Below are 142389 nucleotides of genomic sequence, written 5' to 3'. Positions count from 1 at the left end.
TATCCTCCAACTGCCTCATTTGGTCAGTGAAATGGCCAACAGTAGGAGGCACTCCACCATAATTTCTTGCCACAATCCTGCTTGCCAGAATAGTGGCATAATTAGGAGGAGCAAGCTTAATGAGCTTTTTGGCAAGGCCTGTTCCAACAGGAATTTCATCAGGATTCAGAGTCTTATGATCTCCATACATTACTTCTCTCACAGCAAACTCTCTCAGACGCTTGATTCCCTCAGCTATTGTGGTCCAAGGCTTAGGGTTCCATGGTAAATCATCTCTGCTGGGGTACCTCAGCGAGACTGCCAGTAGGAGGCGTGCCCACAGAGAAACTTTACCAATGCACTTGCCTAGGTGCCTGTCTATGCCTGTATCCTTTGAGAGCATCCCCAACTGAGAGGCCGACTTGTCACCTACCACCAATGCTGGGGCTCCCATATCAAAACACCTGGCTAGCCAAGACAGAACTGGCTCATTATCTCCTCTGATGTAATCCTTCCTCACATGTCTAATTTCCTGTCTGGGTGCATTAGCTGACTGTATGTCATCCTCATCATCATCATCATCATCATCCTGAGGTCGCTGTCCCCATAATCCTATTTTAATCCTCCGTTGAATTTCCTTGAGTTCAGAGGCTCTGCCAGCAGTTGCTAATCTACCAGGGTCTACATCTCCATCATCCATGTGGGGTCTCAAGAGGTCTGCCAGAGTTTTAAGGCTAACCCTCTCTTCCTCACCAGAAGGATCTTTCTTAACAGAGGGACCCTGAGTAGAAGGACCCTCATCTCCATCTGCACCATCTCCTGCAGCATCTGCATCTCCTCCTGCAGCTCCTTTGCGCTTTCTGGTGATAGTGGCAACCAAATTTACTGGCTTGGTTTTCACATTCACAGCAGAGTTGGAAGAGCAAGTAGCCTTATGTCTTTCTTGACACAGTGCTATCAGTAGCCATATGATTATTCCAAGAAGCAACAAAATTAAGGCAAGCACAAGATATCTAGGGTACCACTGGTTCCAAGGACCCTCTGTAGTTGTAAGAGGAGTAACAAACTCATATGTGTCTGCTAGCACATCCATAGTTGAGTTACCATAGCTTCTTAGCCCCATAAGACCACAACAGAATTCACCAACATTCAGTAACTTGTTCTTAACCCAAAGAAACGACTTATATGCCACATATCTCACAATCTTGTCTATCATGCAAGAAATGGCCCATCTGTAGACAATTGCACCGATAATAGATGAAATAGAATGACTAAGAATCCAAAACAGCTTCATTTTGCTTCCTAATCTGAGCAGAAATAAATCACAAGCAATCGAGCCCCACGTTGGGCGCCAAAAAAAAAAAAAGTGTGTCGGTGTGAGCTGAAATTCCCCCCCCCACCGACAATAACCAGGCTAGCTCAGTCTGGAAGCAAATGAAAAGCTGTATTTACAAGCAGAGTCTAAAATCTACAATGAAATGCATTGAATATATACAAATATACAAAATTCACAACATTCACAAATATATACAATCAACAGAAAAAGCACAATCGATCTCCCTTTGCTTCCCCCCAAGGGGACCCTCCCAAAGGGGCCTCTCTCTCCCAGGAGCTTCCCCCCCAGACCCCCCTGGACAGAGAAGCAGAGTTAGTTAAGCAGAAAGTTGTTAACTTAGCTGCCAAGGTCAGTGTGTTATCTTCAGCCAGAAGAGAAGAAGAAACAGCAGCCAGACAGCCCAGCAACTGCCCCCACTGCCGAACGCAGAATGTGCAGAATGCCTGCTTTGTTTTGGGTAATAGTTCTTAAACATTTCTATCTATCCAATGGAAGTGTTTAGAACAATCGTTATTTTGCTTTCTTACACCCAATAGTGACTTATTTACATTCTTTCACTTTCTCTGTTCTGAACTTTGCAAGGAAAAATTAAAAAGACAGTTTCAAACCATCACATCCATGTTTTAGAATATCTCAATTAGGATTTGATCCTTTTGCAATCCTTGCTACCACGGGTTTCGTGTTTGGGGATGAAAAGATTGGAGAATCAAGATAGCAACAGCAGCTTTATACTGGAGTTCTTTAGAGCTGCTAAAGTGTAGTTGTTGATCATATTTTTCTGTAATTTGCTGCATCATGTTTAATATGAGATGGATTCTATCTGAAGATTGAGTCATAGTGTGCGGGTGTTTCTTTTTTAATTCTATGACCTGGAATCTTTGTGTATGTGCTTCATGTACATGGAATTTCTGATTCGCTTTAGATATGTCAATGTGCAGAGACAGTCTTCATAACTACATAGTGCAAATGTTTTGAGAGGTTGTATGGGAACTGTTTTGTTTTACAAACTGTAAATAAATGTGTAAATTAAGTCTTCTTAGAAGATTGTTTGGCCTGACTTAGAAATGTTACTTAGCATACTAATATTTGGGTTGCTCTGTTTTTGACCATGTCTTGTAACTTGCATGTAAAAAGAAGTCTGGTTAGGACAATCTGCTAGTGATATCTTTCACCTTTGTTACTTTAGTTTGCCAAAATATTTAACGTAAAGGTCAGGATTCTGAAACAATTCCAGGTTCTGTGATGCACAAAACGTGATAGATGTTGAGTTGGCTCTAAGCATACCCTCACATAGCCTTCTGGGGGTCAGAACCCTTAACATTCCAGTGTGCATTTCACTCTGTGCAACATCTTCCTAATGCTCTTTCCCAAATAACTTAAAATGCCTGAGATGACGATGATTTACTGTAAAGGTAGAGTATTTTGGATCTGCCCCCTTGCCTGTTTCTGCCTCTTGTTTCTGGGAAAGGCAGTCTCTGTCGCCTCTGAAATACCAAAGAGTTGGTCTGATACTCAAATATAAATTTCATCTCATATCTCTAACTTCCTCTAACCAGGGCCGTTCCAAGAACTACGCAGCATTTCATTCCAAGTTGGGAGCAGGTGTTGATTGGTTAGAGGGTAGAAGGGCTCTGCACAGGGACCTTGACAGGCTTGACAGATGGGCAGAGTCCAACATGATGGCATTTAACAAGTCCAAGTGCTGGGTGCTGCACTTTGGCCACAACAACCCTATGCAGAGCTACAGGCTGGGGTCAGAGTGGCTGGAGAGCAGCCAGACAGAAAGGGACCTGGGGGTACTGATCAACAGCACTGTGCCCAAGTGGCCAAGAAGGCCAATGGCATCCTGGCCTGCATCAAGAATAGTGTGACCAGCAGGAAGAGGGAGTCATTGTGCCCCTGTATTCAGCACTGGTCAGGCTGCACCTCGAGTACTGTGTCCAGTTTTGGGCCCTCAATTTAAGAAAGACATTGAGATACTTGAACGTGTCCAGAGAAGGGCAATGAGGTTGGGGAGAGGCCTCGAACACAAACCCTACATGAAAAGGCTGAAGGAGCTGGGATTGTTTAGCCTGGAGGAGGCTCAGGGGTGACCTCATTGCTGCCTACAAGTACCTGAAGGGAGGTTGTATCCAGGAAGGGGTTGGTCTCTTCTCCCAGGCAACCAGCACCAGAACAAGAGGACACAGGCTCAAGCTGTGCCAGGGGAAGTTTAGGCTCAACAGGGGGAGAAAGTTCTTCTTGGAGAGAGTTGTTAGACATTGGAATGTGCTGCCCAGGGAGGTGGTGGAGTCACCATCCCTGGAGTTGGTCAAGAGGGGATTGGATGTGGCACTTGGTGACATGGTTTAGTAGTCATGAGGTCTTGGGTGACAGGTTGGACTTTGATGATCCTTGAGGTCTTTTCCAACCTTACTGATTCTGTGATTTCCAGGCATGCAGGCATGTATTTGTTAATCACTAGCAGCATAACATTACAGATGAGAGGACAGGGTCTGTACCATGAACATGAGATCTCAGCGCATCCTGGGAGCTACGTGCATCACCTAACTCGTCTCCACCTCGTGGCATCACACATTTTTTTCACTTGGCTGGCCAAGCCATAGCGGGAAACCTCTGTATGGTGTCCTTGGTTCTTTCCAGTGTAAGTCTACACAAATACAGAAGTGGCCACGGTCTCCTGGGCGGAGGAAATGCTGCAGTTTTATCTCCCCCTAGAGGGATAACGAGCCGGGGCTGGCACAAGTGCTTTTCTCACAGGCGCTAGCTTCACGCGTTCTTTCCCGTCTGCATCCTTATTCGTCTCTATGCGCGGAAAGCATTCCCCGTTTCCTCGCTGCCCGCGCCGCGGCTCTTGGCCAGGCGCTGACGCAGGGGGCGGGTCCGCCCCGCGCTTGTTGAATATTCAGCAGCGGCAATGCCTATTGGCGGCCGCCCCCGGAAGTGCGGGGCCGAGTAGCTGACAGCAACATGGCGGCGGCTGCAGCTGGGCGGCGTGGCGGGGGGTTGGGGCGGCCGCCGGCACCAGCGGCTGTGCCTGTGGGGGACCTGCCGCCCGCCGGCGAGCTGGTGCGGCCCTCGGTGACAGAGCTGTCCCAAGTGAGGACCAACATCCTGTGCACCGTGCCCGGTTGCGGCAAGGTCCTGCCCAACAGCCCGGCCCTCAACATGCACCTCAGCAAGGCCCACCCGGTCCAGGTACCGCCGCCGCCCTGACTCGGGCCCGCTGCGCGGTGAGGCGAAGCCGGACTCGCTGCCCGGTCGGGTGCCTCTCTCCTGATAAACGCCGCGGGGTTGCGGTGAGGGGGGTCGCCACACCCCTCACCTTGGTCTGTGGGGGCTCTGTAATGGCGCAGCTTTTTCTTCCGCTGCGGGCCGAAGCCCCCGATGCCAGCGCGGGTTCCTGCCGGAGGTCCGATCCCGCCCCGCCAGCCTCTGGCGCCTGGGCCTTCTCCCGCCTCTGCCCCGCTGCGAAGAGTCGCCCAGACCCGAGCTACAAGAAGGCCCCCGCCTTCTGCGGCGGGTGAGGGAATCTGCCCCTGCTGGGCGGGAAGGCGAGGCCCCTCGGGGTCCTGCGGCCGTGTGCCAGCCAGAGGGGCGACGGCAGTGGTTGGATTCTCTGGGGTTAACTGTGAAGTGTAGTAAGACTAGGGGGTGGGGTATTCCAAAGGAGAATAACTAAGCGTTTCTCGTTGAGTGACTCTTTCCCCAAGTAAGAAGAGCATGCTGGCACATGAGCGTGCGCCAGTCGTATTGAGAACTTCACTAAAATTGCCCCTAGAACATAACCGGGTTTGTAACAGCATTAAATATTGCTAAGGTAGTTCTTTGGGTTTCTGTTTCTGTTATTTCGTTTACTTAGGGTTTCTCTTTCTACTCTAAGACATTAGAGTGTCACTCATTGCAAACATGCTGCATTTCCTACCGTTAGCAGTTGGCGAGTCATCACAATCCAAATGCTGAGTGCTTTTGTGCTGGAGTTTTCGTTTGTTTTTTAAAAATGTCTGTGAGCCAAAAAAAACCCGAGATGGATACCATTTTGGAAACAAGCTCTCATTATCATAGTACTACTGGGAAAACGCAGCATGTGCTGGGAGGAGGAGAGCCCCAGTTCAGCAAGTGTGTGTTTGAGTGTGGGCCTTGCAGAAAGATGTCTGTACTTCTCTCAAAGTCATAACGCCAAGTGTGTGAGGATAAATCTTATTCCTGGAAAACTTCAAGCAGGGCATTCATAGCTGCATGCTGAAAATGCAGCTTCAGTGGGCAGACAATAAATATCCTTGTTTTGTGGATTACAGAATCAGGCATGTGTTACAGATGATCATTTGTGATGAACCAAAGGAAGTAGCGGTAAAAAGAATACTTGCAGTCTCCTATCTCTGATTGTTTCAATTCATTTCCTAAGGTGCACTAACAGCTCTCTGTGTGTTGTTCTGTCTCACACGTATGTGAGGGGAGCTGCAGCAGAAGTTGAAGGCGTTCACTCAGGTTCAGCAGACGGTCCTTGCAGATGTGAGCTTGTGTTCTGAGTGCGTGCAGCAGCCAGGAAGGGCTGCAGCTCGCTGGTTATGTAACTTCTGTTTGGGGTATGACGGGTGAGGAAATGCTGCTTTCTCACCACTTGCCCAGATAGCTATTAGCTATCAGTGCCTTGTAGAATTACAATGTACTTCATATACCTAATTACTGCATCTTGTGGCAGCTTGGATAAATATGGAAGTATGGATGGGCGCAGATTTTCAGGAACATCAAACTCATTCCAAAGGCTTTGTAATTGAGAGTGAAATGTTATTGAGGCTGAAGGGGAGCCAGTTCTTCTGTAACATATCTTAGGTAAAAAATCTTGGCTTGCTTGGCTTGGCTTGGCTTGGCTTGGGAGTGCATCTTGAATGAAAAGATCAGGCATGAAAGTAAAAAGATAGAAGTCTAGGTGTGTGTTAGAGCTCTGTTACTCCAGAAGGAGATGAACTTGGACTAATGTATTAGTGTTTCAGTTAAGAGATTATGGATTCCTCAGGCAAAAATAAATTTGTAGATAGCATTCATTAATGAAGCATGAGGAATTAGTGAAGAGGCAGCTTCACAGATGAGATGGTGAGAAGCTGTTGGGGAAGGAGTGAACGTAGTAGTGCTGAATAGAAGGAAGATTGACTTGCTTAATTTTTATTAATAAAAGTAGCACCAGTAGCATCTTTTGATACCAAAACCAATGCTGCAGAGGAAGGAGATTTAGGTAGGAAAGAAGACTTTGGAGATGGTCAAAACAAGATTACTGTCTGGATAAGGTTACTTATATGAGCAGAGCGTCTCTCAACTTGTTGCAACAAATAGACATTGGAGGACACATTGCAACCATGTTTCAACCATTAAAAAAGCATCTTAATCTTAAAAGCATCTTACAGCTTTCAAACACTTGGTATTGTTCTATACCTTAGCACTTAAGTAGTTTTAAATAACCTGACAGTGGTTTAACTGTTAAGTGGCTGGACATATTTGCAACGTTGCCTTGTTGTTTGTTGGGTTGTGGTATTAAGTGTAAGGCACCTTGAATAACTTCTTGCTTAGCAGCAAGGAACTCCAGTTGCCACTTACTAAGCATATTGATTTCATTTGCAGTGGGAGAGACTAAATGTAGTTTTGTCTTAAACGCAAGCCTCTTTTTCACCTGAGGACTTTGAGACTGGCATCTGGTCAAAGCATTTCTGGGTAAACTCAGGGTTAAAAAGTGTAATTGGGTGTAGTGGGGCTGGAACAACTGGATTTCTTTGAGTCATGTTCTTGTTTTGGGCAGTGGCTCTATGAGATGTGAAAATAATCGCAGTAGTTGATCAGCAGAGATAAAACAGGCCTGTTTATGAATGGTCTGTCCATGGGGAAAACTGCTGCACGTAAAAATGCTTAGAAGGTTAAAACAGTACATGAAAATTCCCTTCTTAGAGAATTATTCCTGATTTTCATGATGAACTGTCAGCTGAACAACAGTGTTGAGCATCTGGAAATAAAACTGAAAAATTCCTTGAAGGGATTATATTTTACACAAGGTATCCTAGATTGAGAGATGATTTCAGGAAAAACAAAGTCATTGAAGTGTCTCACTCATCTGCTTCTTGGTATTCCTGAAGTGCAAATGAAAGGAATGCTTCAAAAACGAGGCCCAAGTACTTCAGAACAGTTGGGCTGTTGGGCTATGACTAACTATAGATAGGTAAGAAGGAGGGTCGTGAGCAGTGAAATCCTTTATGTCCTGGCAGCTGTGGTGCATACTTTGTTTGCTTCACATGGGAAGAATGTTGTGCTTTGTGGACATTTTATGTTTGGTCTAGTCTGTGCCAACACAAAGCAGCTGGAGATCTGCCTGAAGAAGGTGGTTACAGAGTGATCAAAGGTAGTTAGGGGGTGACCAGTACACTAATCAACACTCCTCACCCCTTACTGTGCTTACTGTCAGCGTCATCATGCTGAGGAAAACCAGGTGCAGAGCTCAAACAGGGGATGGGCTAGTCATTCTTCTGAGTAGTCACCCCAGTGACTACTGGGCTACTGTGAACTGACTGCAGACTTGATTGGCCTCCCACTCAGTCTCAGGATATAAGGAGACTGACATCTACTCTGAGCATCAAAATTTCAATAGTTCATTTTTAATTTTTTGCTTAAACACAGATATCTGATGATTCCACTGAGACTCTCTTAGATAGGATATGGCTAGACGGATGCATCTTGTCTGGTTTCCATGGCTGTGTTCTCAACAGGAATAAATTCTGTGTGGTTTAACAACCCAGACAATCTGACAAGTGTGTCCTTTTTCTATGCCTTGTTGAGACTCTCACAGAGCAAGTTGTTGCTTCCTTCCATTTTGTGCATTGTGTGGTCAGTGAGGCAGATCACATGGCAAGCACAGGTATGCCAGTCATTAAGGTTTCGAGGCTCAGAATCAGCACATCAGTTGTTAGTTTCACAGACTTAAGTGAAATTTGATTTATTATCTGAAATAAGTGTCAGTGTACTTTACATCTTTAATTTCATTACAAGTAAATTCTAAATAGAGGCAACAGAATTCCAGTGTCAGGGAAGTGTTACGTTACACAGCATGTGACTAATTTTAGCGGAGCTTGAAACAGACTCTGCTACTAACAAGTAAAACCACACTGAATTGGCAGCATAGTGTAGTATCTGTAAGGAAAGCTTTTTGACAGTTGTAATTGGCTTGGGGCAGTGAGTATCTTGGTAAAAGTAAATAGTACAGTCCTACTACTCTGTGGAGCTTGAGGTAATTTCACTTGGTAATTTTGATGGTATATTAGAAAAGTAGCATCCACATAGATGAAAACTCCATTTAAACTTAAGAAAGTTCCTTCAGCCCACTGAGGTGAAATTCAGTGAGCCAAAGTTGATGAACATTTGGAATGTTGTCTTTAAATTGCAAACTTGTAGAATTGTCAACTTCTCAACTGGCTGTTTTTCAGGATGGAAAACGTAATGCACCAATAAGGAAGGGTTTGAAAACTTCACAGAAATTCTACTGCTGTCCTATTGAAGGCTGCCCTAGAGGACCAAATAGACCATTTTCCCAATTTTCTCTTGTAAAACAGGTATTCCTATTTCCTGAAGTATCCTTTTTGTACTGATTTAGTCATCATTGTCTTTACTCCAAAGGCCATACACATTTGCATTCAGATATGTTCAATTAGCATGAGCCATAGGAGGTGACTTGCTGGCACTTGGTGCCATAAACAAAAAGGAAAAGTTCTGGTGTTTGCTCTGAAGTTGACCTTTTTGACTTGTATGTCTTTACTCAAATGTAAACCCTTTGTGCACATGTTGCAACATCTACTTAAATCACTTTTTGGCAAGATTCATTTATAGATGTATTAATGCCCATAGGAAACCTTCAATAGCATTAGGACACATGAATGTTTGTGATATTTTGTTTTATTTTATTTGCTGTGTTTTCAGATGCACATAGCACAAGCAGATTTGCAAACTTTAATGTCTTTCTGTTGATTTCTTCAAGCTTGTAAATTACTCCTAATAAGACATTAACAAAAAAAAAGTTAATTCTACTCTTCAATGCCACTTAACAGCTAAAAAAATGCAAATATTTTCTCCCCTAAACATGGTTTTCTGTTTTATCTCAGCTGACAGCTAATGTTTCCTGTTCATTGTGTGTTCTAGCACTTTATGAAAATGCATGCTGAAAAGAAGCACAAATGTGATAAGTGTAGTAACTCCTATGGTACAGAATGGTATCTGAAGCGGCACATAGAAGTCTGTGGCAAGACTTTCCAATGCACTTGTGGGTGCCCTTATGCCAGCAGAACAGCATTGCTGTCTCACATTTACAGAACTGGCCATGAAATTCCTGCAGAACACAGGTAAAAGCAAAGCAGTTAAACAATGGTATTTATATTCATAATCATGTCCTCTATTTCCCAGGTACTGATTTCTTGTCTCCTTTCTGTCAATTCCATTGGAAACAGGCTCATATTGTGTCAGCTATAAAGTGGTTTGCAGTTTCTTTGTTCTGCTGCTTGTAGTAGTTTCTGTTTTGAAGGCAGTAACAGTTGTGTAATTAGTAAGATCAGGTTTCCCTAAATACAAACCAAAAAGTACTGATGGCACTGCACTGCGTGGTGTAAGTGCTTGTGGAGCTTGTTGCATCTGCTTTTGCAGTTATGCAAGAGCAGAGATGATTGGGAAATGTTTATAGGTGATAACTGGTGTGGAATGCAGTTCAGTTTATTTTCTTTTATAGTCTACTAATCTCTGCAAGTATTAGTGGATTCCTTTTTATTTTTTTAATGTTTTTTTAATCCCTATATGTGCATGTTTGTATTTATAGTTGTCTTCATGTGTCCATATATTTCATAAAGGGTAATCTGTTTCCTGAGGCACTAGGCTGTCTGTCTTGGAGATTCCACTGATGCAAAATTAAGTTTTGTGTGAAGGAGTGCTAACTGTATCTTCAATTTCCACAAAGTTTCCTTCACCTGCATATTAAGAGCCACTGTCCCTTCAATGCTCAGTCTTAGTTAGCATCAGAGTAAAAAATTAAATGTCTTCAAAATAGAGTGCTTAATGTACAAGGGGAAAGAAACCATCTAAACTCCTACCTCCATTTAGAAATAGGTCTCCATAAAAGAGGTGACCTTCCTGCCTTTTTGAAGTGGAGAGAGTGAAAAATGAAATGTTACAAAACTGAAGTTTGTGGAGCCTTTCTATGTTTTAATCAAGATTACTTGTCTTCTCATATCCAACCTCATCTGTGACTTCAGTTCCTATTTTTAGTGCAGTGACTCAAAAGAATGGAAGGCAGATGTTTTGTGCTTGAAAGGAGAATAAATTATTGATCTCGTGTTCACAGGGATCCTCCTAGTAAGAAAAGGAAAATGGAAACCTCCATACATAATCAGCAGTTGGCAGAGAAAGCAAATGAAGCACTCATCAGTACACACAGTAATAACCCTGGCACTCAGGAACTAGAGTCCTCTGAAGTGAAACTAGTGGCCTCCCTCGAAAGCTCTTGCCGCTCTAACTGCACGAGCCAAATGCAGCCAAAATGTACACCGAAGATGCTTTTACCAAAGCCCAAGGTGGCTTTGGTTAAACTTCCAGTGATGCAGCTCACCCCCTTGCCTGTCTATGTCTCTGCAACAGACTCTTCTGTCAAACCTGCTGTAGTGGCTGTTGATAATCAAGGTTCAGTTGTAAGTACTGTTCATTTATTGCCTCAATCCATAGGAATTCTGATTCCAGCACTGGAGGCAGAAACACTTGTATTTAAAGATAGCATGCCTGTTTCAAAAGTGACAAATTCTGGTGATCGTGAACCAGTAAGTACTGGTGTGCAAGTTGAGTTGGATAAGGTTACGCCAAGTAACACAGGGCAAGAGCTGGGGACTGGTTGTCACAAGAACAGAATTTCTTCAATAAATATACAGACTGATTTATCTTGTATTTCACAGAACTTTGTGCCAGCTGCAGCCTGGACTCCCAGTTCCTCTGTCTCATCTTGCTCTCAGACAGATCTGTCATTCAGTTCACAGGTGTCATTGCCCATCAGTGTACAAACACAGACGCTGCTGCCTGCTTCCAAACTGACTTCATCCATAGCTGCTCAGACTGATGCTTATAGCCAGGTTTGTTTTCCAACGTGTAGTGTTTCTAGAGAGACTCAAACCAGTAGGACACAGGACTCTATTGATGGAAGGGTGCAAATGGACCAGGCAGTAATGTGCAGTGACATCTTTGACAATGTTCATTCATCTTACAGTGTTTCTGCTCCTATTGAACTTCCAGGAAACAATTTAATGCCTGCAAACCTAGATCAAACCTTGCTGCAAAGGAGCAAGAGCCTGAATCAAGATGCAGTGAAGTCTGAATCCCTTATTGGCTTCAATACGCAGACTAATATACTTCCACCTCAAAATACAATGGATAATCAAACCCAGACAATGGACCTACTAAGTGATCTGGAAAACATCTTTTCAGGAAACATACCTGGCCAGACACTGGATAATCGTGGCCTTTTGTCTGAGACAAGTTCTAATGCTGACACTCAGCTGCCCTCTGGTCCACCACAGAGCACAGGAATAGATTTTGACATTGAAGAGTTCTTTTCAGCATCCAATATCCAAACTCAGACTGAAGAGAGTGAGCTTGGTACCTTAAACTCTGAGCCAGTTTTGGAGTCACTGGACATTGAAACTCAGACTGATTTCTTACTTTCAGATAGTGCCACACAATCGTATAGCTGCCGAGGAAATTCTAACTTCTTAGGTCTGGAGATGTTTGATACACAAACACAGACAGACTTGAATTTCTTTTTGGACACCAATACCCATCTGCCTTTAGGAAGTATTCTGAAGCAGTCTAGTTTCTCTATGAGTACTGATTCATCTGATACAGAAACCCAAACAGAAGTATACCCATCTACTAAAACCATACCTGCTCAGAATCTTGAAAGCAAAGTCCAGCTCAGCAGTGCTGAAACACAGACTATGGATAGCTGCTTTGAGAATCTAGGGAGTTTATTCCTTACCAGCAATGAGACACAGACAGCAATGGATGACTTTCTTCTGGCTGACTTAGCCTGGAATACAATGGAGTCCCAGTTCAGTTCAGTAGAAACACAGACCTGTGAAGAGCTGTGCTCCTTGTTTCAGAGCTCTGATAAGCCCAGCCATTGAGTACTACATAATGTAACTGGTTCCTGTGGTTTGAAATTAACTTATTGGGGTGGGAGAGATGACTTGTCCAAATTAACCACTTCACATTATTGAATGTAATTACTGTGAGCAGTTAGCCTAAGAGACTTTCCGTGCTGAAGGTACTCTTGAATAGGTAACTTTATATAAGCTATGTGTGTATAAATAGGGGAGGAGTGGGGGGCTGTAATATGTTCATGTACATTTGAACCTTAAAAAAGATCTATGTGGTGCCTATGTTTTTTTTCCTCAAACTTCTTTACAAAGGTGATACTTCTTTCATTCAAGCAGAAGAACTTTTGAAGTTGTTCTTTCTCTCTCTATATATATATATTTCTGGCTTACATGTAGGGTTTCAATGTGCTGGACCAAAACCCTGACTGGTCCAATTCAGATACTTCCCTGAACTTACGGGGGAGGATTCTATTAGTATAAGCTACTTCTGTTTACTTTTTTTAGTAGCTTGTATTTTAAATCCAGCATGAACATGATAATCTGTATCGTCTTCTTTTTATGCCTTCACAGCTCTTTCTGCCTCTGAATAAGTTGGTATTTGCCAAATACCTGTCCCACACATGAGACAAAGACTCTTGAATTGTTGAGTATATTTATTATTTTTACAGTGTAGAAAGCAGTACTTTTTTTTTTTTTTTTTTTTTTTCCCTGAGTGGCATCGATGCCCTTTGAAGGATAGGAAAAGGACTTGGAATACATAAGGATAGGGAAAGTTAGTATGTCATCTTTGTAGATGGTCTTTGTCAGGGATTTGCTTGAATTATTTCTGTCTGTAAGATGTAAATGCATGATGTGTGTGCCTCAAAGACTGGAATAATTTATTTTCACTGAAATTATCCTAGATTTATTAAGATACAAGTTGGGAAATGTTACCTCTTTTATCCTAACAGAAATCTTTAGAAACAGGAAATTCAATTCTCTAAAATGCTCATTCACCCAGACTCCTGTTCTTGGAATTCTTACTTCCAAAAACAATTGGAATCTGTACCACAGAGCTGGGAGACGAGTTCACAGAAACCCTTTCAGAACAGCTGTATCTTGGTTTTGCACATGGATCTGCAGCCTTTGGTTTCTGCAACTTTGAGAGGTTTTCTCGGTATAGTGAAATTGAGACAAACTTGAGTTTTCAAAGAAGAAACCTCTTGGATTACTATTTATTTTAATGTTCATTTTGCCCCTAATTGTTTGCAATATTTTTCATTTGCATGCAGAAAAAGAAATTTGCTCCAATTGTGAATGTATGTGGGAATTTGGCCTTAAGTAATTTTTATCTCTTGCTATAATAGCTGCAAAACGTAGGCCTCTGTTTTTTTCCTGGACAGGTTTTAGTTTCTTTTACCTTAACTGAAAAGAGAAAACCTTTGTGTCAAATTCCTGGGCCTGTAACAGACTTTACTCCTCCACTGTGAGAGGAGAGGTATTGGCTGCATATTTCCTAGGCAGCCCATCAGTAAATGTATGTCCAAGCCTTAGTTTTTGAAGACTCGCTGTGCTTCGTGCTTCATATCCTCAAGGATGTGGGAGTTATGTTACTCATCCATTGCAGCTAGATTGTTTTGTTGAAAATGAGCAATACTTTTTTTTTTTTTTTTGGTCTCTTCTACCACTCTTCAAATTGCCATATGACACTGACATGGCAAGCGTCTCTAGTTCTCCTGGTAATAATCTATTTAGATTAACCCCAAAACCCATCTTTTCCTCCTGAAAATCTCCTGAAACCACAGCTGTGCTGCCTGTTCAGTTTTTCAGCATTTCTAGGTGTGAGTTCAGACACTTCCAGTCTTTGGCTGAGGAAACTGCAGAAAGGAATATTGCAGTTCCCCCCAGGAGTACAGTGATTTTGCTTTGGGGTAACCCTCCCAGGTTTCACAGTGCCTAGAGTTCTGATCTTAAAAGGAGGGGTACATTAGAAAAAGGAAGGCACCACTTGTGATTCAGTTTCTTTTGAACATATGATTGATTCATATTTATCTGCCTACTTTGAAATTGGGAAGTAAGATAAATGACAAAATTAGATTAATTTATTCTATTGCAATAATTTTGTATCTCCTTTCTTTTCCGTGGCTGGAATCCCAGAGAACATTTCTTCATACATTTGTGTCTTTTCCCCATGTGTAAGTTGCCTACTGACACATGAAAGAGAAGCAGTTACTATAAATCTGGTTGGGGAAAACTGCATTTTTAGAATGCAGAAGTGAAACACTGTTCATTACCTCTGAATTTAGAAAAATCAGTCTTTTTTCTGCAAGAGAAAGGACTCATAGGTGATGAGGAGCAGAAGGCTTTGAACTGTAGCATTTAAAGAACTTTGAAACTACTTTGCAAATCAGAATGAGAATTAGCAGGTTCTTACAGTGTAAACCAAAGCTCTAAACATCAGTGACTATCAGAAAAAAACTAAGGTTTGTGTGGACACAATCTTACAATGTAACTGTTACTTATTGTACTTTGTAATTAAAAGTATTTATGAGCTTTGTGTGTTTTACTAGAACATGCAAATACCATTCCTTTTCCTTTCCATTAAAGTCTGAACAGTAGTGCATCATGACATTGTTTATTCAAAAGGGCAGTGTTGGGAAATTATTAAATGTCTCATTCTGACCAAAATTAACTTACTTCTTCAGAAATTTGATTCTTTGTGAATTATTCATAAATTTCGAAATGGATTTGAGTCCCGTGTTGCTGGCATCTGTCAGTCACTTTGGATTTAATAAATATGTGTGTGAAAATATGGAGAATGCAACCAGACTTCGTAGTTTGAGTCACACAGTAAACCTAATGAGGGCTGATCTGAAATAATGTTACTTCATGTTACAAATTCTTCAGCTTTGAAGCAATTCTTTTGAACAAGTTCTTTTAAAAGGCTAATTTTCTACTTTGGCTGTTGTTTTAAAAATAAACTTCAGTCAGAGCTATTTCTGGTAGTGCTGAAATGATACTTATCTCCCTTTTTCTGCAGTTTGTCTCTGATTTGATTTTCAAGGCACTGTCTCTATTGTAAGTATTGGTCAGCAGTGACTTCTTACTTTGTTAATTCTCTTTTGTGTCCATTGAACTCCTATATAAAAGTAACATCAGATTCTCCCTTCTCATTCTGCTTAGCAGAAATGTTTATCTGGAAGTGGTACTAATGTTACATGTACTTACTCTGTGCATTTCCTGCTTAATTCTGTTACACTGTGGTTGCTGAGCCTTGAGCTGAATGCCTGTATAGTGCTACTCTAAAATTGAATAGGTAGTTTTGTAGCTTGACTTGAGCTTTTCTTCAGTATATAAAAAAAACAAGCAAATAAAACATAGCAAATTTGGCACGTGTTCTGTGAGAACTTAAGCACAAAACAGCTGGAAAATGAGAGGTCTCTTGTTGCCTTCCCTATTTGTTTGTCACAATACTAGAAGTTTGTATGGCAGTAGATGTATATTTCTTCTAGTTTTGGCTTTATTTGCATCTCTTTCTGCTAATACACTTCTTTCTGCTTTGGGTAGGGAGCAGTCCTCCCCTGCCTCCTTATGTTAACCTAGAGAAACTGGTAGTTTAAAGCTGGTGTTTACTAACACTACATGTTCTTAGCTGTGAAAAGCTGTGTCTAAAAGAATTTCACTTCCAAAGGGTATGAAATCTTAAAATACATACTTGCAGCTGTAAATTACACGGTTATAAAGGAATCCTTGCGAGACCTCATCTAGGTTTGAACAATTTGATCTGTGTCTGTACCTTAATGTATATAACTAACACTCATTACAGTTTTATTCCAAGGCGCATGTGCAAAAGGCTGAATTTCCGTGTTAGTCAGAGGTACCTCGATTGTATAGAGGCAACAGAACAAAGAGAGATGACTGCCTTCCACTGTTGTAAATCCGTATCCTGCTAACACATGCTCTCACCTGCTTAATCAGATCTGAATTTGGTTTGAGAGATGTCTGTTAGCAGTACTGGGATTTTAGGGTGTTAGGGATTTTTTTGTATTTATTTTTTAAATAGCCTTTCAAATATAGGGTAGGTCAATAGGACTAATACAGTCTAGATTAACACAGGGTACTCACCTTGCAAAAAAAAAAAGTTACTGAAATGACAAGTTGGAGGTGAACCAAATGTTCTTCCCTTTATCATTAAGGTTGTACAGCATCCTTTGCTTTAATATGTTTCTGATACTGGGTTTTAAACATAATCCAAATACATTCATACCAAAATGTCGATTACGTTCTGGCCTTTGCAATCTTTCTTGTTCATGTTTGGTTTAAGGTGCTGCTATGGTTGCATTCCTGGAGGCCTGCTGTAAACAGACTTCCATTAACAGCTTTACGTGAACACTATGACAACAGAGTTGTTTGATACAGCAGGCTTCAGTGTAGGGTGCAAACAGGCATCTGCTGCTGCTTTTCTTCTTTCTTAGCAGTTGATGTGATTTAAATGTGTACTAGAAGGATTTGCTGCATCGAGCATGACTGAATTTTGTTTCAAATGTCATTGCTATGAGATGAACAGAATCAAGGAAGTACATGGTTCAGCTCTGCACTGCTTTGCAGTCAGGTGGAGGGTGTGTTTGTACTTGTGTGCCAGACTCTTCCTCTCACTGCAAATGTAATCAGGCAGCCTGAAACAATGCAAACTCCTGGAGGAACTGCTGAGTTCAATAACAGAAGTCTTTTACTTCTGATTCTTTTGCATGTACTGGCTTTACAGCAGTATCTTCAACATAACTAGCAATGGAATCGATGACTTGTGATGATGTAAACTGCACATTTCACAACAAATGCTTCACATGCATGCTTCAAGTACCTGCATGCAGAGCTAGATGGGCAGTAATCCTATCTACAGATACTTGCCAGTGCATCTCCGATAAAGCTAGATCTGAAAGAGTAATGTTTTTTTCAGCTTACAGTATTCAACACCTGTTTATGATCTAATTTAAACTTGTAATTATTTGGAATGGATGAATAATAAACCCTGTGGGTGAGTCTTTCCCAAAGCATGTGTGAATTAATGAGGCTGAGGAATGTCCTTAAAATGTTGTTCTCATCACCACTGGGATCCTGATCTAGGGGACAGATGTAGTTTTCAAATTATGTCCATGCTTAATTCTTGCTGTTTAAGCCAGCAAACTTGAAATGAGTAGCTAAAAGCAAGCATTCATTTCTTAGATCTCTTTTACAGCAACAGTCCCAAAGGAGGGATGTTATCCTAGTAATTGCAGAACTTCTAAGTATATGCTCTGTGTTTTGAGAGGGCAGTTTCATCACCAAACGCTTTTGCATGTTCAGGTGGAAGAGTTTGGCCAGACAAGATATAGCAGGTTTTTAATATTTGGTTTTGTTTCCAAATGCAGAGGTACCTGGGGCTCACCTGTGTGTATCTGCCAACGAGAGTAACACAGAACTTTCCTTAGGGCTTTAAAAGTCCTGATGCTTGAAAAGGATGAAAGGATCAGGGTGTGAGGTAATTAAAACCAAAGGGAGTTTTCAGTCACAAGGAGTAGCCTCTGCCCTAGTGAGACTGATCAGTGCTTCTGTAGCTAAGATCTCCATTACAGAATTTTTCCTTTAGAGGAGTTATTGTAGCTCTTGTCACTAAGTGGGTAGCAAAAAATAGAAGCTGTCTGAGTCTTATTGATGTGCTGGCCAAACCAGATCTTCAGCAGAATGTGCTGCTTTCTGGCCAGGGCTGTCATATTGAAGATAACTAGTTGTGTGAGCAGACTGTCACAGATGTAGCTGCTATTGGGGGAGTCAGGTATTTAATGCTTGGTTGTTAAAAGATGGAAATGGAGAAAAGAATGTGCAAGGGGATTATAACATGTGCTGGGTTAAAGGTTGAGGCTGCTTCCTGTGAAAGGCATTTTAGTATGTGTGTATTTCTGTGGGGTTTTTAAATTGTTTTACTTCTGGGATGTATTTAATATATGTTCCACTTTCCCATTGAAGAAGGGGAGAGCTGTTGCTTCTCATCTGCAGCAGACTCTTAAAGGCCAGGTAACTGAATGTCACTGCTGTTCAAATGGTCTGCTGCTGCAGGAAGCTGTGGCCCACAGAGCCTGAGACTGGGTGTCTGGCAGGCCTCTGAGAAGCCCCAGGTGCCTGCAGGCTGCTGTCTCCAGGGAGAAGGAAGACCTCTCACATTCCCTGGGAAAGCCTCCTTCTTTCTCACTTACACAAGGATTCAGCAAATCAGTTGATCAGATGAGAGGGAGCTGAGACGTATTTTAGAACAACTTATGTAAGTATCTTGAGTATTCTTGAAAAGTTACTGTAGAGAAGGAAGTACTGGGTGTTTTGTGTTGCATCTTCCATCCAGCTGTATTTAAAACATCTCTAAGAATGTGTTGGCTTTGTAGAGTGCACCTGTGGGAGGTGGTAAGGGAACTGGGAGTCTCATCTACATAGACACAGAAAATTCAGCTCTGTTTCTGCTCTTTAGAAAGTAGCTTTCAGGGCAAACTGTAGAGCGCTGGAGCACCACAGTATGCTGCAGTTGCTTCAGGAGGATCAAATGGTATATGTGTGAGATGCAAAGAGCAGTGTGGAGCCTCCTCCTGTCTGCTTCATACAGGTGGCAGCTGTCCTGGAACTTCTCATGCCAATACAGTAATTGTGCCGTGCTGAGAGAGATTGCAGTTGGTGCATTTATCACTGCCAGTCACAAATCTCTTCTGTCTGTTGCTCTAATAAATTAAACCCTTTGGTGGTTTCTGCACCTGTGTCAGTACAAGTCCTTATCGGGACACTGGAAAAAAGAAAGAGACAAACGTTAATTCTGTCAAAGAGTTCCAGCAAGAGTCCTGTCACTCTTAGGCAGGCACCATCGGCATGGCACCTGAAAGGTGACATTAGCCTTGCACTGGAGCTGGGCATTCTGAGTACCTGAGGAACCCTGGGTAATACCTGCAGAACAATGTTCATTCCTCTATCAGGTAGCCTTGGCTTTAGAAACAAAGCATTCTTTGATCTCAGCACTAGCTGTAGCTATCAGTATTACCAAACTACCTTTGTCCTGATCCAAATGGAGAGAGAACTGACAGGAACGCAGCTTCTCACCATCTGCCTATGCAAAATGAATACAGCACCTGTGAGAATCTCCCAGTGTCAGGGAATAAACAAAAGCATTCCACAAACGAAACAAGGGAAGTCTTTTTACCACCTCCATTATTTTTATTAGAGGCTTTCTGCTTTATCTAACTGCTCTATTAGAGTCTACTTTTGACAGAAACTTCAGCTACTAGGTAAAAGCTTTGACTGAACAATATACTTTTCAACCTTTCCCTTCTGACAGACATAGATAAAACCCTACCTGGGTCCCGCACAAGCCAAGCAAAGGGAGATCCCCCTGCGAGGCTGCAGGGCAAGGCTGCACCATCATCACCATCCATGCTGACGGATTCACTGCAGTAGCTATGGCCCTTGCACCGATCCTCCTGATGTTGCTGCTGCACATCTTGCTTGCTTGGTCAACAAAGTGGAAAGCAAAGTGTCAACCTGTAAAGAGTAAAGCAAAGAGCAGATCTCAGTTACAGTATAAAAGTGTGTTAGGTACAATGTTAGTCCCTAAGGCTGGCACTTCACAGCTACTTACCACATAGATTTTTGCCCCCATTTTCCAAAGGACTGAGGAATTAGGTTTCCAACAGCTCCACACTCTGGTACCCAAGTGTCCCCCACTGTCAGGGTTTGCGGCTGAGGCCAAATACAATTCTGCGCTTTGTTTTCAGGCAAAGCAATTAAGCTCCATAAAAAAGGAAAAAAGAATAAAAAAAAAAAAAAGGGAAAGCAAGAGACATTCATTCAAACAACAACCAAAAGCCATTTTACAGGAAGCCTCATCCTTTAACCCATCACATTGCCATCCCCTGTGGTTCCTGGTTGGCCAAGAGCCATGGAACATGTCTGTGGATACCTGCTGCCCTGTAGCTACCAAAACAGAGTGCTGAATCGCTACCAAGACACAATAGGGACTGCACAGAGACCCCAAAACCTCACTGAGAACCGCCTCCCCCCTCCCCCCCCCGATGCCTCAGAAGCTCCCAAGGGAACTTCCAGAGGATTCCAGACCAACTTAGATACCAACACCACCCCATTTCATATTCCCCAGGCTCATTTTAGATGGCTCCAGACCCTTTCAAGGGGCCCCAGACTCGCTTTAGATGATCCTGGAACCCCCTAACATGGCCCCAGACCCTTTTAGCAATCCTCAAAACCCCTTTAGATGCTCACAGATCTCCCCACCACTTTAGATACCCCCTAGACCGTCTTAGATGTCCCCAAAGCCCTTTTTGTACTCCCAGACCCATTTTAGATGCCCCCAGACCCCTTTTGTCATCCTCAAATCCCATTCAGGTGCACACAGATGGACTTTAGTTGCCTCCAAACCCCTTTTGGAGGCCCCTCAGATCCTTTAGCAGCATGTGGCAGCAAGCAGTACCTCGCCATGCCCGCGAGGCGGCAGCAGTGAGCTGAAAAAAAACTAAGCAGCACCATCACTCACCCTTGTCATCAGCATCAGTGTTGAAATACAAACCCAGCCTCTGCAGGAATCCCTAGGAAGCCCTGCCAGGAGGAGTCAGATGCCAGCCACAGCCACAAAGCCTATCCACCTCTACAACACAGCGCACTCAGTGGGGAAGTGAGACCTATGGACTCAAGATGAGAGAGAAGATCATTATTCCAAACAGTCAAGTAGATCAGCAGCTAAATGCCTGCTATTTCTAGGACACCTGCACGTTATGACTATCCAGTGCCCTGTCTGGCTGGTTCTACATCTTCAAACATTCAGCTCTGGTGTATTGGCACAAATACAGAAGCCTCCAACACACTGAAGACTACACATCATAGAATGGTTTGAGTTGGAAGGGACTTCAAAGCTCATCCAGTTCCAACCCCTCTGCCAAGGGCAGGGACACCTCCCACCAGCCCAGATTGCTCAGGGTCTCATCCAGCCTGGCCTTGAACACCTCCAGGGAGGGGGCATCCACAGCCTCTAGCATCTCACCACCTTCACTGGAAAGAATTTCTTCCTGAATCCGCGGCACGAGGGCCCCGAGGCCCCAGCAACGCTACAGAAGACCGCAGACATTGTGAGGACCCGACAGAGAACGAAGGGATCCCCCAGGGGCCTCTGTGTGATCCCAGAGCCCTTTAGATGCCCGCAAATCCCAAGTTTATACCCCTAGATTCAATGTCGATGTATCCAGACCCGCTTTACTGGCTTCCAGGTGCTTTTTGGGCCCCCCAGAACATGTTCCCTGTTCCCACCACAACATTCGCCCAAGTAACAGCAACCCAGCTCACCTCCACCCGGAGACAAGCGCCGCTGCGGCTCCTCCCCTCGGGCGGCCAAGCCACACAACACCGCTCATAGCGCTTCCGGCGTGCGCGGCCGGGGGGGGCGGGGGCGCGGAGCGGAGCTGTGGTGGTCGCTCCCGCGCGATACTCCGCGGGAAATGTAGTCCACGTCCGCGCGCCCAACCCCCGCACCCCCCCCCCCCCCCCCTTAAGAAGGCCCCAGACCTCCCTCCCCCCAGATGCTAGCTAAGAACGCGTCGGCCCCGTTGCAGCACGAGTTTCGATCGTCTAAAATCCGGTTTGTTGTAGATAGAGGCTTTTTTTTTTTTTTAATCCTTTTTTAACTATAGATGTATAGAAATTTTTAATATCTATATAAGAAGAAGACATAGATTTATGTCTATTTAACTGCTCACACTAACAGCTACAAGTTTAAATCCTTTTTAATCTCTACCCGCCCCCTCCCCAACCCCGTCCTCCAAAGACTTTTCAGGCATTTCAAGCATTCAGGACGAGGCAGCATTACCGAGGACTGACGGGGCGGCATAAGGCGCTGCACAGCTGCAGTGTCGGCAAGTAAACACACGGGGGCAGCACGGACCACTGACAGGGCGACACTCGCCGCCGCACAGCAGCAGTGTCAACAATTAAACGCACTGTGGTAGCACTGACCACTGACAGAGCGGCATGCGCCGCCGCACAGCTGCAGTGTCGGCAATTGAACACACGGTGGCAGCACTGACCACTGACATAAGCGTTTTCGTCCCAGCGTCCTATGAGGGCAGTACCTACACTCGCAGGACCCCAGGTGTGGAAACACTGCTGATGCTGCCGTCGGCCCACTGCCCACAGCTACTCGGGGTGTACAGACTGCTGTTTACCAGCACAGTTTTCTACTAGCACTCACACCCTCCCTTTTACTCTCAGAAACACTCCAGCAGTGGAGAAAGAGAGGACAGAACAAGGAGCCCTGGCTCCCCTGGCTTAAGTAACACTCTGCTCAACTTGTGTGCATCTGGGGTTGGGCTGAAGGGCAAGAGCTGAGCAAGTTCACTCCGTGGCTGTTCTGCAAAGAAATTTTCCCAGTTGTATGCCTGAAGTTGCAAGTTTTAAAAATACTTACACACATTTTTTCACTTTGGAAGGTATTTCTCCTTCAGAGCTTCCGAGGAAAGGAGCACTATTCTTTTCCTGCTAGGCTTGTGCTGGCAGACATTTTTTCTCCAGGCCAATACCATTAATTAGGCAGTCTTAAAGAGACAGTTTCTGGCTTTCATTTAGGACAAAAGCATTGTCTGGTATAAAGCTTAGCTTTCAAGGAGAACACAGCACTCCAAGACTTCACACAAACATCAGACAAAGCCTCTGATGGGTTTTAAATATGGATACTATTTAATTCATCAGCTCCCTCATCACACATGCATTTAGATGGCTAAAGAAAAGTTAGGAAGATGTGTTGACTGCTTCTTTAAGGACTGGTAGATAAGTCTCTATGGTAGAAGGAAGACTGCATGGGGAAACTCACCTGCTGACTAGTTTTTGTAGGTGTTTGGTCTCACATTGTGTTCTCTGTGTTGTTGACACAGTTCTTGCTTTCCAGAAGATTAGATTTGATAGATCCAGAGGAAGCAGTACTGCTGCAAAATAAGATTACCATTTTGCTAACAGAACAAAGTCCAGTGGTAACTGACTGTTCTCTTTTTAAGAATGTGTACTTCTGTGTGTTCACTTCTGCATTTCCTGTGCATTTAGGTACTTGTTTAGGCGGCTTAGAAAATTTTCTTACAGTTACAAGTGGTTTCAATGTTGCAATTTCACCAGTATAAGCTTCACAGAAAGTTGTCTCTTTGATTCCATTTTCACGTGTATGAATTAACTTCATATTTGCCTTCTTTTCTGTAACAATAATACCACCACCACCACAAATAGGCTTAACTGCATTGTTCATCATTATTTATTTAAGTGTACTTAATCGATTTGATGTACCAGTAAAAATCTTCAGGAGTACTTTTTTTCCCCACCCCTCTTTGTGTTCCTGATGCCACAGATCAGCTTCCTGGCTGCTGACTACCTCATGCCATGGGAGTGCCTGATTGCTGAGGCATTCTGCTCCCCGAATTTTCATTGTCAGGTTCGGAAAGTAACCCGATCACCACAGCACTGCGGTGCAGTGAAGCAGAGCTTTAGGAGCCACTTAAAACCCTTCAGCCTCTGAGTTCCAGAGCTCAGAAAGCCAGCGGTGAAAGCCTTCTGAACCACCCTCAATGTCCAAAGCGAGCAGCGAGCAGTCCGCGATGGGAGAGCTCCAGACACAGGGAGCGGCAGGGAAGGGATGGAGGGCGGGCACGGTGACCGGGGCGGCTCCCTTTGGGAGGCAGAGGAGCGCTCCCGGGCCGGCTGGGGCTGCTGCTGCTCGGGCAGAGGGAGCTGTGCGGGGCAGAGGCAGCTGTGCGGGGCAGAGGCGGGGAGCGGCTCGCCGGGGCCCTCTGCCCCTGTGGGACCCCCCCCCCCGAAGCTGCCGCTGTGGGCAGCCGCGGGGCCCCCCGCACTCCCCGGGGGCCGCGCCGAGCGCCCCGCCGCCACCCCCCCGATTTGGGGATGCTGAAACTTTTTTTTTCACGTTTCCGCAGTGTCACGATTTCCGCTTCCCTCCTTCACCAAAAAACCCACCCCCACCCCGCGCCGGCCCCGCTCCGCGCCCGCCGGAGCCGCTGCAGCCATGGAGGAGTCCGCGGGGGCCGCGCCGCCGCCCGGCCTGCGCTCGCTCCTGCCGCCCCGGGAGCTGCTCCGCTCCCGCAAGGGCCAGCTGCTGCTCGCCGAGGCGGTAAGGGCCAGGGGATCTGGGAGGGCTCGCAGGGAACTCGGGAGTCGTGGGGACAAGACACCGGCAGAGCTGCTGCTGGGGCCGAGGGCTCCGGTCCGGGCCCCCCGTGGCGTGCCGGTCACCTCCGGGGACAGGGGCAGTGCGAAGGGGAGCAGCTCGCCCCGCGCTAAGCTGAGGACATCTCCCGGTGGTGGCCGACTGCCCCACCGCGGCGTGGTGGGAGCTGAGGGGGAGCCGGGGACAGCCCCACCCACATGGGTGAACCTCAGGGCTGGACCTCCAATTGATTGTGGTCAGGCAAAGCAGGCTCAAACCAAAACACTCCTCAGGTTGGGCTTCCAGCACCGTAGTTGTGCTCCCCTTGAGGTGGAACCCCTCTTTGTTTCAAAAGGGCTTTGATTTCGTTTTAACCCCCTTGCAGCACGAATCCAGTTACTGCTGCTGCCCACTCTGCACCTTCTAAGGCCATAGGTCACACATGGGTTGCTAGGAACGGTCCTGCTCATGGATGATGTGCGGCACGATTGAGGGGATGTCACAGAGGGAGACCCTTGCTCACTGCCATGGAGCCAGCTAGCTCGCTAGGAAGGACCAAAGCTGAGGGCACCTTCTCAGTACAAGGAAAGCTAGGGAGGGACATTTTACAAGGGCTGGTAGTGATAGGATGAGATGCAAGGGAGGTGGGAGAGGAGGGATTTAGGCTGGAGTTTAGGAAGAAATTCTTGACAGTGAGGGTGGTGAAACACTGGAAGAGGTTGCCCAGGGAGGTTGTGGATGCCCCCTCCTGGGAGCTGTTCAAGCCCAGGTTGGATGAGGCCTTCATCAACCTGGGCTGGTGGGAAACCCTGCCCCTGACAGGGGGTTGGAACTGGATGATCTTTAGGGTCTCTTTCAACCCCAACCTCTCAAGGGTTCCATGATTGTCAGAAACAAGCTTAGTCTGCTGCTGGAAACACAGCTCCCCCAGAGATACACCCTGGGTCTCCTTTGGGTCCAAGTAATCCCAAATTACCTGGAGGTGTTCAAGGCCAGACTGGATGATGCCTTGGACAACCCAGTCTACTTGAGCGGTGTCCCTGCCCATGGCAGGGAAGTTGAAGTATATGATCTCCAACCTAAGCCCTTCTATCATTCTGAGGTCAGGGCTGGTGGTAGTGATTACAGACCTTTGATTTTCAGTGTCCCACCTGGTAAAGAAAAAGCTTCCACCCTCTGGGGAGTGAGCATTTGACATTCAAGTCACTTGTAAGAGGAGGTCAGTTGATTGAAATTAGACCTTCAACATCATTTATACTAGAAATAAGGAGAAATTTAAACTCTAACTTCTCTGTAATTCTAGTTGGAGTTTTTGACAGCCAGCAGCCAAGCATCAAGACAGCTCAAACTAGCAATCGAGCAGACAGAGCTCTGTCCAGATGTGTCTCTAGCTATCCACTGTGCCAGCTCTGAGAAGGAAACAAGGAAATTGAAGCATGAAAAAAGGGAAGGAACTGGAAGGAGGCAGCACTCTCAGGCTCTCTGAGCAGCCCTTCTCTGGGCTGTGGGCACTGCCCTGTGGCAGACAGCATGGGCGACACTCAGGAGATAGCAGGCTGGCCTTGAAGGGCAAAGCCATTCATTCAGGAGATGAGAAAATGACTTCTGTGGCAGGGAACATGGACCTCAGGCCATGAGCTCTACCAGATCCACCAAAACTGCTGTAAAACTTGCAGGCCCCCACACAGTGAGGAGAGAGCAAAGCCCAGCTGATGTTTTCCCTTTGGCACCTGGCCAATATTAGGGATAGATTTTTACAAGCTTACAGCCAGTAAGTTGTGACTTTCAGAGAGTCTGGCTTTTTAAGATCTCCAAATGATGACATCTTTGAGGAATACTGTTTTGGTCATGGGATCAGACTCACCCTTTTGTTGTCATAGAGAAGTACTGATTGTTCCTCCTTGGAGTAATAAAAAACTGCTCTGTCTTGAACAAAACAGGGATTTATCCTTTGTAAGGCCACTCTGGGTTTCCTGAGGGTTTGGCTGGCTGGAGGCAGCTCTAAAACCCCATCTGCTGAAGCTGCAGCAAAGCTCTCTGAGTGCTCCTTGCAGGCCAGCCCACGTGTTCAGGATGTCATTTCCTGGCAGAGGGGAGGAAGCAGTAGTTTCTCTCCAGTTTTCTCGCCTTTGCCAGAAGAAATCATTGAAGACAACACAAGCTTCAGGACAAGTCCAGTTAGAGAAATGCAGTGCCAAATCAGAGAACAAGCAAGGTTGGGAGAGACCTCTCAGATCATCCAGTCCATCAGCAGCCCAACACCACCATGGCCACTAAACTATGTCCCCAGGTGCCGTGGCCACATCTTTCTAGAACACCTCCAGGGATGGGGATTCCACCACCTCCCTGGGCAGCCTGGTCCAATGCCTGACCACTCTTGCAGCAAAGACATTGCTCTTAATCTCCAACCTGAAACTCCCCTGGCACAAGCCCTGCTGCTTGTCCTGGTTGCCCCAAACAGTGTCAAATTAGTTCTCAGGCTGGAAAAGGGCAATTCAAGAAACCTAGCAGTTTCCTACTTTAAAAACTTTAAAACCAGTTGAAAAATCATTGCAGATGAGTCCCAGGTTAAAGCTCTCCCAGTTTAAATCTGTGTCCCATCTTTAGCTCTGTATTTCTTGTCTTGAATGTTTGGTTGACACAGCAGTGATGTGGGGTGGGGTTGGGTTCTGCATCAGTGTGTGTAGAATATTCATGGGATAGTGTCTTGCGTTCAGAAAAAAAATGAGGTTCTCATTAGCCTTACCAAATGCCTCTCTCACATTATTACTCAGCAGCTTGGCAAGTCATGAGGAGTGCACTTTAGTGCTCTGGCTCTAAGGCCTTGCAAACACTTGGCACCTCTGCAGGTAGACCAGAGGCTCTCTGCTGGCTGTGGGAGGTGCCTGTCGTCCTGCAGTCAGTGTTCACAACAGTCAAAAACCAAACCACCACAGGCTGAATGCAAAGCAGCAGCTTGCAGACACATCTTGACCACGCAAAGGTTACACTTCTCTCTTTCTGGCTGCAGCAGAAAGGGAACACAAGTTGGCTCCAGCAGATCCCTCAGCCCAGTGACTGTGCTGGCTGTGTCCCAGGTGGAAGTAACCTCAATTAAGAGTTCTGCCCAGCAGAAGCACCTGGCAAACGATGGGTTCAGCAGCCACAAGTTACAGCAAACCCACCCAAACTCTGTACATTCATAGAGTCACAGAATGGGTTGGGTTGGAAGGGACCTTAAAGTTCATCCAGTTCCAACCCCTGCCATGGGCAGGGACACCTCCCACCAGCCCAGGTTGCTCAAGGCCTCATCCAGCCTGGCCTTGAACACCTCCAGGGAGGGGGCACCCACATCCTCCCTGGGCAACCTGTGCCAGTGTCTCCCCACCCTTACCATAAAGAATTTCTCTCTAGTGTTTCTAAATTAAGACAGCTGCCACCCTCACAGCCTGTCCCCTTCCCTTGCCCTGCTGGAGGTGGCTGGGAGCACTGGTGCCCACAGCACAGCTCCAGGCATGCCAGGGAAGGTGAGAGAGGCAGCTGCCCCAGGAGCTCAGCACTGCAGGCCAGCAGTGCTTTGGTCAGGCTAAAGGAAGCTGCTGCAGCCACTTCTCAAAATCACATCTGCACACCTTGTGTCATGGAGGGAGTGTGGATCTCCACAGTGCTGGGGTGCACTCTTCATGTCAGCATTTGAGTGTCTCTGTGGGCTGCCAGCCTGAGCATTCTAGTGCTTCCTCTAGAACAAGTCAGGCTGGTGATGAAACTAATTACTGCTAGAAGCTTAATTAATTACCATCTCAAATTTTATTCAGAGGGGGAAGTTCCTCCCCTGCTCATTTTCCTTTTGATCTTCCTGCCCTGTGAATTTTTTATTCCACCTGGGGATAGCTACACACCCACAAAGAAGCTGTAACATCAAGGACACAGACAAGCTTTGTTGTCTCTCTTGATCCTCTTTATCCTCACTGTCTGGTTCCTCCACTTGCTAATCACCATTCTCTATCTCTGGCTTTTTCTTTTTCCTTCCTATTCTCTTCCCATACCATTATTTTGTCCACATATTTTAACTCTTCTCTTAAGCTACTCACAAGTTTGTGTCTTGAAGGTCAGCACAGAATCATAGAATCATCTGTGTTGGAAGTGACCCCTAAAGGTCATCCAGTCCAACCCCATCTATCATCTTTCCCCTCTTAAAGATGCATTTTTCAGTTCCCTCTGTCCTGTGTTAGGACCATTTAACAGTCACTCTCATGCCTGCCACCAGAGCTTGTCCAGGCAAGGTCCATGTTTATGCGTTCTGCTGCTCACCCCAGCTGTTTCAGTCAAGCTTTTGTGTTTGTCCTGGTGTCTGCTTTAACTGGCATCTCCTTAGTCCCCTGCCACCAGCATGCAGTGACACTCCCTATGTTTTTAATTCAGCTGTGGTATATGCAAAGCTGTCCTGTAGAAGAGTGTGTCTGTGGCACAAAAAACGTAAACATCATCGTGCCTGTTTCTCTCCTTCTTTCCTGTCTCCTGTCTTTTCAGTCTTCTCTGAACTGACCTTCATAACTGAAACCTCCAGCTGCTCTGTGTAAGGCCTCCTTGGAAGAAGCTCCCTGTGCCTTCCTCTGGCTCTGTAATCAGAAGGCAATCTGAGGGGAACCAACAACGTCACCTCCATGACCAGTACTGCAGAGAAGTGACTAAACAGCAGAGCCCAGGCAGTGATCTGCTTTCTCTCTGACAACAAATACTAACTAAAAGCACTCTTGTCCAACAGAGATCACCACTAGCCAACTTCTACAACTCTTTCAGCAAACCTTTTCCACAGAGCAGGCACCTGGCTGCAGGGAGCAGAGCTGGGCATGTTGCAGCATGCAGTGGTGTCAGACAGCTGCAGTGGGGCTGTCCTCCCTGCACAGGAGACTACATTGCCTCCACCTCTGCCATCAGCTCAGCCCTTCAGCAGCCCTCCCTCCCCAAGCAGCACAGTGCAACTCTCCTTTAGACTTGCATTGCAAGCTGCATTGTGTGCTGAAGGATCACTGCATAATGCCTGGCCAGCCTAAGAAGTCCAGCAGCACAATATTACACGGGGGAAAAGTACTTTTAGAAACACAATACCAAAGAACTGCCTCTTAAAAAGTAATATGCAACTGTTCTTTCTCTTTATGTACTTTCTGACTCTCATAAAAAAGGTGCTCAGTTAAAAAAAAAAAAAAAAATCAGGCTGCTGCTTCTGCCAAGATTTTTTATCATCTTACCACTGCCAGGCTATGAAAGGATCCTGTTCTCTTCTTTGCTCCAGCAGAGCTTTCTGCACCCAAATCTTCCTCCACAGTGAAGTTGGCAACCATCACACTGACCTTTCAATAGCAATGCAGGAGCAGCTCAGACTCCTAGCTGCTGTCAGTGTCCAGGATGTAATCCCAAGGGAAAAAGAAGCCTCCTGTGTAAAGACAAACAGACAGAAGTGATAAAACACTGAGGGTTGGTTGTTTGCTGCCACAAGCTGCAGTGCTTTGTGTGTCTGAAAGTGCTAGAGGTGAACTTGCAACAGCATTGAGCCTCACAAGCTTCCTCTTTAGCTGTTTGGGTTTTTTTTAGCACAGAGCTGTTAGAAAAATGACAAGATCCCATTGCTTGACCTTTCTCTGGGTTCACTTCTAAACACACAGAGCTTTAGGGGAAAAAAAAGGTGCAGAACAAGTGTGATGTGCAGTGGATCATTTGATGGTCTTTAGAGGGGTCAGGATGAATTCTGAAGGTTGCTTTTGAGTCTGTTGGGCTTTTTTGAGCAGCTTTCAGTTTGTTTGCCAGATGTTTCGAAGTCATGAAGGCTGGAAAAATAAGCAAGGAGGTGTTCATAATTTCTAGTCCCAGACTGGCACATCAGTGTTTGTACTGGGGGAGGGGAGGTAAATCTGTAAAAGTGCCACAGTTAGTGGCACTGCAATGAAATGGTCAGACAAGAGGAGAGGTCTACTCACTTTCATCCAGTATTACAGGTGACATCCAGTACTGCTCAGGGAGTCTGTGCTGTCAGAAGCAGAAACAAGCTCTAGATCAAAGTGAAATGAGAAACCTTGTCAAAAGCTGACAGCTGCAGGCGGTCGCTGGCATGAAAATCCACCTCAGGGCCACCACACAGCCAGTAGTAGACTTAAGGAATGGTTGACTTGATGATCTTAAAGGTCTTTCCCAACCAAAATGATTGTGTGATTCCTTGGGCCTTTTCAGTCTCTGAATGCCTCCAAAATGAGGACTGATGCTTGACTGGAGATCCATCATCACACTTTATGTCAGATCCTTCCCCTTTCACTGTTATCAATAATCCATTGCAGTCAGGGGGACATCTTGCAGAGGGTTGTTTGCACAAATAGCTGCCCTCTTAACTAGACTCTATGCCAAAAAATATTTCCCTAGATCAGACCCAGCTGGCAAGCTGGAATGCTGGATGATGCTTTTGTCTCTTCTGCACCTTCCTTTACACCAGCGGGGATCCCATGGACACACCTCCCGTGGGAGCCGCTGGCCCCTGCTCTGCCACAGGTTTCTGCTTGCACCCTGAGCTGTTAGAGCAGGGGCTTGGGCACTGTGCTGTGTTTCAAACCACACAGGCCTGCCCAGGGCCATCCCAGTGAGGGCAACATGACAGGAACCTTGGATTATCATAAGGCTGATGGTGACAGAAGACAAAGACTCTTGGTTTCACCTAACAGTTCATGCCAGCAGTGCCCCACTCCATGGTCAGGTTTATGTTGTCAGAACAGTTTACAATCCAGAGCAAATGACTGACTCCCAGAGCTGCAAATCCACTGAGCTCTCCAGAAAGTCACTTTCACAGGCATGGAAATAAGCACTATCACTTGAGATTTATTCCACGCTAAACAAGGGAATTCCTGTGGCCCAAGCACCGATAGCCCAGCATTAAAGACAAGAGCACACAGCTCCAAAGCTGCTCAGCTGCCCGAGGCTCTGCTGCTCTACACCAATAACAAGTTTTCCCTTCGCTCTAGGTGCTGTCATTTATCATCTTTATCTGCTACATTGCATCTCTAGCTGCCTCTTTTATGATGGCACCACTCCTAGAGTTTCTGCTGGCACTGTTTCTCTTTTTTGCCTATGCCTCCAAACTCAATGAGAAGTTTAAAGGACTCCACTGGCCACTGGCGGTAAGTGAGATGTGCACCACAGATGGCATCGTGCAGTGGAGCACTGCTGCTGGGTTGTACAAGAGAACCTTCAGACTGGGTGTCAGGAACAAATCCTTTGCAGTGAGGGTGGGCAGGCACTGGAACAGGCTGCCCAGGGAGGTGGTGGATGTCCCCTCCCTGGAGGTGTTCAAGGCCAGGTTGGATGAGGCCTTGAGCAACCTGAGCTGGTGGGAGCCCAGGGGGTTGGAACTGGATGACCTTCAAAGTCCCTTCCAACCCAAACCATTCTAGGAATCTATGAACATGAGCAAAACACAGGAGTTCAGGCTGTTAACAGCTTCACCCCCCCACTAGAGACTGTGCTTGTAGCCTCTGATGCAGAAGGTGCCAAAGCTCTCTAAGCTATGCCGTAGCACATCCCACAGCTGGCTTGGTGCTGACAGACAGCATGGCTTTAGTGAAGCACAGAACTGATGCCCAGTTCCTGGCAAAGGGCTCAGTGCTGGAGCTCCAGAAGCAGGCAGCATCACAGAAGCACAGAATGTTAGGGGTTGGAAGGGACCTCCAGATATCATCCAGTCCAACCCCCCTGCCAGAGCAGGGTCGCCCAGGGCAGGTCACACAGGAACACATCCAGGAGGGGGTTTGAATGTTTCCAGAAGAGGAGACTCCACAACCTCTCTGGGCAGCCTGCTCCAGGCCTCCAGCACCCTCACAGTAGAGAAGTTTCTGCTTATGTTGACATGGAACCTCCTGTGTTCCAGTTTGTACCACTGCACCTTGTCCTATCACAGGACACCACTGCAACTAGCACCTTCCTGACATCCATTCTTCAGATGTTTATAAACATTAATGAGATCTCCTCTCAGCCTTCTCCAGACTAAACAGCCACAGGGCTCTCAGCCTTTTCTCACCAGACAGTTTACCATCAGCCTAACTAAACCTGACCCCAGCTGGGGGCTCCTCAGTACTGCCTTAAGTAATCACCTGATCTACCAAAGTATGTTGAGCTGCTCAGCTCAGTGCTGTTGAGATGCAGTCCTCCTGACTGGGAAGCCCTGCAGCTCTTGCCCATGCTCACAAAGGGCCACGGGATGGCTCTGTTGCTTCAAGGAGACATTGTGAAGGGAGCATTTTTCCAGCAACACAAACACTTCCCAAACAAGGCTCAACTGAGCCCTCTGGAGTCTCTTCCAGCACAGTCCAGCAGTAGTCTGTTATGGTACCATTTGAATTGGAGCTCTCCATGCATAAAAATAGCATTAGCAAGGCCACTGGTGGATATCACAGTAGCAGTGCCTATAGCACTGTGGATGGTTTCCAGCTGGAAATCTCAGTGCCATCATTTTCCTGTCTTCTCCATGTGCCTGATTACAGAACCAAGCCAAGAAAAGCACTTGCGCTATTCTGCCATTAACACATTCCAGCAGAACAATGACACCTGACCTTGTCCTGACTGCACAAGACTCAAGTTTCTTGGAGGACTTGGGTTTTGAGGCAAGATCTTATCCATCTGCTCTGAAAAGGCAGAAAATCTAATTGTGAGGGGAGGTGAAGATGCCAGGACTGGGCCATGCCCTGGGGATCACAGCTCTTTATTTAATAACACAGTGCAGAGGTGCTCCAGCACAACACTGCTTCTGTCACAGGGCATGGCCCTTGCCCAGCACAGCTACAGTCCCAGCACAGAAGCACACATTTTAGTGATAGCAACAGGGAGAATCACAGAATTGTTTGGGTTGAAAAAGCACTCTAAGATCAAGTCCAGCAGTCAACCCAACACAACCATGGCCATCAAACCATGTCCCCAAGTGCCATGTTGACACCTTTCCTGAACACCTCCGGGCTGGTGGCTCCACCACCTCCCTGGACAGCCCGTTCCAATGCCTGACCTTCACTTCAGGCTGGCTATTGGAGTTCCAAGTGGTCACACCAAGTACAAACCATGGTTTTAAACACCAATCAAAGTGTTTGGTTCCTAAACGAGGAGTTCCTACAGACAGGCCTGCTGCTCTGTAGAGACAAGCACATGGGAACTGGTTTGTTCCTCCAGAGCCTTGGGTGCTACAGGGGTTCTGCTTAAAGATGAGACTTAAAGCATTTCAAAGGTCTTCCATGAAACTTCCATGCACTGCAAGGTACATGTGCCAGAAGACAGCCCTTCTCACCCTACCTGACACAAGCCTGTCAGAAGTAGGATTTACCCCACCATCTGTAAGAGCAGAAGCCTGAGTCAAGATTCTGGCCATCCCTCTTATTCCCAGAGGAACAACACAGCCACCCCAGCACACCAGGCTGTAGCAACACCAAAGGCTTTCAGAGGTCATTTGTGAGCTGGCTTTTGGAGGAGGAGTGTGTGTGCTGGGGTCCCCTGCCTAAGCTGAGGACACAACTCTGTGTTGCAGGATTTCCTGCGCTGTGTCTCTGCTGCCATCATTTACTTTGCCATTTCCATTGCTGCTGTCTCCAAGTACAGCGACGGAGCATCCAAAGCAGCAGGGGTAAGTAGACCCAAGCCTTCCACTTCAGTGTTGTGGTGAACTGCATGCAGATGTACTTCAGAAACAATTCCATTTTGACCCCATTACAAGGAGCAGGAGTTTCTTCAATTAACTGAGAATTGGATTTGCCTAAAGCAAGAAAGAAATGGCCAATTATTTAGAAACATAGGGTCTGAATCAAGAAGTTGGGTTTTCATCCTAACAGTGCTGCTGAGTGTTTACTACTTAGGGAGGGCCCCTGTTGTGCTTTTTGATTTCACTAGCTGGCCAGAGAAGACCATAGAGTCACAGAATACCAGGTTGAAGACCCCAGAGGTCATCTGCTCCGACCTTTCTAGGTGATAGTGGATTTGCAGTGAGCTGGCCCCGCATCCTGGCAAGCTGAGTCTTCAAACTGCCCAACGTAGGGACACCACTGCTTCCCTTGGGAGCTGATTCCAGTGTCTGACTGTTCTCATGGGGAAACATTTTCTTCTGGATAAACTTCTTTGTTCCTGCAAAGAACATAAAGATCCTTCAATGGAGGGGAAAAAAATAATAATAAAAGAAATCAAAGCTGAAGCTACCAAGGACAGTCTCAATCAAGTAATTTCAGCCTCCTACCTCTAGTGCTTAATTTTACTTGGATGTGCTGAAAGGAACAGGGTCATTTTACCCTCCAGTGTAAGGCCTGCCCAGGAAAGAGCCTTGGCTGTCAGGACTTTGTGTTCAGGAATAAGGCACCAGCCTCTCCACCTGCAGCCTGACTCTAAACAGCAACGATGCATGCAAGATAAAATGTGCATAATCATTTTAAAAGCCAGGTAGGAACAATACCCAAGAGTGGTAGCCAGCACCCCTCAGCAAACCATCCCAAGCGTACACAGTGTCAGAGCAAAGACCTTGCCTCAGCCTTTGTCACTCCATTTAGCCATGGAGCAATCCCACACAGCATCTCCCTTAGCTTCCCAGCCTGAAGACCTACCTGTTTGTGCCAGGCTGCTGCTGCTTGGACTCCGAACAGGTAACTCCAGAAGCATTTTCTCTCAGCCTAGGGCACTCTACAGCAGATACATCTCCTTGCAAACCAGGAAAACAATATTTGCTGAGAAGTGGAGCTGATTTCTTGCTGGCAAAGAGATGCCCCGGGAGGGTGGAGGTGCAGGTTATGTTCTCCTGCAGCACAGGGCAACCCTGATGCTCAGAACGTGCCCAGAACCAGAGAGGGACGTAGCCTGGGCACGTTCTGAGTAGAACAACTGCAGGGATCCATTCTTTCAAGTCATCTGTAATTTAGTTGATGCCAGTGGGTCACAAAGACATTTTCCTTCCCTGTCTTTTTAGAAAGGCACAGACAAAACAATAATCGAGGCCAAGTTTTCAATCAGAAGTTTTCTTGTGTCAGACTTATATTTTGGTTTGTCCTTGAGAGCCAGGGCCTGTTGTTAAAGAGTTCCTCTGCCACTTCAGGTGTTTGGGTTTGTGGCCACCATCGTGTATGCCATTGATTTCTACCTAACCTTCAATGACCTGGTGACTTTTCTCAAGCAAGGCAGCTCTGATGCCCCTGAAGGGCACAAGTCAGAAGGTAGGTAAAATTCCGCACCCGGCAGGAGATTTTCTTCTCCATTTCATCCTTCACAGGGCAGCAGGAGCACTCACTCCCTAAGAGCAGTTTCTGTTGTTAGCTACCTTAATTTGCATGCCACAACTATGCTGAATTCTGAAGCTGCTCACTTAAAACACAACAGTGATTTATGAAGACAGCAAGCCAGGAATGGGAAACTGCTTGGAGTTTTGCACCAGCTAACTCTGAAAGGCCCCAAATCTGCTTTGCCCTGCAGCACTGTTCCTCCAGCACCAAACTCATCTTCACACTTAGGTCCCCATCTGGTGAGGCCAGAAATCCTCTGCTTGCTTGCAAGGAGTCTCAAGCTTGGGCAAGTTGAACCTCTATAGCCCCTGGAAGCTGCTGGCTTGCAGAGCAGTGCAGAACCATGACCCACAGCACACAGCAACATTCTGGTCCAGGAAGGATGTCCTCAGCAGGGTTCCTCTTGCTGCTCATGCTATCAATCATCTCTCTGCAACTTCTTCTATGTTGTAGTGGTCTAAGTGCGTCTCAGCAGCATTTCTCAAATCCTTTGAAAGCACTTCAAGCTCCCTCCTGTTAATAGGAGCTATCATTTCACAAGCCCTTTCTTTGACATGCCAGGTCCTTTGAAGCAGACACCTGCTGAAGGGCAGCACCCAGCAAGAGACAAAGCTGACATTGAGGTTTCCAGTTCTCACTGTGGTTCCTTGTTTCAAATTGCAGATGAGAACTCTGATTCTGACTCAGACTGAAGAACCAAAGACCAGCCAAGCATGAAGGGAAGATGATCAAGCACTTTCCTCTGCTGAGTGCACTGCCAGCTGAAACATCTCCCTCACTCCAGCCTCAATGTCCTCTTTCCACCTCACTGTCTGTGGAATCACCAATGCACAGGCAGGGCAGTGATGTGGAAGAGTAGACAATTCCCAGTGCCATCAGACACTCCTCAGAACTACAGATTCTGCAGTAGGTCAGCCTGCCCAGAGGTCTGTATCCAAACAGCACATCTCAGTTCTTGGTTGTCCATCGTTGCTCAGCACTGCAAGGTCCTGAGTCCACAGGGATGTGGTATTTAGACACATTAAGTAGAGCCTTTAATATGCTTTCTTCATTCCAAATCTTTTAACACTTAGAGCTTTTATACTGCTTGCTGTGCCAAAGAGAGGCTTGGAATGCCTCCACTTTATTTGTATTTTTCTTAACTAACTAATTAACTAACAGTATTTCTGTATCTGAAGTCTGACTATTCCACTCTCAAGCACTGAAGGTGTAGGTTGTAGCTAACTTGTTGGTTTCAATACATTTACATCTCCTGCCTACCTGCAACAAGAAAAAGTGACAACTGGAAGCCTGCAGCAAGAACAAAGCTCAAGAGTGTCACTGGTTCATCATTCACTGTCACTTCTTTAAACTGCTTGGATGGGGTCACATCCCATCTTCTGCAATTTTCATCACAGATAGTGGCAGAGTATCATCTCAGCAGCCCCCTTCCTACCATTTGCATGGAAGCCCTTGCACCTGTTTGCAGATACAGGCAAGGAAGGCTTGCCAAATAGCAGCTAACAGCATCTGCCCAGCAAAGCCTGCAGATACCTGTGCACAAGGCAGCACTGTCTCATGCTCTGTGTTGCAAATCCTGGTGCAGGAGGAGGAGTAGTGCTGGGTTCACAAAACAGAGCTATTTCTGTAAAACTCAGGATACCTGGGCCCCAAGAGGACAACACATCCTTCCTACTATGAAAAGGCAAAAAAACAACCTCTAAACTAAAGAATGGCTGCAGGGAAATTCATGTTCCCAGCCCCCCTGCTTTGGTGCCTCTCTGCATTTTGGTTTGGTTTGATTCATTTGGTTTTTTCCCCCTGGAGGGACGTCTCATAGAATTGTTTCAGTTGGAAAGACCTGGTCTAGCTGGAGGTGTCCCTGCTCACTGCAGGGGAGTTGGACAAGATGACCTTGGAGGGTCCTTTCCAACCTGATGCGATCTGTGCATCATCGACTCCAACCATCAACCCACCACCACCATGGCCACCAAACCGTGTCCCCAGGTGCCATGTCCATACATTGCTTGAACACCTCCAGGCTCATGCTTTAGTATTCTGGTGGCAAAGCCTTCTGAATTTACAAGAAGGTATTTTGATGGTTACCACAACTTACCCTGAACTATTTGTATCCACCTCTAAACACAAACCACCTGGCAAAGGCAGGGCACACTCCTCGTGCACAGCATCAGGCAGGCCTGTTCCAAGGAAACCTGGAGACACTTCCAAAAAACCACACAGCACCAGAATAGGCCTCAGCAAACAGCAACTGACTTGAGAGCAGGAGATAACAGCAGAGGGGCAGAACAACAAAGGCAGAATTACCCCTTGGGCTCCAGTTCCCTGCCAGCAGCTGGCTGCTAAGGGCAGAACCTGGTTCCTCATCACAGCAAGCAGGTGCTTGGGAAGGTGCTGGCCAGGTTCAGAGTTGTCTACAGGCAGCTCCTACATCTCCTGTTCCCAGACCACTGAAGGAATAAAAGCAAAACAAATGGTTGCTTTGAAATGTGACAAATCATCTTTGCTTTTTTGAGGCGGAGCTCTAGGGACCTTTTCCTCTCTGAAATTCCACCTATTTTGCTTCACTGTTGTGGTATTTTACTGACAGGCACTGTGGTGCCAGGGGACCTGGGCTCAGTTTTATATTCCATTGGTTTGTAGTTCTCTTTTTTAATTAAAGTATGTACTGCATGTCACAGCTGCAAACTAGTGCATAGTTAATATTTAGAAACCATGATGGAATAAACCTCTTTTAATAGAAATGTTGGGTGTCTTATTTTAAGACCTAAGATTACTGCCTTGCCTCTGGCCAGAGTAACAGGGTTTGAAGAAACTCCATCAGGCAGGATGCTGTGTAGTGGGGAGATGGACAACAGCACAGAGCCAGCACTGGAGACCCATGACTCAATCTTGCACATCTTGCAAGGAGGAACTTCATCCTAGGCACATAAGCATGGAAGAATTGAAGCACACAAAGCCAAAATGAAGCCACAAAGATGATCCAAGGGCTGCAGCACCTCTGCTGTGAGGACAGGCTGAGGGAGCTGGGCGTGTTCAACTCTGGGGGGACCTTCCTTAGAGCTGCCTTCCAATAGCTGGAAGGATCCTACTGGAAGGCTGCAGAGGGACTTTTCGTGAGGGTGTCTAGAGACAGGACAAGGGGCAATGGTTTGAAGCTGAGGGAGAGCAGGGTTAGACTGGAGCTGAGGAAGAAGTTCTTCAATACAAGGGTAGTGAGACTCTGGAACAGGTTTCCCAGGGAGGCTGTGGATGCCTCCTCCCTGGAGGTGTTCAAGGCCAGGCTGAATGAGGCCCTGAGCAGCTGAGTCTATTTGAGAGGTATCCCTGCCCATGGCAGGGTGGTTGGAGCAGATGAGCTCTGAGGTCCCTTCCAAGCTGAGCCATTCCATGAACTGGTTGTAGCACATTCAGTAGGCACTGGAGATGCAAGGCTCTTTCTTGGCTCAGTTGTACATCCAGTAACATTGTCAACAACAATCTCTTTAGGCATGCTGTAACCTCAGATCTGCCAGGGTTTTCTAGTATTTTTTTTTTCCCACACTGGAATACTAACTCAACAGAAGAGGCAAACAAAAGTGCTTACTAGTTGCTTCAAAAGTACTTCAGCAGGCAGGCAGTGAATTGCCTGTCCAGCGTGTTCTGTTATTAGCATTCAAGAATTTGATGATCTCACTTATTCTAAGCTGTGTGCTCCCTGGGTGAAGTACCTGTGTAAGATTCCAGCCTATTTAACAGGGCCTATTTAACCTATTTAACAGGGCTTGTTCCCATGATTAAAACAAAATACACTGCTATGTTTTGTGAATAGAAGAGAATTTGACTAAAAATACATCAAGCCAGTTTTGATTTGGAGGGGGCTGATGCAGTGTTTAGTTCATCTCCTGCCAACAATACGGCACTGAGCTCAGAGTGAGGCAGAGGAAAAGTCTGCTTGGGTTGTTCAGGTTTTTTCTTTTTTTGCTTTTTTCTGTTTTTCCTCATTTGATAAGAGCAAAACAGCAGCAGTGCTGGGGTACCTGCAACCCAAGATACACCACACAAGCACTTTAACCCTTGGACTTCAACAGCACCAGGTACATGAAGGCCTGACCTCTAAGCAGGGCTAATGGATCCATACCACAACAGCTCAGAGGCAAAAATGAGCTGGGCTACCTTGTAGCAGAGTTGTCCCAGGATGTGACTCAGAGGAGTTTTCCACAAGACATCAACAGTACCACAGCCTTTGTCTAGCTCCACACACACCTAATCCCTAAGCAATGCTTCAGGAGCACCATCCCTATCTTTCCACAACACCCATTCAATCCTCTGGACTCCACAGTTCCTATCCTCAACAACTCAGTGCTCTTATTACCTTGCACCTGAAACACCCAGAGACCAAAATTCCAACTGCATCAGCAGGCCTTGCAACCTCCAGCCCATGAGGCGGCAGAGCATTACCCACTGACTGCAAAACTCCTTTTCAGTCCAGAGCCTGATGCTGCAAACCACAGGACACTGCATTTCAGCTCCTTACAGCAGAGCAGATGGAGGCACTTCCACAAGAGCAATGCCACCATGGCCACTTTGGCAAGAAAGCAGCTCCATCTGCTCTCTGCTACATAGAGCCTCTCCAGCAAGGACTCTTCTATGTGGTTGTTCATTAACAGCCTACCTGGTTGTCCATTACCTTCTACATCTATGAAATTTGACTTGCTAGGGATTGTGGCAGCCCAGTCCTCTATGGTCTCAAAAATCCTGTGGCAGGGCCGGGCTGATAGCCCCTGATCAGTCTGTTAACACAAAATCACAGCATTTTAGGGGTTGGAAGGGACCTCCAAAGATCATCCAGTCCAACCCACTTGTCAGAGCAGGGCCACCTAAAGCAGGTCACACAAAATACATCCAGGCAGGTTTGAAGTGTCTCCAGAGGAGACTCCACCACCTCTCTGGGCAGCCTGCTCCCACTGCCCCTTGTCCTGTCCTTGGACATCCCTGTCCTCCTGACACTGCCCTGCACATCTTTATCACCAGCAATGAGGGCACTGCTCAGGCTCCTCTGCTCCAAACTCAAGAGCCCCAGCTCCCTCAGCCTGTCCTCACAGGGAGATGTTTCACTGCCTTCAGCATCTTTGTGTCTCTGTGCTGGACTCTTTCAAGCAGTTCCCAGAGGTCCTTCTTGAACTGAGTGGCCCAGAATTGGACACAACATTCCAAATGTGGCCTCAGCAGGGCAGAGTAGAGGGGGAGAAGAACCTCTCTCAACCCCCATAGCCAGGTCTTGCTTAGAGAGTGCATTTAGGAAGTGCACTTGCTGGATTGCAAACTGATGGACCACAACACTTGGTATAACGAGCTTCTGTGCTGCCTTTAGAGATGAAGAGAATGTTTCAGCATTTTCATGTCCATTTATTAAACAGGAAGTCCTTCACAAATGATTCCATATCATATTGATCAAGATAAGTGTTAGAAAACTACCATTTTCCCTACATACAAAAATACAGACTTTTACCACTATGAAGACATGATCAGAAGAGTACCATGAAAATCCAGAGAGCTCAAATCTTCAAATCTCAGAAAAAAAAAAAACAGACAACTAAATTAGAAAAACAATTTACAAAAATTATTGTGCCCATATACAAAAGACTGGAGAAGCAAAATGAGATTTAGATCTGATAAATACACCATTGAAATTATGCTAGAACAGGATGGATTTCAAAACCAAGGCTGCTTCCTGCACTGCAAGATAACTCTTCAGCTTGTGGGTTTTGTTTAGCATGAACACCAAAAGAAAAGAAGCACACAAGAGTTTGGAAAAATCATTTCTGGTGTGAAACCAACTTGGGGGTTCCATGTTCTTGTTGAGCTGCTGTGCCTCTGGAATTGGTTAATGTGAACAGCACAACTTTCACCTACAGAGCTGGGAGATGGAAGCTGGAGCTGTGGATGCTGAACAGACAGCGATCACAGCTGGTAGGTGCTGCTACAGAGAACATGCACTTCATTAGCTGGCCCTGGATGCTGTTTGAGAACTTCCCAAGCAAAGTCATGTCACATTGTTTCAAGGCTGTACCACCACCATTTGCTGGGGCTGGGATATTCCTGATGAGGATTTGGTGAGAAGTGGGCACCTGATCTGCAGTCCCCTACGTCCTTACTCAGGCAAAATTCTGCATGAGTAATGACAAGAGTCAGGTTCTGCACTCAGGGTATGCTTGGAAAATTCTCCTTGGCAAAACATTTTTCTTACTTCAACAGCAAAACACCAAGGGCATTTCACAGCAGATTTGTACTGCTGTGAGAAAAGGAAATTATGCTGCCTTTGCTCAGCCCAGGATGGAATTCTCTCTAACTGATACCCCTGAGCCTTGGTAGTTACAAATCTGATGGTGTAAGACCTATATCCCTGAGGGATAAAGTCTTTCAGACCTCCTCAGACATCATAAATTATGAGCTAGAATCAATATGTTTAGGTTAGGCCTGCTGTGCTTTAACAGAGGGCTCAGAAACAGCAACAATGCTACAGATTTCCTACACTGAGCATCTCCATCCACAAGCCTCAAGCAACGAAATCTGGAACACCTCCGAGCTTCCACCAGCTTCGTCTCCATCTCTCAAGCAGCAGCTGAAGGCAGAGCAAAAAATGCTAGAACCCTTTGATTTGTCAGGAGATGAGATTTAACTATTTAGTGCACAAAAAGGGCAGGTGGATGACTGCAGTACCCACAGAGCTGGGATCAGTGAAGACAAAGCACAATGAGAGCAGAGAAGCTTTAGTGACCCACAAAATACAAAAAATAGTGTTTCCTGGTTGAGTACATTTACACCTCTGCTTTTGTGAGTGACGAGTGTTGATACCAGACATGGAAGGCACCCTAGGTGAAGCAGTTTTTCAGTATTTGTTTACAATTCTGTGAAAGAAAATTAAAAAAAATAATAAAAAAGACATACAAAGTGTCAACTTGCAAAGTAAAATTGAGCATTGTGAGAAATAAATACATACTTTACTATTTTATTGGGTGTTCCTGAACCCTTAACAAACTTCAACATATACAAATAGTTTACAAAGGACACTAACACAGGAGAAAAGTCTAGACAAGAGATAAAAGATCAGCTAAGTGATTTGTTCTATTACACCATAAATGTGTCTTAAAAGTAGAGAAATCCTTTTAAAATGCAATAAATTTGCCACGAGATATAAATCAAAATATTTTTTTACTCCAGACCTGTGATGTACGAGTTAAAGCTGGACAAGCTATAGTGCTAGGATATGCTCTCCCTCACAATATCCAACAAGTAGAAACCAGTAAACATTCACAATTAAACAGTAGAAAAAATGAAGGTAGCAACTGTTGTAAGAAAAGGGTGCTAGCCAGAATCACCTGAACCTGGAGACATCAGAAAAAGGTCACATCACTAAAAACATTCAGACAAGACTACTTTGGGGCTTAAAAGATTACCAAGAATGACGCATCAGCCTAGTTCAGAGAGGGTATTTTCTGTCAAACACATGAAGGCTTTCATTCAATATACCTACTGAGACCACCTTTGTCCACAGCAAAACAGAGACAATCCCCTGCCATTTCCCATCCTCTCACCAACAGTCTGTGCCAGTCAGCAGAGGCAGATGGTCAGGCTTTGTTCTGCTACTCACACCCAGATGTTAGTAAAACAGCTGTAGGGACCAGCCCCAACCCACACAGAAGAGAAAGCCCAGCTACTCTTTTACTACAGTCTGGCCACTGCTTTTGCAAATGCTCCTGTGTCCTCACTCTGAATTCATGAAGACAGTTCCCACATCCTTCCCTAAATGTCAGTTGGTGTTTCCAAACATTCCCTGTGAAGTCTACAGATAAAACCTTCATAGTAACCAAACCAAAAAAGCTCTAAGTTATAAGTATGTCAATCAAGGTCACTATGTATATTGAATATAAAATTAAATATCATCTGTTTGCCAAGTATAATTTAAAAAAGGAGTATCTGTGGCTAGTTATAAAAAAATATTTCTTAACCCACAGAGATTAAAAAAGGCAAATTTCACTAACTCAGCCAGCAGCCAGCACACCTCAGAGAGGGACACTGGGATCCTGGAGAGGTAACTTCATCTAATCACCTTCTCATGAGAAATAGACAGCTTTCATTTCTGGGCATATCTAAGAACGCTTCTGAAAGCTGCACATCCCAAAAGAAACATTCAGATTGTGTAATAGACTCTAAATTTGAAAGGCTCTCAGAAATCACAGTGTCAGCAGAACTTCAAGATGATTTTTAGAATACAAATGGTTAAATTACAGACATTTTAAAGACAAGGTAGAAAGAAGAAAAGAACGAAAGGAACCCTTTCAGGTTGGACAGCACCATTCTGACACCATCACACTGATCTAACCAGAGTGGCCAAGTGGCTACTGGAGAAAGTAACACACTGGGAAAAGCTCTGAAGAGACATTCAGAGTCCTCCTGACTATCTGGAGAAACTCATTTTGTAACTTCCTCCCTCTGTTGAGGAAAGGACTACGGCAGAACTTCTACAGAGCATTCCCCACGTTCTGCTGGGTCTTCTGCCTATTTCACCTTAGTTTTTAAACTCTTCTGCTGCTATTCAAATTCATACACACAATGTCTCCACCGGCAGAGTCCCTCTGAGCTTTGGTGGCCCTCCAAACAATCCATTTTATGCTACAAACCAGAACTGAGGGCACAGTTGTCAGAAACACTACTGACAGCTTTACCCAATTCAGTGGGAGCAGGCATTAGTCTGATTCCATCCTTTCTGCCAGACACACAGAGCCCTTCTGATGCAAGCATCCACGTCCTGCAACTGTGACTCAATGCCTACACTGCAGCTGAGACTCACACTGATCTGTCAGCACACCTCAGCTTTTGAGATGAACCATCCACAGCACTTCAGCCATACCATTCCACAGCCCTGGATTTAAGCATGAACACTTCACTTCCACACCTACTTTTACTGCTGCTGATCAAGGTGTCTCTCTTTTCTTCCCTCAAAGTGCAGATGTCATAAAACCATAGAATGGCTCAGCTTGGAAGGGACCTCAGAGCTCATCTGCTCCAACCACCCTGCCATGGGCAGGGATACCTCTCAACTAGACTCAGCTGCTCAGGGCCTCATCCAGCCTGGCCTTGAACACCTCCAGGGAGGAGGCATCCACAGCCTCCCTGGGAAACCTGTTCCAGAGTCTCACTACCCTTGTATTGAAGAACTTCTTCCTCAGCTCCAGTCTAATCCTGCTCTCCCTCAGCTTCAAACCATTGCCCCTTGTCCTGTCTCTAGACACCCTCACGAAAAGTCCCTCTGCAGCCTTCCAGTAGGATCCCTCCAGGTATTGGAAGGCAGCTCTAAGGTCTGCCTAGAATCTTCTCTTTTTCAGGCTGAACACCCCTAGCTCCCTCAGCCTGTCCTCACAGCAGAGATGCTGCAGCCCTTGGATCATCTTTGTGGCTTCATTTTGGCTTTGCGTCCTTCAGTTCTTCCATGCTTGCACATCACTGCAGCAATGTATGGCACACTAAGGCTGAGCACCTATCCTCTTCTAACACCAGACAACAGTGCTGCTGTTGCTCTGCTCACACCTCATGCTTTCATTCATCTTCTGATGTCTGTGCATAGGTTGCAAAATTTACCTTCATTTCTACATGCAGAAACACCTGGAGATCTGGGGGCTTAGTCTGATGAAAGAAGGCTAAGCAGAACTATTGCAGATTCAAGCATCCCATTCCTATAGGGTCCAAATGTTTAGCTCGAATTTAATTGTACTTGCAGTGGGGTTTGAGTCCCTTTATGAAGCTGAACAGCACTCTTAGGAGACAGAAGTGACCTCTGTTGCTCAGCAATTACAACTGAGACTAACTGGCTGGGAGAAGCCATTTCATCTGACTTCTTTAAGCAAGTGTTAAAGAAAAATTAAATGTTCTACCCTAATTTCTTTCTCTCTAACTTTTTTTTATAATGACTGCAAGTTGGGTAACAGTCTTAAAACATTCCCAGCTCCTCAATACACCAGGGGAAATTCAGCTGGAGGGGGGATTAAACACTAATGTAACCATGCATGTATCATATGATGCTCCTGTTTCAAATGCAGTTGTCTCACAGATACTTCAATTCCCTTCTGTATCATTCAAATAATAAATTACATCTCTGTAGAGCAATAAATGCTTCACTTAGATTTTTAGAAAGTACAGACTGTACAAAACTAAAATTCTCTTTGGTCCCCAAAAGAAGGAAATTACAAATTTACATTTTTCTGGTTTACAAAGTATCTTATTTTGGAATTCTACACTGAAAGCTGTGCTCAGCTCAAGCCATGGTGTATAGAAATAATGGCAGCCCACTCTAGTCCTTGTTATGAACCAGCAAACAGGACACACTCCCCATAAGAAGCCTTCTCCATGCTTTGATCCCAGGTGAAGATTCCACTCTGACAGCATGGATCATCTGGAGGACAACATTCTCTATAGGAGCTGGGGGACCTGTTTAGGTCTTTTCAGTGTGGAGGTTTAGTTGTGGTGGTGGTGGATTAGGTTTTTGTCTTTGGTTCATTTGGTTTGGGTTTGTTTTGGTTTTGTTGTATTTCTGGAACAGGTTGCCCAGGGAGGTCATGGATGTCCCCTCCCTGGAAGTGTTCAAGGCCAGGCTGGATGGGACCTTGAGCAACCTGGGCTAGTGGGAGGTGTCTCTGCTCATGGCACAAGGAGTTGGAACTGGATGATCTGTCAGGTCCCTTCCCACCCAAACCATTCTATGAATCTATGAATGTGTTTAGGTGGGTTTTTAAACAATCTTTAACTTTTTAACTTTAAACTGCTTTAATGCCAGTTCACAGTTAAAAGGTTCTTTAAATACCTGACAGTATCTACAAATCCTCCCCACACTTTGCCAAGAGTAGGCAGGGTGCTGAAAAATAGCAGGGCCCTAACAATTGCTGTACTTGCAATAGTAAATTTATTTCATGCTGCACTGGACACAGAACTGTCATCTGCTTTTCCTGCACTGCACAATAAGCCTGCTGAGACACCACCTCTAGCAGACGTGCATCTTCTAAAACCAGCACTAGAGTCTAACTTAGGTGGTTTGAGCTTCTGAAGCTGCTGCTCCCTTTGGCATTAACTTTCAATGAAGGACAATAAAATGCTACTACAGCAAGTGGTAAACCATCCTTCACTAAGAAAACACAAGTGTTCTTTAGCCTCATTAAGAGCTCTCTCTGAATTGTAATCTCTTAGCCACTAAGGTGGAATGCACTGTAGACATCAGTTAACTGAAAATGAAGAGACATCACTTTTGTCGCTTTTTTCACACATCAAAAGAATTCTGGTGCTTGATTCCAGTGTTGCAGCATTAGGTTCACACCTATCACTATTATCCCAGGCACCTCTATTGATCTTTTGTTAGTTTAAAACTTGTTTAAAAGTGACCTGTCTGCAAGCTGTTGCCATCAGTTAACTGCTTTCATCCACCCAGAGTACAACACAGTGTGGCCAAAGGTGAGATAAATCCAGGCATTCATTGGGCAAAGTTCTGCTAGCTGCAAAGATTTCATCAGCTGACACCAGAAAGGAATTCAGCACTAGAGATCTACTCCCATACACATTCTTCATGTAAGATGCAAGCCAAAGAATGGATTCCACACATAAAAACCAATCAAACCCCCAAAACAAATATTAATGGACGTCTCAACTACATTATGGTATAATCTGATTACTGCAGAAGTAAAAAAAAATATTATTCTCTTCAGTGGAAGTACAATTAAAAGGAGAAAACTGCAGTTAGCTAAAATACTGGGGGGGGGATAATTGCCAAAACACCCAATTAAAAAAAAAAATTAAAGATCAGTTTTACCTACAACCAATAGTTCTAATTTTAGAAGAAACAACCAACTTTCCAAAAAGAAAAATATTTTTCTTACATGAATCAAGGTATTGCAGCTTTAGAAACATTTTATAAGCACATCATTTTTTGCTAGTTCTTGCTTACCCCTAGGCTTCTCATCAAGGTTGAACCTTCAAAAAAGAAAGGAAAAAAAGAATAAAAGAAGAAAGCCATGACTGGAATGCAAGTGTACTAAATGACAATCCCTTCTTTCCCTACTGTGTCCCTCAAGCCCCTTTTCTCCACCCGGCCTCCCAAATGCATTTATTTTCCCATAGCAGAATGAGAAATAGAAGGTGTCCCAACAGCAGCAGATGACCACCACCTTGCACTGGATACACTCTGGTGACCTTTCAGTGAATGCTAACTTTGCACACGAAGTTCAGGTCTGGCCACGCGAATGCATGAACTGAATATGGCAATTTCAGAACAACCCCTAGGGGAATTACCTCTGCTCTACGTCCATCAAACAAAGAATGGGAAATTGTTGTCCATTTCAACTCTGGAAATGCACCAACAGTGAAGCTGCAGGAGATCTTGCAGGTGTGACTCAAGCTGCACTGCATGAGGGTGGATACAGAGCTTGTTGGTCACAAGATATGGCTAGTTATTGCTATTTGCACCTCACTTCCTTTTCACTTGTATTAAATTGGGTTTGGGTGGATTTCTCTGCTAGATTAACCAAGCAATTTAGTGCTGGTCGTAGTGTTTGTGACAGATGAAGAAAGAGTGGCAGAACACGTTTTGTGGCAGAACAGGTACATTAAGAGCTTGCACTTGGGAGAGGGAAGGAAAGTACCATGCAGTTAGGCCAAACCAAGTCTCCAAACCACATATATATTATATATTATATAAGCTATATAATATATGTGTATATATATGTGAACTGCTTAAAGGGATTCTGCTTTCGATTGACCAACAACATGAGAACAGCTTCAGACTCAAGGCATCTCTGCATTCTTTACCACCATCTGATCTTCCTTTTCTTCTTTAAATAAAGAAAAAAAAGAAAAAACCAAAACCCAAACCCCTTTGTTCCACCAGGGAGCTGAGCAGTTCTTTGCAGCTGCATGTGGAGGTGGCTGTCACGCGTCGAGCCGCTGGATCTCGGGGCGGTGATCCACCTCTCGGGACTCTGTCCGAGCTCGGATGTAGTCACTGCTCTGGCAACTGCTTTGCTGCCTGCTGCTCATCCGCCACTTTTTAACAGCTAAGTAAGTGTTCACAGCATACACTGCCATTGCCAAGAAACCAAAGATCTGCAAGAAGCAGAAAGAACTGTCAGAGGCAGTGTTGGAGACAAGAACAATAGCAGTTTCACAATAAATTCCTCAGAAGTCAGGGGATTCGCCTTTATTTGCACTGACAAATGATCATGGCCTGCAAAACGGATGTTTTCTTCTTCAAGGAGCTAAAGAATCTGCAAGAACAACCAAGATCAATGATTGCAGAAAAAGTTCTCTGTCTACAAACATGACAAATGAACCCTGCAATGTAACTCCAATGGAAGAAACTCTTGTGGAGAAGAATGCAGCTCTTCACCCAGCAGCTCATTCCTCAGGGTGCACACAATAGTGAAGCACCGACAACAGACGCCCAGCTTGCAGAAGGAGCTCATCTGGGGTTCTTCCTCTATGCTTCTGCAGAAGAGTTCTGGGATTCTGGAGCAACAACCCTGTGGGGACAGGCTGAGAGAACTGGGGTCATTCAGCCTGGCGAAGAGAAGGCTCCAGAGAGATCTCATAGCAACCTTACAGTGCCTGAAGTGGGCTACAAGAAAGCTGAGGAGGGATTTTCTTTATAAGGATGAGGGGGGATGGATTTGAGCTGGCAAAGAGGAGATGTAGACTGGAGATTAGGAAGAAATTCTTGACAGTGAGAGTGGGGAGACACTGGAACAGGTTGCCCAGGGAGGCTGTGGATGTCCCCTCCCTGGAGGTGTTCAAGGCCAGGCTGAATGAGGTGTTGAGCAACCTCGGCTAGTGGGACACGTCCCTGCCCATAGCAGGGAGGGCTGAAACTGGATGATCTTTAATAGTCTCTTCCAACCCAAACCATTCTAGGATTCTTTGATTTTCAGTGTCCAGATGTGAAAGAAGAAAGGTTGCCAACCCAAGCACAAAATTATTTGCCTGACTTGACTGTTGTAGATATAAAATCTTGAAATACTTCTAGACTCTGTAACGAGCAAGAATTCAGCAAATTATGTGCACAAAGCTCCAATTCCTTGTGAATATTTGGCTCTATTTTTTCTATAGGATTGCAATACAGAGCAATATCATCTAAGGTAGCTATAGAGAAAGGGAGCAAGGCAAGTTCAGCTTCTGAAGTGTTCTCCAAGTCATTTTTCTGTTTGTTCTTGCTCAAGCCTTAAGACAACTCAAACAGGATGGCAATAGTTTGAAAAAATCAGAATTACCTTAGAGTCAGCTGTAAAATCAGAAGTAAATTGTGATGGCAAAGTAAAGAGAAGTATTCAATGAACACAAGGGAAGTCAGTCTTAATAGAAGAGTCACGTATGAAGTTTACAAAGTCACATATAAAGTTTAAATTCTTACCACAGCAGCAATTTCTGCTCCAGTTTTATGGTTTAAAGCAGCAAGTACTACAGAGGCAATGAAAAAGAAGAAAGTGCTGAGTCCAGTGTTGACCAGATCCTAATAAAAAGAATAAATTCATTAGCATGACTCAACAATGATTCTTTGCTTGCCTTTATTACAAATGACAAAGCAGAAGGTGATCAGAACAAGAACCACAGCACTACTGCCCCACTTCCTGTGCAGTTTGCCACTCACACAGAAGGAGGCAAAGCTGATTAGAGGAAGCACAGCTGAAGTAACCTAAATATCCAAGTTGAGCACTGCAGGCACCCCTTGCTCTTTCACATCACAGCAGTGCTCCTGGCACTGCCCAGGTAACAGTCACCAATTTTTCTACCAATTCTTAGAGGCTTCACAGCAGAACAGTGCATGTCCTGTGCTGCTTCTCTGGCTAACAGCCACCTAACTATGAGAATACATAGATACTGTAATATTTATTGCACGGATGGATGCTTCAAGCAGACACTTTAGAACACATGCTCAGCCACAGCCCAGTGGCACCTACTTTTTAATGCAATTAATAATTGATTTATATTCATAGAATAAAGCTGGTTTCTTAAAAAGCTGAGACTGACACAATCTTTCATATCCACAGATCAGATTATCTGGCTCCTAAGAGCAATGACATCAATAACACTGTCATACAGCTAACAGTAACATCATGGATGGAGGGTTTTAATCCAAATTTTGGTACATATTCTTGGAGCAGAAAGACAACAGCAGCAAAAACACAATGGGTTGGGAATAAATCAGAGCACAAGCAAACCAGAAGGAACTACAGCAAGAATCCCAGAAGTGAAGGACACTCCCTAAAATAACATAGCTCTTTTCCACGTAAGAGAAAATGAATAGTGGTGACAAGAAAAAAAGAATAAACTAAATTGAAAGAAGATGAACCATTTCAAATCTGGCCCTGATCTAGCTGAAGATTTTGCTACTATATTTATAGACAAAGCAAAAACCACATCACACAGAGGAATCTCTGCTGAAATGACAGCAGCCTCATGAGACAGGGTGCTGTGCCATAAAACACTGCACAGAGCTGCCAGCCATAACACACAACAACATCTATGCACTCAGTCACATCCTCTCCAGCCTGCTGCTGCTCCCTTGCTCCCTTCCAAAATAATTTCAAATCCAAGACTGACTTCTGGTGACTTGCAAGTCATTCTGTTCAGTCACCAGTTGTCCTGTAAGTCCAAAGCAGAGTACCCAAGGACATGAATTTGCTAATGCCATCACCAGCTCAGCAGTTCTGTGCTGCTCAGAAGGGACACCTGCAAGCATATCAGGCTGCCCAGGGTCACATCAAGTGATTTTATTTTTATTTCTGATTATTTCTGAGTTGGAATACAAGCTCTGTTAGACACAGCAACTCTGCTGTAAATGGCAAATCAAGTTCCTCAGTGAATGCTTCCACAATCTCCACTTCATTTTGGTTCCTTGAAGATCCCCTACCTGTTTCCCCCTTGGTTCTCTCTTATGCTCCTCACTGCTTTCCCCAGGATTTTGCCATGAGCAGTGCTGCACACAAACAGGACCAGCAGTCAGTGTCACAAAGCAACAGACCTTACCAGCAGGAAATACCAAACCATGCAAGATTTCTTGTATTTAACACATATATTTCTTACAGAATAAAGCATCATTTCCACCATGCTGCACTACACCAGAACTGTCCCTGAAGAGCGGCAACCCAGAGGAAATCTGACCCTTTATTTTGTTTTATAAAATATTCATTTTTCTCCTTACCAGTTATTGCTATTTTGACAGCAGTAAACACAGAAGTGAAGGATGGTTTAACTTCTCATTCAACAGTCAAGCAAGCCAAAGAAAACCAAGATGTTTTTACAGAGCAAAAGGGGAAAAAAAATAAATTTACAAACGATTGCCCTGTGCAGGACTTTGACAAACTACAGCTTTGTAATTACACTCTTCAGAGCCAAGGCTGGAACAAGACAGTTTCTCATTCTGGCACCACACCACATTTTCTGCCAACCAATTCCGGTATCAGTTGCTTGCATACAATGTCATCACTGCAACAAGTGAAGAAAATCCCAGCCCTGCACAGATGACGAAACCAGTGGCTGTGTCTTGTGCTGCCTGAAAACTTAGCATTGTTTTCTAAGAGAGACACCTGGCTCCTCACATTGCCTCCCTGTAGCACTGCTTCCCTGGGACTAACTCCAGGCTAATAAAGCTGGCAGAACACTGATTAATATTTGTGCTGTGCTCAGTTCATAGAATCACAGAACAGGTTGGGTTGGAAGGGACCTTGAAGATCATACAGTTCCAACCTCCCTGCCACGGGCAGGGACACCTCCCACCTGCCCAGGTTGCTCAAGGCTTCATCCAACCTGGCCTTGAACACCTCCAGAGAGGGGGCATCTGCAACCTCCCTAGGCAACCTGTTCCAATGACTCCCCACCCTCACTCTAAAGAATTTCTAATAAGTAGTTTCTTTTAAATTCCACTATTCTCAGCTATATGCCATCACTTCCCCTTCTGCCCAAGTCATCTCAGTTGTCAGCCCTGAACAAAAGGTCCTGCAGCACAAGGGTGGCTCCACCCTGCAGCGGGAAGCATTGTCAGAGAGCCTGTCAAACCAGGTGCAAATTTACCAGAACACCAAAGTTAATGCAAATATTTTTGTACTGTCTTACCTCTACCCTGCTTCCAGGGGGCATTGCACAAGTGTGTCATGCACACACTTTGGCTGCAATACCTTAAGCTCTCCCTGTAGATCACACAAGATGCAAAAGATGAATTTATTTTCTTTTTTTTAAAAAGGATAATTTTGCCAAACAAAATTATAGCGAACAGTTATTAGCTAACTCTGAAAACAAATATTTCACAGCAGCATCTCATCAGGCAGACAGGAATCTCTGCTGTAGTTTGCTCTTCATTCCCCTGTGCCACTTGCTAGGCTCCTCGCAGAACAGGCTCCCTTTTGAGCTAGGAGGTATAAAGGAAATGGAAATTTCCACTGACAGGTTCCCCAGCTTTTGCATTTTTGCATAACATTGCTAGTGCTGCACAACACAGACAAGTGACTCTTCTTTCATCTGCCTATTACAGCCCTGCCTCTTCCCAACGAGTTTTGTCTCACCATCTCCATGTTTCTTTCCTGTTTACCTCAAGAAAATGTTAAAATTGTTGGCAAGTCTCTAGTTAGGATTCAAACAAAGCCTCTTTTCCCCAGATGGGTAAAAATACATCTTTCACCAAATGCAGTCAGTTTACCTATCTGTTAGCTGCTCTTTGTCATTCCAACCAGGGAGGGTGGACATCAGACAATATTCACATGTGGTAGAAAGAAGAGTAATTCCAATAGAGTTCCTTACGGAAGCAATCCTGTGTTGGAAAACAGCAGCTGATGGCCTGGTACTTTCTAATCTGTAGGATCATCTGAAAGCAAATGATTTCAAATGCTTCCTAGGAAAGTGTGTGTGAGCGCTGTGTTTAAAGACTTCTTCCTAAATTTAAGACCTCTGAAGTCTTTCAAGTGCTGTAACAACCTCCTCTCCTAACACAGCCTCTCACAGCAAAGTTTGAGGCTTCTCACAAGGGAAACATCTATTACAAAGCCTTGTGTATTTTTTTTAATCATGTATTAACGAATTTGTACATCAGCAGGAGTCACCACCTCCTAAAGCCTTCAGAAAGTCTGTTGGTCAGCTTCTCACCCACCAGCACCCCGAGAGTCCTTCTCTGCAACCACAAACCACCTACGACAAACCAACAAGCACACAGATCAACCAAACCACAACAAACCACACTACAGCCGGTTGGAGTTGTAAACCCTCTTTTCTCTCGAGGCCTCTAGCAGAGTGCCATGCAGACAAGTACCACTGGCACTCAAAGCAGCAATTCTTCTCACATGCCATAAATCAGAGAGGCTGAAGGGACCTACCAGTTACACACTGGGATCTCCTGCATTATTTAGTGGGGAAAGGCCTCTAGGGAGTTGCTTTCAGGCTTCTGCACTAAACGTACGTTCAATACATTGTCAAAGTGCTCTGGCAGGCAGCAGAAGTGTGCCACGGGGGACTGGGGGGTGTCAACAGCGGAACAAAAGGTACAGACATCCAGAACCAAGGATACGCAAAGTCAGTGAATTGACTCTTCCAGAGGCAGAACTTCAGCTCTGTCATGAGCACCATGCATACCACTCTGTGGCCTCTTAAGAAAGTCTTGGTCAAATCACACCAACAGAACCATCACATGTTTTGTGTGGCACTGAGGCACTTCATACACACTTGTCATGCTCTTGTGCATCCTACCAGCATGCAAAGAACTGGTGGTATGAAAAGAAGGTCTTCAATTCCTAGTATCAGCTGTCAGGCTGCTGCAATGCTCATTGAATAGCCAAACTGGCAACAGACACAGAGACTACCTTCTCTCTGCAGCTTGCCGCAGAGGTAAGTGGTGACATCACCAGCATGGAGACAAAAGGAGCAAAGGCAAGACAATCTAGTAACACTCCAGTGGTTCTACCGGGTTTTGTTTTGCAAGCCACCTGTATCTCTCCCACCCCCAGTTACCTGCCTCAGTCCTCAGTCCATCTAATCTATCTGCCAAGCATTCCTAGGAAGAGTTCAATCACGCATCCCCAGAGAACAAGGGATCTTCTAACTCCATATTCGATCTCATTTTAGACAAGTCATTTAGGCTTAAAAGCAGTCACTACAAATGTTCAAATAGCAACATTCATATATTACATTTTTTTTTAATTACAAAGAGAAAATAAAAAATTATGCAGAAGTCTCAAAACCTCTGAGCCTGGTCTCCAACAACACTCACAAAAGTCCCGTTCTAAACCAAACCAGAACACAGGCACGTATGTATCTGTACTACTCCAAAAAGTTGATGCAAACATTGTCCTTGAAGCTGACAGATCTTTTGCTAGAGGGACTTATGTTGATTTTGTGACCTGTGTTTATGCAACTCAATCCGAAAGATTAACTCACAATAGAGCACGGAAACAGAGACTTGTAGAGAAGGAATGTGCACTGCCAGCAGTTCCCTTCCTGAAAGCCCTCCTCTTGGAGGCTACACTAAGCACTGCCAGTCAACACTCAAGAGTTGGGGCAAGCAATTCAAAACACCTGATCTTCCCAGAAAGCACATCACTTTTTACACTGCTGCCCCATGATTGTATTCATCTGGGTAAGAAAATTTATGTACCATGGCTGTTCTAACACAGGAAAAAAAAAAACCAAAGCTTGAAAGAGAACAAGGGGCTACTGTAAACACAGCATCTGTCAAAGTTAAATAACTACAGGCTGCAGTTTTATCCACTTCATCCACAAACAGTAATTGCTGGCATTAGCAGCAAGTTTTTCCTTCCAAAGAGAATCTACCAGAAGACAATTTTCATTCTATTTAATGCAGTTCAATCCTGCTACATTTCAAAGCTCATTCTGCTGTTAGCATTCGAAATAAATCTAAGTAAAACGTCTCCTTTACTTAGCATAAAGAACACTCACACTTCATCTTAAGCAATGGCAGAAAGCAAAGTTCAAAGAGCAGATTTAAAAGCAGATTTGCAGTTACTTGAAGAGAGTGAGGATTGCTCTGAACTTACAGTTAGATTCCAGTTGATCTGTGGTATTCTTGTGTGAAGATTTAGACTGAACATAAGCAACAGAACTCCAGTCACCACCAATGCACTGCAGCTCACAAACTCAAAGAAATAAAGGCCTTCGCAAGGGGAGCATTCCATGATGGTCTCTATGCAGATGAATGCAATCAGTGCCAAAACCTAGGAAGAAAAACAAGTGGAAAAAAATATAAATAGATTTCCACAGTTTGAAAGTAGCCACAAGTATTCCTGAAATTTCCATTGGGAACACGATCGGTTTACACTCAGGAATGTGTGATTTTGGTTTAGAACAGGGCACTGTCTAAGGAGCAAAAACAAAAGCAAATGAATGCAAGACTTTCTGGCTATCTCCTGTCCAACAACCTGTATTTTACCAGAATTATAGGAGCCTGACATCAGAATGCCTAAGACACCCAGAAAGGCATGGAAGCCCTACAGGCCACTGACTTCATATGCAAAACAGCACCTCAAACAGTTCAGTTCATTTTTCACTCCTGCTCTGCTATTCCAAAGCTTGCAGATGGAACGCATGTGTCTGTTGGGCCGACCTCAAGCTCACTACCACAGCATCAATGTAGTGTGACTGGGAAAGACATTCCAATGAAGCTGTTCTTTGAAAATCACCACTGTGAGCTCTACATCAATTCAAAACAGAATAGAATCTTTATCAGTCTGCACAAAAGCCTGCATTTTCATGGGGTTTTATCATCAGGGTACTATATTTCATATAAAGACATATTTTAGCATTCCCTTAGAACAAGCCAAGCAGCCTACAGGTGAAGGAAACCACTCCTGGTGCTGCAAACTAATGGTTGATCATGGTGATTCTGCCCCTTTACTCTGCTGAGACCCCAACTCCAATAATGCCTCCAAGTTCCAGTGTCCCCAGCACAAGGAGGACACAGAGCTGTTGGAGTGAGTCCAGAGGAGGCCACAAAGATGATCCAAGGGCTAGAGAACCTCTGCTGTGAGGACAGGCTGAAGAAGCTAGGGATGTTCAGACTGGAAAAGAGAAGACTCTGGGGGGACCTTAGGACTGCCTTCCAATAGCTGAAGGGATCCTAAAAGAAGGCTGCAGAGGGACTTTTCAGGAGGGTGTCTAGATACAGGACAAGGGGGAATGGTTTGAGCTGAGGGAGAGCAGGGTTAGAATGGAGCTGAGGAAGAAGTTCTTCAGTACTGAGGGTGGTAAGACTCTGGAATAGGCTGCCCAGAAAGGTTGTGGATGCCTCCTCCCTGGGAGTACTTAAGGCCAGGTTGGACGAGTCCTTTACTTAAAATTACTGCTGATGTTAGTGACAAAAGTGGTCACTTCTTTTAAAATCCTGGTTCTTCATTTTGCTGGGTTTGTAGTAGGAGGCAAAGACAAAGTAATAGGTGAAGCATAAAAAGTGTATCTGCAAATCATTACTGAAACTGACCAAGAAAGGTTTAGCAGAATTCATTTGTGTTGTGGCTTCTGTCAATCTTTTAAGTTCTGCTTGTGCAAGCCCTTCAAATGATGGAATATTTAACTCTGGGGAAGCTACCTCCCCAGTTTCTTCATCCTCAAATTGAAGTGTCTTGCTACAACGTCATTACAATTTTGCATCACAGCAAAAAAATAAAAGTGATTTATTTCTAAAAAATGTAAGGGGGTGGGAGAGAAGGAAGGTTGTTGTCTTGAAAACCAAAGCAAAAAAAGCCTTCCTTGTCTGCCATGGAGAACTTAAAACTTAACCAAGCAAAAACCCAAACAAAACTAAACTCATCCATGCAACCTTTATTTTTTACCACTCAAAAAAGAATCAGTTTGAAATTCAGACCTGCATATCTGAGCTGTGTATTTGAGGCAGCTAATCAGTGCTAGCTGATGGCATTAAGTGGGAGCTAACACTGATGTGTAGTGTTTGTGTATTTTAGTTTTGTCTATTTGACAGATTTTTAAGGATGAAGTTTCACAAAGCCTGCTTTTGTGTTAACTCTACCAAGATGTCTTTTGAATTCACAGAATCCTAGAATGGCTCTGGTTGGAAGAGACCTTAGAGATCATCTGCTCCCACCTCCCCACTATGGGCAGGGTGCCTCTCAACTAGACTTAAGTCTAGACCCCCTCTCAACTAGACCCCACTCTCACACTGTTGGCCACACTCCTCTTGCTGCAGCCCAGGACACACTGCTGGCTCACTGTGAACTTCTCATGTAATGAAGTTCACCTTTTCTCTGAACACAAGCCTCATAACTGCAGATAGCATCAAACACAATTTTCTTAAATAAAAGTAAAGCTCTTAAAAAAAAAAAACTTCAAATCTTAGCCATTTCAAGCTGGATCAAGCATTACTACTAAATGTCAGCTGGCAAAACTTTCATTTTCAGATGTTCCAATAAAGCCTCCATCGCTCCTGCCACAATATTTGAAATTTGACACTTGTAAAATAGTTGTTCTTTTAAAAGCAGCAATTCTGCACCACTCTAGTACAAGCCCAAACATTATTAGGTTCATTTGCTAACAATATGGACAGCTGCGACTTGTGTAACCAACATTAGGCTGAAGGAGCCAAAAACTCTGACACAACAATCACTGCACTGGACAACTGACTACTGGGAGGTGTCCCTGACCATGCCAGAGGGGTGGGAACTAGATGATCTTCAAGGTTCCTTCCAACCCAAACCATTCTGTGAATCTGTGAATTGGTTCTTGGCATCTCAAGTCTGTTTTGCTGATCAAAATCTTACCCTGATTCTTCTCCACACCAGGCAGCATTGCTTCTTCAAAGCTAAATGCACCCATCTTAGCAGTCAGTGCTCAAAAATGATGAAAGAGTTTCTTGCATGGAGCATTTAGAAATAAATTAGGTAGTGAAGAGGCACTTGGAACAATGAGCTCTCACCATCACATGTTTTTTATATACTCCAAAGTTCAGAATTCATAAACTTCAGAGCAACAGAGAACCAGGCTGCTCCACTGCTATTGAACAGCACTGAACCCCCATATAAAAGCTCCATTCAGAGAGAAGCAGCAGCCCCTGGCTGGAAGGGGATGAAGTGACCACAATTTGGGGCCATTTAAGTCCTAAAAGAGAGCCTCCAGACTAGGATCCAATGTCCTTTAATTCAGCCACGTTTGCCTCCTGCCACCGCTGTATCCATCTCAACTTTCCTGTAGATTCCCCTGGAGAAGGGCCCTTGATGAAGAAATCATCTGCCTGAGGGCTATGTAAATCATTTACACTTACATCAAACCCCTGAATGCCCCCAAAACGGAGACAATGTGCCACCACAGGCAACAGTGCTGAAAGAGCTTTTGAGGAGCTTCCTAATGGTGCCCTTTTCCTGTCAGAAGATGGTGTGGGTTTTTTTTTTTTTTGAGGAAAATAATCAAACGACTGCACTAAAAATAAAGAAGACAGTTCTGCAATGAAAACAAAGTGAAAAGAGAAAAAAAACAGGGTTTCCTGTTTATCTAAAATGTTACCACAGAAAGCCTTATTGTGTGGTTAAATGACATAATTACAGATGATTCCCAAAAAAACCACAACATGGTCAGCATTTTTCCTGCCTGAAAAATACCCACAGAATTTTAGGAAGAATGTCATACTACCAAGATATTCTTACATCCAGACTGTTTAAATTAATGGTACAGCAGAATACACACACACACACACAAATACAGAAGAAATAAATAGCTTTTACACTACTTGGAGTTTCTGAAGACATCATAAACTTTCTTGAATTAACATCTAGATTTATTGTTCTCATTTAGTTGGCCTAGCAGTCCCAACTTAATGTATGAAACCAAGTAGGTCTCATTCCTTGCAAAGCACATGCATTTCCCACATCTGAAACAGCTGGCACAGACAGGAATATTTGGGATCATATGGCTTAAACACAGTGCTGCTTCTCCAGCAGGAAACCATCTTTTACCCTAAGCAGAAGAATGACTGATTTCCCTCCTGTTCTTAGTCTGCATCCTTAAGGCTGGAAGAAATGTGTTATTAACTCTGGTAATGACTGCAAGGAGTCTTCAATCACAAATGAACTTTTCTCCCAGGCCAGAAAACTGAGGAAAGCAACACTCACCAGAGGGGGAAGTTTGAGAAGCACCAGCGATTCAGCACCCTGGATAAACAAAGTTGTGCTCTAATGGCACAAAAATACAACACTGAGTAAAACTAGAACTCAACCAGCCCTCTGAATTCAACCTGGATTTGGGTTTGGTGGTGAGGATAGAAATTACAGCAGAATACTTCAACTTCAGCTCTTCACTGCACCTCTGGAGTTTTCCATGTAGCTGCAATCCTTGTGTTTTCGTTATTTCTTAGTTCCCTTTGGGCTGTAATGTGGCAAGACTTCAGTGCATTAAATATTGTTACATCTTCACTACATCAGCTGATCTTTTGCCACCTCCAGCAGTTTTCAGTAATCCTTGAAAGATTCAGCTACTGCTGACTTCCCTTTCTCCACTTAGGCATAAAGATCAGTTCTAACTACAGAGCATATTTCTGAGGTCAGACACATTCTGACAGCATATTATGAGAAAGGGTCATATTTAAAACCAGAGTACTCAACACTTAGTTAACAGCAGAATGATAGCTGCTTTGGAACAAAGAAGAGCAAAACCAACACTTATTCCTAAATAAAAAAAAAAAAAAAAAAAGTACTTAACTGGACTGAACTAAACTGAACAGAAGAGTTTCTCAATTGGCTAAAATTGAAAGGCATCAATTTTAAAAGTGAATTTAATCAGAGGATCTACAATAGAAAAAAACTGCAGACATGAAGCAGTGCCCTATTTCCTGCTAGATGTGCATTAGCAGAGTGTTTTGCTTACTGCTTGGACACACCTATACAACAAACATTCTCATCTGCTAGATAAATGCAAAACCAATTCCAGATCAAATGTCATTAAACAAATAGTATTTTACACTACAGAAATAATTTACAGTTTGGGCTTTTTACAAAAAGAAAAAAAAAAAAAACACAACACAAAACCAAACCTACTTCTTCCTGTTACTCCTAAATAATTAAAGATTGTTTTTCATGTTACATTTATACTGTCCTCAAAGTAAACCCATTTTAGCATTTGAAGTAGCAACTGAACATGCAGACAGTTGTGAAGCCCTGGTTTGCACAATTCCCGTGTGGCTCATGCCAGACTCTGCAGAGTTTATTTACTCACACCTAACCAAAACAGAATCATCTTCCTAACAAAACAAAAATCAAAACAAACCATAAAAAACAAACCAACCAACTACTCTGATTTGCATGTGTTTCAGGTTTTACCCAAGCAGATGACCAAAAACTACTGAGCAGAATCTGAAGCCAAGGCACATTGCAAGGAGGTATCTTTCAGGCACATGCCATTTGCTCACAGGAACCTGAATGAGATTCAAACATCTTCCAGATGCAATGAAAAAGGAGTGTAACATGGCACCTCTCCCATAAACAAATACCCATCAATATAGTTCTGTAGCAACTTCATCATCTGAAGATCAGAGACAGCCACACTTTAACCAAAGGCAAACAAAACACGCAAAAAGTAACCAGTTCCTCCTCCCAGTTTCTTTCCACAGAAACCCATGCTCCCAGTCCCCGGGAATTACCATTCATGTGTATCATAATTCAAAGTATTTTCATAAGCAACAGGTTCTACAAGTCAATAACGAGCAAGATCCCAGCACGCCGAGTTATAAATGTCTAACTTCGCCATTTACAGGCTGGATTAATCACTTAATTGCTGTGCAACCCAGTGAATTGAACCACTCAGAAATGGAAAGGCTTGTTGTGTATCTATAGAAGACTGAATTGTGCCAATGGCTTCAGTGAGCGGACATAAACCAGTAAATTAGAGGAGGCAGGGTTTTCTCCTGCCTTTTCACCATATCCCAACATCTGAGGCTTAATTTTTCCATTCACTGTGTCACTACTTCTGACAGACATCTGTAAGCAGCTCTTTCCACAGCCATCTCTCTCTCCCTCCAATTCCCAATCACCACAAGCCCGTTTCTCCAGCCCTACTGCCTGCTACAAGACATGGCAGGTTCCTCAGAAGCAGCTGCAACTCACAAAGGTCAGGCAGGAACATTTTCTCAACACCTACTTGACCAAGGCTCTGCACACCCATGCGTACACGGAAGGAGCAGAGGGGCACCTCACAAAGCAAAGGCAACTCCTGCAGACTAACCACTGCCACACCTCCACAACAGGATTCAGAACAGCACTCTGGAGTGCTGGTAAAAACCACAATGGAATCATGCACATAAGTGAAGAGTGGAAATTCTTAAACAGTGAAACTACTCAGCTACGTTTCTTGGAGTTCCATTTTATCCCAATCCAAGTAGGATTTGCATAGCACGCTCTAAGCTGTTGTAAGGAAATCTAGGTCAGAAAAACAGCAGGCATTTCTTCAGTGCTGCACTACATTTTGTATACACATCCTCTGCATCTTCCTGAGCCACTGCCAGCTGCACATAGTGGGGGCAGAGGGGTGGGAGTAGGGAGGAAAGAAATATTTTTCCATTAGTTTCATTTACTGCTAGTCCTACGCACGCAGACTTTACTACAACTGTAACGTAGAGTAAGAGCTGATTGCAGGGGAAAAACCCAAACTAGTTTAACAGCTGGGTTCAAGAAAGTTTAGTTACTTTCAGTCATCAAGGACAGGGAAGATGCAACCTAGCTTCCTTAAAAACCACTGGGAACTCTTGTTTATCTTAAAGATAATTTACTAGTGTCAGAAGAAGTCACTAGTTTTGTACTGGCATTTATTAGTGTAATAACTCTGCAGGATGCTCAAGAGAACACATCCAGAAGTGGCACCATTCTGTACATTGTCCAACTTCCCACAGCCAAACTTCCAGAAGGATACAGCATCCTCTCCAGCCCATTTCCTATTACCTCCTAGTAAGTCAAGCTGTAAGATCTCCTCACTCCCCCTGTCTTTGCTATTTAAACAAAAATGGCTCAACACAGCTACCCTATATTGCACATGAGCTCTGTATGGCACATACACAGGGGCTCTCTGCCCAAACAGAGCAAGTTTCCGAGGCTGTGTTTGTACGAGTCTTAAAGTAAAAAGATAATTGGCCACTGCTTCAATTATAAGAATTCTCTATTCACCTCCTGAATATTCACTTTTGACCTGGCTTTGTGTTCACTTTCACATTCTATAGGCCAACCTGTGTCACACCTGGCTAGTCAAAACAACACTGAAGCACAGTACTGTAAATTTAACAAAATATAGGAAAAAGTTTGGTTTCAGAAGTAAAAGCATACTCATAAAACTTGTCAAGTATCTGCTCTGTGCAGCCTCCTGTTTAACTAGCCTGTCAGGCTATTTTTAAAAGTGAAAGTTCTTTTTTAAGACTATCAGAATCAGTCTACAACCTTCCAAACCCCAACTAATCCCAATTATGAGTAAACATCAAACATCCCACAAATACTAAAACAAGAAAGGAATTTTAATGAGAAAACAATCAAGGACTTAAAGTAGTCCTAGGGAATCCATTAAAAAGGTTTTTGGGGTTTGTTTTTATTTTAAGGAAATGGTGCAAAATGTCCTCGCAATCCCAACGTTCCCAAGATTGCAGTCTGAAGGGCCCCTTCAGATGCCATGCCTTAAAAGGCAAAAAGAGTCTAGATGTCCTGGTAAAACAGAGCATTAAAAGCAGAGATGGAGGCCAGCACATTAAAGAGCACTGCAGCTGTACTGGGGAATGTACGAAGCCTTCATGCCTTGCTGTTTGGGCTGTCTCAGAAGCATTGTACAGTAGTACTGCAACTCCAACTGAAAATAGCCCACAAGCTTCCATTGCATCACTGCAAAGCCACCTACTCAGGATTTTATAACTCAGGAACAGCTCTGCCTGAGGACTGCAAACAAACTTGGCAGGCTGTGAACAGAGGGCTATAAAATGCTGTTAACAACACAAAAGCCCCAAGACTCTGGCAGCAGGGCCTTTGCTTCTCAGTGGTGGTTCTCACTAAACTGCCACCATCAGCTGAACACCCTGAACAGAGAACCATGGAATGGCTCACGTTGGAAGGGACTTCAGAGATCAGCTACTCCGACTCTCCCACCATGGGCAGGTATGACTCTCCACTCATTGCTCAAGGCCTCATCCAACCTGGCCTTGAAGACCCCCAGGGAGGAGATATCCACAACCTCCCTGGGCAACCTACTCTGGTCTCACCACTCTCGTACTAAAGAACTTCTTGCTGAGATCCAGACTAAACCTACTCTCCCTCAGCTTCAAACCATTTTCTCATGTCCTTCTTATGCTGGGGACACCACAACTGGAAGCAGTATTGGAGGTGGGGTCTCAGCAGAGTAAAAGGGCAGAATCCCCTCTCTTGCCCTGCTGGTCACACGCCTGTGGATGCAGCCCAGCACACAGCTACCTTCTGGGCTGTATGAGGGCACGGCTGGCTCATGGGGAGCCTCTCATCAACCAACACCCCCAAGTCTCCTTCTTCAGAGCTACTCTCAACCCACTCTGCACCCAGCCTGGATTTGTGCCTGGGACTGGCCCTACGCAGATACTGTGCTTTAGCCATACTGTGATGAAGGCAGCTGTAACAAACAAGTTCAGCTCAACTGCAAGCTGAACATTTCCTGCACGTACATACAAGCTAAAGAAAATTGATAGCAGTATCATGAACAAGAGGTTTTTCAAGCATCAGCACCTGAATATCAAATGACACATTGAAACAAGGTGAGGTGCAGGCAACGCTGGAAACACTTGTTTTGGTGAAAACACGTCAGATCCAAGCTAAGGTATGAACTGCCAAAGCCCTCAGTACAGTTCAAGTCAAAAATGTGATACTCAGGGTTCTAGTTCTCAGTTTAATTTTCACACAGTGATACTAAAACATTAAAAATGACTCTGCTTCCCTGAAGCTACCTTTCAGGCATGATGATGTAGCTCCACTAATGCACCAGAGCACGAGTACAGGTTTCACCCTGGACATCTACTAAATAACCATGCCTGAGACCTGTCCCGGCAAGGAATGCATCGCTTGGTGCATGCTGTTGTACATAGCATGGGAGAGTGCTGCACCAGCTCTAAGACCTCTTTGCCCATAGTCAGTAACATTTTTGACTCATTTTTCTTCTACTCATGGTTTTATGTTCTTACATCTATTCCATATCAGGTTGGTGTTATGGAGCTTCCCATATTCTGAAAAGTCTCTGACACAAGTTCCAGAGAAATCTAAACATGACCTGGATGTTTTGGAAGCACCTGACTATACAAATCAGATGAGAATTAGGTAATTGATTTTTATTAAAAGTCAGAGTGCTTTTTTTTTTATTCAATTCAGCTCCAATTTAGAAGTAGCAACAACTACCATCACAAAGTAACAACAGCTGACCCACTGTTAAGGTGCCTGTTCATGGTGCAACTAGTGCTCCTTGCACACAGATTTGTTGAGGCCTACAATCAAGGCACATATTTCTGACAATTTTGAGCACAAGATGACAACTATCAAAAGGTGTGAAAGTTGATTTGCCAAAGCAATGCATTTCCTTGCATCAGAAAGAACAGATTCTTCCTGGACTGCTCATGGTGCAAGGAAAGCAGCACCTCTACCATTGCTAGGCACAGAATCACAGAACTGTTCTGGTTGGAAAAAACCTCTCTAAGATCAAGTTCAACCATCAGCCTAACACCACCATGGCCATTAAACTATGCCCTGAAAGGCCACAGCCACCTATTTCATGAACAGTCCTCCTCCTTGTTTTCTGATCTCCTGATTACAATTAATCACTAGGGAGGCTCATTAACAAAAAGAGATGTCAATACAAGAAGGTAGCTTTTCAAACCATACCACTAGAACTGCATTTCTTACTGCAGCACCTACAACTAGTGCAGTGTAGCCATCACTACGGCACTGGTTCATAACTGGAGGAAAACTAATAGAGCATACTGATTACAGAGCATAGAAATTCCTGCTGAAAGCAGAATTTTAAACAACCCACCATCCTAGAGAGAAATATTTAACAGGTATTTGGAACTCGCTAACATGAGGACACCAGCCCGTGGCCAGACAGCAGTGAAGAGACACCATGAGAGAGACCAAGACCCACGCACCTTCCTGTGGGAAGACAGCCACAGCCTCTCCTTTAGCTGCACACAGAGATAACAAAAAGGAAAGCTGAACCAGTTCTCACCACTCTTCCCTCTATGGTAAATGTCAGTATAAAAATATCCCCCAAGTGGCAACACAGATCTGCAGCTTTCAAGAGAAATCTTTCCAAAAAGAGATCAAGTTTCAGAGACACTGAAGGGCCACAGCTCACCTAAAAAAAGGGTTTCTAAGCATATTTGTGCATTACAAACTTGATCCTTTCAACAGCATGTTCTGACAGGCTTTTGGCAAGACCAAACACCACAGACCACCAGTATTCACTGTGACAATTCATGCATCTTCTGAACAAGCAGCTGAAAACACCACTGAGAATCAAAGTTCAATCACAAAAGGTGACAAGGATTTCTCACACCAACTCACACCTGTTTGGGAATTACAAAATAGAAGATGGAAGAGAAGGTAATCACAGAATGTCTACAAATTACTGATGCAGTCCTAGGGTGCAATAGGAGAGAGACTTCCAAAGTGACATGTCTCCATACAGCCCAGCATGACACACTTGAAAGGTTACCCAGTGCTCAGATTGTACCTCCTGAGAAACAATTCCTTCAGGCAGCGATGGTGCAAGGAGGAGCCCAGGCGCAGAGAGCCCCTCTTACAAGCAGAATGCAAATCAATTCTGCCTTGCCTTTGGCAGCAAGGTGAAGGCAGACTGAGCAGGGACAGAGGAGAAATGCTAACACAAGGACATACGGCTGCCAATCTGCCAGAATTAAGTCCATACCAGAGAGGAGGAAGGTTTCCATACCTCAAAGTGCAACCCAAGGGAACAAAAGCTGACTCTAAGGTGGAACTATCACTCACGGAAAAAAAAACATCAGGTACAGGGTGCCTGTGACACTGAAGCTGCCTTAGAAGGCTCACATGTCTCCTGCTGTGCTCTGCTTCTCAGAAACCACTGAATGACCTTACCATGAAGAGAACAATCTGCTGGTCTCTGTTAGACACAGTCTGATTTTCTGTAGCTTAGTTAACACCCCACTTACATAACCCCAAACTTCACAGCAGCTGATGTGAAAGAATCTTAATTTATTCACATGGCATTTGGTGGCCAACTGGTAACTCCTATCACTCACAGAAGGCAAACTGCCTGTAAAGCTGCCAGCTCCCTGTTCTGACCACCCATGAGCACAGCACATCGGGGGCAGATGCACAGGGGTGCTGCAGAGACAGCCAGGGAGAGAGGGCAGGGAAACACTGGAAGAGGCTGCCTAGGGGTGTGGTTGAGGCCCCATCCCCAGAGATATTCAGACTCAGTGTAGCCTGATCTAGTTGGAGGTGTCCCTGCTGACTGCAGGGGGTTTGGACAAGATGATCTTTGAGAGTCCCTTCCACCCCAATGCAATCTGTGAATCTGTAGAAGGGTTAGATATGCCAGACTGGGGTGGGAGCTTGAGAAGGGCCTCTAATCCTGCTCCCAGAAGTGACCAGAATGAGATGCTGAGCTGAAGGCAGTGAAATTAAGTATGAGATTACTGAACATCTCATAATAGTTTCCCCAACCAGATCCTAATAGCAAGCAATTAACTTACTCCACGGAACATGAATGATATTACTCTAATTTTCTAACATAATTAACAATGAGAATTCTCAGCAGTCTTACTCCCCACACAGGCTTGTATTACAAGGCTGTTTGAGTTTTGTTTTCTTCATTGCAATAGATCCTGATAGCAAAGAATTTGCCTGTAGTCCTGGCCTTAACCAATCCACGGATCTGGAAACGCAGAGTGACAGTAAAGCCACAGAACAATTTTTCCCAACATTAAGCTACTCTCCCCCAATGAAGATGGAACTTTGCATTCTGAAAATTATGAACATATGAACTGCTATTCCCACTGGATTTCATCTAGCTCAAGATCTTGCCTGCACTGACAGGCAATAGCATATGCTATAGAGAACCAGACGAGCCAGCATTCACTGATACTTCCCAGTACACTCATCAGTGACTTCCAGCTCAGAGACCTCCCAAGCAAAAGCATTATCTGCTTTAACAGCAGTCTCTGATGGACTTTTGTAGCATTTGGAACAGACATATGAAGAAAAGAAAGCCTAGGGCTGTCTGAGCCACAGAGGCCATCACCAACCACCACAAATGCTGTTCTTGCTTAAGCTGGTGTGTGAGAAGGGTTTTCTGACACAGCAGAAGGTTGTTCTAGGAGCTTCCTCCTCCATTCCTACCTACTGCACACATCACTACAACTGCTCAGGCACAATTTTTCACCATCAATTGCCCCAACTGTTAAAGGTGATATATGTTACTTTAAATCAATTATCTGCCAGGATCCCAGTGCGAACTACAGAGGCCCCAATAGGATCCTGCCTAGTTTCCTCATAACTCACCTGGTGGCCTGGTAACAGCCTACCTGAAGCTTCAGTTCCCAAAGAAACCATGAAGCAGATAACAAGCAGCCATGATTCACCATGGGAGTTTCAAGGGGAAATATGTCTCTACACTCAACATTAACAGTAGTAAGATCCTTGAAGGTGCAAAATTACAACAATCAAGGAAAAATAATAATGCATTTAATAAAACTGAAGAGAAAAATGAGAGGCAAAACCCCCCAGACAAACCTCATAGAGTGAAAGAATTTCCAGCAAAGATGTGGTGCCTGCTAAGCTGTCTGTCTCTTGGCTATGGGGTTCCTCACACAGCCAACACCTTTATTTAGCAAGCACACTCAGAAAAGGAGAAACTCTCCTCGTGAAATTCAAGGGAATGGGGGAAAGTACTAAAATGCAACAAATCATTCGAGGATGTCCACAGGGAAATGCTCCAGGGCTATTTGAGTATTGTACAATAACCTCCATGGGAGATACTACAGCCCCCAAAAGCATGAGCAACATTAAACCATGCCAGAGAGCAATGAAAATAAACTCTAAAGAGCCTTTCTGCTCTGGTCTCTAGGGACAGCTATCTCATCTCTCACATCTGCTGCCTGGCAAGGTACTGCTCCATCCAAGTGCTGGCAAGTCAGCTAAAATAATTTCCACCTAGATTTCAACCTCCCCAAAGGCAAAGCATTTTCACTGGTAAGTACACAAGAGTGCTGGCTTCTCCTGACTCCCATTTCAATTTTGAACACTCAGTTTAAAACAAGGCACAGAACTCAACGTGAGAGCACCATAGCAGACCCTTCCTTCTACCTCATGCACTTCCCTTCACTGCTCGTTTCCCACCTGCCTGACAACCCTCCAGCAGGTATATCTCAGCCAGACCAGTAGCCCTGAACACTCCTTTGCTGATATGGTCCAACACCCACCACCTTCCTTCAAACTTCTTTAACTGAGGCTTACAGCTCCAGCAGCACTTAGAGCAGATGTTTCCTCACAGATGCAAATAAACAGGCAGGCAACTCCTGCAACAGAGCAATGAAACACAGGCAAAAGCTACTTTCTGAAAAGCTCACCTACCTAGCAATAAAACCTTCAAAAAGAGGAAAATGGCTTCAACACTAAGCTGTTCCACATGGGTCCTTTTTATTGCTTTCTCACTATTCTTCATATTCAATACTGCTGACCATTAGCAGGCAGATGTATGCACTACAAAACTGTGCAGCTTCACCTTCAATACAGAGCCATAGAAAGGTTTGGGTTGGAAGACACCTCCAAAGGTCATCCAGTCCAACCCTCCTGCAATCAGCATGGACATACTCCACCAGATCAGGTTTTTCAGAGCCTGGCTGAGACTGACCTTGAATATCTCCAGGGATGGGGACACAACCACCATCCTGGGCAACCTGTTCCAGTGTTCCACCACCCTCATGGTGCAGGACTTCTTCCATCCAACTTGCTCACATCCAATCTAAATCTGCTCTGCTCTCATTCCAAACCACTGCCCCTCATCCTGTCACTGCAGGCCTTTGCACAAAGTCCCTCTGCAGCCTTCTTGTAGCCCCCTTCAGGTACTGGCAGGCTGCTATTAATTCTCCCTGGAGCCTTCTCCAGGCTGAACAATCCCAGCTCCCTCAGCCCATCCTTTTAGGAGAGGTGTTACAGCCCCCCAGTTACCCTCATGGCCTCCTCTGGACCCACTCCATCAGGTCCAACACTTTTCTTGGTTTGCACACCCACTTTAAAATTAACAACACAACCGTAATGTTGTCCAACCTTTCCTGGGAGTCAAGGGAAAGGAAGCCAAAATGAGACTCAAAGCCAGGCTGCACAACTATACATGAATCATTATCATAGCCTAGCATGTCAGTGCCTCCTTAAAGGACAGCGTAGGGTGCATTCTCCTGAAATACTAATAAACAGGAGTTAAAACTCTTCTCCCCTCCAGCAGCACTGAAATTACTCCATATGCCTAAAATGCCAGACTGTTGTCTAGCTTGTAACAACTCCTCTAACAATGTTTTGAATTGATAAAGACAAATGTACAACAGAACAGCCCTACAATCACCTGTTTGCAGTCACTTGGGGTTGTTTTTATTTCTCCATGCCCTGTTCTTTCTGCTTTCTTCCAAAAATGGAAATTTGGCAGAAGAGCCACTCCAGCCACAAGGCTCAACAGTTAGCCCTCATCCTCAGCACCATCAGCCTTGAGCTGCAGATTAGAGAAACCAGCACTGTTTGTCTGCAGCTGATAATTTTGCCTGCCAATCAGGTGTGTATTTTAAGACAAATTCAGAAGTACACATATTGTGATCTTTCCTGTAGCCTTTTTTTTTCCCCACTGAAATATATTTAGAGACCTTTTATCTTAACCAAAACTTGTCTTTTTCTTGTTTTTTCTTTAGGTTTTCCTGTGTGGAGCTCCACCTCGTTTTCAAGAGCTAGAGTTCTGTCATGTGCACTTGGATACATTTTGGTTGCTCCAGGAATTTAGGAAGGCATTACTAAGCATTATAATTAAAATAATTATACTTGGCAAATAAGTAAATGAAGTGCACTGTGGATTGTGCTCTCTCTCTTTCCTTTCTTTTCCAAAACTACTCAGTTTTCCATCAGTTTGCAAAATTCCACAGTCTGCTCTACAAGTCATAGAGTCACAGAATTGTTTCAGTTGCATGAGACCTTTAAGCTCATCCAGGCCAACCACTCTATCTCTCCCAAGTCTGGGGGCTAAACCATGTCCCTCAGCATATCTCTACCTTTTACACATCTCCAAGGATGGGGGGTGACTCAACCACCTCCCTGAGAAGCCTGTTCCTGTGGTTGAGAACCCTTTAAGGTTTCTCCTAACTTCCAACCTAAACCTCCCCTGGTGGAACCTGAGGCCTTTTCCTCTCATCCCAGCACTTTGTACCTGGGAGAAGAGACCAACCCCTACCTGGCTCTAACCTCCTTTCAGGGAGTTGTAGAGAGTGAGAAGGTCTCCCCTCAGCCTCCTTGTCTCCAGGCCGAACAACCCCAGTTCCCTCAGCCACTCCTGAGAAGACAACCTGTTTCTCCAGACCCTACAAATACTAAAGGAACAAGTTAGTTTGTTTTTTTCTCATTCTCCTCCTTTCTCCACTAAAAACTTCTCATTACTATGAGTTAGAGCTTTAGAGCACAATTGTGCAGAAACCAAACATGTCCAGATGGTCCATAGGCTTCCATCCCATACTAGCCAACCATTTTTCTTGTGAACTTCTGACCCACTGGATTCATACTCTCTGCAGGAACCACGTGCTCAGCTCACTCTCATTCAAAAGCCAGCTCCCCTGAGGATACTTATTTGCCTTCCTAATGATGACCTGGAAGCTGGAACAGGTTGCCCAGAGATGTGGTTGAGACCACATCCCTGCAGACATTCAAGGTCAAACTTGATGGGGCCCTGAGCAACCTGATCTAGTTGAAGGGGAGCTCACTGCAGGGGTGCTGGACAAGATGACCTTTGAGGGTCCCTTCCAACCTGCTGCATTCTGTGATTCTGTGTGACCTCTTTGCTCAACAAACACAACGGTTCCCTCATCTGTGACTCCAGCAGTGTGGGCTTCCCCTCCACCTTTCTCTACAAGACTAAAAAAAATCAGGTGTTTTCCACATAACCTTGGAATTTGTTCCAAGCAAACCAGAGTTTAATAACAAAGGATTTGCTTACTGGTGATCAGTAATCACTCACCTGAACGACAAGCTTTTTGCGTGCCCTGACACAGTTATTAGAATACTACAGAAAGAATCAGCAGCAGGAACAGAAACAAAAATCCTGAGGGCAGATTATTTCAGCATACGAGGCAACGCCACCCCAAGATTTCTGCCACACAGGCAGCTTTCAACAGCTCAGAGAAGGTAGATGCTGCTCAGTGATGACAGATTCTTTGGCTCTAATCCTGAGAGCACACAATGCAAATGCATCTACTCCTTGTTAGACTACTCAGGTAACACACTCGTTGTTACCACTTGCAGACCAGGTTCTGTTCTACACTGAAGAGAAGAAAACAAATCACCCTTGCAAATCCTGGATTTTTTTATTAGGTATTGGTAAAAAATAATCATAGATTCATGACTGCAGTCCTCTCTAAACTTGTATGGCTGTTGAATCTAGGATCCTTTGAATGTATTTGACATGAAACCAGCATGTGCAAGCTTAGTCTTATAGTAATCAGCAGTGGTTTTGAAACACTGCAGTTCTATGAATGAATTATTAAAACTTTTCTGTCATCACAGTCCTCAAAGAACTCACCCATTTTAATGGGAAATAATTTGTAGCAGCCTGTAAGAAACAACATAAATCTTCCAGGTTTGCTGCCATTTTCCTAAAACACCGACTTTTAGGTGAAAAATACACTTGTTGATTTAAAAAGCCATTAATATCCAAGTGACTCGGAAAGCAGATCACACAAACAGTATCATCAACACAACACAAACCCCTCGTGTGTTCCTGCACTTTTAGCTGCTGTGGTGCTCTGGAACTCGCAAAGAGCCATCAAACTAAACAGTTTAGCTGCACGTGAACAAACACAGCTTATACTTTATTTCAGATCATAAAAACATGGGCTGGTTGTGTTTTGTTTGGGGGTTACTTTCCCAAGGTTATCGTTCTCTTACTCTGTGCCCTTAGGAGTACCTCAGCCTACTAAGGGGAAACAGGCAAAGTCCTTTGCAGGCTCTTGCGCGGTGGCCCTAGGGACAACCCGCGCCTGCAGCTCCTCACCTGGACACTTCAGGTAGCTTCCCCCCTACACTGCGGCCCTCACCAGGGGCCATCGGACCCACCACAGACCCACCAGGCCCCGCGGGTGGCACCCAGGCCCGCTGTCACCTGCTCAAGGACGGTGCCTGCCTCCAGCCCCAGTCGCCTGTCCACGGCCACTCCGCCACAGCTACGCGCATCGAGGATTTAAACTGAACACTGATGTGCCGAGAAGCTGCATTTGGGGTTTTTAACCTAGACGAAGCCTGGAGCGATGGAGTTTTGCTACCACTGCGATCTAAGGACATAGGCAGGCCGTGGCACGCACACTGAGGTAAAACCCTTCCCTGGAGTCAACCGGCAGAGCTGGACACCCCCGCACGCCTCCCTCACGGAGGGCTCCGCCGGGCCGTTTCCCGCTGCACGGCGAAGTCACACTACGTGACGGGCGCGAGCCGGCACGCGCCTCCCGCCACCCGAGACGGCAGCGGGGCAGAACGGCGGGAGCCGGGGCAGCAGCTGCCGGGCCGAACCGAGCCTCCGGCTCCCGCGCCGGGCTGACACAGCCCTGGGCCCCCCGGCTGCCTGAAATGGAGGACGGCTGGGCCGTCGCCAGGCGCCGCGCCCGCAGGTACGCACCTCGCCGCCCGGCCGGCGGGGCGGGAGCGCCTTCGACCGCTCCCCGCCCACACCCGTACGGGGAAGGAGCCCACCGGGGAGACTCTCCCAAGCGCAGGCGGCCGCGGGCCCGCTCCCCGCCGGCGGTACCTACCACCTCAGCCAGCTTGATCCTGCCGAAGGTGCCCCGCAGGTAGTCCAGGTCGCAGCGGAGGCCGCCCAACCCGCGGCGCTGGCTGACGGGCTCCGTGGTGGGCTGATAGGGACTGCTGGCCCCCGAGATCATGGAGGTGCTGGACGCCTCGCCGTCGAAGCCCTCCAGGTCATCGCCGTTCCTCATGGTGCCGATGCCGCCGCGTTGCTGAGGGGCTAGCCGCGGAGCTTCGGCCCAAGCAGAGCCGCACTCACCTACCGGAGCGCCGGCTGCATGGCTCGACCCGTTCCTCGTCAGGCGGAGCGGCGTAGAAAGGACGGCGGCAGCAGCATGGTGCTGGGCCCCGGCCCGGCCGTCGCCTCAGTCCCGGCCCCGCGCGGGAGCGGCGAAAGGACAGCGGCTCCGCGCCCCGCCGCTCGGGGGCGCCCTAGCCCCACAGAGGGGCGAGGGGAGGCGCCGTGTCCCGCGGCGCGCCCGGGCCGGGCTCCGGCTGGGACAGGGCCGCCGGGGCTCCCTCAGCTCGCCACGGCGTGGCCACCCGCGCTTACGCTCCCCGGCCGGACAACTCAGCTCCCACTGAGAACGCTGCTGCAGCCGCCACCACCGCCGCTCCTCCCCTTGCGCTCAGCGGAAAGGGCGGAGAGAACCCGCCCCGGAGGGCGCCGCTACGGCCGGGCGGTGCCTCCACCGGCCCGGAGCCGCTCCGCCCCCGCGGCCGGCACCTGCCCCCGGCCGAGTCCCCGCCCCCGGGCCGGTTGCCCACCGCCTACCCGACCAGGCAGGGGCAGGCACCTGCCCCTAGGCCGCCGGCGGGTTCCCCGGCCCGGGGCTGGCGGGTCACGGCGCTCGGCAGGAACCGTCTGGAGACGGCATTGTTGGCTCCTGACGCTTTGGCAATCGAGAAGGCATTAGCGGTCTGTCGCCGTAAGGCTTTCTGGCTGAGGCTTTTAAAACACATCGTCGTTAGCGCTAACACCGAGAGAGCAAACGGCACCGGCACGACGCCGTGTCCCTAACCCGGGATTAAACCGTCGAGACTGAGCCGCGGCTTCCCCTGCTCGGTTCCACGCCCGAGCTGTTAGGACTCCGCACCGCGGGAGCTGGAGCATCGGAACACTCCAGGGCATCCTTCCGGGAGCGTCAGAAGCGTTGTAAAGCGCAGGCTGGAGTGAAGTTTCCCAAGCAAACGGTTGGTTTCAGCAGGCTCCGAGTGGCTCTTCGCAGACACTTTGTCTCTTGCAAGTGTCACCGCAAGCGAGAAATTGCAACATGAGGTGGCAAATAGAGGGGGGCCAAGGGAACCCGTAGGGTTTTTGACACGGAGCCAGAGAAAGTTTGCTGTGCATCACAGACCCAGGCCTGGCCTCCTGGGACCTGCCACCTCTAGCAACCAGATCCCTGCTTTTGCTCTTGGCATTGATGACCTACAGCATTTTCTCAGGTTGCCCAAAGAGATGGTGGAGTCTCCAGCTCTGAAGTCATTCCAAACCCACCTGGATGTGTTCCTGGGCAACCTGCTCTAGGTGAACCTGCCATGGCAGGGGGCTTGATCTCCACAGGTCCCTTCCATCTATTAATTCTGTGACCTTCAGTCTATTAATTCCTTTAGCCTCCAAGAGTCTTTCTTACCACTGCATTTTTGTTTTACATGACCACTGTAGATTATCCACCTTGTGATTTCCTTGCCCGTTATCTTTGTCTTTTGTTTAACCTTTTCCTTTCATTTCTCCTCAAGCTCTTTTAATCCTTCTTCTTTCAGAGGATTCTGCCCAGGATCAAGTGATTTTTTAACTGCAAGAGACTTTTATTCTTTTCTTTGGCCTCTGTATAAATAGACCCTAAGAAGAGACAGACTTCGAGAGCACACCAGGAACCCTGAAAGAAAGGCTCAGATTGTCTACCCTGAACAGTCATTGCTTGGTTAACCTCAGACACCATTGACAGCAGGCAGCCAACTGAAGCATTTCCATAGCATCTCTGGTGCACCCTGGTCAAGACCAGGCTCGATGACACCTTGAGCAACCTGGGCTAGTGGTTATCCCTGCTCATGGCAGGGGTTAGAACTGGATGACCTTTAAAGTCCCTTCCAACCCAACCCATTCCATGAATCCATGTTCTCAGCCAGCATGCTGACAGCACCACTGGCTGTGGTGTTGCAGACACTCCAGGCAGCTCCTCAGGCACCCAGAGCCATGCTGTCCCCTTTGGCACTATGCTCTATGCAGCCAGCACTGCCCTTGCTGGAGATGGCCCAGTGCCAACACCAAGCCATACTCTGGTATTTTCTGGCATCCTCCTGGATGGGTGGGTGGGCTGGACAGGCTTGGCAAGGGCTTCTGAGGTTGCTGCCAGCAGTGAACAAAGGAATCCTTTACACACATTCTGGCCTGATATGGCACCTTTTTAGCCTGCTCCCTAGCACTTGAAGGATAAAAAAAATGTCTACGCTGAATATGTAAATAAAAGCTCTGCTCCAGTGACAAGGGCACTGCACCCTCCAAGGCAGAGCTTGCTGCTTTCAGAGAACTTGGTTTTCACAAATTCCTGAGCTCTTCAAGCACAGCCTGACATTGTGTGGCTGCAGACCAAGACTAGGAAATGGGGAACCAGGTCAGTGATCACCACTGGACACCACCACAATGTCAAGCTAAACTGATCACAGAATCCATCAGAGAGAGATTCAGATCCAGCTAAAATATGACTGAGCAGTGAAAAGAAGCTGAAGCAGCAACACAGAGGGGAGGAAGTCCAGGGATGCTGTTGCTAGACATGGTAATTAAATGATCAAAGATCTGCATTTATATAGAACAGCCCATCTTTGACAGATTTTAAATTCCCCACCAGAAAGAACCTCTGGGACAGTGATAAAACCAACTGGTAATTTCAGTGTAAAAAAACAGCAGAAAGAGAATCCTGAATGTTATCAGTGATCAAACTGAGCACCACAACCCTCATCTCTATTTTCATCTCAGCTTTCAGGCAGCCTTTAGCAAACCTGGAAACTTCTTGGGGATTTACTTCATTAGGCACAGTTAAGTTTTATTTTCAAGATTAAAGCATGTGCTGAATAGGAACCTCAGGTTAAAACCAGCCTCTTAAAGCTGCATCTGTGGAGTTTTAATACAAAGTATTTTAATGTTTATATATTAAAAAGGAAAAAAAGTGTAGATCTGAGTGGTGCTTATTACAAATGGTACTTCAATGTAGTTCAGGGTGTGAAAGGCATTAGAGTCCTACCACAAAAGTTACCTATGTGCAAGCACCTGAAAAGAGCTGAGAGGTTCTTTAAGAGAGTGCTTTGGTATTTCCACATGACCTAGCGAAGGGAAGGAGCACTGAGGTGCTGCCAAATTCCAAGGGAGCTGAGCAGTGATTAGAGTTTAACTCTGGCATCAGAGAGGAAGGCTTTTTGCCCCCTTGAATTTCTCAATATAAAAAATGCTAAGCTTTTTTATCAACTTTTCAGTTGGAAAAAAAAAAATCAACAAACTAAACCCCACCCTGAAGAGCTAATAAAAAACTTGTTTTGGGAAAACATCTGGTAGTTTGCAGTGCTTCAGTTCAGTCAGTTGTCCATTCTCAGAGTGTGGGAGTGTGGCATGCTCACTTTGAGCCTGTAGCCATGAGCAGTATGGGAAGCAGGCAAACAACTTTGCTGAGTCAGAGCTAGGAATAAACTGCAAGTCCTGACATGGAAAATTGGAGGGGATGGTGGAGAGCCATGCAGTCAGGTATCTCTGAGTGGCAGAGGGTAACTGCAGCTGAACAGTGCCACAATTCCTCCTTCACAAGGGCCAACCACAGCTGAAGTGGCACCTTGCAGGGCAAGGCTACTCAGCATGAGGGTACCTCAGGAACCAGAAGTAAATTCCTCAGAACAACCATTTCAAAGGAACACCAAGAGAGGCAGAGAGGAGGACAGGAAAACAGCCTCACTTGAAGAGCAACCTCTAAAAGCTTCTTCCACTGAACACCCACAAGTTTGACAGGCTGGCAGCACAGTGCCAGCTGTGGGCAGGGTACTTTGGACACAGGCCGGCACAGCACAGACAGTGGCTCTTGGCTTTTCATCTGGCGCAGCTCCAGTACTAAAAGTGTTTGTGAATCCTGTTCCTACACTCCAGTTGTACTGTAAGATGCCTGTTACACTGCAGCATCAGCTCATGCATGCTTTCAACACCTTCACCTCCATCTCAGTATTTATGCTCTGGAAAAATAAATAGAGCAGCCCTGGAAGCCCCACAGGCCTCCTATGCTTGTGGGACAGATTCCTTTGCTATAAGAACCCTGGGACAGCCACCGGGTCTCACAGCTGGGACCAGAAGGCAGCAGTGGCTGAAAGTCACCACAGAACCTGTCCCAAGGAGCTGTATAGGGTTGGCTTCACCTTTAAAGGAACAGGCAAAGTGTCCCTGCTGGAATTTCACCACCACAATCAGGAACACATTCTCCAAAGCCAAACCCAAGAGAGGCAACCCTGCCAATGCAACGAGCCAGACCCTTGTCTTGCAGACTGATGAACATGACTTCACCTCCTATTAACAATGAGAAATTAAAAAAGCCTTCTAAAGACATATGCAATCTACAAGCACCAGAGAGGGGCTTCCTTACAGCCACAGCTGAGCTGAAGGGCAGCAGACATTCTACATAGCAGGGAGGTGAAATTAATTTCTATTGAAAAAAAAAAAAAAGGGCAGCCAAACCTCATGTTCTTCAGAAAAGTGCCAGCAGACCCTTTAATGGTGCTGGGAACCAGCCAAGGCTGTGGATTATGTTTCTTTTGAAGGAATCCTGTATAATGAAGCACAGTGAAAAATATGCAGAGAGACTGACAGCAGTGTTTATTTTATTCATGACGCTACATTTATTCAGGGAACAGAGGGGAAAAGAAAAAAAAAAAAGGCCCAAACTACATAAAAAAAAGTAAGTCTTCTTCCAATAAAGCCATAAAAACACAGGCCTAGAGCAGGTCAGCAAAACCTGGCTGCCTCTGAGTATGTGGGCACACTCAGTCATGCTGCCCAGGCATGGAGAGTGCAGGGTAAGAGCGCCTTGAGAGAGAGATGAAATTTTGAGGATGTGGGAAGCTGAAGGGGAGGATGAAAAAATGGTATAAACCATGTTTTATAAGCAAAGTTTTAAAGCCCCTTAGCAGGCTTTAAAAAAAAGACAAACCAAAAAACCAAGCCCAAGCTGAGGTGGACTAACTGCATTCTTTCTTTCCAGGGATTCAATGGGCCAGTGAAAACAACTGACCTCAACTGCTCTAAGACTGAGGCTATTGTTACATAATCAGAGCAGGCAGCAACCCTGCGCTGCTGCTTCTGGGGAAGCCTTAACAAAGTCCAGTTTTACACTGGCCTCCTGAATTTGTTTTACTTGCAGCTTATTGCTAACATGACAACAGTCCCAGGGCTCTGTTCCTTGTTTTCAGCAACACTTCATTCCTCCACACGACAGAGCTTTACATCCAGCTGCTCTGGCTCCTTCCCTTGCAGAGTACTGCTGTAGTTACATGGCTCTGCTACATGCAAGGGAAGCTTTGGGCTTTTTTTTCCTGCCTTCTCTTTTTTTATTTAAGACAGGAAAAATAATTTTAAGTCTTCCATCACTGGCTATAAACTCAAGGCAGGCAGATGGCCCCAGCTCTACAAAGCCATACAGAGCGGAACTAATAAATCCTGATTCCTTGCAGACTTGTGTCTTCCCCTCCTACCTTCCCCACCTCACCCCTCCCACTGAGCCCAGTGACCCAGCACCCTCCCCGGGGTCCCTTTTCACACACAGCAGGCTTAGCTCCTATTTACGTCCTCCAACTACTGCTGTAGCAAAAGGAAGTGAGCGCTGCACCGGGTTCCATGTGTGCACACCAACAGATTTTTGTTTGGCCTGGCTCTGCTCTGAGCCAGCCAAACTTCCTTGGCAATCCTCACCTAGAGCAGAGGAAATGCTGGGATTTATCCTCTCCACCAAGCCACTCAATTTTCATGCAGCTGGTATTAAGTCAGCTCTCTGTCACTGAAGTGGGCCCAAGGATGCCAGTTATTTTTGAGGGGGAGGGAGAAGTTGCAAGTTACTTTTGAGGACAGAGCACAATTGCAGAAGCAGAGGAAACTGTGCTAGAAATATTTAAAGTATGAGAGCTTTCCCTTCATAGCTGCATTGTGCTTCTGTGCAGCTCAAAGGTGAATTGGGGAGATTCTGACAGGCTGTTGCTAAACTCGAACTATTTCAGATCCTGCCAGTTTCTCCAAATGGCAAGGGATGGCTCCAAACATCCCTAGACAGCCAGTTAGCAGTTGCTGATTATAGTTGCCTACTGACAAGCCAGTTCTGGGGCACAGAAAATAAGCCTGTGTCTAACAGCTCAGATTTGTAACACCCCCAGATTTCAGTAGTCACTGAGGAACCCTAATCTCTTAGCTGTATCAAAGGCAAACCCAACATTTTTTCAAAACCCCCTGCCACAGGCAGGGATACCTCCCACTAAACCAGGTTGCTCAAGGCCTCATCCAGCCTGGCCTTGAACACCTCCATGGAGGGGGCAGCCACAACCTCCCTGGGCAACCTGTTCCAAAGTCTCACCACCCTGACTCTCCATATGCAAGTCCAAGCTTGCTTCATTTCACTTTTCAGAGCAAAGCACTTTTCCAGGACACTGTCATCAAGGCACAACAACTGTACAAACCAACTTCTTTCTCCTGTTCACAGCACTCAATACTACTTTTCTGCCACAGGAACAGCTCTGGAAGGGGGGCTCTGAAAAACAACAAAGCAGCACCAGCAGAAAGCAGTCTGGATTCGTGTTTATTGAAGCCAGTAATTAAAGAGGTCCTTATTTTGCCAGCACTAAAAAGCGAGGTTCCACATGACTGCATACTGCACCTGGTTAAAGCCATACAACTGGACTAAGGGTCATGTCATACATTTGCAGTCCTAATTGTTAAAAGTTGGGAAAAAATAAAAATAAAGAACCAACCAACTTAGTATACAGGACAGTGAACTTTTCATTTACAGCATGGATATTGTTAAGTTCATGATGTACAGAGCAGTCACTTTCAACGTAGTTAAATTAAATAAAAATAGGAAATTCTGGTCAGTTTAAACAGTATTTTTAAATGCCAATAGTAAAAAAAAAAAAAAACAAACCAAAACCCAGAAAGTGCAAACTTAAAATCAAGCAGCATAACCACAGCATTTTTATGGAGGGCCCGATCTTTTAAACTTTTTCTATTTGCTTCAAGTTGAATGCTTTCATCTGTTTGTTTTTATAAACATGAACAGTAGATGCAGTCACTATAATGCATATAAATATAGTCATATAATAGTTTAAACAGTCTACCATACAAGTGTATCTGCAAAGGAAAATGAAGTTTCACTTGAAAATGTAAAAGGCTGTTTGCAATTTGGCCTTTGGTTCCAATGCTCGAAGACACCAGAATAACAACTGTGCAGCTCACCAAAGTTGACAGACTTTGGCAACCACAGGATGCTACATTACTTACAGCTTCCTTCCAAGAAACCAGGAGCATTCGTTTGCAGTTAGAAACTGGAAAGCTGTTTCTGTTTTGTCAGAAGCATCTTCCTGCAAAGCTGGGGAGTTATCATACATCACCAGTTTGGATCAGTTTTAGTCTATGTAACATTGTTATACAACTGGAAAGTACTTAAATGGTTAAGGTTTAGCCATACTGCTAAAGAAAGTGCTTATTAGATGACCAAAAAAATGCAGTTTCAGACTGAGGTTTTTGAGCTCCATCCCATTCCAATCACACACTTTTTCACTTCTCCTGGTGGGTTTTGGGTGGTTTAGGCTCCAATCTCAATTCTCAGTGTGTAATTACTTCCTCACACCAGGAAGCAGATCCACATTCCCCATCAACCAGCCAGTCTCAGCCTACCTGCTACCTAGAGAACTTCAGAGCATACCGTTTAGTTATCAAACAAAAAGTATAAAAGAAAAGAAAAGCTAGCATTTAAAAAACCTGGCACAAACCACAGAGTTGTGTTAACGTTTGTCAAAGAGGCAAGGAAGTACTCTTAGCTTTCTAGAGAACGTTCAGACAGACAAGAACAGCCTCTTGGTGTGACACAGGGTCTGAAGTTAACATCCAGTAGTGTGTTAGTGGTCACTAGTTCTGTATATTTCAGTAACAATATAGATTAGGGAAGTTACGTCCAGACATCAGGTTTAGTACAATGAGTTCATAGCATGAAAAAGTAAACTCTGCGTAATTCCCCTTGTGGTATTTTTCCCTTCAGCATTAAGAGCACAGAATATGCTTGGATATTTTTCACTTCTGGTACTGTGGACATGTAAGACAAGCATACAGTCTAGAAAATCAAAGTGCCATCTCAGTCACCAGAGCTTCGCTTCTGCACAGCCATGGTTTGGTGTGATCACGGACAGAGCAGGGGGGACAGCCACAACCAACCCTGCCAGACAAAACACTGCACTGAAAGAAAATCCAAACCAAGGGATGGAGTCCTGTTCGTGCTGTAGACATTCATGCTTGCTAGGTTCCCTTCGGATTGGAGTTGGCTGCACCTGCAGCAGGTGGGGCTGGGAGTGGGGCCTCGAAAGGTTTTGGTCAAAACCTCCCCAGGTGTAAGGCAGGAATCCATTGCAGCTCGGGCGCTAGTGTTTAGTTACAAAAAGTCAGAACAAAAATACTGAGAGTGCTCTGCAGCACGTTTCATTATGGGAAAAGGAGACCTCACACCCACCATTCTTCACAGGCTAGCCTCTTGGCATTAAAAAAATATACAAAACAAAAGGCAGAAGCTATCAGAAAACAGGAGGTAAAATTAAATACAAGTCGCCAAGCTACTGAGTGTAAAATAAAACCAAACAGTGACTGTTTGTACTACAGTGCACGAGAAGTTCAAGCACCTTCTAAAGACACATCACACACTGTGCCAGGCACTTGGATCTAAACAAGTTATAGTCTCTCCCTTTGTAAGCAACACCAGAAAGGGCATCCCACGCTCTTAGACTTCTTTAAAAACTAAACCCAGATTTATAAGAAGAATAAATTGCCCATGATGCTTAGTGTTTGGCCTGGAATTCTCCAATGGAAAGTAGTCTTTTTAAAAACAGTGATTATTTACCCACAGGATTGAACAACATTGCTCCTCTCCAGTCAGTCCAACATTCTAGTTTCTCCCTGTCCCAAACCTGTTTCCCTTTTCAGGGCTCCATTCCCTACCCAGGCTTCTTTCACCTAATTCATGTTCTGTTACCCCACCACCCTTCCGTGAATATAATGCTTTTGCAAACATACAAGTAGCCAATTCCACTAACTCTGAAGGAGGATTTCATTCCTCTTTCTTGCTTTGTGTGCATCAGTAGCAGTTAATAAGCATTCTCCATTTTGCTTCTCTCTATTCTTAACGATAGGAAATGCAGCTGTACCTGCTCACCTCCCAAACCAAAGAATTGCCCTATATAAACTCTAAATGGTTATCTTATACAGAGGGATTTTAAATGCAAACTTCCTGAATGTGCACTTTTGGACTGGGACAAGGCAATGATGTAGTAAGCTCATTCCCCCTGCCCCAAGAAAACTGGTAGCATCTGCCATGGCAGAAGATTCCTGGTCTGATCAGATCAATGTACAGAGTTATTTGGTCATTTACACCTGTGGCCGCTGGCGCTATCAGGCTTCGTTCTCTGTTGGAGAGTTTGCTGCTACCAGCGAGTCTGGCTTGCGAGTCATCCTGTCCAGCTCCTCCTGCACGTTTGTCAAAACTGTCTTTTGTCCTAAAAAGAAAAGAAAAAAAAAGAAAAAAAGGTTAAAGCAACATAATGGCAATGAAATGTTTTCACCAAGTAGTCCTAAAGATAACTTTTCACATCATAGCATGTCCAGAGAAGAGCAACGAAGCTGGTGAAGGGTCTGGAGAACAGGGCTGGTGACAAGCAGCTGAGGGAACTGGGATCCTTCAGCCTGGAGAGGAGGACACTGAGGGGAGACCTCATTGCTCTCTACAGTTCCCTGAAAGGAGGCTGGAGCCAGGTGGGGTTCGGTCTCCTCTCCCTAGTATTGGGTGGCAGAACAAGAGGAAATGGCCTGAAATTGTGCCAGGGGAGAGTTAGGCTAGACTCTAGGAAAAATTTCTTTGCTGCAAGAGTGGTTAGGGATTGGAACAGGCTGCCCAGTGAGGTGGTGGAGTCACCATCCCTAGAGATGTTCAAGAAACCTGTGGCCATGGCATTTGGGGGACCTGGTTTAGTGGCCATGGTGGTGTGGGGTTGATGGTTGGACTCAATGATCCAAGAGGGCTTTTGCAACCCAAACAATTGTGTGATGAGATGAACACAGGGCCTGACACAGCACAAAGCAATGTCCTTGTGTGGACTGATCCATACCAAGGTTTGACTCAGCTTTGAGAGATGAAATGGTGAATTACATTGAGCATAAAGCACAACAGCAACTAACATTTGATTGAATTCTATGATCTATGGTTGAACTCAGTGATCTATAGTCGGATCTGATGATCTTAGAGGTCTTTTCCAACCCAAACAATTCTATGATCCTAAACGATTTCTATGACTTCAAAAGCAACCACATTTAGAATTTTCTAGTTTAAAAAAAAAAAAATAGCTACACAAATCTGTCATTGATACTGATAGCAAGAAGTTTTACACCCAGATTTTAACCCCTGGTTTTCCAAGATCCATGGGACAGTTGCTGTAAAAATCCCATTTGATTGGCCACACTTCTGCTTGCTGTGGTTTCATAGTGAACAGCGAGGAGGAAGAGCTCTGTTGTGTCTGCCTTACCAAGGGGAGGTGAATTGCATATTCATGTCAGATCCCAGAGCACTCATTTCAAAGGCCTTCTTCAATTGGAAACAGACACACTCAAGTATTCCAGGGACCTTACAGTTTTAGATCAGACTCAAAGCTTTCACAAAATTCTCTAACCGAACCATCAGGTTAATTCTCTCCTCCTGAAAAGTCTAAACCCCACAGACAATTGATGGCTACAGCTGGAACAACAGATTCCAATGCATACAAGCATTTAAGATTAAATAGATTTATTTTTAGACCAAAAAAAAGTAGATTATATAACCATGTACAGCTTCCTCACATAGCCAAAGAATTTAACAAGCATCTGTTTTCCAGCTCAAATGTGTGTGAAATATTAGGTGGATTTCTTCCAGGGTACATGCTGAAAACATTAAGGCAGCAAGATCTGACTCCTGGAGGGTTAAGCTTTTTTTTTTGCCAAAGTACAAAGACAAAACCAAGGTAAAAGGTGACCTTTAATCACTGTAAAGGTTTGAGATGTAAGCTCTAGTTGTAAGCCACAGTGTTCTTAAGAGCATCTATTCCTTATACGATTTAAAAATTCATAGAGCCATCACAGAATGGCTCAGGTCAGAAGGGACCTCAGTGCTCATCTATTCCAACTTCCATGCCATGGGCAGGGACACCTCTCAACTAGACTCAGCTGCTCAAGGTCTCATCCAACCTGGCCTTGAACACCTCTGGGAAAGAGGCATCCACAGCCTCCCTGGACAACCTATTCCAAAGCCTCACCACTCTCATACTAAAGAACTTCTCCCTAAGATCCAGTCTAACCCTGCTCTCTCTCAGCTTCAAACCGTTCCCCTTTGTCCTGTCTCTAGACACCCTCATGAAAAGTCCTTCTGCAGCCTTCCTGTAGGATCCCTTCAGCTATTGGAAGGCAGTCCTAAGGTCTCCCCTGAAATTACACAGGGTGGAAAATGGACATGAGATTGCAGCACCTGCCCATGCAGCACAGGCACTGGTGCACACACACATAGCAAAGCCACTTGATTGGTGTTATCAGCTGTGTGGGATCACAACAAACATCATTATTGAGACAGTAACCTCAAGCTGTCACAAGAAGTCATTCATTTGAACTTAAACTCTGGAGAGATTTCAACAGTTTGACTGGAAGCTATAGTCCACACCCAATAAATACACTGCATTTCCTCCAAGCAGCAATTAAGTGTCAAGGAAGGAAGGGATTCTACAGTAAAAGAAAGAAATGAGCACTTTCTGAGCATGATCAAGATCCATGTTATTTATATCCCAGCAGCGTCATTTCACTCAGACAATCGAGTTCTCTCCAGGCTTACCAGAAGCCCTGGAGCTGTGAAGTTGAGGTAGTTTAGTTCTTTTTTAAAGACTGCACATTTTAGCACTGTCCTATGTCAAGGTGTGTCATTTACTGACAAGCAGTGAGACCTGTGTGAGCCACTAAAACATTGCACCCAGCCCGCAGCAAGAAGCCCAGTACCTGATTTCTTGGCTGTACTCTGCACTCCTCCAGCACCAGGACTCCCAGGAGAGCCAGTCTTTTTGCTCAAGAGACTGTTAAAGAAAGTAGCCAAGACACCTTCACTTGCAGCATTATCTAAAGGAAGACCAGAGAGCACAGAATGGTTACTGCTGGCAAATGGCAGAACTGAGGCTTGTGTACACACAGAACTCTCTTTGCCAAGCAAGGAAATAACCATCACATGAGAGTTTCAAGACACTAGAGCTGTGCATTCTTTCAGAATATCACTGCTCTTCTGAACTGGGGCAGGGTAGCATTATTTTAATCTAAGTATCTGTATGGTTTGGGTTTTTCTCCATGTAGAAGCCAAGACACAAAGCACTAAGCATGGATGTGCAATGCAAAGGTTTGTAGGAACAGTAATAAACTACACAGATGTTTTAGGGCAGCCCTTCATGCCACACATTTCCCAAGTCAGGACTTGGACATACAGCAATGAGGTATGATCCAGGACTGGATGAGTGTTTTATCCACTGAAGTGAGGTAGGGATGGCAGCAGAGTCCACCATGAAAAACAGTACTGGCCCTATCCATCTCCTTCATGCAGAGAGGAAAGAAGCCACTCAGCCACATGGAGCTCCATCTTGGGGCTGAGAGAGGGGAAAGGGTGTCATTAGGGTCAGATGGGCTGGTAGTCACAGAGGTGTTGGGTAGAGTTGGACTTGATGATCTTAGAGCTCTTTTCCAGCCTAAATGACTCTGTGATACGGGGTTAGATGGTCTAGTGGTCATAGAAATGTTGGGCAGAAGGCTGGAGTTGATCTCAGAGGTCTTTTCCAACCCTAATGATTCTATGATCTCCAAGTTACTTCATGTACTTCATGACGTTCTTCTAGAGAGAGTTTAGTAGAAGAGCAGGATTTGTTGTGGATTCCACAACAAGTGATAACAGAGTATAAAAGAGCATATTGGAACTGGACAGTCTTGAGAGCCCCTTCCAACCAAACCACTCTATGAGTCTATGTAGTTTAAAGCAACCTTCACTCTACTAATCCAACTGGTGCACAATAAATGTATTTAGGCAACTTTATCTCTTCAAGTATTTGAACTTGAACGCCAACTGCTCAGTAATAAGAGAAATCAACTTAAAGTCATAGGAATGACACACACAAAAAAGGAGAAAAAAATGAAAAAGAAAATGAAACCTGAAGGTTTGTGGTAAATTAATTCCTGTTATTAAACTACTAGTGAATGAATTCCAAAATCTGTCTATAAAAGAGGATTTTGGTTTTTAAAGAGAAATAGCACATGATAAAACCAGGAAAATGCTGATTCATACTTTTAATATTTGGATCTGGTTTCTTAACTGATGTTATTGGCGAGGCACTGGGTACGTTGGTGGGACCAGCTCTGCCTTGAGTTCTTGGGGATCCCACAGGGCCTCTTGCAGGAGACTCCTTAAAAAGAAGTCCAAAGCACACAAATCAGAGCAGAACTTACATGCATCAGTTCTCTAAAACAGAACACGACATGCAAATTCCTTCTTAAACCTCTGTATCAGCACTGTAGTGGAAGCACACTGGGAACAAAGCAATGCAAGCACCACCAGGTGTTTTGCACAGGTGCCACCAAGGATGAATTGCTGCAGGAAATTTTCAGTTCAACATTCATCAGATATTTCTGTTTCCAGTCAATTAGAATGAAGTCATTTTTAAGCAATGTTTTAAAATATTGCCACTTGAAATACAAATAATAAATTGCTTTCTGCACAGTGGGGAGGTATCTGTTTTACATTTACAAAACAACCCTCTATAGGTTAGAACCATTCCCTCTTCCCTGGAAAGCACCAAGACACATCCTCTCTTCTCTTGGATATACTTACTGATGCTCTTGTAGGCGTTGCTGGCTGTTTGGCAAGGAATGACTGCAAAAACCCAACATATGAAGAGGATTAAATACACTTCAGAAAAGAAAGATATAGAATACACTGAAGCTGACAACCACGATAGGATGAGGGGCAATGGTTTGAAATGAGAGAAGAGCAGATTTAGATTGGATGTGAGGAACAAGTCTCACCACCCTCATACGAAGAGCTTCTTCCTGAGCTCCAGTCTAACCCTGCTCTCCCTCAGCTTCAAACCATTCCACCTTGTTCTGTCTCTGGACACCCTCATGAAAAGTCCCTCTGCTGCCTTCCTGTAGAATCCCTTCAGCTATTGGAAGGCAGCTCTAAGGTCCCCCCAGAGTCTTCTCTTCTCTGGCTGAACACCCCCAGCTCCCTCAGCCTGTCCTCACAGCGGAGGTGTTCCAGCCCTTGGATCATCTTTGTGATGTTCTCTGGATTCACTCCAACAGCTCTGTGTCCTTCTTATGCTGAAGACACCAGAACTGGATGCAGCATTCAGCTTGTCAAGGAAAGTGGCCATATTTTCTATTTGTATTGGTTAAAATAAAGAAAAAAGTCTTATTTCACAATTACACCTGGCTTTGCAAAGCTGCAATGTGGCCATCCAGTGATTTAAATGAAAAACTGAAGGCAGGAACAATGGAGAGCTTTAAGTGAGATCTTTTTGATCAATCTTCTTTTTCTTCTCCCATTCTTACCTGCTGCTTCATAAGAAATACTTGTTCATCTTCTGCTGCCAGCTCTTTATCATGGACTAACTGTTGAACAAAATAGTTTGTTATTAGAAGCAGAAACACTGTTTATGTTATGGAGATCAAAAGAGAAGAGAGGCAAATCTTTGATACCATTCTCAACTTTTGTTGTTGTTGTTCTTTGCAAAAATCCCACCTCCTTTCACACTTACAGTAACATTCAAGAAGGTGTCATTAAAGGACTACTCTAAGGGCATGGAGTAGCCTGGCACTGATGCCAGCCTGTGGGTATTCTACTAGACAGGTGAGCACTTGAAAAGTAGTTTGCTCCTTCTTACCTTTCTTACAGGAGGTTTGACAATGAAGTCTTCATAGGGATCATCTGGTTTCACTGTTGTGAAGTTTTCATGTAAAATGGCAATTTTCTTTTCATTGTCCCAACCAGCAGGTCTATAAAAAGAAGGGAAACTTTGCCTTTTCAGTCACAAAAAGCACTTTCTACAGAGACCATTTCTGTACTACTCTCTACCTGAATCAGGCAATTTTATTACAGGCCAGACCTAATTGTCAGCTAAACTCCAAAGATCCTAAGAAGATGGATTTTGAGTCAAGCAACCCAGATAACATGCACTGGGTTCTTTGGTTTTTTCAAGGCAGGCTTTCAGAAAACTCACAGAGCAAGCTTTTGAACACCACATATCATTCCAACTGTTTTTAGATGTTATAGGAAGTGCTTAATAGAAACCAATCTGAAAGCTTCTCCAATTAACTTACATAAAAACTGCATCCTTTTCTACCACTAAGGCAGGGGTGGTAAACTGAAAACCGTATGTTTTATGTACAATGTACTTATACAGCAGGTCAAGGTTCTTCTCCTCCTTAACTGATGTATAAATCAAGGCAGCCCCATCTGATTCTCTCTTTAAGGAAAATGATGTCAGAGAGCATTTTTCAGTTAAGAGTAAGAATTTCACAACAGGAGTTAATGGGCATACATCAACTAGACCTGAGCTGGAGAAGCAGTCTGAAGCAAAAGCTATAGACTTGTAGCATTAAGGGAGAGGAATGGAGTTTAACAGTTCTTTGACATACACAGAAGCTATCCACCCTCCCAAGCACGTAACTTTGAAACCCTGACACAGCCAAGATCTCAGGTTTAATGGAAATCACCAGTTATGAAGTGAAAACCAAGAAAAAACACTTGAGAAAATGCAAACCAACATTTCCGGAAACAAAAGCTCCAAAGCTCACACACAGCTTTCAAGGTCTGAAGTTTTCTCCATCTCTCAACGTTTTCACAGTCACAAGATGGTTTGGGTTGGAAGGGATCCTAAAGCTTGTCTAGTTCCAAACCCCCTGCCACAGGCAGGGACACCTCCCACTACCCCGGGTTGCTCAAGGTCTCATCCAACCTGTCCTTGAACACCTCCAGGGAGGGGACACCCACAACCTCCCTGGGCAACTTCCAGTGTCTCCTCACCCTCACTGTAAAGGATTTCTTCCTAATCTCCAGTCTCAATCTCACCTCCTCAAGCTTCAATCCATTCTCTCTGCCCCTATCACTACAATCCCTTGTAAAAAGTCCCTTCAAGCAAGAAAAGCTGCACAGTCAATAATGAAATACCAAGCAGTCTCCAAGTGCAATTTCTCAGATGAACTTTTGTGTGCAACTCCACACCCAACTGGCTTTTCTGCTTGCAGATGCCAGCAGAGCCTCTCAGCACAGCAAAGGATACACTGTAAGCAGAATCTGCGGATGTGTGACTGGATGAAGTCAAAGTGCTCTTCTCTGTAATCGTGCTCCTTCTCTAGCACACTCACTGCATCACACTGGAGGAGAGGGAGAAAAAAAACAGAACCCCCCCCAGGAATTCAATCCCAGCACATCTTTAAATGTGTGCCTTAGTATTAGACATTACACTTACAACTTCACAGATTGCATTGGGTTGGAAGGGACCCTCAAAGGTCATCTTGTCCAACTCCCCTGCAGTGAGCAGGAACACTTCCAACTCAATCAGGCTGCCCAAGGCCACATCAAGGCTTTGGTTTTAAAATGCCACCAATAAGTGAAAAGATAAAATAATTAACATATAACTGATAAAGTTATCACCCTTCTACAACATTAAAAACTGACCCTGATGGCAGAAGCTTTACTTTTGAAATAAATCCCTTTACTATTAATTCTGAAGTAATTAAAATAGTTTAAGTTTTTCCACAGCAGCAAACAGAACAGAAACTCACCTTTGTACAAACTACCAGCACTGGAATACCAAGATTGTGAGTCAGCACATTTTCTCCAAGGGGCAAGGAAACGTGTTCATCTTCTTGGGCAGAAGAAGGGCCTCTTCTCTGGGGTGATCCTTGGTAGCCCTCCTCAGGTTCTACATACTCTTGAAACTCCTTTATAACTTTTAAGAGAGAGATCTTAAGGTACAAAAAAAGATACTAATTCTCCTTTATAAACCATATTTAACCTGTGACTAACTAGAAAGGGTTTTTTCCCTTTCATACTGAGGCCCAACATGACTAAGCAGAAATCTCAAGGGTTTCCTGAGGCACTACAGGAGAACAGAATGCAAGCTTAAGCCTTGCTGCCCCTTCAAACACAACAGTTCTCCTCCAGCAAGGTCAATCAAGTGCACTTTGAATCTATTACAAATAATCCACAGTAGCTGCAGGAGCTGGGGTGTGCACAAATGCTCATTCCTCAGCTCAATGCATCTCATTTTAGGGGAGGTGATGAAAATGTCCAGGTGGTTTAGCAACACAGCCTGTGGTCAGTGCAAGTTGTAACTAGCTTTGCAAGAAAGCATGGTGACAATGTGCATGGACACAGAAGAACCCAAGCTGAAAGCTGTCTTATAAACCACTACTCAGTTGAAGTTTCTGTTACTCCACATTTCTCTTGAAGGAGTCCAGGGCTAGACATATAAAAATCCACTCTCTCAAGCAGTTCCCTGTCCTTCCCAAGGCCCAGGGCTCTCTCACATGCCAGGGCTCTCTCACCTGAAGCCTCCTTGCTCAGCCATGAGAAGCCCTAAGGAAAAAGGCAAGCAAAGCTCCCTGATTTGGTACCATGAAGGCATCTTTATTTCAGAATCAGTGGGAGCAGGCTGACTACACAAGCAGCAAGGGAAGCCCTTTGAAAAAGCTCTCCATCTCCAGCAGAGCCACAAAGAGAGTGTTGTTCAGTACCCCCATCCATGTAAACGGAAGGAACTGAACTGTACTGCAGGCCACCTGATACTTCTGAGGTTTAGGAAGTGGTGAAACCTCAGGGAAGTTTCTGATAGGAATCTTGCAGAAGGCATTCACTCTAGCTTTTGAAAACAGGAACCCTTCCTGCAAGAGCATGGGCATGTGGCAGGGAGAACAAAGCAGCAAAGCCCACTCCTGCTCAGTGCTGCACAATCTCCAACTGTCATCTGAAACAGAAAATTGTGTGATCCTTGTACAAAACAAGAGAGCTCTAGTTCAGGGAGAAGCTTTTAAAAACCACATCAAACACGGGCCATTAGAATTCCAACCACCGACTCAATATCCCAAGAGCCAAGGGAGACTAAATAACAATAAATAAATAAGTGGAATGCCTTTGCTTTTAAAGTCAGGGAGGCAGTGCCTTCTGCTGGAGAAGAAACCTCAGTGCTGTCAGAGGTGCCTCTCCCTAGCACTGCTCCACGTGCAGCAGCTGAAAACCTAAACTCCATTGCACATTCTGCATACTAAATACGTTTGATGACTATCCTGCAGAAAGCAAATTAATTCCTGGGCATTTAACCAGGAAAGGGTTTTTAAAAGTACTTTTTCTCAGCAGGTGATGAGATGCCAGAACAATCTCTCCTCTGCTACCCTGTGCTCATTTAGCTACCAAGCATCTTGTGGCTCACCAAGGTAAAAAGTCTTTCCTGCAGCCTTTTGCATTTAACACAGCAAACAAACACAAGATTCCCCTGAACTGTTTTGTTCTCATCTTGCTGCTTATTGAGACAAGCTACTGAAAGCCAACTACAACAACAACAGATGTATCATTTGCCTCAAAGGAGCAACTGCCTCCAAGCACCACCAAGAAAGCCATCCATAATTATTCTTAGGCTTGATTGTTCTGGTAAGGATACAACCCTCAGCCATGGAGCACTGATTAACTGAGTGTGGAAGTGACAAACACTGCAGCTTCCTTAACTGGATGATGTCCCATCATAAGAAGGACATGAAGCTGTTGGAGCAAGTCCAGAGGAGTGCCACAAAGATAGTCCAAGGGCTGCAGCACCTCTGCTACAAGGACAAGCTGAGGGAGCTGGGGGAGTTTAGCCTGGAGAAGACTCTGGGGGAACCTTAGAGCAGTCTTCCAGTACCTGGAGGGATCCCACAGGAAGGCTGCAGAGGGAATTTTCGTGAGGGTGTCTAGAGACACCCTCAGGGGGAATGGTTTGAAGCTGAGAGAGAGCAGGGTTAGATGGGAGCTGAGGAAGAAGTTCTTCAGTATGAGGGTGGTGAGACTCTGGAACAGGCTGCCCAGGGAGGCTGTGGATGCCTCCTCCCTGGAGGTGTTCAAGGCCAGGCTAGATGAGGCCCTGAGCAGCTGAGTCTAGCTGAGAGATGTCCCTGCCCATGGCATGGAGGTTGGAGCAGATGAGCTCTTAATGTCCTTTCCAACCTGAGCCACTCTAGGATTCCATGGATCACAAAGACATTGAACAGCAGAACAAGCAAAATGCAAAGTTTTTTCTGAGAGTTATTCCATGTTCATACTCTTTCCAGAATAACTTCACACAGCTTTTAGCTTTCTGTGTGCACTGTCTTTACTGACCATGAATTTTAGTGTCATAAAAAGAATTCCCAGATAAAAGGTGTCTGGGCACCTCCCACCAGCCCAGGTTGCTCAAGGCCTCATCCACCCTGGCCTTGAACAGCTCCACTGAGGTAGCATCCACACAACCTCTTTCATCTCTTAGCGTAAGAAGTTTTCCAGCTGTATACAAGGGAAAATGAAACAAAACAAAACAATGCAGAGAATTTGAACCTAACTGAGCTTGAATGGGACAATACTTAATTTTCAGAGCAATATATGGTCCTTTAAGTCTTCAGCTTCAGATGCTCCAGAGCACATTAATGCTTTAGCCATTTTCCCAGTACACTTCCTTCCTGTATTTCTTGCTTCTTGACAAGTCATCTTCTCTGCTTTGCTGTCATAAACAGGGAGGCAAAGTTTAGATCTTCCCTGAAATAATTATTCCAATGTGTGTTTTTCAAACAGGCATTGCTCATAATTGAGACTGGATTAAATTAGAATATTTGCACTGACATTAATTATCTCAATCCTCACTAGCCAAGCTTTTAGCTTCAGAGCAGCTCAGTGACAGCAGTGAGTGCAAAGAATGCTCTTGGTATACTTTGAATGATTCCATTTCTTTCAAGGCAGCCTGTTGCTTCCATGTGTGTGTCCTGCCTCCTGTTCTGGAAGCTCTTGAAGACAAAAGGAAAGCTTCTCACAGACCAGATGGAGCCTAGCGTCATCCACCCAGTAAAGCCAAGAGCTGCTATCTCTAACAGCAAACACAAGACAAAGGCCTGGGTGGAGAAAGGCCATGAAAACCTTGAAAGCAAAGACAAGCAGTCCAAAGTTCAATGCCATTGAGAATGGGCAGCTAAGAAACTGCTGCAAACTGGCAATAAGATCTTAGCAATGGAGAAGGAACAAAGCTAGCAGCACTTTCAATGGATGCTAATGGGATAAGACTAGAGAACATTTCTCCTGGGTCAACAGGAGCTACGGGTCAGTGGTACCACGTGGAACAGCTGGGGAAGGCAGCATGGAGAGCCAGCCTGGCCCAGGTGCCTTAGCCCATGTCTAGAAGCAAGCACAAGGGAATGTGGTTCTGCAAGCTGGAGTGAAGGACTGTGCTCACCCATGTGGTGTTACACTGCAGTGGGGCTTGGCTGGAGTGCACTCAGCACATCTCTTCACCCTGCACTCTGCTGCAATGTTTGACTGCCTGCTTTGCATATCTGCTGTATTGGCCCAGTTCTGCCAGGGCTGGGCTCCTGCCACACAGTGATTTTCCATTCCCTACCTCAGGAAGCACAGGCAGCAGGAGTTTAGGAAGGAAGACTTTGCTGGTGTATCTTTATTGATTGAGGGTCAGAAGGGGGCAATGAAGCTGGTGAAAGGTCTGGAGAACTGGTCTGGTGAGGAGGCTTGACGGTCCCTGTTTCACCTGCAGGCTGATACTGGACCAAAGCTCAGCACTCAGCCATAGGATGGCAGCAGAGTCACAGACTCAGAACTGTTTGGGTTGGAAAATCCCTCCCAGATCAAGTCCAACCATCAACCTAACACCACCATGTCCCGTGTCCCATTAAAACATGTCCACAAGTTTCTTCAACACTTCCAAAGACAGTGACTCTACCACCTCCCTGGGCAGCCTGTGCCAATGCCTGACCAGTCCTGTGGGTGTGAACTGGGCAGCTCCGAAACTTCCCTATTGCCTGTACTCTACTGAAGCTCTAGAGAAACCAGGGAATTTCCACAGTACATTAATTTACAAATCTCCAAGTCAATACTCTTGGAATGCCCAAGTTCCCCAAGATGGTGCTAAAGCTCTGCTGTAGCTGTAACTGGTTCTTCCACACAGTGCATTCTCAGGGAAGGATGAAAACACCCCTCAGAAGTAAAACTTAAGTGCACAAACTTCACATGCATTTGGAATGCCATCAAATTTGGTGTGGCTCTGGGAAGGACAAATTGGGTATTTTGAGTCTACAGCTGCATTTCCATCCCCAGTCCCAAAAGTTTCTCTCATATGAAAACAAAATGTTGGTTTTCCTTTAAGCATGTCCTATTTTATGTTTTTCTTTTTAAATACAGCATGGTGATCAATCATGAAGTTTAAACTCTAGCTAATAAGTTAGTAGCACAAGCCCACAGGGAAGGTAACATTTAACATCCAGGTGGGGAATCAGCTGCACAAATACGTCTGGATGCTTAGGCCAAAGAGCTGACACTGCTCCCCAGAGGGAACGTAAGGAAGCTACCAGACAGTTCTGGCAAGGTTTGGCCACTCCAGTACAGCCAGCCACCAGCCCTGAGCAAAAACAACAACTGGGAAGGGTCAGTCTCAATCTGCAGATCAGCTGAAAAGAGATGCATGCTGCTAAAGTCTTGGTCACTGAAGGAATTTATTTTTGAATCATTCAGTATCATAGAATCACAGAACGGTTTGGGCTGGAAGGGACCTCCAAAGGTCACCCAGTCCAACCCCCCTGCAGTCAGCAGGGACATCTTCCACTAGATGAGGCTGCTCAGAGCCTGGCCTTGAACGTCTCCAGGAATGGGACCTCAACCACCTCCCTGGGCAACCTGATGCAGTTTTCTGCCACCCTCATGGTAAAGGAAACAGGAAAAACTTTTAAGAAACATTCAAAACTATTTTAGGAAAGAAGCTGCAGGAAACACTATTGCAGGGCTTGCTGCTTGCCAGTGCCAGGTCCTTTCCTGCTAGAGATATACCGGGAAAGAAAGTCAATTTATACAACATTCCTGAAGTCACAGGGCAGAAATGGCTGTAGTGAGAGATCAGGTGATGTAGCAGGATCGCAGTCTGAGCCTCGTCAAACACAAGGGCAAAGAGACCTACTGGAAAACAGAGTATGGGAATGGGAGCTGGAAAGCAGGATATTGGATTTTGTCACTGTTTCTCAGTATGTGGTTCTGTATGGAGGGATTTCTTTTTACAGTTGGCCTTTTGAAAAATCAAATTATCAAAATCTTATTATTACAAGGGATTTACATCATGAATTCACCTCCTGTTTTGTTAGCAAAACTGGAGGAGTTGTTTTAAAACCTAATAGACTCTATTTGAATTAGATCCCAAATAATTCTTATCCAACCCATTCTTAGAACACTAACCTGAAGATCTTTATCATTAACAAACTTGCAAGAGCCAGCAAAAACAAGAAACAAAACCCCCCAAGCAAACAGAAAAACACATCAAAAAAACAAAAACAAGGCACAAATATGGATGGATGGACAAAGACTTACATTTCTGCTCCATATTTCTCATCTCTTCTGGAGGAATTTTCATCTTATCAATATGTTCTTGCAAGACACTGGCCCATTTCTGTAAAGATTCCATAACAGTCCAAGGTCTAGACATATCTGCAACAAAGACTACGATGGTGTCTTGCAGGGACTCTGCAGAGACTGCAAACTTCAACAGCCCTTTGTGGTACAAGTCTCCGTCCAGGATCCAAACATTACAGCGAGTGTGATCTGAAATGAAAAGGTCCAGTTGTGACCCAACAAATGGCAACTCTTTGCTTTGCTGGTCTAGGAGTAGAGATGAGTAGAGTGCTGTTAAATGGAAGACCACAGCCCAGCTACCAGCAGCTGAGTGCTTCTTTTGACGTGTAAATGCCTACATCTCCTGGCAGATGCTTTCATTTAGCAGCATTTTCTCTTGGTTTCACACCTTTTCATTTAAGAAATACTTTCAGTTCTTTAGCTTTACTACAGAGAGATGAAACAACAGGGGTTAAATACTGCACAACATACCTGACTCTGAAACACCTCTATTCCAAGTCAAGCCAGAATCCACCTGCCACAGGTAACTCCAAGTTCAAAAGGGGGGTAGTTGCACCTGAGTCCAGCAGGGAACCATTTGGAGTTCCTCAGACATGTAAGCTGGTTTAACACACTACAACCTCTCACAACAGAAATAAGCTGCAAACAAGATACAAGCAGTAAGAAGCTTATGTTTCTAGCACAAGAGTAGAAGGATAAACTTACAACCTACCCAACTTTAAAGCTGTGCTACCTGCTCTTGATTCACACTGACTGAAAACTGGCTTCTACTTGCAGGCTCCTTACAGACTGAGCGCTGGAAAATGATTGGGTATTTTAGTTCTTGTGTTTCTCTCACCCAGTGTTTGACAGTGACTGGACACTTTTGTTGAAATGCAAGGTGGGGCTGTGTGGGAAAAGCTCGCTGGAATAGACAGCTGGCATGAGAAGTTTTACCCCAGACTTGAAGTTTGGCAAGAACAGAAGCAATTGAGAATGGAGCATCATCCAAGAATGATGGCTCAGGTGCTCTGAGCAACCAATTCTGTTCACATTTAGAAAAGAAGAAAAGAAAAAAGTAAAAGAAAACTACATTATCCTCAGAAATTCCTCCTGAAAGAAACAACTCCCACTTGTTTCTATCTTCTAGACTCTTCCAAATACATCTTCCAAAGTATTCCCTATTCCACTACAGCTGTCCGGAGTGAACAGAGGGTCTCCAGAGGTAGTGTATACAAGACACGTGAATTCTGAAATGCACAGATCAGCAAACCAGCCACTGCAGAGCTTGGATTTCCAAAACACCTACTGAGCTTCACAATTACTCTGCCTCACTCTATTTCCTTGCCTTGTACTCCCAATCTTTCAACTTCACAAAACGAATCCAGTTACTGTGGCTATCATCATTCAGTCTAGGAGAGAATCCATCAGGATGAAAAACACTAGCTCTGGAAAAAAGGCAAGAACTTGACTGAGGACGTTGGAAGGAGAAAAGAATAGAGAGATATACAAACTACCCTTCCCATCAGGCCTTGGATATAACGACTGAATGAACCATCCAGCAGTGAATGAAAATCCTGCCAGCTGTGAGTTAAAGACCATCAACAGACACTAACTGTGGCTATGCACAACTGTCTCCTTGAAGCAAACACTTAACTACCTAGGCAGCAATCTCACAGACTGCCCTGATGTGATTGCTCTGACCACAGTGAAGACTCCCACACCTTAGCAAGTAACAAAAACCCTTCAGGTATTGGAAGGCAGCTCTAAGGTCTCCTTGGAGTCTTCTTTTCTTCAGGCTGAACAAGCCCAGCTCCCTCAGCCTGTCCTCATAGCAGAGGTGCTCCAGCCCTTGGGTCATCTTTGTGGCCTCCTCTGAACACATTCTAACAGCTCTGTGTCCTTCTCATGCTGGGGACACCAGAACTGAACACAGGATTCAAGGTGAGGGCTCAGCAAAGCAGAGTCAAGGGGCAGACTCCCCTCTCTTGCCCTGCTGCCCACACTCCTTTGGATGCAGCATGGCTTGTGATTTGCCTTTGCTATTAATATAAAACTCACTTCAAAATACAGTACCAGTTGTTGACAATTTGGCAAGGACTGGATGGCAAATTAACTTTTGTCAGCACCACATCAAGTCCCTAGTTAGTCAAATGATGGGAATATTAACTGGGCCCTTCACGGTGGCTATGACATAAGACACCAAAACAGAGCAAACAGTTAACAGATCCTCTTGGAAAAGCAGCTGCTACTTATTCAAGACTATTAAAAGAGCTGCTAACACTCCTAAACGCTGTCAGTAGTTCCTTATAGCTTTAGCCACCAGAAAGACTTTCCAGCCTGGATGGCTTTCACTGCAGATGGTTGATTCTGTGAACTGCAACTAGAGCTCCTGCATTTATTCAAAAGGTCTCAGAGGTGATTACATACTCCTTGTCCAAGCTCTGAAGAGAAGCAAAACAGGGGAAATAATTTAAGATAACTACTTTAAAGCTGTTGACAAAAAAAGGCAATTTTCCCATTAGAAACCAGCAGAGCGGCAGCACTTGGCTGAATCTGGAACAACCAGTTCAACTGGAGCATGCAGATGATATGACTGAGGCCAGTCCAAACCCCAGGCCAAAAAAAGAAGGCTGCTTGATTTTGCTACAAGCAAGAAGACAATGACAGAAACATTCTGCTTCACTGGCACGTTTGGCACAGCCCAGACAACTGCACTGCATCTGTAAGGTGAGGCAGCTCAGCTGAAAGTTGTCAGTGGTGTTCGTAAGACCCAGCTAACCCACACAGCACTCATACAGAGTCATTCCACGCTGTCTGCCCCATCTCTGCAAGAGACTCTGAAAGCCGCTTGAGAAATACCATGGAATCTTACAATGGGTTGGGTTGGAAGAGACCTTAAAGATCATCCAGTTCCAACTCCCTGCCATGGGCAGGGTCACCTCTCACCAGCCCAGGTTGCTCAAGGCCTCATCCAACCTGGCCTTGAACAGCTAAAGGGAGGAGGCATCCACAGCCTCCCTGCGCAACGTGCTCCAGTGTCTCACCACCCTCACTGTAAGAATTTTTTCCTAATCTTCAGGCTAAATCTCCCCTCTTCCAGCTTAAAGCCACTGACTTCATCCTAAGACAGTATCTCCTTTAAGAAAATTAAAACCTCTCCCCTGCCTCCTACAAATTGATATTCTCAGCTCTCAAGAGCAGACTGACCTACACAGACACAGAAAACCTGCTCATCACAGAGGTAAAAAATTAAAACTGGCCACACTCCCTCAGAAATTCTACTGAGAGAGGACTCTCAAAGCTTCAGACCATTTAATATTCCCAGTTAACTTCACACTGGTGCTTTAAGTGCTTTCCTCCAGCTGAACCAAGGTGTCATGTGTGCAGGAGCCATATGCTCCAAGGATATTGCTCCTGGGGCTAATGAGCTAGAAGAATCCTCTCTCTCAGGATTGCTTCTCTGGTGTCCCCAAACCTCTTCTTGAACAAATGTCTAAGCCTAGGCTGAAATCAGGACAACACCCTAGGACGGAGATTTTTCAGGTAGAGATTCAGGAATGGACTTGTTCTAGACATTGGAATTAAAGCCACTGCCAAGAAACCAAGTGAAACCCTAAAAGCTAGTGGGCATCTGTACTAGCCATGTGGGGTCCTCCAAAACAAGAGATGCTTCTACGCATTTGTTTGATTTCCCTACAAAAACCCTAAACCGTTTTCTCACTGATCTGTTCCTTAGGGAAAAGACAAAAGGAACTGTAAGCTCAGAGATGCACCTAGCAAGGCAGAGCAACTCTACCTCACATGTAGGAGGAGCCAGATGCAAATATCCCATAAGGAGGAAGGAGGAGGGGGTGTGGAATGATGGAATTGCAAAAGAAGCAATAAAAGCTTCTCCTTACAATTTCCAAAGAGAGGTGGGAGGTAGACAATGACTCAGCACTATGACCAAAATATTTCTCCTGAACAGAACACACTCTTCTGAAATGAAGAGGAAAAAGACAAAGACAGCAAAGAAATCTTTTGTCACCTGAGAAAGAAGCTGAAAACATCTTTTCACTCCACCACAGAGCTTCAGTTGCCAGTGTTGATTTGACACTGCTGGAAATCCTTCTGGTTTGTTGGTCATAAATAGGTTGGGCTATAACAAAAAGCAGATACCCTCAAAGAGGAGTAAGTGCTGGTGAGCTCTCCAATGCCTCTCTTGAGTTGCTTTATGGCTTCCAAGGATTGCATGTCAATTACAAAGGCTTTGTTCCCAAATTACAGCTCTGAGCACACACACACCGAGAGCACACAAAGAGCTTAAAGAAACAAACCCAAACCTGTCCCAGAGAGGGAGGAGTGTTATCTTTGCCTGCTGGGAGGTCCTGACCCACTTTGCTATTTATTTTGCTTGCTGATGACACTAATGAGACAAAAAGGAAGAAGGCATGTATTATTGGATCCTAACACATCCATCAATAGGACGCATGAAGACCTGAATTCTCCATCTGAGTCTGAAAGTCGAAAAAGCCTTTTTTTGCCTCCTAGTGTTGCTTGAGTTCTTACAAAAAGTTTCTCCTAACCCCTTCAAATACTTAGCACTTCCAGATACTCAGGAATAGCCCTAAAATATTTTCAAAGCAGGTACATAGTTGAGGTTTGATGGAGAGCACCAGGAAAAAGCATGCCTGCTGCATCCTGCTTCCTGCAAGAAGCTCGATGTCACAGATCAACTTCACACTCCTAATTGTAGGATTTCCCCCCTAAAGCATTTATGCAGTACTAAAGATGGAGCATGGTGAGAAAGCACCTACACCAAGAACCTCAGGAAGCCAAGAATGGCTCAGCACTTAAATCTACAGCACAGAAGATTTTTAGGAGCTGCAAGATCAGGTGCCCACTGAAGACACAGACAATGTCCTCATCCTTTCACTGTGCCTAACTTACCATCCAAAGATGTTTAGTATCCTGTGAGCACAAGACCAATCTCCCTAACAACCAGACACATACAGTACTTAATCACTTGTACATTTCCAACTCCAAGACACCATTACAGGATCTTCCTAGTTCATTCCTGTTCAGGAACATGGATGAGCCACCATCACTGCTCCCCTCTTCTGACCTGATAACTCAGGAGGAAGTCACGGATACGAAGACTATCAGTCCCTACTTCTGAAGATGACAACTAACAGACATCCAGCAGTTGACTCATAATGAGACAAGCAGAGGCAGATTTAGAAGCAAGGATAAACTCATTCCCCATCTCTTCCTGTCCCTAATCTTCCTAAAAATAGGAGTACTCTGATCATTAAACTTGCTTTTAGATGGTCTCTTGTCATCATCCCGCTCCCCATACAGCAGAAATGAGCAATCATCAACAATCACAGTATGTTAGGGGTTGAAAGGAACCTCCAATGATCATCCAGTCCAACCCCCCCGTCAGAGGAGGGTCACCTAGAGCAGGTCACACAGGAGGAACACATCCAGGGTTTGGAATGTCTCCAGAGAAGGAGACTCCACAACCTCCCTGGGCAGCCTACTCCAGGGCTCCAGAACCCTCACAGTTTTCCCTTCTGTTCCCGTGGCACCTCTCTGCTCCAGCTTGCCCCCATTGCCCCTTGTCCTGTCCCTAGGTATCACTGAGCAGAATCTGGATCCGTCTTCCCAACACTGCCCTGCACATCTTTATCACCAGCAATGAGGTCACCCCTGAGGGTCCTCTGCTCCAAGCTCAAGAGCCCCAGCTCCCTCAGCCTGCCCTCACAGGGAGATGTTCCACTGCCTTCAGCATCTTTGTGGATCTGTGCTGGCCTCTTTCAAGCAATTCCCTGAAGTCCTTCTTGAACTGAAGGGCCCAGACCTGGATACAAGACAGAGACACACTCTGATTTGAGAAGATGAAAGACTAATTCTGACTTCTAAGTCCTGTTCTTTACTCACTCAACTCTAACAAAACATCGCACTTTTAGTCAAAATTCTGCACACAACCCCCACAGGAAAACCTCCAAACTCCCATCCTAGAAATCCATAGTAAGAATTGAATCACTTAATCACTTACTTCCTACAGCTATTGAGCTGACAATCTATCTGCTGGAAGTCAACATCAGCAAACACATCTGCCCTAACAATAAACGGATCCTGAAAGCTGCAAACATCTCCTTGTTCCTCACACAGAGGTCAAGCTGTAAGAAGGGCAAGAGGGAAAATGTACACTGGGAAATGCATTTTGCTTTTCAGAAACCGATAGTGCTTCTAAAACACACCAAACAATGCTGGGACCAGCTGTCTGGGTGTAACCCAAGACAAATGCTTTGGGAAGCACATCAGCTACTTCACTGTGGCAAAGAGATGCCATATAAAATAAACTTACCATCTCTGTCTTCATCGTGGATATTTAGATACAAGTATTCCAGCCCTCTTCCTTTCTTGCCATGTTCTGCTCCCTGTATTTTAGCCATAAGTGTGGTTTTACCTGAACCGTCATCACCTGCCAGCAAGTTTTTACAGGGAAAAAAAAAAAAGACACTGTCAGAATTAATTTTCAACATGCTTTGAAGTAAGTTTTTACAGGAAAAAGACAAGACACTTTCAGAATTAATTTTGGCCATGTTTTGAAAAATCTTTTCTACAAAGTTAATCAATCAGAAGTATCCTTGCATGTCTTTAGACCACACTTATTTGTTAAGTACTCCAGATAAATCACAGAATTGTTTCAGTTGGAAAAGACCTCTAAGATCATCAAGTCCAACGCCTTACACCACAACAGTAAGACTGAAACATTTAATTATTTTGTTAAATCCTGTTTGTTTAAATACCTGTTATAAATCTAAGAGTGTGTCAACCAAAACCAAGGTAAATCTATCAGCTTGGAGACAGCAACATCACATATCACACAACGTAATTCAAACAAACTGATGTGTCAGGGTGTCCACATCACTGTTTTAAACAAAAAACACACAGTTGCTTGCATATCTTACTTACCAAAAACAAGAATATTCTTGCCTGATGGCAGTTTAGATCTCGATCGAGTGGAAACTTCGCTTAGTATGGAGGACCTGGAAGGACATCACAGCTCTGTCAGGCTGACAGGCGCCGATCTGCACACACCCAGCCCAGGCACTGCCCATCTGACAGCTCTGATGAGCTCAGCAGGGCTGTGCGGGCCAATCCACTGACACTCCTTCTATTTACAAACTAGAGGCGATGCTGCCGTGAAACCACAGAATTGTTTGGGTTGGAAAAGGCCTCTAAGATCGTCGAGTCCAACATCCAACCCAAGACCACCGCGGTCATTAAGCCACGACCCCCAGTGCCATGTCAACACATTTCTTGAACGCCTCCAGGGATGGTAACTCCACCACCCACCCCAGGCAGCTTGTTCCACTCCTGCAGAAACGAAATTGCTTTCTGATATCAAATCTAAACCTCCCCTGGCACAATGTCACATTTTTGAGAAGAGCTTTTCTAATTTCTAAACCATGCTGTAACATTTGCTTTTCCTCCCTTACAAAAGGTCCCATCAAAGCATCACTTTCTAAACGACAGCTTACTCTTCCCACAATCCATTACTGCCTGTCATACGTAATTTCTTCTGCCATTATGGGTATTTTAAAAAGCGTGACTCGGAACTAAGGGACGGGGAAGGCAGCCACCTGGAGCCCATCCTGCAGAGCTCCGCACGCCTGCTGCCCCTCGCTCCGATGGGTGCGGGGCTCCTCTCACGCACCCCACGAGCCCCTTCCGAGCCGGCAGGAGCAGCATTCCTCACCGGCCCCAGCACCGCGGCCGTCGGGTGGGCCGGCCCCCGCCCGCCGATCCTGTCAGCGGGGCCTGCCGCCGCTACTGCCCGTCCCGGACGAGACGGGGGCTCACACCCACGCTGGGAGGGCTCAGGCGGCTGGTCAGAGCAAGGAGACCTCGCCGCGACAGCCACGGGACGCCCGAAAGCAGCCGCTCGTCCCCGCCGCCGGAGTGTCGCAGCCCAGCAGCCACCCGCCTCGACCTCCCTGCCGCTCACCAGAGATTCTGTCCCTCTTCCTCCTCGCTGGGGAGCTCGGCGCCGCCGGGCCCGTCCGGCCCCAGCAGCTTCTTCTCCACCAGCACCGGCGCCATCTTGCCAACTGCAGCCACAAAGAGTGACCTCACCCGGGCCCGACGAGGACCCCCGCTCCGCCCTCTCCCGGCCCGCCTGTGCGGGAGCCCCGCGCTGCCGGCCCTGCTGCCGCCCGCCGCCGGCCACCGCCCCTGCCGGCCGCTCCACCTCGCCCCGCCACTCCCGCGCCGCTTTCGCTCAGGCGGCGCCCGGGCAGCCCCGGCAGCGTTCCCCGCCCTGGGCGGGGCCTTACGCGCGTGCGGGGCCGCCGGCAGCGCCCCCTGCTGCCTCCCCGCAGCGGGGCCCTGCCCGGCGTCGCCGGCCAAGCTCCAGAAGCTGCCACGGCAGACACCACCGCCGAGCGCTGCCGGCGGAGCTCTGGGACTTGTTACATTTTTTTCACCACCCGTATGGAAAAGTAGTAGGGGGTAGTAGTCTGAGGGTCGCACTAAGCTAGGGAGTTTCCTGGTGATATCGCTCATCGGGATCCCGGGAGGCAACAGACTTCTCTATGAAAAGAGCCTGCGCGGCATACCGGACTCTTCTTCGGAGGTGGTGATAATCCTACGGGAAGTTGTTCGTGTTATTTGTGAGCCCGCCACTGTGGCTGAATCGACACGCACAGAGCTATGGACTGATCCTCCACCTCTAAAGCCTTATGCCTATTGCATAGTGGCACCCGGGGAAGCACGGTGGGCAATGAGAGGGTTCTCTTACCTTCCCTAATGGGGACTTCCTTCCATTGACTACCTACATCTAGGTGGGGGGAGGATGCCGGATTCCTTTGATTCTGAGGTTTTTTGTGGTGACTGTGCCTGTGCCTATTCCTGTCTCGGACACTCACAGTGTGGTTCCACATGTCTGTTTCTTTCTCCAACTCCCTGATGCACCTCAGCCTATCCCCGTACTCTTAACTCTACTACCAGACTAAGCAGACGGGCCAGCTGCTTCCCATCGCACACAACCATTGTCCCCAATTCCAGCTGATTCCAGAGAGGCTGTGGCCCTTCCTAGATACCTGTTTGTTCATGGGGCAGCAGGCACAGAGGAGGATATGCCCTTTCTGCGAGTGGTTAAGCTTCTTCACTGCTGCTGAACTTTCTGGTTACCTTGGGGCTGGGAGAGATTTCACCCTGCCTGTGCAAACTGCTGCACCCTGTTTGCCTACCCTGCTCAGTGGTGCTCCTTGGGGACATTTAAATAGCTGGTGCTGGGCGAGAGCAAGACCCTGGTACTAAAGCTGTCACTGAAAAATCAAATTCCTAAAGAAATGGTGGCTCTGCTCGTTTACTTGAATAATACAACCAAAAATGTGCAACTGTGAAGAGAAGCCATGTTGTATCAGTACCTGCACTCTTAGTTCAATCCAGTCATATTTTATGAAGGTCCAGGGACATCCCTGACAGCAGCCATGAGCTGCTGCAGCTGAACCACACACAGTCACACCACAGCCAGAAGTTCTGACTTTCCCACAAGCTTCCCATTTTCATTTACCGCACCAGTTTGCCCACTCCCTCCAGCAGTGTCCAACCATGCACTTTGTGGTTTCAGTCACAGGTGTGTTTGCTTGCACATACAGCACATTAAACCCACAAGAAATATTATCTGCTTTAAACTTTCATTGATTAAGAGGAAATATTGACACAACATTAACACGCCTCAGTTTCCAACAGAAAACAATCATTTTAACAATATAGCCTTTTCTTACAAATGGTATTTATCATACATGAACTAGAAGAAGATTCCAATCAAGTATTACATAATTTAACCTTCCTGAACATTTAAGTTCAAAAATCCCACCATTAATTTTACTGATAAAGATTCTGATAACTGTTAACATTCTTTTGGTTTGGAAACCCTTATCAAATAACATGCAATTTAAATTTCCAAGGCATAACAACTCTGTCAGTGAAGGTTATCACTGAAAAACGTGTCCCAGCCAGTCTAAATTCTCCCAGGGCTTGTCTTGTTGTGACAATACCTCGGGTAAAAATGCTGCTGTTCTACGCTCTGCAACAAAATCCAAAACACTCCTCAAAGACATTATTGATGATCTTCGGTGTTTTCTTGCCTCTATAAAATGGAGACAAAAAAAGAAGGTATCAAGGCAAGTGTAGATGCACAACTTCCAAATCATTCTATGAATCTATGGTTAGAAGTGACTTTAAAGATCATCCAGTTCCAACCCCCTGCCATGGGCAGGGACACCTCCCACTAGCCCTGGTTGCTCAAGGCCTCATCCAACCTGGCCTTCAACACCTCCAGAGAGGGGGCATCCACAGCCTCCCTGGGCAATCTGTTCCACTGTCTCACCACCCTGACTATGGTAAATTTTAGAACATGAAGATAAAAGAGAAGATCTCAAGGCAAACGTAGGCACAAACTACTGCATGATTGGAGAAAATGGTTCAGTAAAACCCCACTGAACACCCCAACGTGTCCAGAGTCCAGTAGAAATGCTCCAGACCCCTTCACAGACAGCACCACTGAATAAGGATGTGTCAGAAATGTGGAAAACTGCCTGAGAGCTGCACAAATACCAGCTCCCTCATCAACATAGATCCTCAAATTCTTCTCCTCTTTATATCCTGTCAGGCTTGAACTAACTGAAATCTACTGAAAACTGAACCTAGCGTTGTAAAGGAAAATTTCTTTACTGAACTTGACTATGCAAATATTTCTTTAATATCTCATTTTCATGAGATCTTTTTCTCATCATTAACACATGATGATTATTTATGCATTGGAAGCAATAGCAAACAATAGGCATTAACTCAAGCATCACGAATGCTAGGAATGAAGGTACAAGAAGTGAAATTTGTAGCCATTTGTCTCTGATAGCAAGCACAGGTGCTTTTCCCAGTGCCCTGATCTAAATGCAAACCCTGATCTTTAAGCTATGCTAATTACAGAACTCCTTTTCTGGTAACACTCACACTTTTTGTATGTAGGTACCAAGTTATAGGCAGCAGTCCAACTAGTATTTGTATCCTCTTCATCTGTCTCTGACGTATCCAATGTGTTTTTACTTACTGGACTGGAAATACCTTAAAAAAAAAGTTATACAACTAAACAGCAAAACAAAACAAACAAAACAAAACAACACCACAGAGCAGAGCTAATGTTTTAGGAATTGTAAGTTAAGACAGAATCATCTTTTGAGCTGCACTACTCACACTTTTTATATGTAGGTACTAAGTTATATTCAGCAGTCCAACTGGTATTTGTACTGTGATCATCTCTCATTGAAGCATCCCATGTGTTTTTTCTTATTGGAGTGAAAATACCTTCAAAAAAAACCCCAAACAATAAAATTTTATGCATTATAGAAAAAAAAATTAAATTTTAAAAACCACCACACCACAGAACACAGGTAATGGTTTAGGAATTGTAATTTAAGACAAACCCATCTTTGGAGCCATACTGCTGTCTGGTCTTGGAAGAAAGATTGGAGAATTCAGTTTACTTCAGAAAATGTTTCCTTGATCAAGGTAATATATTAGTGCAAGGGGCTTTTGAGATGAAATCAAGTCATTGGGGTTTTTGGAATTTTATGAAACTTCCACGGCTATCAGTCAAATTAATTTCTGAATCTGTTTTTGGAAATAGAAGATTGAAAATAAATTCCTCATGGGTGAGCTTGTTTTAGAACATTAGAATGAAATGACCTTGTTATGTCATCATACAATGAATCAGACTCACAGAATGGTTTGGGTTGGAAGGGACCTTAAAGATCATCTATTTCCAACCTTCCACTAGAGCAGATTCACATCTTTCAACTTAATCTATTTCCTTTTATGACTACTTTATTAACTCTGGCAAAAAGCACAGTCTTATGGAAGCCAGTGATGATGATACATCTCTACTGCCAGGAAATACACCAGATACAAGGAATGCATCCCTGGAGATAGTCAGCATCAGGCTTGACAAGGCTGTGAGCAGCTTGATCTAGTGGAAGATGTCCCTGCTTACTGCAGGGGCATTGGAGTGGATGATGTTTTAACTCCAACCATTCTATGATCTTCAAAACAAAAGTGGCTAGTTCTGATCTCATTTAGTATAAATCATTGCTAAATAAAATTAAATGAGTGAGTTTACAAGAGGACAACCAAAGTCAGACCAAAAAAAAAAGTTTAAAAGTTTAAATGTGACTTAGAACTATAGTTACAACTACAAAAAAACCCCAATCTTTATTACTCTCATAAGATGCATTTCCGCTGCTATTACTATCAGCCAATGTGCGAAGTTTCTTTCTATATATTTCTTCAGCTTCCAGAAGGACTTTGTGATGGTCACACTGGTATGGACAACTTCGCAACAGCTTGGTAAAGGTTTTACTATTGAAGGACTGGCCTCCTGCTGTACAACCTGGAGGGGGAAAAAAAGCATATATATACATATATAGTAGAAAGAGCAAACATGAATAGTAGAGAAGCCATCACAAAGTCCAGCATTTTATTATATTCAATTTGACCTCCAGTTTTCCATAAACACATCTCAAAAGAGGTTACACTTTAAGGTACCTTCTTGAAACCAGCACCAAGTTATACTGCTTTGAAGCACTAAATGAGGCACAGATTCTCTAGAGATTTAAAAATATTAGTGGGATTTGAAGAAAGGGGTCTCAGCCTCTTTTGCACATTTTTCTAAGCAGTGTGGCGTCTCTTAAGCTGTTGTATATTCTATCTGTTAGCAAACTCACATTAAGAAAATATACATAAACCAAAACTGGAATATGGAAGCTTTATTTCAGGGGAAAAGAGGCAGTTAAGAATTACAAAATAGGTAATCCAAAATTTCTGCATTGTCAGTTCACTTACTGCACTGATGACTCTCACGAGTCCATAAAAGAAGCCTTAGAAAGAAAGATGTAAGATAATATTTACCTAAACACCTTAAATCTGCCATTTTATGGGATGCAGATGTAGACAAAGTACTTTTTCCTTCCTTGGCTACCCTTGAGCGGAGTGAATAGGCATCTAAATGAGGAAGGAAAAAACCCACTAAGAAAATGCAACCTGTCTTCTGCTGTGGCAAACGTGAATCAGCAGCCCTAGATTAAATTGCCTTTTGTATTTACAGATTATTAAAGCTTGCTTTACAGAACAAATGGAATTCCTGAAGATAAATGGATCCCATGAACATTTCTGTAAATCTAGAGTAAATACATTTCATTCAGTGCCTTTTCATTCTCCCAAAGCATATTACTTCAACCTGAAGAAAGCAACCTTATCTTGAAAACTTACAATGCTTAACTAAACACTACAAACTTCATTTCTATGTGGAATCAGATGTTGAAAAAGCGATCTATGGAATAATAATTATTCTCCATTTAAATAGGTATAACCTGCAGAACAGCTTGGTGACCTATAAAGCTACAAGTCTGGCATAATCTAATTAAGAATTGTAAATTATTAGGAAACTAAATTTTGATTAAAGATTTAACAGATCCTAATTCTGAAATAAACATATCAGACTAAGATGATTAATGCAAACCTGAAAAACATTTATGTCAAATGGTTGTTCAACATGTAGGAGTAGTTACAGGCAAAAGTGACTCTCACTGGTAGGTATTATCCCCCAAGTCTTACAAGTCCAAACAAACCCAGTACCCTTACACATTCTCTATTGATGGGTTTCATTTTCAGTAAGGATTACATTCAGACTAAGCTTAAAACATTTATCTGTGAAACATTCATTTGAATCATTAAAATCAGTTCAAAAAGACAGCTAAAATATATTTTAGAATAAATCATACACAGAATCACAGAATGTTAGAAGTTGGAAGGGACCTCAAAAGATCATTCAGTCCAATCCCCCAGCTAGAGCAGGATCACCTTAGGCAGGTCACACAGGAACTCTCCCTCTGTCTTTCCTCAGCAGGGAGATGTTTCACTGCCTTCAGCATCTTTGTGGCTCTCTGCTGGACTCTCTCAAGCAGTTCCTTGAGGTTCTTCTTGAACTGAGGGGCCCAGAACTGGACACAATATTCTAGATGTGGTCTCAGCAGGGCAGAGCAGAGCGGGAGAAGAACCTCTCTTGACCTGCTGACCACAGCCCTTCTAATCCACCCCAGGATACCACTGGCCTTTTTGGCCACAATGGCTGCCTATGGGCATCCTGTCCACCAGGATCCCACGTCCTTTTTTCCCTACACTGCTCTCCAACAGATCAGCCCCCAACCTATCCTGGTCCATGGGGTTATTCTTTCCCAGATGCAAGACTCTACCCTTGTCCTTGTTGGATTTCATTCGATTTCTCCCTGTTCAACTTTCCAGCCTGTGCAGTTCTTGCTGCATGGCAGCACAGCCTGAGGGTCAGCCACTGCTCCCAGTCTGGTGTCAGCAGCAAACTTGCTGACAGTGCCTTCTGTGCCCTCAACCAGGTCGTTGATGTATATATTGAATAGTACTGGTCCCAGTACCAACCCCTGCAGGACTCCACCTAGCCTCTCCTGGTAAAGCTGTCTACAACATAAAATCCCCAAATTACGCAAACAGCTCAAATATGTTAAACACAGTGTACTCTGTCATCTAATGACACACAACATCCGACAAGAAAGTGATAAAAAGTAGACAAAACTAACTGAAAACCTATTAAGAACAAAATTCTCTAAGGAGGAAGATGTTTAGCTCTACATACCTGATGTGTGTTTCCGTTTTGTGCCTCTAACGTGTTCACTGGGAGGATCAAAACATTAACAGATCAATCAACATTCACGATAAACATTTACCTGTAAATTAACACACACATCCCAAAGGCAAAACAATACCCACAGCAAATATATAGGCTAAAAAAAAATTCATTCTAATTATCCCAAGTTACTGGGCTTGTAGAATCCAGCATTGTGTGTTAGAAACCAGTTTGCCCAAACTCTGTGATCAGCACCCTTGCAGTGCTGCTCAGCAGGGCTGTTCCAGCCTTTGGAATGCTGGATGCTGGCTTCCAGAGTCATTTCATAAGATCACAGGATGTTAGGGGTTGGAAGGGAACTCCGAAGAGCAAGTCTAACCCCCCTGCCAGAGCAGGACCATAAAAATCTATTGCAGGTCACACAGGAATGCATCCAGATGGGTCTTGAAAGTCTCCAGAGAAGGAGACTCTACAACCTCTCTGGGGAGCTTATTCCAGTGCTCTGTGACCCTCACAGTGAAGAAGTTCCTTCTCATGTTGAGGTGGAACCTCCTGTGCTGTAGCCTATATCCACTGCCCCTTGTCCTATCACAGGGTGTAACTGAGAAGAGCCTGTCCCCTCCCTCTTTCCCTAGTTTGGGGGCAGTCCAATTTCATTTTTTTACAGAGCAGCTGTGTAACTGCTATCTTCCTAGGAAGTGCATGTTACAGAAAACTTTGTTGTTTCATCCAAACCAATGGGTCACATCTTGACCTGCTGAATCAGTGAGAATTCTGAGGCAAAACTATCACTATGTTGAAGGCATTAGACTGTGGCCTGCAAGAGGCTCTCTACACAATCCATCAGGAGTCTGCCATTCAGAGAAAACACAACACCAAACCAGAATGCCTATAAAGCTTGGATCTGAGATGGCAAAAACGCTTCTACAGAATATTCCCTAGTGAGCTATGTCTTCTCACCAGGAGAAAAAGACAGTCAGTAGCAGGTAATTTAAAAGGCTGACATGAAATATGGAAACCACTGAAGAAAAGTAACTTGGTGCTTTTGCTTAGGTATAAGCTACTTACCTTTCCTGAAGAACAGACTGTTTTTTTACACAAGTGGTATTTTCATGCAGAGTGTGACTCTGAAGTAGACTTTCTGTTTGCCATTTATTAGCTGCACATAGAGTATTACTCTGTTCACGTTGTCTAGCAGAAACGTTTACTGGACCCGTACTGTTCACTATTTTATTTTTCAGTGAAGAAGAATTTACAGGTGGAGCAGGAATCTGATCATCTGACTTAGAAGCCATCTGAGGACAATGTACTTGTTTCTGTATTCTTTTCATGTGAGTTTTTTGATCATCAGGATTCCCTTGATGGTATTTTGATTCTTCAGCATTGGCTTCTGGCAATCTGTCAACAAATACTGCTCCTTGCACTCCTTCCTGTATTGAAAAATAATGGTTAGGGACTAAATAAGTTCTGTAGATCTAGGAACAAGACTAACCAGATTAGAGCAGTCTAACTCTCAAAGTAAAGCAAGTTCCACAGAAGCTTCAAAAACCCCTGACTGAATTTGAGAGCCAACAACACAGCAGTCCAGCTGAAGGAGTAGTTAAGTGATAATCTCAGACTATAGCAATGGATTTACTACAAGGCATATCTAGAAATTAAAAGATTTACCTAACAGTCAGCTAAATAAGTGAGAAACTTGCTGCTCTACACCCAGAGATAGCAAGCAGTTGCACAGCACAAGGAGAACATGAAATAGCTTTACTGCAGTTTTCCATGCTCATCCATCACATCACAGTAGTACATCACAAGCATTTCATGAGTGCAGATAATTCAAACGATCAGCAAGGAAAACTAAATCCAGCCACTTGTTTCTCCAGCCTAAATGATCTCAATTTTCTAGAAAATACTGGTTTAAAATGAACTCAAATGCTTCATAAAAATGCAGATACCTGCATTCTCTGGTTGCCCTGAGTACTTCTAACTTTTCATGACACAGTAATGGTAAAAGCTGCAGGCTGTAGTCGGATGGGCACATCCAATGTTTATTATCCTAAGCATTTACTTTCTCCATAAACTCTGGAAATATTTGCTTAGTTTTACCCTACTTTGGTAAAAGGGCCAACCTCATCATGTTCTTTTTCAAGCAAGCTTATTCTGTGTAAAATTTCTTTTGCTTTCTTCCAGTAGTCTTGTAGACTTCTTTTTCTGACTTGCGCCTCCACCTCCTCTGCATTGTTCACATTTAAGGAATTATTGTTTGTTTTCAGGGACAACTGCTCAGCTTTATAAAATATAAAATAATATTAACATTCCACATGTTGTCAACAAATGCTTTCATAAGAAAAGACAACCACAGCCCCTCTAGTTTAAACAAAACTCTTGGTTATGTTTTCAGGACAGAAATGTAGATGGTTTTTACCAATCAAGTGCTTTAGAGACAAAAGAACAAGGTGTCTTTCTGTTTCATTGGTAGTACTATACAGTTAATTAAAAATAAAACCATCAACAGGATACTACAAAATACACCCTACTTTAAAAATAAAGATCAACATTTTGTAATATTGCAAAGTAATTGTAGTCATTGTGATGAAGTGCTTGATTTTTCTACTGCTATAAAGTCTCTTACACAATGCTACATACCCAGAAATTGAGTAGCAATTGCAGGTTAAATGACAATGCTACTATTTCACAAATAATTTATAGACAGAAAAGCTTCTATGAACTGGTCCTACAAATGCAGGTTTCACAAATGCATTACTGGAATTTTTAATTTTGGGGTTTTGTTCCTGCCTGAATGCTGTCCCTGCCTAATCAGTCCATGGTGCCAAATAAGCAACTTCTCTGTAAAAACAAACATCTACTGGAGTACACAGAATTACAAAGCTGCTACAGTTAAAATCACTTAGCAAGTCAACAGAACTTAAAGATGGAAATCAGTTCTGTCACATTTAAAGCATTAACAGTAAGCTTACTCATTTGTTTGCAGTTTTGCAGCACAAAAGTAGCAGCTTTGTTTAGTTCCTCATCCTGAGACTCGGTTAATACCTGAATCATTAGTGGCAGACCATTGTTCTGGAGCAGTTCACACTGGTTTTGTTCTAAAATAGGGCGTTGTAAAGGAAAATAGATTGGTTTCAACTTCATGCACACTTAACATTACAGTGCTTTTAGAAACTAATAGCAGCAGCTTTCAGGAAATTCTGAAAAAAAAAAGAGGTTTCCACTATGGATCTAAGCATGCTATAATGACCTACTCCCCAGGTCGCAGCAGAAACACTCTAGATCACACAGCATGGTTTCACCACAGCTCCAGGTTCTTGTCAGAAAACTGAAGGACGACCAAGATAAATTGTATGACAGAGCTCCAAACTAATTTGTCAGCTAAAATATTTGAATTATGACTTCTCTATTTCTTTTCCACTGCTATATACTTCTAATGTAAACATGCTATATTTGTGTAAGCCTTGAGATGCAGAAATACCAAAACCTTAAAGTTTTTATTAGAGTTCTGCTAATTATAATTAGTAGTTTAATCCTGGTCTAGCTAATCTGTTCCTTCTCATTAACTATGCAATTAGCTACATTTTTTAATTGTGATCTCATTTGCAGTACGTAGTCATATCTGACCACTTCCTAAAGAGAGTTCTCATCTAAACTTGATAAAACACAGGTATCAAAAGATGAATTACGATTATTTTGTCAGTCTTGACATTTTAAGAGGAGCTTTTATTCTGTTGGGTTTAATTGGATCTCTCCTTGAAAGGCCTTTTCTGTTGAGCTTTGGTGCAAATAATTCCTCCTGAATTTACAACATCAGATTTATGATCTATTGAACTTGTTATTGACATTTAGAGGATGATAATCAACAAGGATTTTTGAACATAATCTCTTTTTCACAAGTTTCTGAAAATACATGAGGAAGACCAGCAGCAGAAACAAACTGTGATCCTTAAGTCACAACTTCCCATACATGTACATCTGTGTTACATTTTCACCAGATTTGCTTTGGAAAGCCCTGAGGAATCTGGCAAAACCATTTCATAGTCAGCTACTGCTTATGTTACTTCAAAACCAATATCGTTATATAGCTTTAAAAAGACTAACAGCAATGTAAACAGTGAACGGAAGCTGTATATAGCAATGGCCATTAAAACAGAGCTCAAAAATACTTATTTGGCATGTAAGTATTGTAGGAAATATCAGGTCTGAATGAATTTTGACCTCTAATACCCAAGCCTAGCTCTGATTTCTTGCAGAATCTACTTTCTTGCATAGTCTACTTTTTCTAAGCTCTTAAAGATACTACCTGTTAAAAGGTTTTAACATTTAAAGATGGACCATTATAGCGATCATTTTTTCTGTATTTTATTATTTAACTTTCGCTCCTGTTCCAGTGTTGATGAAATGACACTGTTGAAGTAGTTACTGTATGAAAATTTAGTAGAAACTGATAGGAAGGGAAAAAAAAAAAGGAAAAAAATAATCTTACCACAACCTTCAGTACAGTGTCCAATTGCTAGAATAATACTGATTTTTTCTCCAGTATCCAGAGTGTCCTTGGACAGCAGCTTCAGTAGCTCTGACACAGTGTGATACTTTGTCAAGACAACACCCATGGCAGCTATCATGTTAAAAATCGTATGAGGAAAAATAAACTGGATAGCAAGTATATAGGCATCGTTAGTAGAAAATACTGCTGCTCTTCAGGGGAACTTTACAGACCTTTCAAAGCTTTGTGCCTGCTCAGTCCTGCTCTCTTTCGTTTAATACTTGACATTACCACACCCCTCCTAATACAGTAGCTCTGTGCATGCTACTCTCCATACCCAAAACTGCCCTTTCTCACTGATTGTGCTTCAAGGAGATCACAGAATTACAGAAAACATCTAGTTGGAAGAGACCTCCAAGATCATCTAGTCCAACCCTCAACCCAGAACTGAAGAGTCAGCACTACACCATGTTCCTAAGCGCCAGGTCCACACACTGCTTGAAGACCCCCAGGGATGGGGGGTCCTGCACTCTCCTGGGCAGACTATTCCAATGTTTGAGAACCTTCTCTGTGAAAAAATATTTCCTAATATCCAGCCTGAACCTCCCCGGTGCAGCTTGGAACAATTTCCTCTAGTCCTGTCCCTTGCCACCACGGAGAAGAGGCTGCCCCCTCCTCACTCCAACCTCCCTTCAGGTAGCTGTAGAGAGCAATGAGGTCTCCCCCTCAGACTCCTCTTCTCCAGACTGAACAGCTCCCTCAGACACTCTTCATAAGCCAGGTGCTCCAGGCCCTTCATGAGCCCCTCAATGTCCTTCCTGTAGTGAGGGGCCCAGAACTGAACACAACACTTAAGGTGTGGCCTCACCAGTGCTGAGTACAGGGGGAATGATCAGCTCCCTGTTCCTGCGGGCCACTGTGTTCCTAATATAAGCCAGGATGGCACTGGCCTTCCTGGCCACATTGCTGACTCGTAGCAGCTGTCAAACAATACTCCCAGGTCGCTTTCCAAGTTGCAGCTTCCCAACCACACATCCCCGAGTCTCTAGCTTGCCACAGGGTTGTTGTGATCCAGGTTGAGGACCTGGCACCTGGGCTTGTTGAACTTCATACAATTAACATTGGCCCATGGGTCTCACCTGTCCTCATAGCACCTCCTTAGCCTCTAGCAGATTGACACAGCCACCCAGCTTGGTGTCATCTGCAAACTTAGTGAGGGTGCACTCAAACCCCACATTTAAATCACTGATAAAGATATTAAAGAGAACATGCCCCAGTACTGAACCCTGGGGGACACCACTAGTGACCCGAGCTCCCACTCCCCTGACAGTTGACCCAACGCCCTGAAGTCCCTCTTGACAGTCCTCAGTTTTCTTTTTTCTAGTTCATCATTGCCCATCTGGAAGGTCAATAACGGGCAATAATCTGTAGGTAACCAGGGTGGAGAGCTCTCTTGCCATATCGCTAACCCAGGCCCCAGAGACTCAGCAGACTTCCCTGTGGGATGGGTTAGGTCAGCAAATAGGACCCTCTGCCCCTCTCATCTGGGAATAACCAACCCTTCTCTTTCTTTCAGAAGATGCAGTTTTGATATGTGGTACTGACTGCCTCACCTTTATTAGCTCCTTGAGAGCATTTTCATCTTTGCTGTTGTTTAGCTGTCCATCAGAGTCCAGAGTCCCATACCTGTTATGTAGGGACTGGTGGGAATGTGTGGGAGGCTGCAGGGGGAGTCACCTGCTTTGCCGTGCAGGGACCTGTTTCCATTCACCCTCAATTAGTGTGAGATCTGATGGTTGAGCCTGCTTCGGGGAAAGCAGATGCAACTCCACCAGTCTGACTCACACTCCCTGATGCTTCTCAGCCTGCTCACCTGCTTTTGGAGTTCTGTTTCAGAGTGGGCAAGCTCCTGTAGCTAAAAGTGGGCACTTTCTGCAGTCTGATACTTACACGGGTTCATGCTTTACCTCGAGCTGTGTCTGAGTAGCTGCATCAGCTTCGGTGGGGGCAGCACGTGAGAAAGCCATCGCCATGCGCCGAGTAAGCACCATTGCTCCTGCAGTGGGGCTGACCTCCTCAGCGAAACGTTTCGCCTGCTCCAACTGGCGCGCAAACTGCGACGCCGAGGCGCGCGCCACGCTTTGTTCGCTGGCGCCCCCTAGGGGTGCTTGAATAGCCCTCAGAGCCTGCGTTACTGCCCGTGCTTCGCACGCCTCCCTCCCGACAGGTGCCGCCTTAGAGCAGGGCAGGTTGGGTCGGAAGGAAAAAAAAAACCCTGTCCATCGTTTTTTCTGCTTTGCCAAACTGTCGAGGTATTGGTGTCGGCTCTGGATACTGATCTCAGGTGAGATGTGGTAGAAGACCCGACAACCAAGGTCTGCAAACTGCAAGTTTTGCAGACCTCTGCTGAATTTCTCCACATCCTTTATCAGTTCCAAAACAGAACAAGCAAGAGTAGAATAAGGTTTGACACAGTCTGTCTGCCATAAAAACAGCTAGGCTAGGACAACCTCCTCTTCCTGATACTGGCAACACTACTGCTAGTTCATCCATGCAACCTAATCCTATCAGGTGCCAATTTCATTGAAGCCAGGCACAGAACCAGTGCAGGGACATGCTTTTAAACTTGTCTTTGTTTTTTGTTAGCAATCCCTTTGGGCAGAGGTGTCAAATATAATAATCACAGTATTGGAACAGGCTGCCCAGGGAGGAGGTGGAGTCACCATTCCTGGAGGTGGTCAAGAAACCTGTGGACATGGCACATGGGGACATGGTTTAACGGCCATGGTAGTCTTGAACTAAATGATCTTAGAGGCCTTTTCCAATCCAAACAATCCTATGAGTCTATGAACAGCACAGATTTATCATCAGGCTCAAGTTTCTCAAAATCTTCTGATGGAATACACAAAGACTTCATCAGGATAACCCTATCCAGACAGTAAAGCCGTGTTAGGCAGACATACCACATTTGCTCAGCTCAATGCCAGTTTCTGAAGCCTCCAAAGTCTTCCAAAGCTTACTAGTTTAGGCAGAGGCCTACAGAAACACAGCTGTTTCCAGGATCCAAGGAGACTGCCATGCCCAGCTCTTAGCTTTACTCACACTGAACTTGCTCTAGCACCTTATTTGTAATTTCCACTGCAGTTTCAATGTCACTGTTCATTTGAGCAACCATGGGAAAGGAGCCCAGCTCAAATGAACTGAATCACTTCCCATATACACGTCCAACACCTGCAATATAAACTGGCACATATCTAACTTTCTTCCTTTTACCATCCATTCATATTCCTTCTCCACCAAAAGCAGGCTTTACAAATTGCGTCTTAAGATGACCATGTATACAAAATGGTAACAGACTTCTCACTCACAGTCATTAGCAATGCAGGCATCCAAAGTCTTTGTTATTACTACTGCAAGTTTTGTGCTTGAGTGACTCATATGGGAATGGTGCATCAGCTTGACCAGAACTTTAGCTAATGTGTCCAATCCTCCAACAGAAACAAAGTATTGCTGCACATATGCTTAGTGGGGAAAAAAAAAACAAAACAAACAACTGTCTTGTATAATACAATTTTCAAGCTATTTTAGCATATTATCAATCACCACAAATTTTCTGTGCATGTATTAATCCTTACATTTCCACCCATACAACAGAACTGAAGTTGGATATAAATTAATCTCGAGAAATGTATTAACTTTCTTACAAAGTAGTTACAGGAAACAGCTATAACACATGCATGCAAATAGCAAACATCACACCTGAGTTCTACCTAAGTCATTGTTTTCAGAGATGTAATAAGGACTTATATTTGTAGCCCCAGTTTCCAAATAGTTTTTACTGACCTTACTAAATGCAGTTTGTGGCTATTTGTGCACTTAAGCACAGTGAAGTCTAAGTAAAGATGGTGGAATATGGTTTTCAGAGTAGAAGTTGGAAGAAGAGCAAATAAATTCATATAGACTAACAGAAAGATAACAAAAGATTAACTTTTGATTTAAACTTACTAAAAATAAAGCAAACAAAACTATGTAAAGCTTGATGTGCACTTACAGTTATTTGCAACTGTGAGAGCAACAAATGAACAAATAGGCCGAACTATCTCGGGCTCTGTGCAACTTTCCAGCCACTCTTTGGCATACAGAAAAGCTGAACAGCAAATGTTTTGATTATCTTCTGGAAAAGTAAAACCAAAAAACCCCAAATCAGAATGCAATACGAACAGCAAAAATTAAAATAAACTCTTGTCACTTGGGAGAACTACTTTTAATTTTTTTTCATAATTTTTAAGAACAACTTACTGTTCTGAGGGTTGTTAACACAGGCACAGAGAGTGCTGCAGACTGAAGACCACAGCTGGTAGCACTGACTGGGGGCATCATCTGGCAAATTTATCTCAGATGATGAAAGAGTTGTTCTGTTAAGAACAATGCAAATGAGTGCTTGATAGTCAAGCAAACCTAATTAGGACCTAATTAGTCTATCATTTTTCTTTTCTTCAACTGTTTACCTGAATAACTGTAGCAGAAGGCCAATGCAGCCTGTGTCTCTGACATAGGTTTGCCCACTTTCTGAAAAAGAACACACACAAGATTCCTAAGACACAGGGCAACTTGAAAGTCTTAATGTCAAGTTTAATTTGCACATATACATTCAATTTCCATTTTCTAAGCATATATGTAAAAATAATTTTTAAAAAATCACATCAATACATTGGCAAACATGTTTCATTTCTATGTCTGTTTTTTTCCTGTACATTGTCAGTAACTACTTGTTTGCTTTTATTTTCTTTTTTAACTTAACTTCATTTATAGAACTAAAACACCTTAAAGTGCTATTCAAGGAAATCCCAGTGAGCTATGATCTATTTACACACTTCAGGTTCAGTTACCTGCAGCCATTCATCTTTATGAATTAACTTCACCAAAATTCACTTAGAGCGTTCCAACTTTTGGTACTGCAGATTGGCAAATAGCAAAAATTGGCACAGAAAAAGGAAAAGAAAACCAACTTACTATTATTTGAAACCAGTACTAGGATGACATAAACAGTCATTCTTTTCAAGTTCACACCAGAATCCTTATTAATTAAAAATAATGTGAGGTCTTCAAACAATGCAGAAGTACATAAAGTTTGTTGACAATAAACTGAAACCATAAAATAAAGACCAGTAAGTCCTCCAGCAAGCCATTCATAATCCTAAAAATACGAACGGAAATAATGGAGACAAAGCACAAACAGAAGTAGTAAGATGGGATGATAACTGATGCATAAATGCAAGTGGTATTACTCATTACCATTACTCTCTATTATCATTCCTAAGGTAAATAAAGCTGCTTCCTTTACTATGCAATGAGCACTTGACTTTGCAAGATCATTTATAAACATCAAACCACCAATTTCTCGAAAATATTCACTGGCTTCACCTAGAACAGAGAAAAAATAAATTAAACTTTTGCTTTTGTTCCTCTGTAAAATTGAAATTCCAAGATTTTATAACTTCTCAAGCCTTATATCCTTTAGGTAGTTTGGGTTTGGGCTTGTTTTTTTTTTTTTACAGTGACAACCAGCTGCTTAACACACATTGTGAACAGACAATTGTGCTGCTTCTAAGGAAAAATGTTTCTTACTGTTTTGTTGACAAATGGAATAAATGGTGATCAAAGCTTCCTTCTGAGCTGCAGGACAGTCCATCTGATATTTAAGGCATTCAAGCAGTAAGTTCAGATCTGTTTTCATATCTACAGGAACAAACCACAAAAGAACTTGATGTAAATTTTTATCTTTTATTTATATGAATCTATTTAGTATTGTTGTCCCAAAACTAGGTTCTTTACCCAGTGTGCAAAGACCAGTCAACACACACAGTTTGGGGACAGCAGTATCACAATACAGCTGCCCCAAAATGTAGGATGTGTATGTGTTTTAAAGAAAAAAAAAATGAGCAAAACTGGAGCTACACCACTTCTATTCATCTATAAATAGCAAACATAACCTAAACATTTTTCTCTCCATGGTTCGTTTTTTGAGCATAATTTCCTTTGCAAAAGCAACAACTCACTTCTAGTCTTTCTGAAATTTAAATACAATTAGCTGTTAGTAAATGTGATGCGTGTGGCTAAACATTAAATTCACAGTTGCAAGGTGCATTAAGCATATTTAAGTGAGTAACACAGAACCAGAGTGAAAACACAGTTGAAAATCTATAAAGCAAACTGGGAACTGAATGGAGTAAGACACCCTGTACAATATTTTATTTAGTTACAGAGTACTTCATCATTTAACACAGCAGCTACAGGCTTAAATCAGGTTGTCAGGTTAATAAGCGAACACAAAGCATTTTCTGGGCACTTACACACAACTCTAGGCAGATAAATAACTTTGAAAATTGTTTCTTAATCCTCTGAGTATAATAAAAATGCTTACTTGGTACTTATTTGTGACAGTAAGAGCAGATACTATATATTTTAACAACTCCTAAGGTTTAGGGTTTCTTGATAAAATTTAAATACAATTAAAAAGTGGGTAAATATTAGCCAAAAAGGTGAGCTTGTGGTGGTGTTATTTACTATTTTTAAGTTTCTCATTTGATTTACCCTTTAGGAATGCAATATGGAATACAAAGTTTGACAACAAGGAAAGAGAACATTTCCCCAACAGCTCAGCACTCCATGACAGCCCTACCACAGTCTGTAAACACTTGGAGATAATAAATGATAAATTATATTAGGTCTCTTACCACACTGTTTTTTCTGCACCTTCTGATTTTCCATTTCTGTTGTATCGCTGTTCGTGTTCTACAATGGCAAGGAAAAAGTGTTTGCTTTTCTGCTAACATTGGCAGTGTTTAGAATATATGCAGTATATAGTTTTTCTTAAAAATTCTCCAATTTCTGGTTTTACACTATCATCTGACACACAGTGTAATGTGCTCTTGCATGGCAAAGGTTTACTTTGGAAATACAGTGGTTTAGAGTAAGACTGCATTTGTAACTACTGTGGTATTATGTTTTCAGAGAAAACATTTTGCAGAAATCAGGTGATTCCATGCTGCTACTGTAGGGCACAAAAAAAACATTGCTGTCATTAAAAATGCACCTATCTCTATGCCATTTATCACAACAAATGTGATCCAATTTTCTTTAAAATAGGTTGCCACCTTTTTCATTGGCCAACAACAGGCAGTAAGACGCCCAAGTAACCTTATGTGGAGGATCAAGTATGTTTGACCTACACTATGAAACATGCAGCCTCCTACAGCTACTCAGTGAGCCACTCATCATTGAATGCACTGGGTTGGAAGGGACTTTTAAAGGTCATCTGGTCCAGCTCCCATGCACTAAGCAGGGACATCCCCTGCACAGGCTGGAGAGCTGAACAGGGAGAAATCGAATGAAATCCAACAAGGACAAGGGTAGAGTCTTGCATCTGGGAAAGATCCCCACACACCAGGATAGGTTGGGGGCTGATCTGTTGGAGAGCAGTGTAGGGAAAAAAGGACGTGGGATCCTGGTGGACAGGATGCCCATAGGCAGCCATTGTGGCCAAAAAGGCCAGTGGTATCCTGGGGTGGATTAGAAGGGCTGTGGTCAGCAGGTCAAGAGAGGTTCTCCTCCTCCTCTGCTCTGCCCTGCTGAGACCACATCTAGAATATTGTGTCCAGTTCTGGGCCCCTCAGTACAAGAAGAACCTTAAGGAACTGCTTGAGAGAGTCCAGCAGAGAGCCACAAAGATGCTGAAGGCAGTGAAACATCTCCCTGCTGAGGGCAGGCTGAGGGAGCTGGGGCTACTGAGCTTGGAGCAAAGGAGCCTGAGGGGTGACCTCATTGCTGTTGATAAAGATGTGCAGGTCGGTGTGGGGAGGATGGAGCCAGGCTCTGCTCAGGGATGTCCAACAGCACAAGGGACAATGGGGGCAAGCTGAAGCAGAGGAGGTGCCATGGGAACAGAAGGGAAAAAATTTTCATTGTGAGGGTGCTGCAGCCCTGGAGTAGGCTGCCCAGAGAGGTTGTGGAATCTCCCATTCTGGAGGCTTTCAAAACATTCCTGGATGTGTTCCTGTGTGACCTGCTTTAGTGATCCTACTCTGGCAGTGGGGTTGGACTCAATTATTCAAGCTCCCTCCCAACCCCTACAATTCTGTGATTATGTGATTTACTACAACAGATTTCTGGTAAATATTGCATGTAAAAGAACAGATTACCTCTTCCATATCCATTATGGAAAATAACCCACTAACATCCCTTCAAATCTCAAGAAAAACACCTTTAAAAAGAAGTACAGGTGTATTTGTTCAGCAGCATTGAAATTAAAGCACACAGCCTGAACACACAGCAGGGTAGGGAGATCACATGAAGGCTGATGCTCCACAAGCAGCCAAGGCCTGAGCTGCCACTTGCCCCCACACAGCCAATGCAGGACAGAAACAGCCAGTCCTGGGGATGGTTTTCCTTTTTGAAACCCATCGAAGAAGTCCAGATTGTTGGTGTGCTCTTGAAATCAAAATTCACACCAGCAGCTGAGGATTTGTCCCTTAACTTTTGATAAATACTGTAACAGGCCTTTGAAGTCTTCCAGTGCTGTTTCATCACTCATCCCATCCCCCCTCCCTCTCAAATGAGCCATGTATGCTTTATAGCTCATTATCAGAGTTTGACTTTGAAGTAAAAATCTTAACAAGTACTCCAGATCATCCCAAATACAAAAAGAACATATGAAAGGTGGTTGTTTGTTTGTTAAAGGACAACAGTCTAAAGATAAACCAGCAAAAGCATTCTTCTGCCAGCTTTTGGGAGGGGAGTATCAAGAGGATGGGAAATAGGGCACAGATTAACTACTTGTTGATCTGGCAGCGGGTTCTGCTTAGCCACAAAGACGGCCCCGAGCCTGAGGCTGCAGGAGGCTGCCCTGCGGTACCTGCCCCGGGCCCTGCCCGGGTCTGAGGCAGAGGTCAGCTCCGCAGCCCCGGTACCGGGCCTGAAGCAGCAGGAGGCCGTCCGACGGTAGCAGTCCCAGGCCCTGAGGCAGCAGGGCGCGGCCCCGCCGCCCTCAGCCGCGCGCCCTTCCCTTCCCGCCGCGACGCAGCGCGCGGCCGCCCGCAGGAGCTGCCACCTCAAGGCAGGGAGGCAGCGCCAGGCGCGGCTCGCCTCGTCTCGGGGACATCCTAACCTTCTCTCAGCGCTGTCCGAGCCTTGGCCCGGCTCTAGGTCAAGGCCAGGGGAAAGCTCTCGGCTTTCCATACAGCCCTGCATTTCCATGCTTTTCACTGTTTGCAGCTGCTTGGCATTTGCCGCACATTAAGAGTCTGGGAAAAAGAACCCTTTACTATATAAACACAGATGAAAGAATGAAGTTCATAGGCACACAAGCTCTTTCCCTAACGTCACAGAACTATATAATTATTTAGGTTAGAAAAGATCTTCAAGATCATTGAGTCCAACCTTCAACCCGTGTCCCCAAGTGCCATGTCCTCATGTTTCTCACCTCCAGAGATAGTGACTCCATCACCTCCCTGGGCAGCCTGTTCCAATCCCTGACCACTCCTGCAGCAAAGACTTTTTTCCTCAAATCCAACCTAAACCTCCCCTGGCACAATTTCAGGCCATTTCTTCTATCACCTGATACTAAGGAGCAGAGACTGACCCCACCTCACTCCAGCCTCCTTTCAGGGAGTTGTAGAGAGCAATGAGGTCTCCCCTCAGCCTCTTCTCCAGACTACACAATCCCAGTTTCCTTCAGCTGCTCCTCACTCAAGGCAGTCCTTGAATTCAAACAGTACTACAGCTTTCCCTAGCTCTTGTTAGATCTTCATACCATCATGGTTAGCTTTCTTCAACCTTTTCCAAGTCCTTTCCCCATCAAGCTGCAGAGCAGCTTTCAGAAAAGAGTCAGCTCTGCTGCAAACCAGTCCATTTGTAAATGCACCCCTGGACAGGTGTTGGTGAGAAGGCTGGACTTGATGATTTTTAGATTCACAGAATGGTTTGAATTGGAAGGGATCTTAAAGATCATCTAGTTCCAATCCCCAGCGCAACTTAGGCTGCTGCTTTTCTTTCAAAGCTGATCAGAAAATTCTAGATTAAAAAAAATTAAATACTTCTGTATTTGGTATGATTTTTATTTGTCCTCAGGGAATTAAAAAAATAAATAAAATAAAAGAAACAAGATAAAATTGTTACAAATAAAGGAACTTTAATTTGCAGTTAATACAGAAGAGTCCTGTCAGCTGCAGAACACCACATTATTTACAGGATGCAGCAGTGCCTGGTGGCAACAAATGCAAGATCATTACCCTACAGCTGGAAAGTTGCTGAAGTCTGTGACATTCCATTGTAAATATAGGTGTTATTAAAAATGACAAATTGCCCTGTAATGACTTTGATAACCTCCTGTGCAGCAGCTCCTGGAAAACACAGAACAGAAGGTACTTAGCAGGTCATATTTTAAAACCCAGTAAAAACCTGTTGTTTATCCACCACTCACTACAATTATTTTGGAAGCTTTTGCTACAACTCCTAGGAGGAAAAATGCTTTTCAGTACTTTTCAGTAGAAAAGAGGCTCAAAAAGCTGCTACTTCAAAAGTTAGCTTTACGTACACTCTGATATATGTACTTTCTCTCTCTGTGTACACACACTAAGAATGTGTGAGCAGACAGCCCCATGCAAGGTGTGATCCCTCAAAATGAAATTGAGAAGTTCAATTAAAAAAATGTAAAGTAAATGAAAGGGTTGCTTCACTCTGATCCCTTTGTGTTCTCTCATAGGAAATATTCACTTGATCAGAAAAAAATTCCTACATCCACAGAGTATTTAATATATAATTATCTTCAGCACCACTTTAAGCCAAATTGAGAAGGTAACAGAGATATCACTTTTGAGCATCCAGTAGGACATATTTAGTTTTGATAATGGCCTTAAGTTGAACTAAGGCCATTAATTAGTAAAGCAGTCAAGCCTGTTTCTATTTAATAGATACTGAAGTGTTTTGTGTTAATTTAAAGGAAGATGTTAATCTTAATATTACTGCATTACTCCTTTCCTTTAACAGCTCAAAGCCCCTTTCATCAAGCATTTTATTTCTAAACATGTTTAAGCTACTAAAATTGATGTATTGAGGTTATTTTTTGATTGGTTGCTTTTACTGCCTTTGAACCCTTGCTGCATCCACGTTCTATATACCATAGGAGGTCGCATCTGGAGAATCACAGTCTGTGTGTTTACAGTCTCTACCCTGACAACGCAGAGTAATTAAGCCAGTGGAGATTCTCACTCTAGCATGAAGAAGAGGAGGTTGGTTGGTTGGTTCACAGGGACTTTGAAAATGCGGTGACTTTCTTACCTCCCATGAAGGCAGCAATAGAATGTGGCTCAGCAGCTCCGTAGCGACAACTGGACAGCAAAGTGAAAATTAGTATTTTCAGTTCAGTTTTACTGACAAAGTATCACTGAAGATATAAATACTTACAACTCATGAACATAGTCATCTTTCACCACCACAGACAAGCCATGTTCTTGTAAGAGACCAGTAAGGCATGACTTTAGTTTTCCAATGTCATCTTCTACCTGGTAGTTGGAGACACCTGGAAAGGAAGTGTTTTGTCACAGAGCTGTAGTGCCACATTCAAAGCTAATGGGTTGAAATGGCAGCTTAAGTATTTTATTTTACTGGAAAGTTTCTAAGCCAATGAATAAATTAATACTAGACTAATAATAATAATTTGATATTCTCTTGATGCTACTCATGATAATGAGAAATCAGTGCAGAGCTGAGCTGGTTTATAACCCAAGCAAATCATTATGGTGGTATCAATTCAGATAAATTCCTTAAGTCCCTGAAGAGAAAAAATTCTCAGAAATTTTCACATTCTTAAAAGTTGTATTAATAGGAAAACAAGCCCACAACTAATGCTTTAATTGTAGTTTAGAAGTAGTATTAATTTAACTTGCATCTTAATGTCATCAAAAGAAATATGCAGTAACTGTGGTATTAACATACCTGGGTATCTACCATGCTGCTTATAAAACCTATCTACAGCCCGCAGCATCAAGTACAGCACCACTTCACTGTCTGGGTTATCCATATGGGAAGCTGAAAACAGCAAGAGAGCTGGTTAGCTGGTACAAGTGACATTGGAAAAGGAAGGCTTTGAATTACTTCAAATGGAGTGTTTTCCTCGTGCTTAAAACTGTAAGTTCTGTAGTAAAAAAGGCTCTTCATGAAAGCAACCTGCAGCTGAGAATATCAGTGAGTCAATTGCCAGATAGAGAGTTTTGACTGCAGAGGGTATGACAAAGCCATATTGTACATGTTCCATATCAGCTGTTCACTGAAGATACATTTCAATTCTGACAGCTACTGTAACATTAAATGGGATAATCCTTAGATATAATGTTGTGGAATGAAAGGCCTGCTCCATATATTTAACTGCAATTATGGAACAGGTCTTAAATTCCTTGACATACAGCTGAGTAGTCTTTCTGTATACTAATAGTTAAATCTCATTGTGTAGTAGCAACTAATTCCAGAAGCTTTCACTTCAACTACTACAAAGTGTATGTATAGACAGAATGTATACATTGGAAATATTCCTTTTGTCCAAACCATTTGAAGGACTTGTATAAGCTTAAGCAAACTTTGATAAAAGGTATTTCCTTTTTTTTTTTTGTTTTTTAATTTATCCAGGCTTAAAAAAAAAATTAAGTAACTAATTTGCTAGTTCATGTACTGAAAAGATACAAGGAGAGGGGCCAAGGCAATTATTCTTATATCTTAGGTCAGGCGAAAGCACCTTTCCAGCTCTGTCAGAAGTAACTGAAGCACAGAAAACAGAAATTTGAAGAGAATTGTTTTATTTACGTGCTATCAAAAATAAAACCTGCAAGAAAAAGAAAAAGCAAACAACTGAAACATGCATCAATCTGCAAGGTCATTTTTGGACTCAAATTGAAACTCAGCATTCTAAATTTAAATCCCCCATACTTCTAGCTGATGCCAAATCAAAAAGGTACAGAATGAAACAGAACATGTAACAGACAAGTCTTTTTCATCACAAAAAATCTCAAGTTGAAGATACAACTGAAGAATGTGCCAAAAAGGAGTACTCACTGATTTCATCCTTGTTAAAGGTGTTTAAACCATATTCTTCTGACAGAGACCTACATCGTACTACTCGGAGAAAAGCTGAGTTGCTGCCTAAGCAAGAAAGGACAGAATTATCCCCATGAATGCCTCCTCACCTGCTAAAGCTCTGTAAGTCTGCATCTTTCATGTGCTAACATGACAACTTATCAACACTTATCATCACTTCATTTAACAGTTCTCTATTTCCTCTGGTGGCATACAGTAACAAAATCTATGAAATGATCATAAATATTTTAGTGAAATACGTTGTGCTTAATTACTTCTAGAATCTAAACAGGCCGTGTGAGGAGTGGCTGAGGGAACTGGGGCTGTGTAGTCTGGCAAAGAGGAGGCTGAGGGGATACCTCACTGCTCTCCACAACTCCCTTAAAAGAGGCTAGAGAAAGGTGGGAGTTGGTCTCCCTACTATCAGGTGATAGAATGAGAGGAAAAGGCCTGAAATTGTGCCAGGGGAGATTTAGGTTGGATGTTAGGAAAACTTTCTTTGCTGCAAGAGTGGGTCCAGGCATTGGAACAGGCTGCCCAGGGAGGTGGTGGAGTCACCATCCCTGGAGGTGTTCAAGAAACGTGGGGCCATGGCGGCTGGGGACATGGTTTAACGGTCATGGTGGTGCTGGGTTGATGGTTGGCCTTGATCTTGGAGAGCTTTTCCACCCAAACAATTTTCTGATTCTCTATCTGCCACATTGATATCACAGCTCATGGTGTGCGTAGCTCTTCTACAGCAATTCAGTAATCACAGCCATCAACTTTACATGGTTCTCTCCCCTGCTGCAACATGGGCTCTTTTCATCTACTGCTGTCTCACATACTCTTCATTCCTACTCTAACAGTACAGCTAAGATTAGCAAAAGTTCCTTCTCCAGAATCACTGCTATGAAACATCCCAATGTGCAGCTGCTGCCTAGTGCTCTAAACTGAGGGACTGTGAAGTTTTCAAAGCTCCCAGCACAGGATGTATGGAAACAGGGCCCATGTGCTTTTGGCTAAGTGCTTGAAGCAAACATTTCCAGCTGCAGGGAGACTCTGGCAGGCTGCTGTAAGGATGTGTACACATCCAGAACAGACATACCCTCAAATGCCATCAACAATACTACTCACTGCATCACTGTTTTACCTTCCCAGACTACTAGAAGTTTACAGAGCCTGCAGTCTGAAGTCAGTATCACAGAATGGGCAAGAGTGATTAAGTGCTAATCACAGAAAGTAGAGGACATCAGCTACCTGTTGTTTGGATTGAAAAAAAAAAATCTTTTAAAAGCCACCCCTTACAGACTTATTACTGAGAGATGCTGAACATCTGTTACTTCCACTGAAGATGAGGGATGCAAATGCTAAGCACTTACTTGGAACGCTCAGAGACTGAGTTACTGATGAATAGCTACATTCTCATGCAAGAGCTCATCATGATTTGATCATTTGCATAAACATAGCAATAAAATCCAGGCATACTCACAAAGCAATTTTAATTCTCTCTCTGAAATAGATTCTGGTGCCTAAAAGAGAGAATATACTCATTCATGTAATTCCATAGCATTTATATTTTAATTAAGATGTTCCTGTTAAAAAAATCTTCAATTGTACCTAATACCCTCTGTGTCTTTTGATATGAACCAACCAAAAGTGACAGATAAAACAGACCACAGATAGTAAATTTCATCAGACTTATTTAAACCTTTTGAAGAGAATGAGGTAATTAAAGCTTTCCCTTTTCATTATCTGTCTCCTGTGATCTATTTCTGTACAGAACATCAGGGTAAAAATATTTCTCTCCTGTCTGACTGACCAAACACCTGTAATTACCTTGCCCAGGGACTGTAACAGCTTGGCAGCATGGTTCCCCACAGCAACAATATCCTTCTTTGCTTTCTCACGGTATCTGATCACAAGAAACAAGCACAAAGCCATCAACTCCACAGTGAGAACCATTTCTTTTGGGTTTAAAGAAAATACAAGCCAAGTGAATACCCTGATTACCTCCCTGTGCACCTGTTGGGCACGGCTGAGCTGTTCACGAAGTGTGTGACTTAGAAAGCCATCACAATTAAAGCAAACATTACCACAAACACCTAAAGGAAGAACATGAAGTAGTTTCAGAACAACAGCTACATGTTGCTACATTGAGCTCCCAGTATTCCATTAATTCCTTTATTTGAATATTTGCAGCCACAGCATATCAGTTTGTTAAGACCCACGACAATGCAAACAATCTCAGGGACACAGTATTTACTAGAGCCTCCTTTCAGAGCTCGATTTTGGTAACTTTTTTTTTCTGTGAATTAAACCCCTGTAACACTTACTGGAACTGAGAATAATGATATATAAATAATGATGCAAGTTCTTGGCTTTACTGTCACTATACAGAGTAACTTCCATGGAGCAACCAATTCTTTTAGATCTATAACAGATCCATATTTTTACATCCATCTTTTTAGTGCTATTTGTCACAGTTCTGAGGGATACACCTCTAAAATCACAGGTTTTGATTGGTAAACACTATTAAGGCCCTCTTTCTAGCAGAGGTTCTGCTTCAGAACCTATGGAGGAAAAAAAATCTAATAGAAACAATATTTTCCTGATTGAACAATTCAACAGTGCAATTGCACCGATAGTAAATTTAACAAAGTCTTTTGCAAGATGTTGCTTCACAGAATCATAGAATCATGGAATATTAGGCTTCATTAGAAAGATTAAAAGAAAAAGGAGGAAGAAGCAATCAACCACACAGGTGGTAACACTGTAACAAAGTCTGTTTGGAACTAAATGTGGTGTCCAGAATGCAGAGGAACAGCAAGTTCAAGATAACTCTCCTACTACCTTGATCCACACTGAAGCTGTTTGGAATCTGCAATTACTGTTCATTCACCTCCTTATCTACCAAGGAAGCCCTTCAAAATGCATTAATTAATTAGAATTAAGTTTTTAGAATTAAATATCTAGGAAACTAGAATTTCTGTAACCAGGTTGACATACACATTGAAGGAAAACAACCAAGGCTGTGGTTTAAGCAAAAATTTGCTTTGGACAGCAAGAGCTGGGCTATGGGATCTACTGTCTAGAGGAAGGTCTTCACTAGATCTGAAACTAAGAAAAGGATCACTTCCTACCTTAGGGAACTGGGACGCCCTGAAGGCTTATGCCCTGGCTCCAAACAGGAGATGACATCTGCAGGGTGAGCAGCTATCCCCAGGCTGCCATGCTTCCCACACCCCTCCTCAGCCTGCTGCCTGCAGACACTCTTATTTTTAATAGAACCGATGCACTTCCTGAGGTCTGAGGCCATCACCATTTATTGCCATTAGTAATTATTAAAACCCAAAAAGGTACACTTACACGTTTTGCAATTTGATAAATTTACTGGAATCTGCTATCATATCAGGAATGGTGCCTCGAACAGGCAAGCTTCCTTGGCCCTCATTTGCCACAAATTCCTTTACAGCTCGAGCCAAAATCCAGAAGGAGGGTGACTGTAAATGCACAAAAGTCATGCAGGCAAATGTTACTTGTGATGCTTTTTCTGCATTTCAGTCTTACCCTGTTACACATTACCTGCTCTGTGAGATTCACGCAGCAATCATCATTAAAAATATCTTCAATGCATCTTGGAATCTATGAAAAAAACAATAAAAATGAGGTTTGTATTTACCTGACTTGACTTCTTGAATTACCTCCTTACACAGGTGAGCCAACTCCTAAGACACCTCAGAGTTTCACACCAAGAGTTTCTGAATCTCTCAGTCAGTGCTCCTCAGATGTGTTTCAAACAGCAGCACTGCCTGAGAAGATGGCACATATTGCTCATCAAGATGTGCCAAAATCAAAGTATCATCCTACTTTCTTCTTCTACAGGGGAGATATACAAACAAAACAAGCATCAGCAAAAGTTACCACCAACCCCAGCTGCCCACCCTGCCTGCAGCAGGGAGAGCAGCAAAAAGGCCAGGGCAATGAAGAGAGGTTTCCTTCTCTGGAAACATTCCAAATCTGCCTGGATGTGTTCCTGAGTTGACCTCCTCTAAGTGATTCTGCTCTGGCAGGAAGGTTGGACTGGATGATCTTTCTGTGACTTTCTGTGATTCTGTGAAATGTTTATTTTACCTCTGTGGTATTTAATGCTGTGTTCACATTTTTTATAGCTTCTTCAAAGTTTTCCTCATCTTCTGGGGTCCCATTTTCATTCTTTAAGATACCTTATTGAAGAAAAAAACCCCAACACGATCAAACACAGTCCCCCAAATTACAGATCTTCTAGGTCTTGCTGAGAGACTGCTTTTGGGTGTGTTCATGGCATGATAAATAAGAATTATCAGTAAGGTGTACTGACAAATCTAGCTAATTCTGCACATCATGAATTTTCCTGTGATGTTAAATAGAAGTTACTTATCATAGACACCAGTTAATTTATGTGAGAAAGAGTTAAGCTTCCCAGGGAGGCTGTGGATGCCCCCTCCCTGAGGTGTTCAAGGCCAGGCTGGGTGAGGCCTTGAGCAACCGGGGCTAGTGGAAGGTGTCCCTGCCCATGGCAGAGGGTTGGAACTAGATGAGCTTTAAGTTGTCTTCCAATCCAAACCATTCTGTGACTTTGTGATAGTCACTAGATTAACACAATTTGATTCTCCTTCCCATCTGCAGTCATGTCATGCTGGGTTATTCTGTCAAACACTTATGAACCCACACAGTAAGGCAGACAAAAAAAATGGAATCCACTAAAAAATTAATTTAACCAAAGGTACTTATAATTGCCACAGACCAGATCAGTTCCCTTGGCCAACCTGGGGATAAGGATGACAGAACCATGCAGCAATTTGCACACAGGCCAGTTTCACATGAGGACAAACTGAATAAAAGCTCCAGTCATTCAAGAGAATGTATTTCTAGATCTTAAAAACGTTTCATTCATTTTAGCACCTGCAAGAGGTGTTAGATTCAAACAGCAGCTGCACAATCCTTCTCCTTCCCTGGGCTAGATATTTAGAGCTGCAGGGATTACCAGCAGTTTCCTGGGTCACCTGACCAACCAAATACTTGCATTAAACAACAATTTCAGTGTCAAAAGCCCTTTGCTTTCCTCTTTGTCACATTTTCCATGTTAAACATCAACAATTTCTACAAGGCTTTCTCTTAAGGCCTCTTTTACCACCCAAATCAAAACATACTCTTGATCTTAAACAGCACCCTACAAAACACTGCCAAGCTACATTTATAAGCAGATCTGGGATTTAAAGATACCCTTACATAAAACAATTATTTATCAGAAAAAATCCCATAGTTTATGTGCCAGCAGATTTTCCTAAATTAGCCCTGAGAGAACTTGTGACTGTTTCTCAGGTCCTGCCTTCTGTATTTGTGCAGTACGAAACACATTACCTTGTCGAATCAGCTGTCTGAAGGCTTCCTTTTCTTTGTAACTCTTAGGTAATTGATCACTTTTCTGAATTGGAAAACACAAAAACATTTCATCTTTAGAATAGCTACTGCTGACCTCACTGCATTCAAACTGCTGAGCTCTAGTTTGCCACTGTTCACATTCCTTCACTTGCATTTCAATTTCTTTGTTTTGTTTTTTTTTTTTTTTTTAGTAATTCCATCTTGGGTTATTTATCACATGTTGCTAAGGTAATCTAGTTTAGAAAAGACATATCTAAAGTAATATTAAAAAGCACAATAATAATAATAGTCCATCAATAACTTAGTCAGCTTTGCAATATACCTCATTGAGCCATTTTGTTAGATACTTGGCTACAATCACAATCCATGGAGTGTGGCTGTGGTCCTGCAATGGAACAGCAGGGAAATCTTTGTCAAGTTGAGAAAAGATAAAAACAGGAGACAAACAAAAAACTTATGTTAAATGTAAGCTTCTAACATCCCTACTGTAAAAACACAGATTTTGATTCAGAAATAACATTCTCTAACCAGTATAAACCAAACTGCTAAATTCTTACTGCTTGATTTAAAAGAAGGGTGGCTGAGCCAAGATCTCCAGTGTTTTTCTGGAGTGGAACTTACATTAGACACAACCAACCAGCCTGCAAAGCTCTGGAGCAGTAGTAAATCACAAAAATAAAAGAGGGGTGACAGAGAAATCAAGCTTACAAAAGATCACACTGTCCAAGAATATTCCTTACTTCCCAAGACCTTCCCACCTGCTTGAGATTTAAACACAGGCGGCACCATTTGGAATGGAGGCCCAGAATAGTATCTTGTGACTGACTCCACAGTGCCTCTGCTCAGCTGAGTCTCAGTACCAAAAAAAGTCATCTGCCAAAAGTCATTTTCACAGCATCCCTATTCTGTGTCTGTCTTAGAGCACCCAGCACAAACCACATACCAACCTTTTTGTCCATATGATCCAAGTCATAAGTCTGAATGTGCTCCCTCAGCTCCAGAAACGGTTTGTCCAGCCTCAGATCTTCTAATGTATTGTCAGGATGAGATTCAACAACTGTGAAAATAATTCCACAACGTTCAGCCTTCAAAAGACAGCTGTACATAAAAGGCAGGGCAGCACCTGCTCCATTAACCGCTTGTTTCTCAAAAGAAGTGCTTTCTGTAAGTTAACTTGAATGTCACAAGAACCTCCAATTTTTCCATTTGTTGCAGTCCATAATTTCTGTGCATTCACAGAATGGTAGGGGTTGGAAATCACCTCTGGAGATCACAGAGTCCAACCCCCCACCAGAGCAGGATCACCTAAAGCAGATCACACAGGAACACGTCCAAGTGGGCCTTGAAAATCTACAGAGATGGAGACTCTCTGGACAGCCTGCTCCTGAAGAGCAAAATATCTAAGACTCAACAAAAAAACTGAAAGAGTGCTTCAAGGTTGGAACAGGCTGCTCAGGGAAGTGATGGAATCACCACCCCTGGAAGTGTTCAACCAAGTGTAGATGTGGTGCTTAGGAACATGGTTTTGTGGTGAACTTGGCAGTGCTACGTTAATGGTTGGACTCCAAATCTTGGAGGTCTCTGCTAACCTTCATGGTTTTACTGAAATAATAGAATGTTACATATTCATCAATATCAAAGGAGAAAGGAGGAGAGGGGAGGGGGGAAAGGAGGGGAGGGGGGAAAGGAGGGGAGGGGAGGGGAGGGGAGGGGGGAAAGGAGGGGAGGGGAGGGGGGAAGGAGGGGAGGGGAGGGGAGGGGAGGGGAGGGGAGGGGAGGGGAGGGGAGGGGAGGGGGAGGGGAGGGGAGGGGGGAGAGGGAGGGGAGGGGGAAGAGGGGAGGGGAGGGGAGGGGAGGGGAGGGGAGGGGAGGGGAGGGGAGGGGAGGGGAGGGGAGGGGAGGGGAGGGGGGAGGAGGGGAGGGGGGAGGAGGGGAGGGGAGGGGAGGGGAGGGGAGGGGAGGGGAGGGGGGAAGGAGGGGAGGGGGGAAGGAGGGGAGGGGAGGGGGAGGGGAGGGGAGGGGAGGGGAGGGGAGGGGAGGGAGGGGAGGGGAGGGGAGGGGAGGGGAGGGGAGGGGAGGGGAGGGGAGGGGAGGGGAGGGGAGGGGAGGGGAGGGGAGGGGAGGGGAGGGGAGGGGAGGAGGGGAGGGGAGGGGGGAAGGAGGGGAGGGGAGGGGGAAAGGAGGGGAGGGGAGCGGAGGGGAGGGGGGAAAGGAGGGGAGGGGAGGTTCAGAAGCCCCTCTAACCTGTATGTTCTTTAATAACGACTCTCATGTACCCAACCAGTCCATATGTCCTGCAGACCAGCAGAGGAATGTTAGAATTCCAGAGCAGCTCAGCCAGGCGCAGCAATGTACTGTAACAAAACATTTGTTTATTTTTTTTCAGCTGTACAAGAGAACAATGATTAAAGTTAACATTTGTGCAAGTCACTTGTGAAAGAAATGTTCACCAGTGAGAGTTTGCACTAGAGAAAATTTTGGTATTGTCATGACTCTAAGCACATCAAGTGATTCATTTTATATGTGAGTTTACACTAGGTAAGAAAATTATTTATCCACTACTTCACTTAGATTTAGCTCTGCCCACCCAAATGCTGCAAAGGTAAATTAAACAACAAACTTCAGGGAGTTGTGAAAGAACACAACTGCTCACAAATCGCCTCTCAACAGGGACAGACTAGAAAAAAATAATGAAATAGGTCAGTTCTGGTCTTGACAAAGTTTATACGGGCAACAGAATTGTACACATGGCTAAAATACAAAGGCTAAAATGCAGCTGTACAAATCTGAGGGTATTAGAGACCTTTTTATCTGTTAAGGGTTTGCAAAAGAACAAAACTTGTTACAGCCATTTGGGACCAGAAACAACTGTCAGTACAAAAAAAGAGTACTTGACACAGACAAACACACCTGGAGACAGCACCTGGGAGTCAGGCATGGGTCTGACAGATTTGGAATGATGCACTGACATAAAAAAGGCCACAGGAAAATGCTGTCATTCCTGCCTTCCCCCACAATGCCAGAGTTCTCCTGTGCAGCCATTTCCCTGCAAGAATATGCCTGCAGTTGAGATCTGCTCTTACAACTGAAACCAAACAACTTGAGAAGATTCTTTACCTTTCTGGTAGCTGCGTTGCAACCACCAAGTTAAATCGATTGAAAAACGAAGGGTCATTGTCTAGAAGTTGTTCTGGACTCTAAACAGTAAAGACAAAAATAAAATTCAAATGTCAGGAAATGCTGAATACACAGCAAGGCTGTTCAACATCCAAGAAAGCGTTAAGTGAAAGCTAGAAAATAATGATGAAGTTATAAAATAATGTTAAAAATACATGGATTGACTTTCTGCAAATAACTTCTCCCTCAAGTGTTGTTTTCTCATGAAGCTACTTGAACTGCAGCATCACAAAGACAACACAGAGCTATCACTTCACACTGTTCAACAAGAAGCACCACAACTAATCAAGGAATACAAACCTCTTCAACAAAGTTTCCAGAAACATCATTGTTCAATTCTTGCAAGAGCTCAGTGGCACTCTGGGCACGGTTCTGTTTCAAGACAATCAAAACAATGCTTAACTTGTGGAGATGTAATTTAGGTAGGGTATCCGCACAGCACATGCTGAACAAACAAAAAGGGAGGGAAAGGCAGACCAGAAAGGGAGGGAAAAGACCAAAATGGGAGAAGGCAAAAAAGGGACTTCACCATAAACTTCAGTTTCTTATTCCAAGCCTTGCTTATCTGAAGAAACAACAATCCCTCAACAGCAGGCACTGGCTCCAGATGATTTTTAGCAATGCAGTTTAAAAACCAAGAATTACATCACAGCTATTTGTTCATTTCCAGGAGTAACCTATGCCTTTTGTACTCAAAACCTACTCATCTTGTGATTATTTTCTACCCACATCCACCACTCTCTTAGCTTTACTCCTTCAACCACAGTTCTCTTCCATCTTCTCCTTCCAAAGATTTTCTTAGCCATATCCTATCCATTTTTTCCAGTCTTGCCAGAATTGAGCTTATCTCCTCACTTATAAGCAACTAAAAAAAGTAAGCATGGGGAATTTTGTCACAGGATAAGTAGATTTGAACCTGTAAATACATATTTTTACTATTACGCATCATGCTACATTTATTTACGCCATGTTTCCATGCATCCAGGTTTGCAGAGCAAACCACACCACCATGCTTTCAATACACCACAGGTAGCATTTCTGTTATCTCCTTACCTGACCAATGTGGCTTTTTTGTAGAAAGAAGCTGAAAAGCAAACCAGAAAAAGAGTTACAGGTGAAGTTTTATTTTGTAGAAAAACAACATTAAAGCTCCATGTGCAGATGTTGTTCCCTCTCACAGAATCACAGAAAGTTAGGGGTTAGAAGGGACCTCCAAAGATCATCCAGCCCAATGGTCCTGCCAGAGCAGGGTCACCTAAAGCAGGTCACACAGGAACACATGCAGGTGGGTTTGGAAATTCTCCAGATCCACAGCCTCTCTGGGCAGCCTGCTCCAGGGCTCTGCCACCCTCACAGTGAAAAAAGTTTTTCCTTCTGTTCCCATGGCACCTCCTCTGCTCCAGCTTGCCCCCATGACCTTTGTGCTGTCATTGGACATCCCTGAGCAGAGCCTGGCTCCATCCTCCCAACACTGCCCTGCACATCTTTATCACCAGCAACGAGGTCACCCCTGAGGGTCCTCTGCTCCAAGCTCAATAGCCCCAGCTCCCTCAGCCTACCCTCACAGGGAGATGTTCCACTGCCTTCAGCACCTTTGTGGCTCTGTGCTGGCCTCTTTCAAGCAGTTCCTCAAAGTCCTTCTTGAATTGAGGGACCCAGAACTGGACACAATATTCCAGGTGTAGGCTCAGTAGGGCAGAGTAGTAGGGGAGGACAACCTCTCTTGGCCTACTAACCACAGCCCTTCTAATTCAGCCCAGGATGCCCTTGGCCTTAGCCACAAGGCCATGTTGCTGGGTCATGGGCATCCTTCTGTCCACCAGGACTCTCAGGTTCCTTTTCCCTTCACTGCTCTCCAACAGGTCAGTCCCCAAGCTATCCTGGTACAACAAGAAGCCAAACTACCTCTTAGACCTGCTATTCTGTTCCCCACCACTCTTGTATTTCCCCCCAATCAGTTTCTTAAGGAAGCTTTCCAATGCTTGAGCCACAAATCTGAAAAATAAGACATGCCAACTGCTCTAGAAGCCAGGATCACACTGCAGATTCTTTTTCACTTGGCTAATTAAAGAGCCATTAGTACTTGTTTCTTCATGTAATGGAATAGCCTTCCCCTTCAAGTAACCCCTGTAAGGCGACAGGTATTTTTTAGGTGTCCACCATAAGAGAACACAATCTAGAATTAGTATTTTTTTTAATAGGATATGTAAAGAATCTCTTATCCTTTGCCCTGCTGCACACAGCCTCTCAAAACTCTGAAAGCTACTAAAGAGCCATCAGTCAGTCTCACAATGCTAAACTCATGAGAAGTTACTTTCCTCACCAAAATGAGGAGAAATGCATTTAATGATGCTGAAACACAAGCAAGTACTGCACTACCATATCTCAATATCACAGCAAAAAAATATTTTAAAATGTTTTTATACTGAGTGGAACCAAATAGACCTGTAAGACACAAAAACAGCAACTAAAAAAACAATGGAAAATGAGAGCCTAATGTCCACCTGGTCATGCATGATGTGTATGTCATAAATATCCCAAACCACCCAAGATTTGGAGAAACATAAGAGTCTTTTAGGAATTTTATCGGCCTTCTGAATAGGTACTGCCAATGAGTAGTGATAGCAGTGACAGTTTGCAGTGACAGGATGAGGACAATGGCTTTGAGCTGGAAGAGGGCAGATTTAGACTGGAGATTAGGAATAAATTCTTGACAGTGAGGGTGGGGAGACACTGGAACAGGTTGCCCAGAGAGGTTGTGGATGCCCTCTCCCTGGAGGTGTTCCAAGACCAGGCTGGATGAGGCCTTGAGCAACCTGGGCTGGTGGGAGGTGTCCCTGCCCGTGGCAGGGGGTTGGAAGGGGATGATCTTTAAGGTCCCTCCCAACTCAAACCATTCTATGATGAGACGAAACTACTTATGAAACTCTGTTAGTTCTCAATTCGTATCAGAAACAAGCGATGAACCTACTTGTGGCCAACATCTTCTCCAGAGACCCGATTCCCATCGACGATCGTAAATGAACCAATACCTTGGAGGGGGGGAAAAACAAGACTGTGAATATCCAGGCATTGTGAAATGACCAGATGCATTACAAAGAAAATGCAGAAGAGAGATCCACTTACCTGGCAGCACCAAGTTTTTCAGTATTTCAGTTCCTGTCGCTGTTGCATTTATCACACAAACATGGGCAGATTCTAAAGCTTCTTGTCCATGGTCACCCCACAACCTATATTGGGATGAAAACCAAAACATTATGCAATTATTTTTATTGTAAAGCCAATATAAAGAAAGGAAAACAATTAAACAACCACAGATGGAGGCTAGGATGCTACTTCCCATTCGCTGTTGAGAGGGGCTAAATAGCAGCAACCAAAAGCAGCTTTCCTTAAGAAAATTACCATGACAAACCTGAAGCTTCCTAAAGAGCAACACAATTTTACTGACATCTCATTTTCTCCATCTTTATATTGTAGGACCACACACACCTCTTTCTCTCCTAACAGATTTCACTGGCTAAAAGTTGGCATGGGTCAAAACACTCCTTTCATGGTTTCATAGCAAAGCTGGATGCTCTCTCTTTTGTAAGTTTTATTATAGACAACACATTTTTATATTTTATGCTTGATATGCAAATTGATTTCGTATTTTATAATTGATCATACAAGGCACTGCCCTGTAAAAGCAGATGGCAACCTGCCTTGATGAGATTGGGATTGAAGACACCTAGAAAATAATACTCGGGCTGCAGTCGGGATTTGTCCACAGTGGGTCACAAATGCCCCCGATTTCACGGGAGCAGGAATTTGACTCTTTAGCTGCAGAAAATAAAGTCAGGCAGAGCCCCAGCAAAGCACGGTAAGCTTTGCTGCTAAAGCTTTCCAATGCATGAAGCACGCGGAGACGAACCCCTGGCCTTACTCAAGAGGCGGTAGGCGCCAGCGCTTCTGTCATTAAACTTTGGTCTTTTCCGCCTTTTTAGCCTTTTTCCCTCGCGCCGGCACATTTGCGCAGCCGCCCGGCAGGGCTGACCCAGAGCAGCCCGGCTGGTTCGGAGCTGGGCTCCCGCAGGGAAGGGCCTGTGCGGCCGGAGCCGGCGGCTGCCGCCCCCGAGAAGGCTCAGAGGGGCGGCGAGTGGCCCTGGCCGCACAGCGCAGCCCCAGGCCGCCGCCGCGGCGCCTCTCCTGACAAGCCGCAGCGGAGGAGGACGGTGGCTGGCACGGGCACCGGGAGCCGCGGGAGTGCGGTGTGCCCGCCCTGGCCCGGCCTGCAGCAAGGAGCAGCCCCGGGCACCACGGCAACCCGCTCCGCAAGCCGACAGCAGCCCCACCGCGCTACCTGAGCTGCCGGTCGTATCTCTGCTCCTTCAGGCTGGCCCGGCCTGGCTCCGCCATTGCCTCACGCTCCCTGCCGCGGGCGCTGCGCATGCGCGGGGCCGCCGGGCCGCTCGGGGGCGCTGAGGGGCCGGGCCTGGTCGTGGGGTCGCCGGGCCCGGAGGTGTTGAGGAGCTATGTGGCCATGGCACTTGGGGAGGTGGTTTGATGGTTACGGTGGGCTTAGGTTGACAGTTGGACTCCCGTGATCCTAGAGATCTTTTCCAATCTTTATGATTCCATAATTCTTTT

The 142389-nt window shown here is 44.5% G+C and overlaps 6 protein-coding genes across 9 annotated transcripts; 2 read left to right on the top strand and 4 right to left on the bottom strand.

Annotated features, from left to right (window-relative positions):
- Positions 1-9487: 9487 nt before the first annotated feature.
- On the top strand, positions 9488-12501 carry ATMIN (ATM interactor). Its single transcript, XM_054389823.1, has 2 exons — positions 9488-9687; positions 10677-12501. The coding sequence occupies exons 1-2, from the start codon at positions 9494-9496 to the stop codon at positions 12499-12501; spliced, it is 2019 nt and encodes a 672-aa protein (XP_054245798.1). The 5' UTR covers positions 9488-9493.
- Positions 12502-24526: 12025 nt separating this feature from the next.
- CMTM3 (CKLF like MARVEL transmembrane domain containing 3) lies at positions 24527-36648 on the top strand. Its single transcript, XM_054389708.1, has 5 exons — positions 24527-24631; positions 31651-31806; positions 34194-34289; positions 35739-35856; positions 36586-36648. Exons 1-5 carry the CDS (start codon positions 24527-24529, stop codon positions 36612-36614), a joined length of 504 nt encoding a protein of 167 aa, XP_054245683.1. The 3' UTR covers positions 36615-36648.
- Positions 36649-48821: 12173 nt separating this feature from the next.
- CMTM4 (CKLF like MARVEL transmembrane domain containing 4) lies at positions 48822-74131 on the bottom strand. Its single transcript, XM_054389807.1, has 4 exons — positions 73946-74131; positions 55971-56147; positions 50345-50443; positions 48822-49044 (listed from the first exon to the last, which is right to left on the bottom strand). Exons 1-4 carry the CDS (start codon positions 74129-74131, stop codon positions 48871-48873), a joined length of 636 nt encoding a protein of 211 aa, XP_054245782.1. The 3' UTR covers positions 48822-48870.
- Positions 74132-82345: 8214 nt separating this feature from the next.
- On the bottom strand, positions 82346-104971 carry DYNC1LI2 (dynein cytoplasmic 1 light intermediate chain 2). 3 transcript variants are annotated; one of them, XM_054389904.1, is made up of 13 exons: positions 104862-104971; positions 103826-103899; positions 103215-103331; positions 96839-97069; positions 91042-91208; positions 90537-90630; positions 89575-89710; positions 89139-89250; positions 88807-88866; positions 88085-88126; positions 87542-87659; positions 86221-86337; positions 82346-83708 (listed from the first exon to the last, which is right to left on the bottom strand). In XM_054389904.1, the coding sequence occupies exons 1-13, from the start codon at positions 104954-104956 to the stop codon at positions 83605-83607; spliced, it is 1467 nt and encodes a 488-aa protein (XP_054245879.1). In that variant the 5' UTR covers positions 104957-104971; the 3' UTR covers positions 82346-83604. The 3 variants fall into 3 exon arrangements, with proteins under 3 accessions (XP_054245879.1, XP_054245878.1, XP_054245877.1); XM_054389903.1 differs by lacking the exon at positions 96839-97069 and having other exon boundaries at positions 104862-104956; XM_054389902.1 differs by lacking the exon at positions 103215-103331 and having other exon boundaries at positions 104862-104956.
- A 14-nt stretch (positions 104972-104985) lies between these two features.
- On the bottom strand, positions 104986-122829 carry TERB1 (telomere repeat binding bouquet formation protein 1). The gene is given in 18 exon segments (XM_054389479.1): positions 104986-105320; positions 107873-107983; positions 108113-108223; positions 109134-109304; positions 109823-109915; positions 111579-111635; positions 112633-112999; positions 113693-113850; positions 114542-114667; positions 116059-116190; positions 119427-119579; positions 120110-120232; positions 120358-120473; positions 120567-120627; positions 121072-121203; positions 121354-121482; positions 121687-121797; positions 122796-122829. Coding segments are annotated over 18 exon segments (2520 nt in total).
- A 3498-nt stretch (positions 122830-126327) lies between these two features.
- Positions 126328-142158, bottom strand: NAE1 (NEDD8 activating enzyme E1 subunit 1). 2 transcript variants are annotated; one of them, XM_054389644.1, is made up of 20 exons: positions 142103-142158; positions 140886-140993; positions 140735-140818; positions 138817-138847; positions 138064-138135; positions 137704-137783; positions 136831-136940; positions 135534-135643; positions 134909-134971; positions 134566-134629; positions 133297-133388; positions 132748-132807; positions 132532-132665; positions 131002-131077; positions 130655-130694; positions 129163-129249; positions 128053-128145; positions 127522-127636; positions 127396-127445; positions 126328-126458 (listed from the first exon to the last, which is right to left on the bottom strand). In XM_054389644.1, exons 1-20 carry the CDS (start codon positions 142156-142158, stop codon positions 126349-126351), a joined length of 1635 nt encoding a protein of 544 aa, XP_054245619.1. In that variant the 3' UTR covers positions 126328-126348. The 2 variants fall into 2 exon arrangements, with proteins under 2 accessions (XP_054245619.1, XP_054245620.1); XM_054389645.1 differs by having other exon boundaries at positions 140735-140795; positions 140890-140993.
- Between the last annotated feature and the right edge of the window lie 231 nt (positions 142159-142389).

Source organism: Indicator indicator, chromosome 19, assembly GCF_027791375.1.
Source record: "Indicator indicator isolate 239-I01 chromosome 19, UM_Iind_1.1, whole genome shotgun sequence".
In the NCBI taxonomy this organism is placed as follows: Eukaryota; Metazoa; Chordata; class Aves; order Piciformes; family Indicatoridae; genus Indicator; species Indicator indicator.
This window is presented reverse-complemented; position numbering and strand designations above follow the sequence as displayed.

Coding starts and splice junctions, on each gene's coding strand:
- CMTM4 (XM_054389807.1), bottom strand. CDS start 74,131: ATGAGGAACGGCGATGACCTGGAGGGCTTCGACGGCGAGGCGTCCAGC. Junction 50,444..55,970: donor AGATCAACTGGAATCTAACT/GTAAGTTCAGAG, acceptor TCTTTTTATTAG/GATCTGGTCAACACTGGACT. Junction 49,045..50,344: donor GAGCAGAAATTGCTGCTGTG/GTAAGAATTTAA, acceptor TGCTTCTTGCAG/ATCTTTGGTTTCTTGGCAAT.
- ATMIN (XM_054389823.1), top strand. CDS start 9,494: ATGAAAATGCATGCTGAAAAGAAGCACAAATGTGATAAGTGTAGTAAC. Junction 9,688..10,676: donor GAAATTCCTGCAGAACACAG/GTAAAAGCAAAG, acceptor TCGTGTTCACAG/GGATCCTCCTAGTAAGAAAA.
- NAE1 (XM_054389644.1), bottom strand. CDS start 142,158: ATGGCGGAGCCAGGCCGGGCCAGCCTGAAGGAGCAGAGATACGACCGG. Junction 134,972..135,533: donor TGGATCATATGGACAAAAAG/GTTGGTATGTGG, acceptor GTTCCATTGCAG/GACCACAGCCACACTCCATG. Junction 134,630..134,908: donor TAACAAAATGGCTCAATGAG/GTATATTGCAAA, acceptor TTTCCAATTCAG/AAAAGTGATCAATTACCTAA.
- DYNC1LI2 (XM_054389904.1), bottom strand. CDS start 104,956: ATGGCGCCGGTGCTGGTGGAGAAGAAGCTGCTGGGGCCGGACGGGCCC. Junction 97,070..103,214: donor CCACGATGAAGACAGAGATG/GTAAGTTTATTT, acceptor TTTTCATTTCAG/ATCACACTCGCTGTAATGTT. Junction 83,709..86,220: donor GAGTACAGCCAAGAAATCAG/GTACTGGGCTTC, acceptor TTTTCTTTTTAG/GACAAAAGACAGTTTTGACA.
- CMTM3 (XM_054389708.1), top strand. CDS start 24,527: ATGGAGGAGTCCGCGGGGGCCGCGCCGCCGCCCGGCCTGCGCTCGCTC. Junction 31,807..34,193: donor GACTCCACTGGCCACTGGCG/GTAAGTGAGATG, acceptor TCTGTGTTGCAG/GATTTCCTGCGCTGTGTCTC. Junction 34,290..35,738: donor GAGCATCCAAAGCAGCAGGG/GTAAGTAGACCC, acceptor CTGCCACTTCAG/GTGTTTGGGTTTGTGGCCAC.